Source organism: Balaenoptera ricei, chromosome 14, assembly GCF_028023285.1.
Source record: "Balaenoptera ricei isolate mBalRic1 chromosome 14, mBalRic1.hap2, whole genome shotgun sequence".
Classification (NCBI taxonomy): domain Eukaryota; kingdom Metazoa; phylum Chordata; class Mammalia; order Artiodactyla; family Balaenopteridae; genus Balaenoptera; species Balaenoptera ricei.
Window position 1 is genome coordinate 7,459,137 of NC_082652.1, and position 117,641 is coordinate 7,576,777.

At 38.2% G+C, this 117,641-nt stretch overlaps 3 protein-coding genes and 1 non-coding gene across 12 annotated transcripts in view; 3 read left to right on the forward strand and 1 right to left on the reverse strand.

Moving 5' to 3' along the window:
* Positions 1-7,382: 7,382 nt before the first annotated feature.
* On the reverse strand, positions 7,383-75,320 carry KNTC1 (kinetochore associated 1). The gene is made up of 64 exons (XM_059893724.1): positions 75,231-75,320; positions 72,913-73,083; positions 68,359-68,479; positions 66,514-66,629; positions 65,559-65,637; positions 64,894-64,971; positions 63,965-63,999; positions 63,608-63,718; positions 62,706-62,799; positions 62,300-62,352; positions 61,971-62,086; positions 61,566-61,620; positions 60,938-61,036; positions 59,125-59,168; positions 58,963-59,028; positions 58,479-58,554; positions 54,268-54,393; positions 54,088-54,177; positions 53,626-53,679; positions 52,144-52,205; positions 50,018-50,129; positions 48,789-48,932; positions 48,231-48,287; positions 48,034-48,135; positions 46,446-46,562; positions 46,210-46,353; positions 45,679-45,777; positions 44,948-45,051; positions 44,695-44,794; positions 44,113-44,247; positions 43,119-43,238; positions 41,661-41,733; positions 40,974-41,041; positions 37,774-38,054; positions 36,885-37,057; positions 36,338-36,435; positions 35,629-35,767; positions 35,099-35,155; positions 34,427-34,590; positions 32,757-32,861; positions 32,239-32,367; positions 31,473-31,589; positions 30,538-30,647; positions 28,272-28,479; positions 26,401-26,490; positions 25,189-25,360; positions 25,044-25,102; positions 24,686-24,902; positions 23,811-23,884; positions 22,762-22,972; positions 22,534-22,643; positions 20,097-20,143; positions 18,654-18,732; positions 17,325-17,443; positions 16,471-16,606; positions 15,717-15,812; positions 15,293-15,349; positions 12,297-12,351; positions 12,144-12,207; positions 11,446-11,575; positions 10,294-10,383; positions 9,681-9,826; positions 8,778-8,868; positions 7,383-7,503 (listed from the first exon to the last, which is right to left on the reverse strand). The coding sequence occupies exons 2-64, from the start codon at positions 73,039-73,041 to the stop codon at positions 7,483-7,485; spliced, it is 6,624 nt and encodes a 2,207-aa protein (XP_059749707.1). The 5' UTR covers positions 73,042-73,083; positions 75,231-75,320; the 3' UTR covers positions 7,383-7,482.
* A 260-nt stretch (positions 75,321-75,580) lies between these two features.
* RSRC2 (arginine and serine rich coiled-coil 2) lies at positions 75,581-92,543 on the forward strand. 5 transcript variants are annotated; one of them, XM_059894337.1, is made up of 10 exons: positions 75,581-75,737; positions 79,846-80,002; positions 81,137-81,180; positions 83,631-83,843; positions 84,405-84,608; positions 85,762-85,884; positions 88,226-88,305; positions 89,257-89,489; positions 89,878-89,967; positions 91,893-92,543. In XM_059894337.1, the coding sequence occupies exons 2-10, from the start codon at positions 79,922-79,924 to the stop codon at positions 92,070-92,072; spliced, it is 1,248 nt and encodes a 415-aa protein (XP_059750320.1). In that variant the 5' UTR covers positions 75,581-75,737; positions 79,846-79,921; the 3' UTR covers positions 92,073-92,543. The 5 variants fall into 5 exon arrangements, with proteins under 5 accessions (XP_059750320.1, XP_059750317.1, XP_059750321.1 ...); XM_059894334.1 differs by having other exon boundaries at positions 83,653-83,843; positions 89,260-89,489; XM_059894333.1 differs by having other exon boundaries at positions 75,582-75,737; positions 83,653-83,843.
* A 3,366-nt stretch (positions 92,544-95,909) lies between these two features.
* Positions 95,910-117,641, forward strand: part of ZCCHC8 (zinc finger CCHC-type containing 8) — a 23,270-nt gene continuing 1,538 nt past the window's right edge. The window contains exons 1-14 of one of the 5 annotated variants that reach the window (XM_059894349.1): positions 95,910-96,263; positions 97,449-97,491; positions 99,820-99,894; positions 101,465-101,570; positions 102,791-102,865; positions 105,149-105,252; positions 105,374-105,439; positions 106,015-106,075; positions 106,552-106,694; positions 106,984-107,126; positions 110,112-110,233; positions 111,569-111,655; positions 111,924-112,041; positions 117,211-117,641. The exon at positions 117,211-117,641 is cut by the window's right edge and continues 1,538 nt beyond it. In XM_059894349.1, the coding sequence (XP_059750332.1) occupies positions 96,065-96,263; positions 97,449-97,491; positions 99,820-99,894; positions 101,465-101,570; positions 102,791-102,865; positions 105,149-105,252; positions 105,374-105,439; positions 106,015-106,075; positions 106,552-106,694; positions 106,984-107,126; positions 110,112-110,233; positions 111,569-111,655; positions 111,924-112,041; positions 117,211-117,641 (1,773 nt within the window). In that variant the 5' untranslated portion in view covers positions 95,910-96,064. Of the gene's footprint in view, positions 96,264-97,448; positions 97,492-99,817; positions 99,895-101,464; positions 101,571-102,790; positions 102,866-105,148; positions 105,253-105,373; positions 105,440-106,014; positions 106,076-106,551; positions 106,695-106,983; positions 107,127-110,111; positions 110,234-111,568; positions 111,656-111,923; positions 112,042-117,210 lie in introns of those variants that run through there. The other 4 variants (XM_059894350.1, XM_059894352.1, XM_059894353.1 and 1 more) reach the window with 4 other exon arrangements.
* LOC132348330 (small nucleolar RNA SNORA9) lies at positions 100,356-100,490 on the forward strand. The gene has a single exon (XR_009497447.1). It is a non-coding gene; the product is annotated as a small nucleolar RNA SNORA9 (small nucleolar RNA).

Consider the following 117,641-nt stretch of genomic DNA (forward strand, 5'->3'; position numbering starts at 1 on the left):
CAGAAGAGTGGTTATTAATGGGGGGGAGTATGCTCTGGGAGGAGGTAGTCTTCTGGGGTGCTAGAATGTTCTATATTTTGATTAGGATTATCATTATTCAGCTGTAGAAATAGGTGAAAAGTAACCCAGCTTTGAACTTAGGATTTATGTGCTTTATTGGATGTAAATTATACCTCAGTATTAAGAGTATTGCGAAGTAGGGACTTCCCGGGTGGTCCAGTGGGTAAGACTCCGCGCTCCCAATGCAGGGGGCCCAGGTTCGATCCCTGGTCAGGGAACTTGATCCCAAATGCCACAACTAAGATCCTGCGTGCTGCAACTGGGACCCCGCACAACCAAAATCAATCAATCAATCAATCAATCAAAAAGAGTATTGCAAAGTAAAGTCGTCTCTCCCAGTAGTTTCCAAAATGGTGTGCACAGGACAATCCATTGGATATAGGAAGAAAGTATTAGCATCTCTATTTTTTATTTCCTCTTCTTTTTTAAAATTTAACTATATTTGATTTATAATACTGTGTTGATTTCAGGTGTACAGCTTCAGATTCTTTTCCATTGTAGGTTATTACAAGATATTGAATATAGTTCTTATTTCTTCTTTTCAAAATCTCTACTGAAAGAATACACATTGGGAGTATGTATTCAGAATTTTTTACTGAGGGACATGCAATAAAAAACTCTGGTGGGGGAGCACTAGTCTCTTATACCTAGGGCACCAACATTCAACAAAAAAGGAACACGTTGGTTATCTTAAGCACCTGTGTATGCTTGCTTAGCTACTCCCACCTGGATGGATGTGATCACCAAAACTATTTAGTCTTATTCTCTTACTTACAGAAAACTTGTCAAAAACTACCCAAGGGAGGGATCCAATGTGTTTACATAAGCACAGCAAGTAGATTCCAAATTTCTGGGCACCAGAAGAAACAGCAGAAAGAAGACTGAATATCCTACATGTTGTCAGACCACCTTTTCCATCCTTGGGAAGGGCAAGCAGCGCCTCCCTAATTAAATTCTCTACTCCAACTAGTCAAAGGAATGGCTATTGAGCCACCTCATGCAAAGTCAGAGATGATGAAAGACTGTGCATGAGTCATGAAAATTAAATATAATGTCTTTACTTATTTAATTGTTGCTAAATTCCTCCCTTTTTTTTTGGTTATGTGTAATGAGGTTCCTTCATTTGTTCATGTGACCATGAAACATTCGAGGAAGGAAATTTACCCTGAAAAATGGGTAGCCAGAATTCATTTATCTCATACATGTATATTAAGAGCCTACTACATGAGGCATGGCTCTAAGGTTTGGGGACAAAATAATGAATGGTGAGACAATCAATAAAGAAGGCGACAAAGATAATTTTGAACAGTTTTGTGAAGGAAGTACATACGTTCATGCCCTAGCAAGTGACTGGGGTGGGGAGACACTGGCCAGAGAAAAGGGGAGAGTGGTAGGAACTGAGGCCAGAAAGGCAGGTGGGCTGGATCCACTTCTAAGCCATGGTATGGATGGGCAGGTAGCACTGAGCTGTAACAGATCCACCTTTTAAATCCTGTGCTTTAAAAAATGTGACCCTCTGCAGGGTGGAGGGTAGATGTACCGAGCAGCCTTTTTCGGGTAGATGTACCGAGAGGAGAACGTTTTTATAGAAAATCTTCCTAGAGAGTGTTGACAGAAAAAATTAATCAATAGTCAATCTAAAAAAGAAATGAAAAACTTTACTTGAGCCAACCTGAGGATTGTAAATTGGGAGAGTGTCTCAGAGAGCTCTGAGGACTGCTCCCAAGAGGTAAGGGGGGAGGTGAGTATAGATGTGATTTTGGTGAAGGGGTACGTGCAATCAAGCACACATCTTGATAGAAGGTTGCTGCTAGTCACCAGGGAGAGACATCTTAGTGGTTTTAGTGCTTTTCTAAATATGGGAAGATGCAAGAAACTGGGTTCACAAAATCCTCTCCTGAAAATATCTATTTGGGGACCAGTTCTGCCAGTTTTCCCAGAGCACAAAGTGACTCATCCCCATCCTTTCAGGGGGTATTGTAGGTCAGTGACTACAGCAGCTAATGACTAGATTACTGTAGAACCGGATGGTGGGCACCATTCTTTATTTTACAACCCCTTCCTTTCAGTCTTAATTGCAACCAAGGTTTGGGAGGCATTTCGTGACCAATTTGCCTCATGGCACTAGGAATGTGCATTCCCAGGTCAGGTGGGGATTTTGTTGATGGGCCACTCAGTGTGCTATTACTGGACTAGGCTCTGTTAACTGTAACCAAAGGCCTCTGGACCACCTGTCTTACTGGTCTGCTATGGTCCAGGAAATGGTTCCTTCCTGTTGCTTCTTCCCATATCTAGAGCTATACTATTAAAATCATTGATCTTATAGAACTATATTTTTGATCATTTCAAGTCATCTAGTCATCATGAATTTTTTTTTTAATTAATTTATTTTATTTTTAATTTATTTTTGGCACGTTGGGTCTTCGTTGCTGTGCGCAGGCTTTCTCTAGTTGCAGCGAACGGGGGCTGCTCTTCGTTGCGGTGCACGGGCTTCTCATTGCGGTGGCTTCTCTTGTTGCGGAGCACGGGCTCTAGGCGCGCGGGCTTCAGTAGTTGCGGCACGTGGGCTTCAGTAGTTGTGGCACGTGGGTTTCAGTATTTGTGGCTCTTGGGCTCTAGAGCGCAAGCTCAGTAGTTGTGGCGCACGGGCTTAGTTGCTCCCTGGCATGTGGGGTCTTCCCGGACCAGGGCTCAAACCTGTGTCCCCTGCATTGGCAGGCAGATTCTTAACCACTGTGCCACCAGGGAAGCCCTGGTCATCATTAATTTTATCTGAGGTCCAGTCACACATTTGGTAATGCAAGAAACAATAATCTTGTAAAATAGGCAGAATACAAGAAATATAGCTAGGGCTTCCCTGGTGGTACAGTGGTTGAGAACCCGCCTGCCAATGCAGGGGACACGGGTTCGAGCCCTGGTCTGGGAAGATCCCACATGCTGCAGAGCAACTAAGCCCATGTGACACAACTACTGAGCCTGTGCTCTAGAGTCTGTGAGCCACAACTACTGAGCCCACGTGCCGCAACTACTGAAGCCTGTGCGCCTAGAGCCCGTGCCCTGCAACAAGAAAAGCCACCACAATGAGAAGCCCACGCACCACAATGAAGAGCAGACCCCGCTCGCCACAACTAGAGAGAGCCCGCGCACAGCAATGAAGACCCAGCACAGCCAATCAATCAATCAATCAATCAATAAAAGATTAAGGGAAAAAAAAGAAAGAAATATAGCTAGTAACATTAGTAGTCATAAGTATTTAAGCTAAGAACTTTCATTACTTGCAGCCCAGTATCTCCCCAGGTTGTCTGACCAGTCTGTTCTGCACCAACCTTTTTTTTTTCTTTTTTAAAAATATTTAATTTATTTATTTGGCTGCATCAGGTCTTAGTTGCAGCACGAGGGATCTCTAGTTGCAGCACACAAGCCCTGAGGCATGTGGAATTTTAGTTCCCCTACCAGGGATCAAACCCGTGTCCCCTGCATCGGAAGGCAGATTCTTAACCACTGGACCACCAGGGAAGTCCCTGCACCAATCTTTATAAGGGAACCAATATATTGGTATTTTACGTAGTGCTCACCAAAGATGTCTGCACATGCAAGGTGAGTGGTAGGTCATTGTGACCGGTTACAGGATTGCGAAAGGAATGGCATCTTCTAAGGCAGAGGTCCCCAACCTTTGTGACACCAAGGACCGGTTTTGTGGAAGACAATTTTTCTACGGACAGGGGAGGGGATGGTTCAGGCGGTAATGCGAGCGATGGGGGAGCCGCAGATGAAGCTTCGCTCGCTCGCCTGCCACTCACCTCCTGCTGTGCGGCCCTGTTCCTTACAGGCTGTGGACCGCTATCGGTCCACGGCCCAGGGGTAGGGGACCCCGGTTCTAAGGAGTTACATGGCTGGTGCTAGAAGAAAAATTGAGCTTTATGGTTGAGCAGGTATTTCTGCCATAGGGGAGGTCTGGTTATGCATAATGCAGATGCACAATGCACACTAGAGAGGAGGCCAAAACAAGCAGAGAAAAAGTTTTAAGTTTTTCTTGTCTTAAAATGTGAAATTTTCTTTTTTTTGGCCATGCCACGCTGCATGCGGGATCTTAGTTCCCCAACCAGGAATTGAATCTGTGCCCATGCAGTGGAAGCGCGGAGTCTTAAGCACTGGACGGCCAGGGAAGTCCCACAATGTGAATTTTTATTTCATCAAGGTCTTTGTTTCTAATTTGAGCAAAGGTGCCTGTGTGCCTCAGTTGGCGACTTGGATTTTATGTGAAGTGACAATGGTGAGCCAGTAAAAAGTGTGAAGCAGGACAAGATGAGATCGGGCTTATGTTTTAAGAATATACTTAGGGAAGGGGACGGAGAATGGCTGTATGGAGACAAGAGTGGAAAGATAAAAACGATCATGGCTAATAAAAATATAATAAATATAACAACAAAAAGTACCCTGGCTAATTATGTATTTGAACTTAAATTCAAATATATTTATACTCCATAAAGCTACTTCTTTGGCGTATCAAAAGCTAACCCATTACCTATCAGAACTGTGCATGTCTGTTAATCTTCCACCAATTTATTTGATAAATTTTCCTAATCTAAAATTATTTTATTTCGAGGGATAATTGACATATAACATTAGTTTCAGGTGTACCACATAATGAGTCAATATTTGTATATACAATGAAATGATCACCACAATAGATCTAGTTAACATCCAGAGCTTTATTCTGAACAATGAAACCAGTGTTAAGACTGGGAAAGAGCTCCTTTTTTAGCGCAGCTTGAGTCCATGAAGCCGGAACGTTCATTTCCATTTGTTACATTCTAGTGCCACCACTTGACCCTTTCATTCCTTGCACATTTATGCCCAAGAATAAAATCACAGGCTCTACTTGTGATCTCAGGCTTATAATTACAGTTTTCTTAAGGTTCAATCACATAGATATTAAAGAAATACAAATGTAAATACTGAGACAGTATTTTCACCTATCAAATTAGCAAAAAGTTTTAAAAAGTATGATTGCTAGGACTTCCCTGGTGGTGCAGTGGTTAAGAATCCACCTGCCAATGCAGGGGACACGGGTTTGATCCCTGGCCCGGGAAGATCCCACATGCCGCGGAGCAACTAAGCCCGTGAGCCACAACTGCTGAAGCCCGTGCGCCTAGAGCCCGTGCTCTGAAACAAGAGAAACCACCGCAATGAGAAGCCCATGCACCGCAACGAAGAGTAGCCCCTGCTCGCCGCAACTAGAGAAAGCCTGCACGCAGCAACGAAGACCCAATGCAGCCAAAAGTAAATAAATTAAATTAATTTAAAAAAAAAAGTATGATCACCCAACGTTGGGGAGGATACAGTAAAGCAGACGTTCATGTTTCTGGTAGGAATAGGCTTTTGTGAAGAAGACCTTTTGAAATGCATGCAGTTTGGCAATTTGCATCCAGTCTTTAAAATGTCCTTCTGAGAGTTCCCTGGCGGTCCAGTGGTTAGGGCTCTGGGCTTCCACTGCAAGGGGCACGGGTTCAATCACAGGTTAGGGAACTAAGAGCCTGCAAGCCACTCGGCATGGTCAAAAAAAAAAACCAAACCTTTATTCCCTTTGATCTGGTGAATCTGTTCCTGGGAATGTATCTTAAGGAAATAATTCCAAATAAGGAAAAAGCTTTGTGGAAAATATTGGTGTAAATTTCCAGAAGAGAGCAAGCAGATGACCATCTAAACCTCCTGCAAGTAGGAGGTTTACAAACGAGGGGATTAAGGCTTTGAGACGTTATATAACTTGTCCAGGATCAAACAGCTAGTAGGTGATAGAGCCAGAGGTCAAACCCAGACTTGTCTTTTATCCAAAACCCATGTTTTTAGTCATATTACGTTGTTTCCTGTACAGAAATAATATTTTTCTCAACAGGCAAAGCAAAGGCAAACAAATTCTAGTATTATCAAATTCAGTTTATTCACAAGTAGAGCAAAAGACTACACAGGCAGGATAGAGGTGTGAGTGACGTTTGTGTGTGCTGGGTCCCGGCTGCAGGCTCTCAACTCCACGCCGCCCTTGCAGGCCAGCTTCCATCCTGCCCTGTCCTGCCGGGGCCTTACAGCCTGCAGACTGCGTCTCCCAGACCCCTTGCCAGATGGCTTCTGTTCATTCCTGCTATCTCTTGGCACTGGCACGAGAATCAGGAGGCTGGAGAAAGCAAAACGCTGCCTCTTTTCCCTTCTGGAGGCGGCAGCACTAGCCGAGGGTGACCAAGCGCCGCGTGGGCAGCAGTGCCGGGGGGAGGAGGCTCAGCCTCCGGAACAGCAGCGCCCGAGCTCCGAGGCAAGGCAGCTTCCTTCTCTCTTTTTTTAATTAATTAATTGTTTATTTAATTTAATTTTTATTTTTGGCCGTGTTGGGTCTTAGTTGCGGCACACAGGATCTTCGTTGAGGCGTGCAGGATCTTTTTGTTGCGGTGCACTGGCCCTTTGCTGCAGCTCGCGGGCTTCTAATTGTGGCGTGCGGGTTTTCTCTTCTCTAGTTGTGTCGTGCAGGCTCCAGGGCACATGGGGGGGGGCTCTGTAGTTGTGGCACGCAGACTTCTCTCTAGTTGTGGCATGAGGGTTTTCTCTTCTCTAGTTGTGGCACACAGGCTCCAGGGCACGTGGGCTCTGTAGTTGTGGTAGAGCGGGCTCCAGAGCACATGGGCTCTGTAGTTGTGGCACTCAGGCTCTCTAGTTGAGGCACGCAAGCTCTGTAGTTGCGGCACGCAGCCTTAGTTGCCCTGCGGCATGTGGGATCTTAGTCCCCTGACCAGGGATCGAACCTGCGTCCCCTGCATTGGAAGGCGGATTCTTTACCACTGAACCACCAGGGAAGTCTCAAAGCAGCTTCTGATGTTAAGCGAACAGCCCCTTCCCTTTAGTTTCTCCAGCGCCCCCTCTTCATCTCCCTTTTGCCTTTCAGTCCTCTTGACAGCTTTGTAACCAATTCCTGACACTCAGTCCTTCTCTGCTTCAACTAGCTAGAGTGGTTTCTGTATTTCTGGCTGGCCACTAACGGATACGCTCTGCAGCAAAGATTATATCCATATTTACTAGAATGCTGTTAAAAAGACTGATATTCTTATTTATATAGATGGAAGAAACAGGATATAAGTAGTTGCTTTTCTTATGGGGGGAGCAAAAAACTTTCCTTCATACAGAGTGCAAAAAAACTAATAGTCTTTACACGTTATACACGTAACTGGCAAAGAAAACATTTATTAATTTGTGACATGAGTTCTTTATGAGACAGTTATGCTATTATTAAGCATCTTATTTATTACTTCTCGAGGAACATCTGACAATAGCTACTGTATACAGATTGCACAATTTAAAAACTGTAATAAATAGGGTCAGTTGATAACAGATTCCAAACATCCTCTTATTCTTCTTGAAAAAAGTTTTGATGATCTACTATGATCCATTAAGAAACACCTAAATGGGAAGAAACACAGAAGCATTTTTATGGGTGTCACTTAGTTTTTTAAATAGAAAATGGTTTGATAAACTATAGAACTTAAGCCCTTAACTATATTGCTAAAAATATATGTATGAGATTATTTTGCATTTTAGACAGATATGATTGGAGAAAAACAGATACATTTTAAGGGCCACAAATCTGTCTACTGAATCAATATTCTCCCTTTTTGAAAAAAGTAATCTTAAGCCATTGAGCACAACAGACTGGAAGTGGAGAAGGGAAGTTATTAATGCATGTTAACAAAATGCAGGCTTATTTTAATGTGACTGATCTGGACCAAGGGAAGAAAAAAACCGCTAATAACTTAATTACGTCCACTAAAACTACCAAAACATGATCAAAATTAAAATTTTTACCTTATATTTAAGTTCAGAACAGGAATAAAAGTGATTTACATGCATATTTTATACACAAAAACATTTGGAAGAATGTACACCAAATTGTTAACAATGATCTTATCTCTGGTTTCTGAGATTTCAAGTTATCAGTTTTCTTGTTATTATTATTTTTGCTCTTCCAGATTTCTTTTTTAAAAAAAATTATCTATCTATCTATTTATTTATTTGGCTGCATTGGGCCTTAGTTGTGGCGTGCAGGATCTTTCGTCATGGCGCACAGGCTTCTCTCTAGTTGTGGCACGCGAGCTGCAGAGCACACGGGCTCTGTAGCTGTGGTGTGGCCTTAGTTGCTCCGCGGCATGTGGGATCTTAGTTCCCCGACCAGGGATCCAACTGGCATCCCTGCATTGGAAGGCGGATTCTCAACCGCTGGACCACCAGGGAAGTTCCGCTCTTCCAGATTTCCTTTTGTTTTTCTATAGTGCACGTATATGTCTCAGCTAATTAAAGAAGAAGTAATAAAAGCAATGGATACTACAGCACAACATTAATCAATGCCCTTTAAAATTTAGTTTGTCGGGGAGTTCCCTGGCGGTCCAGTGGTTAGGACTCTGCCCTTTCACTGCCGTGGGCCAGGGTTCAATCCCTGGCTGGGGAACTGAGATCCCTCAAGCCGCACGGTGTGGCCAAAAAATTAAATAAAGCTGAGAGTGGAACCTAGGCCTCTTGATTCCTGGTCTGGGACTCTCTCACACAAAAAGTGAAATATAAAAATACATGCAGTCACGCATAAAAATACATTTATCTCCAGAACAGTTTGGCTCAATTTTAAGACCCTAGAAATAAAAATCGTGTCAGGTTAGAACCCAGTAACTCTGGGCCAGATTTACCTTCAGAGTTTCACAGGGAGTGGCTTCTGGTGGCACAGGTTTCCCACAATGCTTGTAATATTCAGTTATAAAGATTGAAGCTTCTTCTAAGCTATGGAATCAGAAAGAAGAAGAGGGGCATGAGGAAAACGTGGGAGTGATAAATACGTTTGCCCTTTCCACTGTGGTGACGGCTTCATAGGTGTATACACATATCAAAATTTATCAAGTGGCATACTTGAGGTATGTGCAGTTGATTATATATAACAATTTTACCTCAAAAAATACTACTTGTTCATAAATGACAACCTGTAATTATGGTTGGATCACAAGTGGTAAACAAGCAGAAAGAAATCCATGGCGTGGCCCTGAGAAAGTGACACCTCCCAGGGATCAGCACAGTTAGATCAAATGTAGGGACGGACCCAGAAATATTTCAGTCCTGACTGAGCTTTCCCTTTCTTCTGTGCCAGCCCATTTCTCCCTTCTTTTTACTTTCCAAATCCCCTCCGAGCCCTATCCCAAGAAGCTTACTGTTTCTAAACTTGTGGGTGCTGGAAAATTAGATAACCAAGCTTAGCAAAAATTATGTTACATATAGCTATTGATTCTTTGGTCAAGTGTCTAAGGAGTAAAGTTGTAATGTAGGGTTTTAGAGCAGGACTATTTTGGGAGGTAAGTCAGCTTGATTAATTGTCTGACTCCAGGTTCATGTGCCAAGAGATTGGATTACAAGACAACTAACCTCTTAGTATGTGTTAGTAGCAAGGTATGTGTAACGTAGTGATGCTACAGCTTAATTATTTGGAGCCTTTAATTACAATCAAATAGCTTTACGATTATTCGATATTTTCCTCCAAAATAAAGAGAAGTTTTAAGGAAATTCTACATTAAGTTGTTTTTTAAACAATTTTATTAACTTACCTTAACTCATTTGCCAAATAGTTTACTAGTTCAGTGACGTTGTGGGTATTCATCGTGTGTGATTTCAACACTGGGAAGTATTTTGTCTTTGCCAAAATCCCAAACTCCTTCTTATCTATGACATAATTCAGCACCAGACTTCTCACCTGTAGAACGACAGGTGTCGTCATCCGCAAAATGTGTTAGATGCCATGTCATCCTATTCAATACCAAAACATTCCTGACAATTAGAAGTTAAATTATCATCGCGTCGTGACTAAGCCTCCTCTTTGAGGGGGTGGGCAGGGGGGACGGCTTTGGTCCATTTCAGTGTACAGTGAATAAATAAAAAGTTGTTGCTAAGCACTTTGGGACTTTTTGCAAGGAAAACTGTTCACAATGACAAGTATTGAAGGCTACAGATTTTCCACTGAGTAGAGCACTAAACAAACAAGACAGCCGGGGTCCCTGCCTTTTAAAAATTTAATGAGGCTTTAATGAAAGCAAAATAATTGTATATATTAACAAACAGATCGAGATGGTAAGTTTTCAGCTTAATCTTGGTTTGGGGAAAATGTATTACCTTCTAACATCAAGTTTTTCATAACAAAAGGGAGAGGAAATTGCCTCTTACTTGATGTGAAAACCCTGCCAGCTGGCCAGTATTCATATGTTCCTCTAACTGCTGTAAAATGATCTGAGGGTCACACGAGCCCAGAAAATTCTAGAGAAAAAAACCAAAACATAATTAATGGAAAAGTATAATTACTACTAATTTCTGTCAAACCTGGAAGGTTTTCATTTTTAAATTTGAAATATCATAAAGCATATCTACTATAGGAAAAAAACCACCTCTATCAACAACAACAACAAAATTATTGAAATAAGGAAAAAAAGCATTTTACAAATAACTATTCCAACAGCAAAGAGTTGCTTAATAAGCATTTTGTCATTCTAAGTGCCAAAAGGAATCTATTTAAATACTAAAATTCTGAAAAGCATCAATGGATGAGTTTAAGAAGAGTCAAAAAGGAACAAAGTCAAAGACAGGCACAGATGGCTCTGAAAAAATGCAACGAATAGAACAAGTGAGAAATAAAAATTACGTGTGCTCATTTATATAGATCTCTATGTACTGGCTTCTCTACCCGTGGGGAAATAATTGTAAAACATTTCCAAATGCTTTGTTCTATTTATTCTATAGTATAAAGGGGATGGGAGTTATTTTTAAAAGTTCTATCCTCAGAATGCTCATGGTGCCTTTGTTAGACACCCACACACAATCTGACTCTTCTCTCTTTTATCTCCCACATCTAATCACCAAGTAAAGCAGCATCTTTCCCACCTAGCTCATTTTCGTTACCACCACCCTACTTTGGGTACTTATCCCCTCAGGCTTCCCCTGGCTAGCCACAAGATTGTTGGATAATTCCTATTCAAACGCAATGATTCCCAAGAGTTTCACTTCTCACCCCCTCTCTCCTCTGATCAGGCCCACGTGGATTATTCCTTCAGAAATACTGCCTGATCATTTCACTTTATTCTGGCAGGAAAATTCACTGTTCCCCACTGATACAGAATAAGGTGCAAACTCCTCTTCGGGCATCCCTCAGACAAACCTTCATCTGTCTCTCAGTCTTGCCTCCCACCAGACCCCCACACACACCTTCCACCCCACTCACGCTTTACAGGTTTGGTGAAAAGAAAGTGGAACCTTTTGCAGGGGACATGCAGTATGAGACCTTCCACACCCTTGGCAGTCCCGGAGCAACAATTTGCAAGATACCTTTATTTCCTGGTGCCTTCTTTCCGAGTGGGGCATGAGCATTAGACAGGCTAATGCAAAAGCCGGAAGCTCTAACTGGACATACTGCCTGGCCACTCTGATCAGGTCAAGATCATCTGAAACTGGACATCTTCAAGAGAGCACATTAATTAGTTAATAACCTGCCATATTCACTAGATTATACTGGCCTTCCTAGTTTTCCACAGTGGTTACCTGTCTATGGTTTCAATAATTTTAAACATTAAAGTGCTGGTGCATAACGTATGCCTAGTAATGAGTAGCTTGAGCCTTTTATGACATCCTTCATGGAATAAAAGACTTGATCTACAGGAACACAGACTCCTGACTGCAGCTATAATTGTGTCTGAAAGTCTATACATGGCTAAAGACGAATACTTAGAAGACTCAAAATCTATGAGACAACACTGTATGATTTACGGTAGTCACAAAAGGTGCTCTATACTCACATTAAAACTGGGTACAAAGTTTAGGGAATGCAGGTTGAATATAAGTTTACTAGTTGCACTGCACGTGGAAAGTAGACATTGTAAAAATAATAGAGATATTTTATTTTCAAATCAAGCGGTATGCTTAACTTCCCCCCAAAAAGGAATTACTCATAGGAACGTTTATTAGAAAGGAATTTTATAAGCAACAAATCTGATTTTGGGGGGTAGGAAAACAAATATTTTACTTACTCTAGGACAGCGATGAGACTCTCACAACAATCTGACAGCTGACTGGGGCTTAAAGGACAAGAGGCTGAAAATGAAAAGCAACAATAATGTGTCTATACACATAACTATAAAATGCTACTGTCAGTGTGTTGGGGAGAGGGGAGAGAAAGATACCTGAAAGTAGCGGTATCTGAACCACGCGCTGCCAGGCTCTGCTGAAGTAGGGAACCTGCGGAAACAAGTATATTAAAGAATTCATGTCTGGGATCTTATGAACCTCTCTTTATTTTGCAGTCACAGAACTATATACACTTAGAGCTTATATTCTTGATGTTAAGACCACAATTGTAAGTTGATATCTCCCAGTTCTAGATCATTAAGATTCTAGGAGAATTTTCTTCATAACTGTATATTTCAGGATATTAACATATAATCCTGGTTGATTCATTATTATTAATTTTGCTCTGCAAAATACCCTCTTATTTATATTTGAAAAAATTGAAGTAGTTGATTTACAATATTATATGCATCGTGATTCAGTATTTTTACAGACTATACTCCACTAAAAGTTATTATAAGATAATGGCTATAATTCCTTGTGCTATATACTATATCCTTGTTGCTTATCTGTTTCATATGTAGTAGTTTGTATCTCTTCATCCCATATCCCTAATTTGCCACTCCCCGCTTCCCTCTTCCCTCTGGTAACCACTTGCTTGTTTTCTCTGTGAGTCTGTTTCTGTTTTACATACACACTCATTTGTATTATTTTTTTAGATTCCGCATATAAGTGATATCTTGCAGTATTTGTCTTTCTCTATCTGACTTAATTCATTAAGCATGTTACTGCAAATGGCAAAATTGTATTCTTTTTTTTTATGGCTGGGTAGTATTCCATTGTATCTATCTATCTACACCACATCTTCTTTATCCACTCATCTGTTGATGGGCATTTAGATTGCTTCTGTATCTTTGCTACTGTAAATAGTGTTGATATGAACAATGGGGTCCATGTATCTTTCCACGATTCATTATTGTTGCATTTGGGAAAAAAGTGTCAGAACTCAGTTCAGAAAACAAAATTTATACTAAGTCTATGTATGTCCCAGACATTGTGCTAGGACCATAGGAAAGGCGGAAGGAGAGAAAGAATTTCAAAAAATGAATAAGGCAACACATAAATTTCCATCAATAGGACGAGTGGTTAAATAACTTATGATACATTTTATTCCACATTTTGGAGAACAATTAAGAGTTAAAAATAATGAAATACCTCAAAAGATTAAACATAGTTATTGTAAGACCCAATAATTCCACTCCTAGGTACACACTCAAGAGAAACAAAAACATATGTTCACTTATACACAAATGTTCACAGAGCAGCATTATTCATAATAACCAAAAAGTGGAACCAACCCAAATATCCATCAACTGATGAATGGATAAATAAAATGAGGTCTATCCATACGATGAAACATTATTCAGCAATAAAAAGGAAAGATATGGGACTTCCTTGGTGGCTCAGTGGTTGAGAATCCGCCTGCCAATTCAGGGGACATGGGTTCGAGCCCTGGTCCGGGAAGATCCCACATGCCGCGGAGCAGCTAAGCCCGTGAGCCACAACTACTGAGCCCGTGCTCTAGAGCCTGCGAGCCACAACTACTGAACCAGTGTGCCACAACTACTGAAGCTCTAATGAGAAGCCCACGCACCGCAACAAAGAGTAGCCCCACTCGCCGCAGCTAGAGAAAGCCCGTGTGAAGCAACGAAGACCCAATGCAGCCAAAAATAAATAAATAAATAAATTTATTAAAAAAAAAAAAGGTATGATACACTGATACATGCGATAATGTAGCTGAACCTTGAAAACTTTATGGTAAGTGAAAGAAGCACGAAGGCCACATATTGTATGACTCCATTGATATAAAATGTCCAGAATAGATAAATCCATACAGACAGAAAGTAGACTAGTGGTTACCAGGGGCTGGAGGGAGGGGGGAAGAAGGAATGAATGATCTGTGATGGATATGGGGTATATTTTCAGGGTGAAGAAAATGTTCTAGAATTAGATAGTGGTGTTGGTAACACACTTTGTGAATATACTAAAAGCCAACTAACTGTACACTTTAAAAGGGTAAATTTTACGTGTGAATTATATCTCAAAAAAAAAAAAAAGATCTATATGTGCTGATGTGAAACAATCTCCAAGATACCATTGTTATGTGGAAAAAAACTTTGTCTAGAATGTGATTGCATTTATATGTACCAAAATGAATACATACACGCACAACACCCACACCCACACATATACGCGCCCACACCCCTGCTTATATGATAACAGGAAAGCTCTAGAAGAAAACATAAGAAATTGTCAACAGTAGTCACTTCTGGGGAGATAATTATGAAGGGAAATGGTAAAGAAAAATTTTCATGTTTTACTCAGCATATGTTCTAATTTATTAAACTAAGAATAAATTATATATTTCTATTATATATATATTATGTGTGTGAACAACACATGAAATTTAGAAAAGATGAATAAGACATGGTCTTTGACTTTAAGGATCCTCAAAGTCCAAGAGGGGCAGTCGAATGTGTGATTTAAATAAATTATACCGTGACCAATGTTATAGTTGAGCCAAAGTGTTTTTTTTTTTTTTTAATTTATTTATTTATTATTTATGGCTGTGTTGGGTCTTTGTTTCTGTGCGAGGGCTTTCTCTAGTTGCGGCAAGTGGGGGCCACTCTTCATCGTGGTGCACGGGCCTCTCATTATCGCGGCCTCTCTTGTTGCGGAGCACAGGCTCAGTAATTGTGGCTCACGGGCCTAGTTGCTCCGCGGCATATGGGATCTTCCCAGACCAGGGCTCGAACCCGTGTCCCCTGCATTGGCAGGCAGATTCTCAACCACTGCGCCACCAGGGAAGCCCGAGCCAAAGTGTTTTGAAGGCATAAATGAAGACGTGATTCCTGAGGCCTGCAGAACTGGGAGAAGTGATGTCTTGGATGAGACAATGTCCAAGCTGAGTATTCTGGGTCCAGGCGCCACTTTAATGGAACAGCACCCTGCAGCTTCACTGAGGAGCTGACTACTTAATCGAGTGTACCCAGCACTAGCCGGTGAGAGGAAAGATTAAATTCTGTAAAATTTACTTTAGAAAACTACATACCTGCCATAAAGAATAGATGCTAGAAATGGCTGTTAAAACCTTCCTTAGATAAGGAATCTGAAAAAATAAAACACAAGAGTTCTGAAGACCACCCAAACAGAAAATTCCAGTGTGAAAATTAAACTTTCACAAGACTATCAGTAAAATTTATCTTCCATGAGGACCACCAGAGAAGGTCCCTTACAAATTCACAAACATAAAAAGAGGCCAGGGAAACTTCCATTTGTTTCCAATGAAATTTATGTCAGTTTTGAGTTTGCACTTTCTCTGGCCTAACGCCAAGTTCTTTAAGTTGGGCATGAAGCCAGTGAGAGTGAATGTTTTCAGCATCCAGCTGTTCAATAACGAGTATCAGTGCAAAATGTTTAGGAGATGCTGTGCAAAATCTTTAAAATATACTGCAGTCTAGGGCACTGAGTCTTACCATTTTGAAGCCAAGAAGCTTTTGCAAGAGTCCATTCCAAAGCTGCAGGTCATAGATTTTGTATTCTAAACAAAGCTCAGTCACCAACCTTACGGCCTGAAGCAGACAAAAAAAAAAAAAATCATACTGTTTCAAGACACCAGTAAATCAAACCACCTTTGGAAAAGGTAGGGCAGCTAAAGACAAAACATGCTTATAGTCAAAGTGTGTCTATTGCCTAATTTCAGTGAAGGCCTTCATCTCTCTAGGGAAAGAAAAAAAAATTATTCTTTTTCTTTCTTGCTGTTATGGATTCACAAACGGCATCTCAGACTCCCCTTCTTCCCCACTTTGTTTCTTCTGTCCTACAACAGTTTGCCTGTTGGCCTCATACCCTTCCCGCCCTGGGCTCCAACTGCCTCAGAGACTACATTCCCACCAGTAACTAGAAGGAAGAGAAACAATGTTCCCTACACAGGGACAGTCTGTCTAGATGAGCACAGGCAGGACTTGGGGAGGGATTATGAAAGTGTTCCCTCGGGTAGGTAGGGATGGCTTCAGGCTTTCAGGGAGAGAGGTAAGGGGACTTCCAAGTTGCCTTGTCACCTGCCAGGATAGGAAAGTCAGGAAGCCCTCAGAGCAGCAGACCTGTTCAGGAACCAAGAGTTTCTCTGGTTCTGTCTTTCAGAACTCTGAGTGGTGGCAGGCAGCTGAGTGAACACAAGAGCATCTGAGAAGACAGAGGCCCCACCGCCGGATGACTCAGTGTACATACCATGGATTCGTGGCTGTGGTTTTTCCATAGACCCTTAATCATTCCTTCTTTAGGACTGTTGCAAAATAATTCATATGTGATGGGGATATTCAGAGCCTCAAATGATGCCAGAAAAGTTATACATTTCAAATAAGATCTGGAAAACAGAGGCATGTATGGGAATCATCCTCACCGACCATATTTACATTTAAAATAAAAGCCAACCCTTGGAAATATCGGACAGTTTGTTGTTAAATGTCTATTTTAGGCTTCTAAATATAGTCATGGAATATTAGAAAGAAATCAATTTGAGGGGCTTCCCTGGTGGCGTAGTGGTTAAGAATCCGCCTGCCAATCCAGGGTACACAGGTTTGAGCCCTGATCCGGGAAGATTCCATATGCCGCGGAGCAACTAAGCCTATGTGCCACGACTACTGAGCCTGTGAGCCACAACTACTGAAGCCCACGCACCTAGAGCCCATGCTCCACAATAAGAGAAGCCACTGCAATGAGAAGCCTGCGCACCGCAACGAAGAGTAGCCCCCGCTCGCCGCAACTATAGAAAGCCCACACGCAACAACAAAGACCCAACGCAGCCAAAAATAAATAAATAAAATAAATTTATATATATATAAAAAGAAATCAATCTGAGCAAGATGAAGAAAACACTCAGTTTCTAAATGGCTCAAAGCCTCAAGGGAAACAAGGTGTTCTTAAAGGCCTGTTTCCCCTTTGCCAGAACATCAAAGACACTCGAGGCAACAGAACCACGTTGACACGGCCCCTCTAACGCGCTCTTCTGAACTATGGGGCTTAAAAGTTATGCTTCCAAAGAATCTGTTTTCTATTAATACGATTTTTAAACTTCCACTTACTTCACTTCTTCAAAGGGTTTTTTGAAGAGAGATTCTACAGTTTCCTTGTCAGCCAAATAGAGGAGACACTGCAGGGCTCGAGTCCTGTGGGCGAAAGTGAGCTGGTGCACACCTAACGTCTGTAAGACCAAAAGAGGTTTGTAGAGCTGTGCCGCGTGCTGTAGTAGGACAACTGAGTTTCCATCTAGGTAACATGAGCCGCAACAGTTTTTAAAAGATTAAAGTCTATGTCTGCCCTTAGGGAGTCAGTGGTTCTTAAAGTGTGTTCCATGCACCCCTGCATAGGGGTTGGAGGGTTTCTTACACTCTTTGAGAAGGAAAATAGAACCACTTTTGTAATAATACTATAATGGTATACCTGCCTATTACACTGTGTTAATATTTGCACTGATGGTGCAAAAGCACTGGTGGGTGAACGGTAGCAACACCCAAATGCTGTGGCAGCCGCCATAGTCTTCACATTTGCAGTATTGAAAACAAGAGACGTCCACTTAAGAAGGTTCTTGAAGCAATAAGAATTTTATTAAACCTCAACTCCTGAATATAGTACTATGAGTTCACACTTGAATACGTGTTACTATTAATTAATCAAAACATATTCACTAATGTTCTACATGACTAAACAGGAAGTACTGGTAAAGCACACCGCGATGCAATGGGTTTTTTTCAGGGAAAAGCCCTTGTATGACTGAGCTGTGAGCTGAGCCAGGCACTTTTCATGGAACACCATTTTTACCTGAAAGAATGACTATCAGATAAACTAATATGCAAGAAGGGATATTTCCCCCCCCTTGCTGTCAAGGACATACAATCAGCATCTTAGCCTTTTCCCCTTTCTTCCTTCTATCTACATCTTTACTCTCCCTCTGCTTCAGCTGCCTCAGAGAGCATTTCTATATGCAGAAGCCTGAAGGCCGGAGATCAAGTTGCCTTTAGGGATAAGGGAAAGTTATCCCTAGAGTTTAGTGGGGAGGGGGTGTGACAGCTCAGGCAGGGCCTGGAGACCAGGGTGGAGACTTCTCTCAGGCTGGCTCATTGGGGCCTCTGGTATTAGGGATGCAGCTGGACCAGGGCGTTAAAACAGTGAATGTGGATAACCCGTGGGAACTGTCAACAGCTGCACCACTCAGTTTGCCAAGCAGGATGTCTCAGAAGCCAGCACTAAATGGAGCTCGGCAGACACTACAATCCTCATCTATAGAGTAAGATGTACTTTGAGTAAGTACAGAAGTGAGCATTATCTTAATCATTTGTAAATGGTAAATATGCAGGAAAAAAATGTTAAGCTTAGATGCAAAGATGAGCTTTGATTAAGTTTGTAGAGCTTACAGTTGTAGCTGATGTTGCAAAAATGAACAGCATTCTTGAACTATAATCAACTGGACGAGACAGAAGGAGATACAGGACTCTGAAAAAAAATTGTTAATTACATTTAGACTTTAGTGAGAGATTAGCAAAACAAGAGACCTGTTTTACTGTCCACAGAAAAAGTCATTAGACATCCCAAACACAGGCCTGAAGGGCTATCTCCTTTAAAGGGTGCTTAATCTTTTCTTGAGTTACTTCACAGCTAAAGAAGATAATAAAGCCAATAAATGTCAAGCCTCAGTCCTCTCATCTATGAAATAGCTAGTCAACCTCCCAAAATTTATATTCTTTCTAGTTAAGGAATTAATACAAACCATAGCTGCAAAGTACATTGAACACTACACATGGAAACTTCAGGTTTAGTTCACAGGACCTTGTTAGTGGCACGTTTTAACCTCTGGACTCAGGGCTGACTGGCCCCCTGCAGAGAAGGGCAAGACAATCAGATGTACTGGAAGGGGGGTGGGTGGAGATTCCAGTGGGAAAAGGCAGGAAGTTATGAAATTGGCATGAAGTACCCTTTGGGATCTCCTCTTGGGGTTCTCTCTCTCTCTCTCTCTCTCTCTGAACTGTTTCCCTCTAAGCCTGTCCAGGTGGCTGGTTCAGTCAGATGCTCCAGAAGCTACCTTTTGCTTAGACAAAGGTGTCCCTGCCCTTAAAGGACTAAGCAAGGACGAAGGGGTGCCCAGAGGAAAGAAGGGCATGGAGGGGATACTAGGCCAGTTCTCCCCCAACCAGGAAAAATTCTTTTCCAGTGTTTATCTTTCCACATCCTCTCTCACTATCAGATCTCCAGGGCCAATGTAGGGTGTAGGGCTTCATGAGTGAGCTGACCTACTTTGGTCCAGACCAGAATGGCAAAAAGCTGGGATGCATGCTACCACTCCCTTTCCCATGCCTATGCCAAGCAACATTAATAGATTACCACATTTTCTGATTTGAGCACAGATATAGCCTTCTCAAGAGAGCAAGCCACAACCAATCAGACTTAGCACAGTACATAACACCAATGTGCCTTTCTAGGTCTCAGTCTTAGGTTAGAAGGGAAAAAGAAATCCTGGTGGCCTATATCTGAACCAGCCTAGCTCCCCAGGGAGAGAGAACACACAGAGGTTTGGGGCCAGAGTCCTAGCTACAGAAGAGTTTTCCTTTGCTCGATGTACATTCTCTGCTAAAGGTGTTCTAGTAGGAACTCACTGAGGGTTCAGAAACTCTGGATCTTGGTCGTTTTTTATTTATTCCACTGGAGATACTTAACACACTCACAGCCATATATCAATGAACTGATTCTTCTCAGAGGTTCTGATCCAAGTTATACCAAGAAAGTCCAATGTCTAACACATTCATTGGTAAGATTCTTACTAGGCAACAGGATGTAGACAAACGTAAGTACAGGAAGAATACCTTCGTAGTGCTTCATCTTCCTGAAGTTCAAATAATTCTGATGGTGTCTTTGAAAAAGTGAAAAAAAAAAGAAAGTTAAAAATTGAAGAAAGTTGGTTGACTGTATAAGCTTATGAAAGTCTATTAGATGAAAAAGCCTAATATACAAAATTATATTTACAGGAGGAGGTGTAGCTCAGTGGTAGAGTGCACGCTGAGCATACGTGAGGCCCTGAGTTCAACTCCCAGCACCTCCATGTTTGATGACAGCAAAAAAAAAAAAAAAAAAAAAAAAGATTTAAAAAAAACTTTTAATTTACAGACAGGGAATTACAGTGTAATTCATTACTTTATGAGAAGATTCTTGCTTTAAAAAATGGGTTTACTCACATTCATTCAGTGAACAAATATGTACTGAGCGCTTACCATGCACCAGGCATTTGCCTGAGTGAATAAAACAAATATTCCTGTCCTCCTGGAGCTTATATTCATTGGGTAATTTTTAAAAGGAAAGGACTCCGTGAATTTTATGAGTTATCCATTAATTCAGCACGTATTTATGGGGACTTACAAAGAAATGCATTAGGTGCTATATGTATAAACACAGTTCCTGGTCTCAAGGGGCTTTCAGTTTAGTGCTCCAGATTTATGCGTAAGTTAAAACATGTGGGTTTGAGTCAAACACAGATTCTACGTGGCCTGGATATGCTTCTAAGTCCTCTGTTTCCACTGATACACAGTCCTTGCTCTTGGTAAATACTCAAAAAATACTTGTTAAAGTGAATGCCAAGTAATATAAAAACCAGTAGTTGAAAATCTAATGTCATGTTAGTTATACTATTTGTCTAAGAATGGATTTTTTTTTCAAGGATATCTGCCTAGGTGGATAGAGGAATTATAGAATCTCCCTCATTAAATTCTGCCTGAAAACTCAGAAGAAACAATTCAGAAAATTCTGCATTTGGATTGCCGAATCCCATCATAAATTTAGATGTTAATATTATTTCTAAAAAACTGATGCTATGTGTTCTCATATCTGAAGAGAACACATCACCTACAGAGTATTGCTGCTAGGAATCCATAACCTGACTCTAATCATGATTAACATCAGTAAACCCAGAACGAGACATTTTATAAAGCAAATGGCCTGCACCCTTCAAAAATGTCCAGGTCCCATCACAGATAAAACAGATTCAGGTAAGAATCATCAGTCGAGTCTAACTCAGGCCACATGCGTGGTGCAGGGGGGAATCTGAAGAACAGAATATTTCACTGTCTCAAAACATCTCCCCTAATAATTATAAAAGGAAACGTAGTAACTATGTGGTACAGAAATGGACAACAGCATAATCAAGTTAGCTAAATTAACATCCCTATTAGGGCAAAGAGACATCGTGTGCCCCCAGATGTCAGACCCTGGGAAAGACACGCCATCACTCAGGTAATACTCTATCCAAAATGCATAACTCCAATCTTTTTTTTTTTTTTAACTCCAATCTTATCATGAGGACACAGACAAGCCCAAGTTGAGGGGCAAAATAACAGGCCTAAACTGTTCAAAAATGTCAGTGTCATGAAAGACAGAAAAGTTATGGAGCTGTTCTAGAGTAAAAGAGATTAGAGACATGACAAATAAATGCAACACACAATCCTGGATTAGATTCTGGTCCCAGAGGAGAAAACTGCTATAAGGGACATTATTGGCACAACTGGTTAAATTGTAACATGGACCATAAATTCAGGTATACATACATATATATATTTGTATTTTATCAATATTGTATCAAAATTGTATCAATATTAAATTATCTGATTTTGATAATTATACTGTGGTTAAGTAAGAGAAAATCCTTGTTCTTTGAACTACAAACTTAATTCTTAAGGGGTAAAGGGGCATGACACACGTAATTTACTCTCAAATGGTTCAGAAAAATGTTATGGGTAAATATAGGGAGAGTGATGAAGCAGATGTGGCAAAATGTTAAAAACTGATAGATCTTGGCGAAGGATATACAGGGAATTCTTTTACACTATTCTTGCAACTTTTCTGTACCTTTAAAATTATTTCAAAATAAAAAAATAAAATAATCACATGAATCTGAGTCTAAGAATAGGCCACTTCTTTTATACAAGAATTCATCTGAAATTCATCTGAAATTGATTTAATTCATCAATTAAAAGGTAGACTGTATCAACTATACTTCAATAAAAAAAATATTGGCAAGTTAAAAAAAAGAGGTAGAATAGCAGCAAAACAATAATTAAAGGAAAAGAAAATGTAAACAACCCCACTAAAACTCATCAGATAACAGAAGGTATTAAAATGCTCGAATGTTCCTTCTTCTAACATTCCGTGCTCCTAATTAGAAGTTGCATCATTGCAAGACAAATAATTAGCCTTTGAGAAGAAGCCATCAGCTCACACTCAACAACAGACACTCTCAGAACGAGCACTTACTTCACCAGGTTTGGCAGATGGGCACAGCCATTTTTCCAACAACATGTCCCAGACTTTCTCCAAATTAATTTCATTGACTTCAGCTATTTCTTTGGCAGCCGCATGAATATCTAAGATATTAAAGGTAAAGAATTAAAGAAAGAAAACCTCAGGTTTTCAATGCAAGATACCTGGGAATCAAAAGGAAGGTCTCCCTGGACAAAAAGATAAAAAGGGTTTTGCCCTCACCAGGATAATCTTTGCCAGATGAATTCTGAATTCTTTGATTTATGCTGGGATGTTCGTACAGACTGACAATGAGATGTGCTGGTTTTCCGATCACTCTTAAATACTCTGCAGTGTTCAGCTTGTGGGCTATGAGCACAGCTTCCGTGCCTGATCGCCGGTACTGAATATGAAGCTTCTTCAACAGAGCTTCAGCTTTTTCACGTGTTTCATCCTTTTAAAAAATTCCAAGCAAAAAGAAACTCTTGTTTTCTAAATCGCAAGTGAGCCTAAGAATCCAGCTTTATCAGTCAAGGTCCCTCTCTGCCTTAGTTACACCCTTAAGTATCTACACCAAGCCTCATCTTCTTTTTCCATTTTAGGCATCCAACCCTTGAAAACACCTATCACTATGGCAGGATGAGAAGGGATGCTAGGAGAGCACAATTCAAATTAAAAAGAAAGCGGAGCCTGTACCCCGATGTTCATAGCTGCACTACTTACAGTAGCCAAGATATGGAAGCAACCTAAGTGTCCATCGACAGATGAATGGAAAAAGAAGACACGGTATATACATATATATAAAGGAATATTACTCAGTCATGAGAAAGAATGAAATTTTGCCATTTGCAACAACATGGATAGACCTGTAGGGTGTTATGCTTAGTGAAATAAGTCAGACAGAGAAAGACAAATACTGTATGTTACCACTTACATGTGGAATCTAAAAAATAAAACAAACGAATGTATATAACAAAACAGAAACAGACTCACAGATGGAGAAGAAACTAGTGGTTACCAGTGGGGAGAGGGAAGGAGAGAGGGGCAACATAGGGGTAGGGGAATAAGAAGTACAAACTACTATGTATAAAATAAACAAGCTGCAAGGATATATTGTACAGCACACGGAGTATAGCCAATATTTTATAATAACTATAAATGAAGTATAATCTATAAAAATTTTGAATCACTATGTTGTACACCTGAAACTAATATAATATTGTAAATCAGCTACCCTTTCATTAAAAAAAAAAAAAAAAAGAGGAGCCTTCAATCTTACAGTTCAGACACACCTGAGATGGGATATTCTGAAGCCACCTCTCAGCTAAATACAGGCAGAATTTCAAACTGGACATCTTGAAGGAACCTAGAGAGATAAAAGATTTATAAGCAAATCATAGTCCTTTCAAGACAATGTACTTCAGTCAAATTAGCCAGTTTTTTAAAATAATGATAGGAAGCATACTCATAGTAAAAAAACAATTTAAACAGGCCAGAGGATACAAAGTAGGAAGTACAAGTCCACAGAGGCCCATCTCTTCAGCTTCTATACCTATTCCCTAGATCCTTACATTCCTCCAGAAGTTTTCTGTGTGTATGTGTGTGTTTGTGTGTGTGTGCACGCACATGTGCTCAAGCACGTTAACCCAAATGGGATAAGATCATACATGTAGTACAGTTTGCTGTTCTCACTTAATACATATCTTGGATATTTTTCCAGATCAACTACATAGAATTCCACTCTATGAATACACTATTTTTTTAACCAGTTCCTGACAAATGAGCATTTAAAAAAATTAGTTATTTTCAACTTTTGTTACAACCAAAAACATGGCAATAAGTGCCTGTGTTTGTGTATTTTTTTGATCATGCAACAATGTCTAAGGATTCATTATTGAAAGTATGTATGATTGGATACGAGGAAGTATTAATCTATATTTAAGCTGAGCAATGCCTATGTCTCTGCGCCCTGGGCAAGCAGCATGGCGTCTTGCTTGGTTCCTCTTTAATGTACAGCAGTGCCGCAAGTGAGGAGAGGGGGCACATACATTTCTAAGCTATCATACTGTTTCTCCTTAAAGATAAGAAAGGAGTACATTTTTTTACGACAAGTTCCAAAAACAACACAGCCGACCATTTTAAGCCCAATTAAAGGAAGGATCCATACCTTCTGGGACATCCTGGGCTAGACTGATGGCAATGGCTACAGCCCACTCCGGGTTAACGATAGATAACAAGTAGGATTCGATGGTTTGAGTGATCTTAGTTATCTCCTTGTTAATCAGTGTTGAGGATTTAGCTTGTGTTAACTGCAGGAGCTTAGGCTTCAGGTTTTTTTCAAAAACGTGTTTGGCTGTAGACACGTACAGAGTGTCCAAAGAGAACTTCAAAGAAAGGAAAAGTTAAGGCTGACTTACGTGCTCACCTTTAAAGGCTTTACATGAAAACAGCATAAAATCTTTCTACACAGGGTCTGAATGAATTACAGAATAAAGATACAACTTTTACGAGTTTTAACCCATTACCTTCATTAACTTAGAAATTAAGAGCAATGTTGGGAAGGATTCTTCACTGAGTTCTGTAGCTAGAAAGGAAACAAAGATAGTATGATTTACCTAAGAAAAGGGTTTTGGCTATTCGGTACAATTCATAAGAAGTTAAGGAACATACAGAGAATTTTCCAGAAGCTCTGTGCTGTGCCGAAGAATATTAGGTGAAAAGGCAGTCTAGTTTGGGCAGCTGATGGCAAAGTTATTACGTGCTCCAACATATACTGATATTCTAGGTCCACTGGAGGAGAAATTCTTCTGTATGACTTCAAATGTTTCAGAAGACTCAATGCCTACATTAAAATAAAAAAGTATTTTCCTGTGAGATTAAAACAATCATTGAGTGTTTTAAAATCATCTAATTCTATACTATCATAGGGTTCCATTCCTGGGACAGTCTCATATTCATAAAGATGATCAAAACCTTTCGTAGTTTTACCTTCAAAACTATTATGCTATTCTTCTAAACCATAACTTTTGTGATCATTAAAGAAATTATACTAGGAGAAACCAGCGGAACCCTGTTGTTGGTGGGATGTTTTATAAACCAGAGTTTGGAAGTTCTCTACGCTCTTCAAATAGTTTTAGATATATCTCAAAAATACTTGATTTCACTTTAAATACATAGGCAGTAGATCTAAAATTAATCCTCTATATTCTCTCTTAAGTTTACATCTTATATTTTGGGGGCTTGTACAACTTTTTTTTTTTTTGGCCGTGCCACACGACTTGCATGTGGGCAATCTTAATTCCCTGATCAGGGACTGAACCCAGGCCCTCGGCAATGAAAGAGACACAGCCTAACCACTGGACTGCCAGGGAGGTCCCTGGGGCTTATATAAATTTTTGAATCAACCCATTTTCTTTTAATTTTTAAAATCCAATTAAAAAATATATGTAAGCTCCTATGACCATATTTGTAAAACACTAGGAAGTTACTGAGTACTGAAACAGAATTTAGTCCAGGACCTACCTACTAATATAGAAAGCTAAATCTGACTCTGGGTCTTACATGCTTTGATTTTTTTTTTTTTTTTTTTGCCAGATGACAAATATTTTTGCCTTAATTCTTCTAAATCAGTCTTTTAGTGACTTTGTACTCTTGGCCAGATTTAAATTGCCTCAGTAGAGCAAAAACTGGATTAAGATAAAACATGGAGAGCACAAAAACTCTTTTTACTTCTGTATCCCTTTTAAAGAAAAGGAAATAGAGTAAAAACTACAGTTTAAAGGGAACTCAGAGGACAGTCCAGAAAGACACTAGATAACAGTAATTTTTTAAAATGGTCCAAATAAAAACATAATTTTAAAATCTATAATATATTTGTTATACCTGATTAATATTAATGTTGGTTATCTTTTCATCAGCTCTTTCTATGACTTTCAGGACGACTTCAATCATCTCATAGTCATAGGGATCCAACTGTATAAAAACAAAAATACGTCAAAACTGGAGAAGACGTTGCCAGGCTGGTTGATGGTTTTATGCAGTTATGTTCATCAGCAGAGATTACAAATATAACAGCTCAGTGCACTACAATATTAAGTTAGATTATTCTTTAAAAAATGAACTAACATTTTCTCATCTCTAAAATTAACTATTAGAATAAACATACGTCTTTAGAATGTCTCAAAAGCTGTTTTTTAAGAAACCTGTACGAGGCAATGTCATTTCAATAAAGAGAAATGTTCTTAAGGTACTAAAAACCTAGAAAGATAAACATATCAAAATTTTATAAGATTTTTAAAAATTTTTATTTATTTATTTATTTTTGGCTGTGTTGGGTCTTCGTTGCTGTGCGTGGGCTTTCTCTAGTTGTGGCGAGCAGGGACTACTCTTCGTTGCGGTGCGGGGGCTTCTTTTCTCATCGTGGTGGTTTCGCTTGTTGCAGAGCACGGGCTCTAGGCGCACAGGCTTCAGTAGTTGTGGCACGCGGGCTCAGAAGTTGTGGCTCATGGGCTCTACAGCACAGGCTCAGTAGCTGTGGCGCACGGGCTTAGTTGCCCTGCGGCATGTGGAATCTTCCCAGACCAGGGCTCGAACCCGTGTCTCCAGCATTGGCAGGCGGATTCTTAACCACTGCGCCACCAGGGAAGTCCGAATAATTTTACAAGGTTTTTAAATTAAAATTCTTTCTTCCATTTATGATGGGAAAATTAGAATAGGAGAAATTTGACCTTTTCTTGGAAAATGACATAACTAAAAGTGTGGGCCTCCAAGCAAAACCTTTTCAAAGGATTTCATTCCAGCTATAACCATACACTAAGATACAAGAACTAGCTGGGTGGCATCTATATATGCTTATAATAAGAAAGGAAATATTCTCTTTGTTCTGTTTCTGCCCACACACCATTACTTTTTAAAAAAAATTTTAAATGCCAACTAAATTCATGTGAATAATAACATTGAACAAAGTGGGAAGGTGATCTCTTTAGTAACTAGAAATTTTGAGCAAGTCTATATAATTTTTGGCTGAATTACAAGCAAAACATAAAACTGAAGTATTATAATTTTAGTCTTATAATTTTATTTCCCCTTCTATCCACCTTCATTCCCCCATCAAACTACCCCTTGACCTAAAAGTTCCAATTCTCAGAAGATCTCCTAAAAAAATAATCAGACAAGAGGGCAAATGTGTGTATGAAGATATTCATTTTAACAACTTATAATAATGAAATTTACAAACAATTTAAATGTCCTTTCATAAAGGCCTGGTTAAATACAGGATGTTTCATCCACATAGTGGAATAATATATATGTATCTGTCAAAAATGAGAGAGATGTCTATGCATTGACAGGTAACGACAATGTTAAATGAAAAAAGAGAGTGACAGGATAGTATATTTAGTCTAAGATATTTACCAAATTATTAACATTTTTATCTGTGGGAGTGGGGTTGTAGGGAAATTTCTCTTTTTGATTTATACCTTTCTCTCTAGTTTGATCTTTTTCAAAGAATGTGTGCTATTTAAAAAAATCTGGGGAAAAAGGGGTATTTTTATTTTGGAGGAGAAAAAGACAGGAAACGTACTGTATTAATTAAAGTATAATAAAAATACAGAAATCTAAAATTTTTTGAAAATTAATAGTTTACAAAAAATATAGGACTTACATTTTCAATTTGTTACTATAGATATCTGATTAATTAAGGGTAGGAGGGATGCTTGAAACGACCCAGTGCATTCATTTCACCATTCATCTACCTTATGCAGTATTCCACTAAGACTGATGACCAAATCTTTTGTGCTTGTCAGTAAAGGAACCATTCCGATGGCTTTGGCCAGGAGTATGGAACGCTGCTGTTTTGTGGATTCCGTGCTTGCGTCTCCCTGGCTCTGGCTGGCATTAGTGTTGTGCAGGAGTGTTTCAATGAACAGCTGAAGAGCTGCATCAGAGTCCAACTGAAATGTGCTGAAATAAGTATTTAATTACACATGAATGTCCCAAAATGCATGCATTTCTACACAGAGTTTCTCACAGAAAACTTAGGCATGAGCTCCCACCACTGAAATCTAACCTTTCCATTGTCAAGTGTCATAACCAGCCATCTACTTGTTTTCAAAGTTAATTCTTGCTTTTAAAAACATCAGATATTCTTGGTGGGCATATAAACTGGCACAATCTTGGAGGGAAATTTGTAATAAAGTTGAAAATATATATTTATGTCCTTTAATAGAGATATTCCACTTTCGTACACTTCACGAAAGTAGCAAAGATACACATATAGGATGTCCTGTAACAACTGCTTGTAATATTTAAAAACTGGAAACAAATACTCATCAATAGGGGGCTGGTTAAATAACTTATTCAAAGGAATACCATAGGATTCAACAGATATGAGGAAGAGCTATATGTCCTAATCTGAGAAGACATTATTTTGTTAAGTGAAGGATACATGCTACAAGATAATGTACAATTCTGTTTTTCATAAACTTTTAAAAATGCATGTTAGTAAATGCATAAGGAAAAAAAAAAAAAGAACAATATAAGCCAAACTCTTTTAACAGTGATTATCCCTGACGGGTGGAATTATGTGGGACTTTGATTTTAGTATGTTCCATCTGAATTAGAAAAAGTAGTACATTTAAAAATTAAGAATCAGGTTAGTATAGACAAATCGACAACTGAAATGCCTTCTAAGCCCTATTAATAAGATAGGGATAGTTTAGTCTGTTATACAGAATAACTGAAATGTCAAGAAGAGCTTTACATACGATAATTTTAAAGTCACTCCCTGAAATTGTAAAGGTCATCTAAATTTATTCAGTGGGACTGCCTGAGGCAAGACAGTCACTATCACACAAGTAAAAATCAGCAATGCCATGTAAGCACAACGATTGTGAAATGAGCCTGACATAATTATAGCTATTTAAATTTCAGAAAAGGGGTCACGCCATAAAACAACAGACAAAAATCTACCAGGAGTTCAAATTAATAAAGAAGAGGGAGTGTGCGTACCTCGTTCTGGATTTGTAGCACTCCAAACTGAGGAATGGCATAGTTTTGTTATATCAGAGTGCAGGTAAGTCACAGCTAGTTAGAGCTATGAGCAGTCTATGGTCCTTGACTTGCAGGTTCAGGATGGTGACAGCCAGGGGCATTACTCCCCACCATCCACAAGGACAAAGAACTAGATCCCTGTCTGGTGAGGAAATGCACTAAGCAGCCTCATTATCAAGAACTGAAATTCCACCCATCTGTCATAAATTGGATAAGGATTACAGCGCCCTTGGTATTTTAGAAGCAGTACTTATTATCTACCTTGAGCAGGGCACCTAATATGGGTTTGTTTTCTCATACATAAATTGGTTATAATATACAATAAAAAGTAAACGTGATGATGTGTGGGAAACCACTTTGAAACTAATAGTGGGCCAGCAAATTTAATATCTAAATTTATCAGATAAAAACAACTGAGATATAAATTACAAATCATTTGATCCTCCTCATCACAGTAAGCTGTATCTATAAATAACACTTAGTCTCAGTTTTTTTAAGTTATTTAAAAAAAATTCTCCCTAAATCATACTTTTCACCAATTTTTAATTTAAGATCAACTTGCCCCTAACTTGACCTGATTTAGAAGTTTACTTGCTCAGAATATTCCCAAACTTCCCTTATCATGTGAATCGTCTGGAGCTCCTATTGAGACCAGTTTCCTGGGCCTCAGCTCAGACCTGCCGAGTCAGAACCAATACAGAGGGACCCAGGAATCTGTATTTTAAATCAAGTGCCCCACATGATGCTTATCATGAGGCAAGTTGAGGAAACACCAAAGAGTGAATTAAAAAGGTGATATTATAAGAGAATTTAATCTGGTTCGGACTTACTCAGTTTGTGGTTGAGCAAAAGAAAACATCAGAGGTCATGGGCCACATATAATAATCACTGTTATCACTGTGTTCTCACATTAGCATTACCAGTTTGTTAAGCTAACAGCAAAAATACCAATGAAATTTAAAGAATTACCTGCAATATTCCAGAATGAGGCTTGTATCCATATCTATATTCTCCACAAGAGCTTTAATGAGGTCTTTCTTGGTGAGAAAATGTTGCCTAAAAACTGGCTGGAAAGAAATCTAGAAATAAAAAGAGCAAAACAAAAACCCTGCTAAACTGAAATGTATCAGACTAAGGGCACTGTTGCGACCTGCCCTTTTACTATCCATTTTTTTAGAGAAACATTTTTCTATAGCTCCTTCAACTTTTATTTTTATCATACTACCCAACTCGACCATCACTCTGAAATTTCAGGTATATTTGGCTAGAGGTCCAAAATCTCTCTTAGTCACACTAACCCCTGGCTCTTCAGTAAAGTTTGGTAGTTAGCAACAAACAGTCCCATTACTGCATAGGAACGAGGCTTCAAAACATATACCATTTCTACAATGGTTACACTCCCGATAAGTCAACTATTTGCAAATAAAATAAAATGTTTTACATTCATAGAAAAGAAAACAGGATTTTGTTGGTTTGTTTTTGCAAAGTGAAAAATAAGGGCCACTTACTTCTCCCTGGTAGGAGTTGCTGAAGCGTAGTACAATGTAGATACATTTTAATATTATCTTTAAACAAATAGCACACAAAAATGTATGAGGCTAAACGGTAGGCCTGGAATACCTTAAATGTTAATTAATACTAGATACATTCCTATAATGAGACAGCTAAGCAGATGAAATGTCAAGCCTCTTCTAATTTCTTTAAAAATATAGCAAAAAGAAAATGAGGCAAAAGGTCCTTATTTCTTTGAAAGCACCAATGCGTGTAATAACTAACTAAAACTTACAAGTCGGTTTATATATAACCTCTCCAAAAGTAAAGGATAATGAGTTCTTTGTTTTAAATTTTCCAACTGGGTAATTATCAGAATGGATGAAACTTCATGGCACTTGAAGAATACTCACACCAAGTTTCCTAAGACGAATACCCCACCGGGAATCAGTACTGAGTTCACAGAACTTAAGCTCCATTTCTATTTCCTGATAGAGACTGGCCAGCTGAGAGCCCACCAGAGATATTGCCTAAAAAATTAAAATAGAAAAAAAAAAAAAAAAATTAAAATAGAATTAAAATTGAATTGCAAATAGAAAATGTTCTAATACCTTTTAAAAGAAACCCAACAATAAAAACCATAATCTTTCTTTATGATAACAGCTGGAATGTTACATGTTGCTTCATACACCATCATTACTTATATAATACTTAGGTAATTCGGCTTTTAGTGTGATGCCATAAATTTAGTCTGGATTTCTTTCGTGAGAAAAGGCCAAATTTGAGCTATCCTGCACGTAAAATGCCCACAAAGGGCAAATTTTGAAACAAACAATATCAAAGACAAGTTTTGCATCCATTAAACTTGTCTTACAAAGAAGAACTGGCTCATGGGTCTAAGTTTTCCAGTACACTAGAGTAAGCATAAGCAATGAGGTTCTCTGGCTGAATACAGATTTAAGAAATAAAAAATGTAATCCTCTGGGTTAAGCAATGCTTAGGACCTGCATATACATTCACTGGTGTGTCGCCAGTTAAGGAAAAGCTGGTAGAAACCATGTGTGTTAGCTTGACGTTTCTTCTGCTAAATCTTTAAGATCTGGTGGCAAAGCCAATTTTACTTCTTCCCCTAAATCTTCAATATTTCAAGAACTGAAGGTGTGCTTCCTTAGGTCATACCAATATTTTGTCGTAATTCTGCCATGCTTTATCTATGAGCGTCCATATATTTTCAAAGACTTCTTTCTGTGGTAAGAGAGTGCAGTACCCCAATGCCAAGTTGAGATCCACCAGACGACAATTAAATACCTGTGGGAAGAAAGCATTCAGAGAAGCAAATTCCTCATAATCAAAACAGAATTCACTCTCTAAAGGCTGATTTGTCACTAAATTTAGTTTTAGGCCCTACGAAAGAATGAGCATTTCATGAAAAGTTATTTATAGTAAAATAGTTCCAACTTGTTTGCTTAGTTTTAATGTCTTTTATCACTATTATAAATTTAAGGAAAGAAACTCTAACAAGTTCTATATGACATAGAACACTTACCTTCTCTGTATTACTTCTTTTCAAGTCCCCAACATCCCCTCCCCCTCCTCACTCTTATCCTCACTGAAAAATCAGAAGCAAGCAGGAGAGAGAGAGAGAGAGAGAGAGAGAGAGAGAGAGAGAAAAGAGCTTACCACAAACGAATACTCACTTTGTACAAAAGTGTTGCGGCATTTCCCCTGATAAACATAACGGCTTTCTCTTTCAATTCCATAACAACATGCTTGGATTTAACTAATGTGGCCTCTCCACACAACTTTTAGAAAAGAACAAAAGAATCCTCAGGTCCACGTCTATGCACAGTTTTGAAAACTTTTCTTAAATATTAAGGAACTTTGAAAATTCAGCATTATATGCAAAAAGTATTGTCATTTAATCTATAATGACAGAAAGCTGGGGCTTGCAGGGAAATTGACTGGGAAAGGGCAAAAAGGAACCTTATAAAATACTCTGTACCTTGATTATGGTGTTGGTGACAAGGTGAATACATTGGTTGATATACTTAAAATATGTGTTGGTTTTTTTTTTTTATAAATTGTATTTATTTTTGGCTGGGTTGGGTCTTCGTTGCTGCGCACAGGTTTTCTCTAATTGTGGACAGCAGGGGCTACTATTCGTTGCGGTGCGCAGGCTTCTCATTGCAGTGGCTTCTCGTTGCGGAGCACAGGCCCTAGGCACGCAGGCTTCAGTAGTTGCAGCACACGGGCTCAGTAGTTGTGGCTCACGGGCTCTAGAGCACAGGCTCAGTAGTTGTGGCGCACGGGCTTAGTTGCTCCACGGCATGTGGGATCTTCCTGCACCAGGGCTCGAACCCGGGTCCCCTGCATTGGCAGGCATACTCTTAACCACTGCGCCACCAGGGAAGCCCAAAATATATGCATTTTAATTTTGAAAGCTATACTTCAATAAAGCTGATTTTTTAAAAAATTGGCATTTAGTAAATATGAATAGAGTAGTAGAAATGAATACAAGACCAGCTTCATCAGCAAGTTATCAACAGATAGTTTGTCTTCTAGAATCTTTTTAATGATGCCGTCAGGTAATAATTATAATTTGGGCCACAGTAAAACAAATAGCAGATCGACAGTTTTGACCCAATGTGGTCACTGGGCTTGGAGTAAGAGGACTTACCACTGCAACCAAAAGCCTCAGATTATTTACTTTACCTCCCTGAATCGGAGTTTCTTCGTTTGCAAAGTGGAGTTTCTGAGGTTTGTCATAAACATTAGGTATGAAAATGTGTGCAAGGGCTTCCCTGGTGGCGCAGTGGTTAAGAATCCGCCTGCCAATTCAGGGGACACGGGTTCGAGCCCTGGTCCGGGAAGATCCCACATGCCACGGAGCAACTAAGCCCATGTGCCACAACTACTGAGCCTGCGCTCTAGAGCTCGCGTGCCACAACTACTGAAGACTGCGCGCCTAGAGCCCGTGCTCCACAGCAAGAGAAGCCACCGTGATGAGAAGCCCGCGCACTGCAACGAAGAGTAGCCCCCGCTCGCCGCACCCAGAGAAAGCCCACACACAGCAACGAAGACCCAACACAGCCAAAAATAAATAAATAAATAAATGAAAATTTAAAAAATAAAAAGAAATAAAATAAAAAATAAATAAAAATTTTCTTAAAAAAAGAAAATGTGTGCAAGCACCTTGAACTATACCTGACTTTGTACATGTTCAACAGACGTTTCCTAAATCTGACAAATTATCAATTTCCTTACTACAAAGCCAAATAGGAAAATGTGGGTTCCAAATTCCTTTGTTTGGCAGTGCTTTTGTATCTGTATTTGCGCAAAGTGAAAGTAGTTGTTCTCGAAACTGTACCTTGTCACTCAAACTGGCATTCATGAAGTTTGACACGGAGTGCTGAAGACAGGTACCAAATGAACCAACTACAAATTTTAGGGCGAGCTCCCATTGGCTAGATTCCTGAAGGTTCTGAAGCAAGGCAGAGATGGAATTGATAATAGGTAACATAAGGCTGTCTCCTGTGAAATGATAAAAGTATTTTACTCGAGTACAAGTATTTTAATATTTAGATTTTTTTTTTAAACAAAGAAAGACCATATTTGGAAATTGTTTTCAGGGACGGTCTACTCCTTCAATGCAGGTAATGGTCATAGAATTGATTCTCAAAGTTAGTAAATAAAAGAGTTAACACGAGGCTTGATCTAAACCAGAAAATAGCTAGGTACATGGATACTGAGGTACTTTGATTGTAACTTGCCTATTTTGAGATGCTTAAATCATTAGCTGAAGAAAACCATTCCTCTACTTGGAAGACCAAAATTTATGAACAGATTCATAAAAGTTAACACTATAAGCCAAATGACCCATTTTCCTGACAGTTTGGAAGAGTAACAATGTGACAGTAATAATTAAGAAACTATATTAAGGACATTACATCAGATTCATATTCAGGATTTCAAGAAATTTCTATGTTGGCCTATTTACAAAATCGTAATTCAATGGTTATACATTTCTGATGTCAAATACCTTCACTGATGGAGCAGTATGGTAAACTTGTAGAATCGAAGGGATATCTCTTGCTTTCTACAAAAGAGAATAAATTCAATAACAATAAGTAAAATAACTCTCTTTTAGAGCACATAGTCCCAGAGATACTTTAATATTGTGCTCTTATCAAATAATGTTCTAACGCAACCTGTTACTTAAAAAAAACCAAAACCTTTACAGGTCTGGATGTACAGATAAGTGTACATCCAGACCAAGATGCAGAACACTACTAGCATGCAGAAGCCATCCCCTTGCCCGCTTCCAGTCTACCCTCCAAGGTAAACACTACCCTGATTTCCAATAGCATGGCCTCCTTATAGCCCGTCCTTGTACTTTACATAAATGAAATCATACAATACATATTCTTTTGTTCCTCACTTCATTTGTTCAGCATTATGCCTACAAGATTCATCCATGTTACTATGTGTAGTTCCAGTTCCAAACCTCTACCATTTAAACTTGCATGAAGCAGAAATACACAGAAAAAAGATGACACAAATGAGATTTACCGGCCAGAGGCACAAGTGATGAAATCAATTCATAGATGACAGGGAGCACCATCTGTGACTCGAGAACTATCCCATCTTCACTGAAGAAGTCACAGTAAGACCACTCCTCATATGGATCTTTATGAGTTCCAAAAGAAGTCTAAATATCAAATCATACAGAAAAGACACAGATAAGGACACTCCGGAACACAGATTCCTTCTTCACCAAGCAGAATCCAGAATCAGATCTATCAGAGCCAAACACAATGTTGATGGTCAAATACAACCATGTAGTCTGTTTCTTCTGGTCTATGGCTTAAAATAATGCCGCTTTAAATTAAATTGTTACTCAGGGAATTCCCTGGTGGTCCACTGGTTAGGATTTGGCACTTTCACTGAGGGGGCCAGGTTCGATCCCTGGTAGGGGAAGATCCCGCAAGCCACATGGCCAAAAAAAAAAAAAACAAAAACAACAAACTGTTACTCTGGACAATGTCCAGAGACGCCTTGTTTGAGGCCCAATGTTTCAAAAGATAGTGCAAATTAAAGCCAATAAATGTGACTAGAAAAGAGGAGTGGTCTCATGCCCTTAAGTAGTTCTCTGGTCTAGAGTAAGAAAATATGAGAGGTAGATTCAGTATTTTTATAAACTATGCAAGTGATTTAAAAGTGGTGTGTAATGGATTGGGTAGGGGTTTTGTTTAAGGAAAAGAAATTCCAAGCAATTTACTTTCATGAGAATTCCACAGTCATCCATTTGGCACTGTCTGGAAAGCTCTACTGCCATTAAAGTATATTTACAGAGTTCTAAGGCATCTAGCAAAAAATCTGAAAGAAAATGGAGGAAAAAATCATTAAACTAGTATTTCATGTGTTTAGAACAACAAAAACAACCTTTGAATAATTACCATTCAAAATTCTAAGGTAGGCCACAAAGCAGAGAGAAAGGTTTCCACATAGCTTTGACTACCCTAACTAATACAGGTAAACATTTTTCTTAAGCTTGACTGGAAAGTAAGATCAGATATGGGGAGGCAAGGAATTTCACAATCTTCTGAAAGCGAATATTGTCAATAGTCAGAAATGACATTGTTAATTTTGGAAATACTTTAAAATCATAACCCCCATAGAGATTCAATTATAAGTGTCCCCTTTGTGAAAGAGGGATAATGATCGCTTCTCTCTCTACCTCAGTGTCCAACTGTAAGGAGACAGCATTAGACAAGTACGAAATGAAGCAGAGAATATAAAACCACGTAGATTATAAATCTTGTCACCTGGACTGCAGATGGTGGCAGCCTGGCATGCTAGATCATGTATCTCAGAAGGAAGATTTAGTCCCGCAGGGATTGTCACGGCAATGCCATTAGCCAACATCTGACAAAGCTTCTGACACGTCAGGAACAGCAATTTCCCAGTGTCGGTGTTGCAGTGATACTTAAACAAGTCTCTTTGGAAGAAAGGAAGTGTCAGAAGTTAGAGCACTCGTATGGAAAGCAGATGTATTTGCCTTTCTTGGATTAATATATAACCACTAACAACATTTACAATGTCTTTAAATGTTTTCGTGGTATACAGTGTGCTTCGTTTTTCTACTTGCTTGGGATACCACTAACTGTTGCACTGCAAGGTGACCTAAACTCAATGGTTTGGTTACCTAACTACACAGGGTTAGTCACTCCTCTTATATGCCACCACTGTCTTTCTTTTTTAAAAATAAATTTATTTATTTAATTTATTTATTTTTGGCCATGTTGGGTCTTTGTTGCTGCACGTGGGCTTTCTCTAGTTGCGGCGAGCGGGGGCCACTCTTTGTTGCAGTGCACGGGCTCTAGGTGCGCAGGCTTCAGTAGTTGTGGCACATGGGCTCTAGAGCACAGGCTCAGTAGTCGTGGTGCATGGGCTTAGTCGCTCCCCGGCATGTGGGATCCTCCCGGACCAGGGCTCGAACCTGTGGCCCCTGCATTGGCAGGCAGATTCTTAACCACAAGTCCCTACACCACCACTTTCTGACCCAGGCATCCAAAACAGGCTCTCAGGGCGAGAAACCAAGAATCACGTCTGTGGAAGTGAAAGGGTCACCATCCCTATCCTCGTCACCGAAGAAATAAATGAAACCAGTGTTCCTTTCTGATGAGCTGTGTGATTTGGGGACCCGGAACTCACCTGCATTTTCTCAGCGCCACTTCCACGTTCCCGTCGTTCAAGGCCCTCAAGATCATCTTGGCCTCCAGCTCTTGCCGGGACACCTGCAGGGCCAGCACCTGTCGGTGCAGCTTGGACTCGGCGCTCAGCCTTTCCTCCTCAGCAGCCGCAGGCTCTGCTGTCCTCCAGGGTTTGTGTTTAGCCTGTGCGACTTGCTGAGCTTTAATGTGCTGTTCCCGGAGCTCTGCTACCAGGGAACTATTGCTGTAATCTTCAAACGAAAGAAAGACCTCAAAGTTCTCCTGTAGCAAGGCAAGCAAGACAAAGCCCCACGTCCGTTCAGTTCATCTGCGGTTGAAAATCATCGGTGTGTCTCGAACCTCTATTTTACCTCTCTCTCTCCCTTGTAAATTAAGAATTTAAGACTCTATATTTCAAAAGTAACTTATTATATAAAGGTTGGAAAAGGGGAAAGTATCACTTAACCCAGGGTTTTCTCAACTTTGGCACTGCTGACGTTTTTGGGTCTGGTAATTCTGTTGTGGTAATTCTGCCCTAATCCTAATCCTAACACTAACCCTGAACAGAAGGAAGGAGGGATTAAGTATTAGGTTTGTGCGATTCTACCCTGGTGGCTTGAAGAAGCCAGTTTTGCTCTTTTCTGTAATAACTTCTGGTTAGCTGCTAACTCCAGACCTAGAATTAATTTTTCCAACCCCATAAAAGGATCCTGCTGAAGCCCAGGGAAGGACACCAAGAGGTAGTGGGAGTGAGTGAGACCTTCTTCTTTGACACCACACTTTAGAACAGGGTTTCTCAATCTGCCAGATGATTCTTTGCCGCAGGGGCTGCCTTTGCACAGGAGGATGTTTAGCCTCTCCCACTAGACCTGGCACAAGGATTGTTCCATAAATGGTAGCACGATAACTAAACATGAATTTGCTTAGATCTAAACCATTGCTTTAAAGTACCTGTAATTTTCAAATTTAAGAAGACCGCGGCGAGGTTAACTTATGCTGACTCCTGGGTGCTTCACACGAAGACATCTATTGTTTAATACAGAAGATCGCAAACTTTTGGGTTGTAGCACCTCTTTACACTCTTAAAAATTATTGAGGACCCCAAAAAACTTTTTAAGGAGATATCTATCAATATTTACCATATAAGAAATTAAACAGAAAAGTTTAAAATACAAGAGCATATAAAAGTGCACATACCATCAGCCTTTAGAGCGATGATATTACCACATCATGAAGCCTCTGAAAACCCAGTATACTCTCTTGAGAGAATATGGATGGAAAGAACAATTTTGTATTTTTGCTATAAATAGTTTTAATCTCATGGACTCCCTGAAAGGGTCTCAAGAGACCCTTGGGAGTCCATGGGCCATACTTTGAGAAACAGCAGTACAATAAACCGTGATAAATTATTTCTTCTTTACACACTTTGAGATAATACAGTTGAGAGTTAAATCTGCCGGTGTGTTAATTTCAAGTTTTCACAAAGAGATCCTCACATCTACCCAATTTCCTATTTGATGAAATTTATCAGTTAACCCTGACAGCCCTTCTATTTACAAAATCTTTTCACGTTAGGAAGGCCCTAGAGCCAAAATAAAATAATTAATTTCAAATCTGAAGACAGTTAATCAGTTCAAAGTTAACAGAAATTAATTTTCAAGAAAAAGTGAACTACCTAGAATGAAACTATATAGAAAAAAAAAATTAAGACATTATGAAGTAGACAGTAATCTTTTGGGCCAGTTTCTATCGACAATTTGCTGTCTTTCGCAATATTTTGAGACACTGTGGTGCCTCAGTTTCCTCATCTGTAAAGGAGAATTATAACAGTACCCTCCCTGGGGATCTACTGTGACAAATAACACATGCAAAGCCCCATGTCTAGTACATGGTAAGTACTGAGTAAATGACAGCTACTGTTAGCCATCATTCCGGGCCACCAGAGTTAAATAAATAATCTATAAAGATACCGTAAACCAAAATGGTTTTTTAAAAAGGCATAAACTAGAATACAATTAAAAAGGAGAGAACAGTTCCTTAAAAAGTTAAACATAGGGGGGCTTCCCTGGTGGCGCAGTGGTTGAGAATCTGCCTGCCAATGCAGGGGACACGGGTTCGAGCCCTGGTCTGGGAAGATCCCACATACCGCGGAGCAGCTGGGCCCGTGAGCCACAATTACTGAGCCTGCGCGTCTGGAGCCTGTGCTCCGCAGCAAGAGAGGCCGCGATAGTGAGAGGCCCGCGCACTGCGATGAAGAGTGGCCCCTGCTTGCCACAACTAGAGAAAGCCCTCGCACAGAAACGAAGACCCAACACAGCCATAAATAAATAAATAAATAAATAAAAATTGAAAAAAAGGGAAAAAACTTTAAAAAAAAAAAAAAAAAAAAAAAAAAGTTAAACATAGAATTACCATATGACTCAGCAATTCCTCTCCTGGGTATATACCCAAAGGAACTGAAAGCAGGAAGTTAACAGATATTTGTACGTCCATGTCCAATGCAGCATTATTCACAGTAGCCCCAAAGTGGAAACAACCCAAGTGTCCATCAAGAGATAAATAAACAAAAATGTGGTAGAGCCAGACAGTGGAATACTATTCAGCCAGAGACAGGAAGGAAGTTCTATACATCCTACAACATGGATGAACATTATACTAAATGAAAAAAGCTAGACACAAAAGGACAAATGTTTTATGATTCCACTTTAAATGAAATTTATGAAATAGGAAAATTCATAGAGATAAAAAGTAGATTAGAGGTTACAAGTGGCTGCGGGGAGAGAGGAATGGGGAGTTATTGCTTAACAGGTGCAAAGTTTCTGCTTGAGGGGATGAAAAGTAGATACTGGTGATGGTGATGGTTGTACTGCACTGTGAATGGAGTCAATACCACTGAATTGTAAATAGAAAAATGGTTAAAATGGCAAATTTTACATTGTATGTACTTTACCATGATTTAAACAATCAATAATGCAATACACCCAAAACCACTGAATTATACACTTCAAAGAGATGAAATGTATGGTACGTGAATTATATTACATTAAAGCTGCTTTAAAAAAGAGAGACAGAAAGAGGAAAACCCAGTATATCTGAAGTCTCTGAAGGCTAGTGCAGATGGTTTTAAGAAGGAGGAACTGATCTATGTCAAATGCACTGATGAATCAAGTAATTATGTTCAACATGGCTTAACATCTTTACCTGTAAGCTAGCAACAGTTTTAAATTGTTTCAAGGTTTCTTCCCATTCATCCTTCTTCTGCAGATTGTCTGTAATTAAATTTTTAAAAGTTATAGCATACATCCAAATTCTGATATTATCAGAATTTTTAAAAGCTAAAATTTTAATTCGCTTTGGTTTTCTCCTCTCAAGTCTTCAGTAGTTCTTTTCAGATTCTGACAGAAGACAATTTAAGTACAAAAAGAAATCTAATTATTCTTTCTGAAGGTAGAAAAGAGAAGTTTGTTGGTTACAAGACAAATGGCAATTTTTCTGAAATAAATTACAGATTTTTTTTTCCCCAAGAGAATTACTTTGTTAATTGTTTTAAATTCAAGGTTAAATGGGTTTTTTCCCAATCATAACCAAGTGATAAGTGAGCAATGTGAGTAAAAAGTGCAAGGCACCAAAGAAATCTAGTCTAGCATTAAACAGTCACTGAAGCATATACACAAATGATGAGTTGATCTTACATGCTTCTGCTCTTACACTACTAATCAAAAGAATAAGGCAAGAAAGCCTTTTCATGAAGAAAAGTGTGTGGGATCAAAAAAGACAATCAGAGGCAGGAAAACTGTGGGTCAGGATGGGAGATGTCACTGATGCCCTCTTCTGAAAAGGATCAGCTTTAGAACTAAACCAAGAGGAGCGAACAGAGATGGAAACTACCTTTCTGAATGTCACACAGTAATTTAAGAACGTCTACTGATGTCTTCGCTACAGACAGTCTCCAGGCCTTGTCCTAAAAAGAAAAATGCAAAATGAAGTCCCTTTCTTGTATTTGCCATTGTATATGTAGTGCATACATAGACAAATAAATAAAAAGCACCGAATCAGAATAAACAATAGATATGGCTTAAGAGTTGAGAGGTCTGTGTTACAGGGAGTTGGGCAGCCAAAGAATGGATCATAATTAAATAATATATAAGCTAAACATGAAAAATACCCATATGGACTCTTGGATATATGATTTAGAAATACTATAGAACATGCAAATCTCCCAAATCACCTTTCAGATACACTATAATTAACAGGCATTTGGGTTTTGTTTTTTTAACAGCTTTTACTTATTATTTGAGAAAAAATCTGGAAAGGATCTCTGGAAAAGTTAAAAAGAACTGAACTTGTTTAGTACAGAAATCAGAAGTCTAAGAAAGAATCATCCTCAAGACTGACAAAAAAAAAAAAAATCTTTTTTTTTTTAAAGATAAGAAAAACCAAAGAGGGAAAAGCTTTAATTGAAAGACTTGGTATGTGTAAAATGCTTAGCAAGGGCCGGGTCCATACAAAGTACTCAAACATTTTGACTACGGGCTGCAGTTGAAGCTGGTGGTTGAGAACACAGACAGTTTGAAATGAGACTCTGCCACTTTCCAAATACCCCTGGGAAAGCCACTAATTTTAAAATTTTAGTTTCTAAACTCAATCAAAAGGAGCTAACAATAGGGCCTCCTTCACAACTTTGTTCACAGTTTTATTGTGAGGAAGAAATGGACAATCCATTTGAAGTATTTAACCTAATGCCTAGTGGGCAATAAGAGGATAATAAATTTTAGGTGTTAAAAAAAAATCATTTCCCTAAAGGTAAAAAATGATTGAAGTGCACCACTGAGAGAGGCTGGGAGGTAAGTATCTTCAAAGGTTTAAAAAACTCAACTACCCTGGATAAATTAGGTTTTCAGTTCCTTATCTCTCTACCGTGAATTGACTCTCTGGAAATCGTTTCTAAGTTTCAACGTTCTGTTCTCAGATTAGATTTACGTTGGTTCTGTGGCTGACATTACTTGAGAGTAATGACTATGTCCCATACAATGCAAAACACTGTCTACACTTCAAGGCATTACGGAAAATTCTTTATGTATAACAGATACTTCAGTTAATCCTTTTGATCTGCAGATCCTAGATTATTCACTGTGGGCTCAAAGCCACTGCTACAAAGCAGCTGTATTTGTTTGTTTGTTTTTCTATATGGTAAATTTTCTATATAGTAAATAGGAATTTTAATGTTAGGCCATTCTAGCAGTGAGAAGAGCAAATACTCATATTTGTAAGTCTGTCTTTTCTATCCTGTTGATAAATATCCATAAAACTTGGATTTATCTACATTTTATTTAGTGAAAATCTCACCTCATTAGAATTATCTGGTTCTTCCTGTAATGCCAGTCGTGCCCATATGATTACTCTTCCTGCAGTTTTCTGAGCTTCAGCAGGAGGCAAAGACCTCAACAGAAGGATACAGTCTTCACCCTGTAAACAGAGTTTGAAAGGAAGAAAAAACAGCTGCTACCTGCAAAGGATGATTTGGATTTACCTCTTACTTTTCTATTTAAAGATGAAAAGACATCATTTTGAAAAAGACATTATGGTTCCATGGTTTAAAAATCTGAAAATTCTGTTCTGGATGACAGCAAACAGAAAAAGTAAATTAAAACACTACCCTTTGTATTTTATAATTCTTAGGTATGCCTGTAGTTTTAGAATTATATAAAAATAAAGACACTTAAAAACACAAAAAGTTGTGACTTTCTGTCTAAATTAAATAAAATTAAAAAAAAATTAAAAAAAAAAAAAATCCAAAAAGGACTCAGAGGCAAAGAATATACAAATCAATTTTCACTGCAAAGTAAAGGAGCTGTTACAGTGGAGGATTACTGGACTGAATGTCAATATTATGACATAGTATGAGTGTGTTTCATGTTTGGTAATTGCAATCATTGTTGCTTTTGTTGTGGTCATCCATGTACAATGCTTGGTGTCAGTCTATTTATCTCTTGTAAAAATAAAATAGTGTGTGTGTGAAAATAAATAAATAAATAAATAAATAAATAAAAACACAAAAAGAAAACCCACCTCCTATTCTGGAAACAAAGGGTCCTACGCATATGTAAAACATGAGTCTGAGTTTTGTTAACTACCAAAGACTATGAAAGCTCATTAGGTATTCACAAAATACTTAAAACAAAACAAAACAGAACTATATATATATATAGGCCAATCTAACATCCAATGTTGGTATAACTTTATTTTGTGCTTGTCTATTTGGATAATTTGATAGTTAAATCTTTAAAAGCTCAAAACAAACCAACCAACCATATAAAAGTACAATATAAAATTTTCACACCTTTTCTCTATCAAACAGGTCAATAATCCTTAGACTGTAGATTTCGTCTTTAGGCAACATATATGCTTCGGCCACCTTTAAAGCATCTTCTAAAGAAGATGGGACATCTTGTTTGAGAATGTATCTTACCACCCTCTGAAATAGAGACAATACACATTTCTTTGTTATGAAATCTCACAGAGAGCCCAGAAATCATTTGTTCATATAATTAAAACAATGCAGCAAACTCTAAACTGTATGAAAAATTAAAACATGATTTGCATTCTGAATTTAATGACAGTCCTTTCACCCTTCTTTTTTTCCCCTTAGCTTTACTGAGGTTTAATTGACAAATAAAAATTACATATATTTAAGGCGTACAACATGATGGTATAATATATTCCTTCAGCTTCTTAATTTACTGTCTGTTGTCTTTACTACTCTAACAACCAATCAAACACTCTCTTATCATTCTATCTAACAAAAGGGAAGCGGCGAAGAACCTAGCTCTATTAATCTTAAAGAATATAAAATCCGGTTAAATTTCCCATGTTGCTCTGGAAGTGGAGCAAAGGCGTTAAAACATTCAATTATTGTACTTACCATTATTTCCTTGCTTAAGAGATTCACCTCCCTTATTCCATAGCCTCGTAAAAGTTTTTTCATCTCCATTAGTTTGTAACTCTCCTGTAATAACTTGACTCTAAAAGTAAATTTATTGATATTAACATAGACTGTCTTTTTTTATGAAATACTAAGGGACACAGTAAAGGATAGAAAAACATATATGAATTTCAACTCAAAACATGAAGTTTATCCAACACCAGAAAAGCTGTTTGGTACAGTGTAATCTTACTTGGGATGGTCCATCTCTAAGTGCTGTTTCACTAGCTGCTCCACAGCTGCACTCCAGGGGACCACTGCTGCATACATTATCTTGAGCACAGCATCAAATATGAGCTATCAAGACACACACACTGACAGTGAATAGCCCTCGGATTTACTTTTCATGCAAATTAATGATGAAGCCTAATCTACAGCAGGGATCTTGCATCTACTGGATGGAAGCTTGAGAATATTTCATCTTCTGACTGCAAAAGCATATATGTCTTCCAATATTCACACATAAAGGGCAATTTTATTATTTAGAAAAATTCAGAAGAGTATTTTCTCTGCTGAAAGTTAAATCATATAGCTCTATTAACTTTCTATAGACTGTGCTTAAAAATATTCTCCATGATTTTATTCACATTTTATAATGGTGACTAATAACAGTGTGAAGTCAAAATAAAGGCATATGATAAACATATTTTAAAATGTCTCTATGTTTGTAAAACCATAGAAATGCCTGAAAATATATGCATCCAACCGTCCATGTGGGTTTTTCTGGGGGTGGGAATGAGAAGACTTTCACTTTTTATTTTCATAGGAAAAAAGGATTGAGTGGTTTTTATTTTCTTTTTATTCTTTTTTCCTATTACACAAATTCTCCCTAACAAATATATGTTGCTTTTGTGACCAGAAAAAAAGTTTTAAGAAAGGATGCAATGCTCAAAAGGCAAATCTATATGATCACTATTTACTTACATCTGTGTCAGATAAACATCCTATTACTGCCATAGCTTTTGCTTCCCATGCTGTATCAAAGAGTGAGGTGAACTTTGAGCTACATCTCTTCAATAAATCCTAAAATGGGATAAACATTTTTTTAAATTTAAAACTCTCACTAAAATACCCACACACACATATGTAAACATAGATAAATAGCTTTTATGGATGCATAAAAAACCAAAAACTTCTACTTAGCCATGAATGCTGAACAATGGTCAACAAGTGCAAAATTGCCAAAACCTTGGCCTTCAGTTTTACATGGTACAGAAAACTTTGTTCATGCTCTATTATTTCACAACAACCATTTGGAGAAAGTCCTATTATTATCTCATTGTGCTCAAGGTGACCAGTCAGTTAGTAGCAGAGTTAACCCACATTCTTAACCAATACAATATGCTGCGTCAATCCTAATGGTAAAGCATGACATTCCGTAAAGAGTTAAACATTTAATACAATGACGCACTGCACAGATCCAGAAAAAAAGACTAGAGCTAAAGAAGAAGTTACCTCTATGTACAGAAGGAGAAGTTCCTCCTCCTGTAAGTCATGTTCCCTCATGTAAACTCTGATAAACTTCTCGAAGACGGAAGGAATAAGCTCGGGGGCCAGCACTTTATCAAACATTCGGAATACAATGGTGGTTGTGTCCTCCTGGATGTCGAAATAAAGACGGCATAAATGCAAACTCTAGCTGTGTTGGCTATGACAAAATAGTAATAATTCTGATAAATCTAGACTTCTACCTTCTCAAAATCAGAGAGGGCCAATTTGCAGTTGTATTTCCTATGCAGTGTGATTAACTCTCGCAGGTTATTTACCAAAGTCCTTAACTGACAAACTTCCTCCATGTTTTGATGATCCTTATAAAACAAAAGTGTTGAAGTTGTTAAGGATATGAAATAAAAGTGTGAGAGGGAAATACAAAATAAGAGGAAACTGCAACTTATGCCTTTAAATTTTGTAGACGTTTAAGCAAAATTAACTAGTACTAATTAACAGATCAGAATCCAATAGAAATCTAAAAGAAATTTTCTTTCTTAAAAAAATAGAAAAAACTATTAATATTAGTGTAATATTTTTTCAGAACCCCAATATACTTAGGTACACAAACATCATTTAGATAATCCTCAATGTTCCATCCAAATAGACCACGAACAGATACAAAGCGATGACATTTCCTAAAGTTATATACAAGGAACAGAATTTTCAATTGATAAAAGGCAATTAGGGAAAAGACAAAGTACTGTTTTATAGCAAGAGGAAAAGCTCTTCTGTGGAAAAACATATAAAATGATCAATATACATTGTACATTATAACATGTATTGATTATATAACATCAATATACTGCTTGAAACTTACAGAAAAAATTCCCATCTTATTCTTAACAGCACAAAATCAGTAAGTATAATTAATAACAAGAATCTGCTATATCAGAAAGTAGGAGGAAATTTATTATTTATTTTTGGGCTCCAGAAACTTCAGGAATAAATGTAATTTCATAATGTATGTATGATGTTACAAAAGGTCATACCTTCCGGTCCTTAAGTACTTTAAACTTCAGAGTTGAGGTTATACTGAGATGTCTCAACATGTTAGTTTGTAAACTAAATTATGGTACCCCAACAAACTTTTTTAAAATATAAGAATGCATTTTTTTTTCAATATAATGAATGCTTTCTAGTTTAGAAATCTGAAGGGAAAAATAAATGAACTTAAGAAATTTAGAAGCCAAATGATAAATTCAGTTCATTAACCTCAAATTAACATCATATATAACATCAATATTCCTGATTTTAGTTCTCTTTCTAGCATTGCTATTTTATTCAGTCAGTCAGAAAGTCCCAGAATTTTTTCAATTTGATCTTTTAAAAAATTCTTTGGTACTTAAGCCATTATGACTATTGGAATGCCTAAGAAATGCAATCAAAACTAGAAGTAGTTTACTACTTTAAATAAAAGAAGTAAACCTGATTGATAGAGCCTTTGAAAACTAATCCTAATATGTTACTAAGTTTTGCCCTTTTAAAGGACTGTGAAATGTTACTAATGCATAAAATCCCAATTAGACTACTTAGGAGTATGTTTATATATTCTTTCCCTTTTGGTTGGCTCAATAGAGAAAAACAGTGCATTAAGACAGGTTCAAGTTTTAATAGAAACATAAGGAAGAAAAAAACCTAATTTTCCTTTTTGTGGATTTTAAAAGTACACAACAAAAGAACATACAAAAAGAATATTTAAGAAGTGAATATGTGTCTAAATACACACAGACAAACCCTTCAATATAAATTAAATGTTTTATTACTAAAAATTTGTTTTTCATATCATACCAAGGAACTCCAATGCCAAGAGGACGCCAATCCTAACTCATCTGGTTTTTCTGCTGTAAAAAATACCTCTGCCAGTTGAAGCCCATTTTCTGGCCAGTTTGCCTTTAAAAAAATATTAGAGACCATTAAAAACAACGTTTTATGCCATGGGGAGTACTGGAAATGCCTTTTCAGTGTGCTAATTATACTGGTATTACCTTATCAGTTAGTTCAAGGTTCCTGGCTGCTTGTTCCAACCATTTTGCAAGAACTTTCTGAAATAGATATATCATAAAAAGTATTGATATGAATAAATAATCACTGAAATAATTTAAAACCTCCATCGTAGTCTTTCAAGAGACACTAAAATGAACTAACTGGTGTTAGCATGACTTAATCTTCAATGATATAATGTAAAAAATAGAATCATCAAGAGTAAAAACACTGGGCTTCCCTGGTGGCGCAGTGGTTGAGAGTCTGCCTGCTAATGCAGGGGACGCGGGTTCGAGCCCTGGTCTGGGAAGATCCCACATGCCGCGGAGCAACTGGCCCCGTGAGCCACAATTACCGAGCCTGCGCGTCTGGAGCCTGTTCTCTGCAACAAGAGAGGCCGCGATAGTGTAAGGCCCGCGCACCGCGATGAGGAGTGGCCCCCGCTTGCCGCAACTAGAGAAAGCCCTCGCACAGAAACGAAGACCCAACACAGCCATAAATAAATAAATAAATAAATTAAAAAAAAAAAAAAAAAAAGAGTAAAAACACTGAGGGAAACTTACCTGTCCTTCAGGTACAGTCCTTCTCACAAATGGGATCACATCATTTTTAAGCCATGGACAAAGCTTTTGCAAAGAGACTGGTGTAGAAATTGAGTTGAGCAAGTTCTCAAGCATTTTCACATCAAATCTGCTTTCAAAGTTTGCCTAAATCGTACAGAGCGAGAAACTAAGATTTATCCAACAAATTTAAACCGATAGCCTCCCAAGAGGGAAAGACCTATTAGAAAGTCATTTCAAGAAATATTTTACTGTGTTTCCCTGGTGGTGCAGTGGTTAAGAATCCACCTGCCAATGCAGGGGACACGGGTTCGAGCCCTGGCCCGGGAAGATCCCACATGCCGCGGAGCAACTAAGCCCGTGTGCCACAACTACTGAGCCTGCACTCTAGAGCCCACGAGCCACAACTACTGAGCTCACACACCGCATCTACTGAAGCCCGTGCGCTCCAGAGCCCGTGCTCCGCAACAAGAGAAGCCTGCGCACTGCGATGAAGAGTAGCCCCGGCTCGCCGCAACTAGAGAAAGCCTGTGCGCAGCGACGAAGACCCAACATAGCCAAAAATAATAAATAAATAAAAATAAAATAAATTTATTAAAAAAAAAATTTTACTGATGTAACGACCCTTAAAGGTGATTTACTCTGTGCTAATGATTCAAGTTGGTAGCCACAAATCCCGTGAAACCTCATGGCAGCGAGTATTAGTTAATATATTAGAGGCAGAGGAACAGGCAGAGATGGCATTCTAGGGAAAACTTAACTAGAGGTGACAGTACAAACCCTAACAAGCATGTGTCTTTAATAGCATCACACCCAGATACTGAGCTTTGGACCTAATATTCTATATCAACATTAAGGAGATTCGGAGCAGCAATTATAATGGGCAATCCTTTTCCACAATCTGAGCTGCAACAGGACTACCCTCTCCACCATTCCTACATAAGAAAGCCCATCAACAAACTGCTTAATAAAATGTTACCTCTTGACCTAAGTTTAGGAGCTAACTAGACTCTGAATGATGAGATAACATAAGTTTATATTTTATGTATAATATTTCCTGAGTTAATATCATCAGAGGATAGTTTTCTCTGGGACAGGTCATATTTTATCAAATCGTCTGAAAACACCCCATTGCCCAGTCACTCCTGCCACCCTATTAGTTTCCAACACTGATTCAATCACCTCTCACAGGAGCTATAAAGCCATTAAGAAAAAAATGCAAAACAAATTACCCGATGTCTCAGCCAAAGGTACTGTGCACAAACAAGGTTTCCTTCTCTTAGCTGTAAAAAAATATCCTTAAGGTCATCTTCATTATTCAGAAATTCAATCCAAGAACTACCCCTGCAAAGTCAAAGAGAGGAAAGAAGTTAGTAGTCAAAAAATATATATTAAGGTTATATGTTACAATTAGATATCATTATGCATTTTAACTAGGTTTTTTTTTTTCCTCAGAGTTAAAAAAAGAATCAAAGATTATACAGTGAAAAGTAAGTTTCCTTCTTATCCCAGACCTATAGAACTCCTGTATCTCCCCCAGAAGTTATAGCTCTCCTTGTAGGTCCTTCCTGAGATAATCATTACATATACAAGCAACTATTTTTAACTTTAAAATGAATGAGAGTTTTTTATGTATACTATTTGTACTTAAAAAAATTCATTTTATATTATCTCGGCAGCTTGTACCAAATGAGCACATATAGATATTATTCTTTTTAAGGACTACATATTAGTCCATGGCATGGATTTACTATAATTTAACTAGACACCCACAGTTGAACATTAGGGTTACTTCTAGTCTTTTGCTATAACCAACAAAGCTGTAGTGACTACCCAGTCCTAATTAAAGCCCAGAAATAGATGATGAATACGTCCTTAAAATGATAAAAAGACAAAACCCTATAAGCCTGTATCATGCTTAAATGATAAAACAAAATAAGCATTTTCACTAATATCAGGAACAAGTGAAAGATGCCTATTTACCACCATTATTTAATAATGTTCTACATGGGACTTCCCTGGCAGTCCAGTGGTTAAGACTTCACCTTCCAATGCAGCGGGTGTGGGTTCGATCCCTGGTCTGGGAGCTAAGATCCCACATGCCTCATGGCCAAAAAACCAAAACATAAAACAGAAGCAATATTGTAACAAATTCAATAAAGACTTAAAAAAAAAAAAAGGCCCACATCAAAAAAAAACAAAAACAAAAACGTTCTACAAGTACCAGCCGAAATTAGGCAAGGAAAAAAAATGAGGAAAAAAATGAAGCAAAATTATCATTATTTGCATATATAATTATATACTTGGAAAAAACAAGACCAATTGAAATATTACGACAAGTGAAAAAGGAGTTCAATAAGGTAGCTGGTTTAAAAGTAATTTTTAAAAATCAATAGCTTCTATATCCTTTTGAAAATACAATGGAGAAAAGTCCCATTTATAAAAGTAGGAAGAAAGATAAAATTAACAAAAAAATGTAAAAAATCTATATGAAGACAACTGAGTAGATACCACTCAGGAACATAAAAAAAAGGATAGAATGAGTAGGAAGACACATACTGCCCTTAAATATTGATATGAAGACTTGATATTGTAAAGATACTGATTCTCCCCAAATTGATTTTAGGTTCAGCACATTCCCAATAAAAATAAATAATAAAAAATCCAATAAAAATAAGATTTTTAAAAAACTGGATAAGCTGATTCTGACTCCAAGTGTCATACAGAAAAGAGTAGCTGCCCAAATTCTGAAAAATAAGAAAAGTATAGTAGGACTAGTCTACCAGTTAATAGGACACTTTAAAGCTACATTAATTAAAACTATTTGATACTGGTGAATGAATAGAGAGATGAGATCAAGTGAATACAATTATATTGCAGAAACTTAAATACACGTGAGAATTTTAGCATGTGATTAAGGTAACATTTCAATGAGCAGTGAAAAGGTAGAATGTTTAATGATAGTATCGGGATAACTGTATAGCCATAAGGAGAAAAAATAAAGCTTCCTTCATTGTTAGTTTATCATGATAAATAAATTTGCCTTAGCTTTAAGGTAACTAGATCTCATATTTGTCAATAACGATATTCTTGGTGCACATGTTAGTATATCTAACAGGATTAATTTCCAGAAGTGGATTGTTAAGGCAAAAGGTACGTTTATTTAAATCTGCCTTCCAAATGTATCAGTTCCAATGGATGATGTAGAAGTGCCTAAAGCTTAGCAGAAAAGATAACATTTTCCATCATTGGACCCCCCAGAAACACAAATTCACTCAAAGCAATGCTATATCTTTCATAACATTCCTAACTTAAATCTAATTCATAATCCAGAATTCAAAATGGGGAATGCACATACCTGAATTTTTCTGGTCCAAATGCTCCATAAAAAGTAGTCAACTTTGCATGAGCCCTTAGCACCTAAAAAGAAATAACTTGACAGTCTGAATGTTGTGTGCAATAATATTAAAATAAAAAACACCAAAAATTAGGCATTCTGTTTCAGAAGTCTTGTACATATTCTCGTTTTATCCCATATTACAGGCCAATTCCCATAAATATGACTGCCTTAACTTAGCACAAAACAAAAAAACTTGAAATAACGGAAATATTTCCAATCACACTCAATGCAATAAACCTGCAAAGAAGAGGAAGGTATTTGTACATTAATTGTAGGTGTCTTTCAAAATCAATCAGTTTTCCCACTGATTTATAAATATGCCCTTATGGTAAAACCTAGCTGGATTATACTAAACATTTACTTTGAGATAAGAATTAAAAAATATATAGATGGTCCCTGACATGCAACAGTTCAACTTAAGATTTTTCGACTTTATGATGGTGGAAAGGCAAAACTCATTCAAGTAGAAACCATACTTAGAATTTTGCTCTTTTCCTGGGTTAGCAATGATATATAGGACGATTCTCCCCCGTGATGCTGGCAGCAGCAAGGAGCTGCAGCTCCCAGTCAGCCACATAATCACAAACAACCGATATCCTTACAACCATTCTGTTTCTTCACTTTCAGTACAGTATTCAATACATTACATGAGCTATTTGACAGTTTATTATAAAACAGGCTTTGAGTCAGATGACTTTGCCCAACTCTAGGCTAATATAAGTGCTCTGAGCACATTTAAGGTAGGTGAAGCCAAGCTGTCATGTTCAGTAGGTTAGGTGTATTAAGTGCATTTTTTTTTTTGAAAAACATTTTTTATTGAAGTATAGTTGATGTACAATATGGTGATTCACAATTTTTAGAGGTAATACCCCAATTATGGTTACTATAAGATATTGGCTATATTCCCTGTGTTGTACAATATATCCTTGCAGATAATTTTTTTAATTTTATTTTTAAAATTTAATTTAATTTATTTTTTATACAGCAGGTTCTTTTCAGTTATCTATTTATACATATTAGCGTATACATGTCAATCCCAGTCTCCCAATTCATCCCACCGGAACCACCCCCCCCTGAAGTGAATTTTTGACTTGCGGTATTTTCAGCTTAACAGTGGGTTGGTCAGGATGTAACCCCATCATAAGCTGAGGAAGATCTGTACGTACACGTGCACGCACATATATTTTTGGCACCATCATAGCTATCATCACAGTTTACAATTATTTGAAATAGCAGGCACTATGTAAAATGATTTATAGGAAATATTTCATCTGACCTCAAAATAACCCATAAGTACTATTATTATTCCCATTTTGCAATAAGGAAAAAAATGTATTAATATAACTTGCTCTTGAAAAAATACAGACCTGTCTTGAATTCAAAAGTATATTGTAACAGTATATTCACTCCCAAATTAACCTATAAACCCAATGTAATTACCTCTTTTAAGCCATCAGAATAGATAGGAACAGCTTTATCTTCTTTCTTCAAAAGCTAAGATGAATAAGAAACACGGTTAGAGTATCGGCTATACTAGGTTTTTCATGAAAGAAGATGGATTTCCTGTGAATTAAAGGAAAAAATCATCTTTCAAAATTAAATTGCACTGAACTCTGAGATGAACAATGAACAATTAAGAAGTTACATATCTTAAAAATAATGCATTTTATGAAAACAGCTCACATTTTGCCCATCGGTTACACCGTGATTTTAAGGTATATAACTAGCAATGGTACTCATTTACAGGTGAGTGAGGGGAACAATCTATAGCAAAAATGGCATCATTTGGAAGAGCAAAAAAAATGTACTTTAAAAAAGGTCTATGGGAAAAATCATTGTTTTTTGCAAATTACTTCTTTTGCATAAGACAAACTAACATGCACAGAGGTCAGAAACACTTACCCTGGTTTTGGCATAATTCAGCATTTCCTGGGTCGTTTCATAGGTTATCCATTGAGCCTCCAAGCAGTAATTCACCACAAATTCATCATCCTGTTTCATAAATGCCAGACATGGTAAGGCAACGTAATGTTGATCAATCCATCAATCTGAATCCTCTAGTATACGACAGGGAAAACATACCTGGATTTTATGCAGATTTTCCTTAGCTTCATCTACAAGTTTTTGCCATTTGGTCTGCTCACTGGTGTCCAGAGAACTCAAAGCTAGTTTCTCCAATATATCATTTGATTTTACTTTGTAAACAAGCTGTAATATAAACATGCCACATCAAGAAACTTGAAGCAAAATAATGCCTGTGGATGAAATCTTACGCTGTATGCTAAAAAAAAAATGTGAATATTCATGTGGTTCAAGAATAAGCATTAAAGAAGGTAACACTTAGATAACTGAAAGGTAACCCAGATTACAAAGTGTTATGGAAACCATTTCTACTGAGTCCTCACTAAATGTGACCAGCAGTGTACTAAGAGCTTTATGTGAATTATCTCAGTTAATGCTCATAAAAACCTAAGTAAGCATTTGCACCTCATCATAACCCTATGGGGTAAATACTAAGATCCCTATTTTACAATCAAGAAAACTGAAGCTCAAGAGAGGGTTAAGTAATGTGTCTGAAATTTTGCTGTTCAGAAGTGAATGGAGGGCTTCCCTGGTGGCGCAGTGGTTAAGAATCCGCCTGCCAATGCAGGGTACATGGATTTGATCCCTGGCCGGGGAAGATGCCACATGCCGCAGAGCAACGAAGCCCGTGCGCCACAACTACTGAGCCTGCGCTCTACAGCCCATGAGCCACAACTACTGAGCCCGCGTGCCACAACTATTGAAGCCCGCGCGCCTAGAGCCCGTGCTCCGGAACAAGAGAAGCCACCGCAATGAGAAGCCCACGCACCGCAACGAAGAGTAGCCCCCACTCACCGCAACTAGAGAAAGCCTGCACGCAGCAACGAAGACCCAATGCAGCCAAAAATAGAAACAATTAATTTTTTTAAAAAACAGGAAATTAATACTGATACATTAAAAAAAGTGAATGGAGCTGGTTTTTAGAAGAATACCACACAATTATGTTTCACGTCTACTTTTCTAAGTTTATCAAAGGTTCTTTTTTCTAAATTTTATTAATTAATTAATTAATTTATGGCTGCATTGGGTCTTCGTTGCTGTGCACAGGCTTTCTCTAGTTGCGGCGAACGGGGGCTACTCTTCATTGCAGTGTGAGGGCTTCTCATTGTGGTGGCTTCTCCTGTTGCAGAGCATGGGCTCTAGGCGCGTGGGCTTCAGTAGGTGTGGCGCACAGGCTTTGTTGCTCCACGGCATGTGGGATCTTCCCAGACCAGGGATCGAACCCGTGTCCCCTGCATTGGCAGGAAGATTCTTTTTTTATTTTTGTACCTTTATTAGCCACTGAAGATGTCTTCCACTAGACTTTAAGCTGAGAGAAAGAGGGGGGTGTTCCCACAATCCCTATACTTAGCAAGGTTCTCACTACTTATTTGCTAATTGATTTGCTAAATTGATATAGTTTAACTCAGGTTAGTGAGGCATACCATTTTATTTTATTTTAATTTATTTTTTAAACATCTTTATTGGAGTATAATTGCTCCACGATGGTGTGTTAGTTTCTGCTTTATAACAAAGTGAATCAGCTATACGTATACATATATCCCCATATCTCCTCCCTCTTGCGTCTCCCTCCCACCCTCCCTATCCCACCCCTCTAGGTGGTCACAAAGCACCGAGCTGATCTCCCTGAGGCAGGCAGATTCTTAACCACTGTGCCACCAGGGAACTCCCAGTCTATCAAAGGTTCTTTAGCAGCTAGAAACAGCTTGTGTTAGACAAAGTCAAAATTTCAGGTTCCTTTTTTATAAACAAAATACCAACTTTAACATGGGCTCTCTGGTTCCGAAAGCTAAAAATGATACGAAAGAGCAGTTTCTCTAGTTCTGTGTCTCCACTCCCTAAAAACATCTTTCACTGGTTTTGATTTTTTTGCTTCATTTGCTCTTTTTAAAAATTAGTTATTATGAAACTTTCAGATGTTCAAAAAGGTAATAATATAACAAATAGTCATGTACTTATCACCTAAATTTAAAAAAAATAAAGCCCATTACTAATATAGTTTAATATTACTTTCACTTCTTCCAAATAAATCATCCTCCTTCCCTTAACCAGAAGTCTCCATTATTCTGATTTTGGTGCTTGTTATCCCATTAATTTATATACTGCTTTACTCCTATACATTTCTAAACAATATACAAAATTGTTTTGCATGTTTTAAAATGCTACTTTCTTTAAACTTTTTATTTTACATTGGAGTATAGTTGATTAACAATGTTGTGTTACCTTCAGGTGTATAGCAAAGTGATTCAGTTATACATATACAGGTACCTATTCTTTTTCAAATTCTTTTCCCATTTAGGTGGTTACATAATATAAAATGCTACATTTTTAAAACAACAAACCCATGGGTACCCACCACCCACTTAGCAAATGTTAGTTCTTCACTACCATCAGGCTTCATCCTTCATTACTTCCCAGGACTTTTCAAGGGATATCAATGAATTCCTAATCACCAAATCCAACAGACAACTTTCAGTTTTTATACCTGATTTTATTGGTAGTATTTGCAACTGCTGATCACTCCCCACTAAACTGTTTGTTTGTTTTTTGGCCACACCTTACGCCTTGTGGGATCTTAGTTCCCCAACTAGGGATCGAACCCGTGCCCTCTGCAGTGAAAGCAAGGAGTCCTAACCACTGGACCGCCAGGGAAGTCCCCCTTGGTTTCTTTAATCGTACATTTGTGTGGTTTTCTTCCCAAATACGTTTATAGCCCTTCTTCCTCTATCCCCCGTGTGCTGGTGCCCCTGTATCTCATCCTCAGATCTCTTCTTACTCCACACGTTCTCCTTGAGTGGTCTGAGCCATTCCTCTGGTGTTACCTATGCCTAGATTCAGCTCAGATCACTCTCCAACTTCCTATCAGACAGCCTCATTTTATAAGATCCCTTACATGCAATTTTTATAAAGCAGAACCCTTCATATTTTACCCCTAACCTGTTTTTCCACACATATTCCTCATTTTAAGTAATGCCATCACATTCCAACTACAGTAAGTCCCCTACATACGAATCTTCAAGTTGTGAACTTTCCAAGATGCGAACGTGTGTTCACATGTCCAATCACGTAAGTCAGTTCACGTGTCTGGCGTACACTGTCACATGCGTGCATCCTCTACAAGTGGTTGTGCTTTTGTGTACTTTACCGTACACTACTGTATAGAGCACAGTAGTACAGTATCTTTATTTCAAGCCCAGGATGTCCAGAAGCAAGCGTAAAAGCAGCGGTGATGTACCCGGTACTGCTAAGAAGCACCAGCTATTGTACTGCACTACTGTATTTTTCAAGGCATGGTACTGTAAGATTAAAAATGTTTTATTTCCTGTGTGTGTTTGTTTTTTATGTATCATTTGTGTGAAAAGTATTATAAACCTATCACAGTAGAGTACTATGTAGTCGATTGTGTTAGTTGGGTACTTAGGCTAACTTTGTTGGACTTCTGAACAAACTGGATTTATGAATGTGCTCTTGGAATGGAACTCGTTTATATGTAAGGGACTTACTTGTAGTACGCTGAGCCAGAGCCCTGCTAGTCTGCTCCTGACATTTGTACCCCCCACTATGTTTGATCGCTGAGCCCCACTGCTTCTACCTCCTATACACCTCTCTCATCAGACCTTCCCTCCTGTGTGTCTCCACCTCACTGCATTGGGTCAGTTTTTCAACTGGTCTTTGCACCTCTAGATTTACCCTTTTCCAAACAATTTCCCATGTTTACAAAATGACAACCTAATCAAGACATTCTCCAGCTTAAAAATCTCAGTAGCGCCCCATTACCTGCAGAATAAGATCTAAATCCTTTGCAGTACATACAAAGCCCTCCGGGCTCTGATCCTCTCCTTCTCCATCATCTCCTTTCCCTTCTATGCACATACAGCCTACACCCTAGTCCTATCTAATTACTAGGAGTTCCTGGAAGCACCATAAGCCTCCCTCACTTTCTTCATGTGTCTTAACACCTAGAATTCCCTTCCTCTCCCAGGACTATCTGGAACATCTTCAAGATCTGACATAAAATCACCTCCTCCATGAAGTCTTCCCACCCTACTTTAAGGGTCAATATCTCCTTTGAATCCCTACTCTACTTTGGTCGTATCTTAATTATAGGCCTGATCACACTAAATTCCCATTATGTTTTACATATTTCTCTCTACAGCCTCTAGCACATGAAGAAATGCTTTCAATGAATGAATGAATAAATGAATAATTACCTCAACATCTAGTCCAAACTGAATGGCAAAGCTCTCGGCTTCAGCAAATCTGTGTTTGTGAAGTAACCGACTCAATCTGATAAATTGAAAGAAATTTCAGTAAAATTTTTATTAATCAGGGAATTCAAGCTTTTCATCAAGGAGTAAGGCTTAGAAGAACACAAGAGGGCTTCCCTGGTGGTGCAGTGGTCAAGAATCCGCCTGCCAATGCAGGGGACACTGGTTCGAGCCCTGGTGCAGGAAGATCCCACATGCCATGGAGCAACTAAGCCCGTGAGCCACAACTACTGAACCTGCACTCTAGAGCCCGTGCTCCACAACAAGAGAAGCCACCACAATGAGAAGCCCGCGTACCTCAATGAAGAGTAGCCCCCGTTCTCCGCAACTAGAGAAAGCCCGTGCGCAGCAACAAAAACCCAGTGCAGCCAAAAATAAATAAATAAAATAAATTATAAAAAAAACAAAACAAAACACAAGAAGTTACCTGTTTTCTGGCAAAGCTTCTGTAAGACATCTAAGCACTAAAACAGAGACTGTGTCTTCAGATAGTCTGAAAAAAGTTTTAATATTGACATTTGTCATCAGTAAGTAAATTTTAAGTTTGCTATTATTTAACAACTTATCTGATAAACAAAACAGGACTTACTTTGGATCATTTTTGCAAATTCCTTCCAGAAGGTATATGGTATCCTACAATAGAAAAAACATGTTTAAAATTGAAATATAGAATTAATTCACTTTATAGTTACTAGAGTAACAATAATTTCTGGTTTAGGCAGAAATTATCCATCAATGGATTCTAAAATTACTGGGAAAAACTGGTGAGGAAAAGGATAGTTCCATAGTCTCAAAATAACACCAAGGAAATTACTTACTAATTATACAGGGAAAAATGTACCTTTACAATGGAGAAATCTGGCAGAACTGCTTTAACCAAGTGATCAAATTTAACAGCACCAATAACAGGACAAGTGGACATGAGTCCTTTAATGTGATGCAGTTAGGACACAGTATCACTTATGCAGGATGCTTGCCAAAAATCTTAGCATGAATCTAATCATGACGAGACACAGATCCAAATAGAGGGACATTCTACCAACAGCCGGCTAGGACTCGAAAAATGTCAATGTCCGAAAAGACAAAAACAGACTAGGGAAGTTTTAGAGATTAAAGTAGACTACCATGTGACCATGACAACAAAATTCAATTCGTGATGTTTGATTGAATCCTGGGTCAGGAACAAAAAAAAGTTCTCAAGTAATTGGCACAATTGGTAAAATTTGAATTTGGATGGCATATTTCATGATAGTATTGCATTAATGTTAAATTTTGTGGGCCTTATTCTTAGGAGATACCCGCTGAAATTAGGAGTGAGAGGTCATGATGTCTGCAAGTAATTTCCAAATGGTTTGGAAAAATACAACGTGTGTATATAAAAAGAGATAAAACGGGCTTCCCTGGTGGCGCAGTGGTTGAGAATCCGCCTACAAAGGCAGGGGACACGGGTTCAAGCCCTGGTCCAGGAAGATCCCACATGCCGTGGAGCAACTAAGCCTGTGTGCCACAACTACTGAGCCTGCGCTCTAGAGCCCGCGAGCCACAACTACTGAGCCTGTGAGCCACAACTACTGAAGCCCATGCACCTAGAGCCCGAGCTCTGCAACAAGAGAAGCCACTGCAAGGAGAAGCCCACGCACTGCAGCAAGGAGTAGCCCCCACTCGCCGCAACTGGAGAAAGCCCACACGCAGCAATGAAGACCCAACGCAGCCAAAAATAAATAAATAAATTCAAAAAAAAAAAAAAAAATCCGCCTGCCAATGCAGGGGACAGGGGGTCGATCCCTGGTCTGGAAAGATCTGCAGAGCAACTTAGCCCGTGTGCCACAACTACTGAGCCTGTGCTCTAGAGCCCACAAGCCACAACTACTGAAGCCCGTATGCCCTAGAGCCCACGCTGCAACTACTGAAGCCTGCGCGCTCTAGGGCCTGTGTGCTGCAACTACTGAGCCTGAGTGCTGCAACTACCGAAGCCCATGTGCCTAGAGCCCGTGCTCTGCAACAAGAGAAGCCACCGCAATGAGAAGCCCGCGCACAGCAATGAAGAGTAGCCCCCGCTCGCCGCAACTAGAGAAAGCCCGCGCGCAGCAACGAAGACCCAAAGTGGCCAAAAAGAAAAGCAAGCAATAACCTCCCCCAAATTAACAATCATCTGTATTTCCTGTGGAGAGACAAGAAAATTGAATGTGCAATTGACTGATGTTTTATTTGATTAATTTCCTTCTTTTTAAATGAAGACTGACCTCCTGTAAATATATTTGAGGACCTCTGATAACAATAAATATGGTTTACCTGAGATCTATCCATGTATTCCACTAGGTTCCACTCATGCTTAGCTTAGTTATTCTTATTTTTTTTCAATTATAAAAAAATATATTAGTTCAAAATACACATCAACTTACTGTGCTAATTCCTGTTTGGACCAGAGAAGAAACACTAGATACTTCCAAAGAATATAGTATTTCCATCATAGGTAATGAATAGACCATGAGGTTTCTCATCTAAGAAAAATAGGACAGCAATTAATGTCTTAGGTCAATATAAACCTATGAGCACAAGACAGCACTTCACAATCCAGGGCATAGATTAAAACACTTGACACAAAGTTAAGTGCAAAAAATAAGTAAATCTGTTACTGTATTATTTAAATGTTACATAGAAAATTATGTTCTATCTTACCTTTTAAATCTGTTAAATGAAAATCCACGTACCTGGAGTCCATTCTACAAGTTGTTTTTAAGGCAAATGTAATTCCTCAGTGCCAGAACTACATAAGTATCACTATAATAAACATTTTCTTATAGAAATTTTTATTCCTGAAATGCTCCAATTAAAATGTGGAGCTGAGATTTATACCTTTTTTTTTTTTTAATGAGAAAAAAGAGCTCTGCAGGGTTATTTCTGATCTGTCAAGTACCTGTGTGAACTAAGAGCTGATATGCTGTGAGTACTACTTAACGGCTAGTACTTTTATATAAATGCTATTTCTAACACATAATATGGACGAATGTGATATAAATTTTCCAATACCTTCTTATTAGTAGTAGTTGTCAGAGCTACTAACTTGAGATTTGTAATCCCTTGCCTGAAAGAGAAAAGAAGGTTTAAGTGAATCAAAGAAGCCAACTGCTAGACATAAGCTAAGTCAAAGTGATATCCTTGTATAATAGTTAAAATTAATTCACACAGAAGATACTGAACTTGACTTCTGAATGTTTATGGCCCAGACTCACACTCTTTCTAACACATTCACTTGGAGGTTTTTGTGTTGCCTATTTGTTCTCAATGAATTTGGCTAACAATGAAATGGTCTTTACCCTCTCAGTCTGTTCACAGTGTTATCTGGAATGTAACACATAAGAAATGATCTGAACAGAACCAGGCAAGAAACCTGGTTCTATCAGAAGGGAAATCAATATGAGCGTCATAATGTACCACGTGACTGATGAAGGCGAATCTGCTTCTGTGGTGAGAAGAAAGTCTTCTATGTGAAGGGAGGGCCAGTTCCATATGGGAGTTAGGGTGTAAATATCCCATAAGCTCAGCACGTTCTGCAAAAGAGACATTTCATTGATACGTCCTCTTAACGACTAAAAATTTACATTTTGGAATCTATCTTTTGATATGTAACTGAAATAAAGCACATTACACAAGATAGTAATCTACCCTGGCTAAAGTCCTCGTCTTTGTTAAGTTCGACAAAATTTCTGTTGTTAAACATAACATCAAGTGAAAATACTTAAGGGGATGTATCAGAAACATACACTGGTATCAAGAACAAAAAGTAGATTGTCTATCAGCTGGAACTTCTTTGCACCTACAAAAGAGAAAACAAGGTGTGTAAGGACTATGTTTCTGGGTTACATATAGCCATATTTAAAATAGTAAACTAACATATTTATGGAAAGGCAGAACTACACTTAAAAAAGAAGTTCCCATTCCCATTTATTCCCGTTTCTCTACTTTTTTGGAGGATCACTAAAACGTAAAACCTCCCAAAATGAAGAGTAACAATTGCAACACGCTAAGAAACCAAATACATGGGCGATCATCAGACTAAGCTGGCTTGTTTCCAAGGTTTGGTAAAACGGCTCATATGCCAGACTTAGTGTACTGACATGAAAACGACAACTCACAAGTACCAAAAGTAGTTTCATTAACTGATGTTACCTTCAATAATCTCTGCATCAATAACACTCTTAACGGTCATCCCTTTCCTAGAAGAATCTGGTTCCCATTTTGAGAATGCACAATTACCAGTTCCCTACAGAAGTGAAAATAGTATGTCAATTACAAACTTGGGTCTAGATCTGAATTCTCCTCCAAGTAGAAACATCTAAGTTGTACATGTGACTAATTTCAAAATATATTTATATATTCAAGCCCAGCTAGCTCTTATCATCTAGTTCCTCTCTCAGTTTGTTTTCAACAGAACAGAATGGAAAAAACAGCGAACTCCTGCTGTACACTGTCATCACATGAACATTTAATAAGGAGGAGGCATATTCAGGCAACTCACTCTAGAGACATCAGGTAAGCTTCAAGACCTCCTCCAGCATTACAAGATAAAGATAACCTTTGATGAAGTATTTTCATTAAAATAACTACTAATATTTGAAAATCATTCATAAATATTTGCTTCAAATTATTTGAAACCCTGATGAAATACTGAACTAGATACACAAAACGGGGAAAAGTGACTGCTTCTTAACATATTATATAAATTTGGCAAGTAAAAATGTTGTAAATGCTGTAATAATATAATTCAATATAGAATTTTTGCCTACTCCTTGAATATAATATTAGATGTTTTGTTTGCTGCTGTTGTTTTTGCCTACACTCATAATTGAAAGACATGCTAAATGTCAGGTAGAGATTAGTGAAAATAAAGATGCAATATTTTTTCCAACACAGAGACTTAGTTTTACTTGTTGAGTTAATTTTATGACCTTCATTTTATAATTTCCCTGTTTCTGTTATACACTACAAATTAATTTGTAATTTTACCAAAACTATGTTTTAATGAAGAAACATTTCAGAAAAAAAGTCCAAAATTTTATAAAAAGAATTACCCCAATTATCACAGGGATTTCGCTTGCTAAATCACCAGCCACAAGATTGAGACAACCAAGGGTATGACAATTTTCAGTAGAAATAAAACTGGACTTGATTTGTCCTTGTAACTGCAAGATTTAAAAAATAAGAATGTTATATATATGCTCCATAGTCCAAATTCCTTGGAAAGACTGATAAAAAAAATCCGTTTAAATCAATAGCTATAAATGTATTTTTAAAAATAGGAATATTATTAAAATGTTTTATCATGTTAATTCCCAAAATATCAACCATTAGACAATTATGCAGAAACACTTTCCTAAACTGACATTAAATCTAAGTTTCTAGAAGACAGTGTGGTTTTGTGTTCTTACCTTTTTTGCCGTATGGAAGTCTACCTTTTCAATCGCTGCATGAAAAAGAGAAAGTAGGCTGAATTTACACTATAACCTATAAAATACATATGAATCTCCCCTTTTGTGTCAAGGTTAAATTACATACGATCTAGGGAGAGGAACACTGGTCAGAAATTCATAAGGTGCTGGTGACTTTTCAGTTTTGCCCTTGACCAATGAAATAAACTCTGATGACATGTCGTACTCGGGGCACCAGCCAGGCTGCCTTACGGTCCCTACAGTGTCTCTCCACACCTTCCCTTAAAAGGTTCTTCCTACTAAGATGGTCTTCTCCCTGCTCCAACTCTCCTATTCAAGCTCTGAAGTCCTACCTGTGAAGTCTTCATCACTTTGCACTCCCTTTTGGAAGAGCTGTTTCACTTGTCTGGCTCCTTCATTAAACTATAGAGAACCTTGTATCTTAAATCTCGTTGTATCCCCAGAACTTGGCACATTCTTAGCACAGAGTAGATCTTTAAAAAATATTTGTTGAATACATGCCCGGAATCAATTCCTCAATCTCTGCCAGCTCACAGGGATGTATGGTCCACACCACTCACTTAGCACACACTCTAGATTACTGCCTTGTATTGTTAACACTTACAAAATCATTTCAGTTTCCAGGTTCATTCATTCCATCAAAAAGCATTTATTACTATGCTAGCGTAACTCCTGTCTCCCCAACTAAGTTGTAAAGTCCTTGAAGGCTATAAATAAATATTTCTTCAGATTCTGTTGTAGCCCTAACTGTGGAGAATAAGTATATTACGAATACTTTAAAGTATACCCAATATCATAGAATGTAGTTAAACTAAAATATTCTTAAAGAGCCTATTTTAAAATTTACCTGGAAAACTAATAAGAAATATTGCAGCAAATCAGTAATAAGAAAATAATACATTACTTACCTTGTTGAATTTTTACAAGCTGAAGGTTTGTAATACAAAAAAATCCATTGTTTGTAAGAAGCAGCATATAATAGGTACCTATTAAAATAAAATCAAGCCAGCTTCTTTAAAAGGCACATGATATAAAATTTAAACCAGGGTCTGGATCTAGCTTAAAAGTATGTCCATTTGCTCATTTAAAGTCTAATAATAAAATAACACAGTAACAATACAAAGCTTATTTACAAAGAATTGGTAAGTTATTTGCAAAAACAATGTTCACTTCTTTGAAACTTCTATAAACCAAATTTCATTTGCCAGAAAAAATGAAACTCAGATACATCAAAATAAATTAAGGTCCAGTTAACATTTGTTAAAAAGAAATACGATAAATACACTGAAACCCATAAGAACATATTAAAAGAATATTATGTCTCCCTGATAATCTATAGAACTCTCAAAACTGTAAAAAGTTTAGGATATTATACTTAAGAAGAGTACATTTAAGCCTCTGAAAAGAGCTAAAATCAAAAACTTGTTTTTTAAAATAATATTAATTGCATCCCTAGAAAGTTTAACATTGTGTAGGTAGCACCAATTAATTTACATAATATATTAACTATAAATCTGATTTTTTGACTGGGTATTTATAAGAAGACATTAAAAAAGAAATTAAAAACACTTACCTTCATTTGAACTATCTTTCTCAATAACAAGATTCCGGTAAGTACACTGATTTTCATCATTAGCTTTCTGAACAAAAGCCTAATTGCAAATTAATTTCAAATGATAAGATTAAACCCAGAAAATTACAGTCAAGGATTATATTCTTTAAACTCTAGGGATATCAATTATCATTAGCAATAATTCTGCCTATATTCCAAACATTTTAGTTTTCAAATGGAAAACTATTTACAAGCTTCCTCCAAAAATGTTTATTTTCAATACAAAACTGCTTTGGACAAGTATACTATCTTCAAACCATACTTTTTCAATTTTGCATTTATTGCATATGTTTTGTGGATGAAAAATGTTGCCTGCCATATTAGCAAACAAAGGATGCTGCGACCATCAAGCCAAGAGGGAGCCCAGGATGGAGATAAACAGGCTGCCCACTGTCAAGCCATCAGCCATTGCAGCAACCCCCAACTGTGCATCCTGAGGGGACTCAGGATGGAAAAGCACAGGATACTGGCCCTAGACGGCAACGGTGTATATCAAAGGAATAACTTCAATGAGCCCAGACTCTTGCATCTTCCATACATAGAAAACGCTAAATTTATTAACCCGATATACCTGGTTTTCTTTAACAGTAATCTTTTGATGTTCCGACTACCTGGTCTACCTTGCAAAACTCCTATGTACCCTGGCTCCTCCCTCACCTCTTCAGAGCATCTGAGAGGCTGCCTCCCGGGCTTGAAGTTCTCAGAAAGTCCGCCCAATAAAACATAATTCTCAACTTTTAGGTTGTGCCCTTTTTTTTCAGACAGTTTCTAAGGTATGATTCTTAAATTCAAGGTAAAGAAACATTATTCTTTTAATTTAGGCCACAAGTCAAGTAATGCTTTGCTAGAGCTTTAGCTGTCTAAAAGATAATTTAGAATTTAGATAATGAAGATGAAAAACATAACAGGGTCTTACATTGGTGAGTAATGTTTGCTTTGATGTTACATGAATAAGATGTAAGTTGCCACTTCTCTCCCCAACCAGAAGAAACTTTCCTTCTTGACATAGGCCAACCACATCCACTTCAGTATCTGAAAATTTCAAGTCAAAGTTACAAGCTTCCTCTGAAAATGTTTATTTTCAACACAAAATATTGCAAATTTTGTTATTAAAAGTCAACTCTTTAAGCTTCTTTTAAATATGTCATGAAAGTAGTGACTAATGTAAAAACGAGTGTTACTGACTCTTTGTCAACAAATATTTGCTGAGCACTTAGTGTATGCTAAGCATTGTTCTAGGTCTTTTGCATATATCTGAGAATAATAACAAGAGTCCCACCTTCATAGAGCTCAAATTCTAAGGCAGAAATAGATGATAAACAGTCAGCATAGTAATCAAATTGTATGACATACACAAAGGTGATAAATTCTCTGGCAAACAGAAAAAGTAGAGCAGGGAAAGAGAACTCAGAAGAGCCATGCAGTATTAACTGGAGTGCTCAGGAGAGCCGCCTTTGATAAGGTGAGATTTGAACAAAGACTTGAAGGAGGTGAGGAAGTTATTGCTTGCACACAGCAAGAAGGCCAAGGGGAATGACATGGAGACCGAGAGGGGAAGACTAAGAGACAAAAGCAGTAACATATAAATTGCTTATAACTAAAATTATTCAGCAGCAATATCTTTATACAAAAGTATTGTATGTAGGGACTTCCCTGGTGGCACAGTAGTTAAGAATCCGCCTGCCAACACAGGAGACAACGGGTTTGATCCCTGCTCTGGGAAGATCCCACATGCCGCGGAGTAACTAAGCTCATGCACCACAACTACTGAGCCTGCGCTCTACAGCCCATGAGCCACAACTACTGAGCCCGCGTGCCACAACTACTGAAGCCCACGTGCCTAGAGCCCATGCTCCGCAACAAGAGAAGCCACTGCAATGAGAAGCCTGTGCACCGCAACGAAGAGTAGCCCCCGCTCACCACAATTAGAGAAAGCCCACGCACAGCAACAAAGACCCAACGCAGCCAAAAATAAATAAATAAATAAACAAACAAATTTATTTAAAAAAAAGTATTATATGTAAACACAGCCTCACTTTTCATTGGTGAAACTGTGAATCTTGGGGACCCATCAGGGTAGATGCATTAAGATTCCACAAAATATGGGTTTCTCTCCTGCAAACTGATCAAGATTTTGTTCTTATGTGCATACCTTCTAATTCCTTTTCATCTAAGTTCTTTTTAAAAATAATTAATTAATTAATTTTCAGCTGTTCTTACGCAAACATTTCAATAACCATCTTTCTCTCAAAACTTCAGAAAAAATTTCATAATACTATCACCTATTTTCCAGCATAATCACTGACTTGTCTGTCCCTTAATTTACTCTGAAGTCCATACTTGCATATACACACTTAAAGCCCTTTAACTCAATAAAGAATTAATTCATAAGTACTTTCTAAAAACTTTTTATAGTGCTAAAAGTATTCAAATATCTGTTGATGGTATTGAAATTATGTACAAGATTCAGGAACTTAAACATAATTGGGCTCAACTGTTTTCTACAGTATTCTAACACAAAAACCACGCAAATAAATTGTTGCTTTCCATGTATGTTTTTCCTTAGACTTATTGAGAGAAGGGATCATCTCAGTACCTGTTCTGTCTGGTACTCAGCACAAGGCACTCAAGATTAATTTCTTGAAATTAGTGTAATTTCGAGTCTTATAAATAATGGAGTAAAGAAAAGGCAATGCTGTAGAAATTGGTAGCAAGATATAGTTGACTTCCAACTTACTTTACTGCATTACATTAGACTTACCAAATATAAGATGCAATTGAAGCAATCTACAAATACTGTCCAACAGTATCACTGATTGGTCCGCTACAATAATAAACCCATCACTTAAGCTGCATGCTTGTAGTTTTGGATTTAATGAGGCCTGTGGGAGGGAAAAGCAGGACTAAAATAAAACATTTTTATACATGTTTAACAATACCTATCAATAGTATCACCATAGTCGCAAGCACCCAAGTTTAAAACTTCACTTGATAGGTCTTCTTTCTTTAGCCCATATATCTAATTAGTCAAGCTTTTCTTTGTATGATATATCTTGAATCCGTTCAGAGCCTAGAACAGGGAAATAGTCCAGGGTTGCTAGAACAGGGCAAAGGATTCAAAAGTACAAGTCTTTGTTTCCTAAGGGCAGAGCTTACGCCTGGAGAAGCCAGCAGGCATTAACATAAATGAATGAACCAATAGTGGCATAAGTCTCAGGGTCTGGGAAACAGCAGGGAGGGGGACTGTGAACTGGAGGACACGAGGCCCCACGTAAACTAAAGAGAGCAGAGTCAGCCAGATGAATGCCCCGTGGAAATGCGATCCTGGCATGGCCACAGCTTCCAATTTACCAAGAAAATCTGGAGCTTTATGTGAAACATTCTAATTTTTAAATATTGGCAACTAAGTCAACATTTTAAAAAACACAATGCAAGCCAAATATCAGTCTCCTGTTTGTAGCTTCTGTTGATTAGAGCTTCCCACACATAATCATTTTTTTAAAATTAATTAATTAATTTATTTTTAGTTGCATTGGGTCTTTGCTGCTGTGCACGGGCTTTCTCTACTTGTGGCGAGCGGGGGCTACTCTTTGTTGCGGTGCATGGGCTTCTCATTGAGGTGGCTTCTCTTGTTGTGAAGCACGGGCTCTAGGTGCATGGGCTTCAGTAGTTGTGGCACACGGGCTCAGTAGTTGTGGCTCGCGGGCTCCAGAGCACAGGTTCAGCAGTTGTGGTGCACAGGCTTACTTGCTCCACGACATGTGGGATCTTCCTGGACCAGGGCTTGAACCCGTGTCCCCTGCATTGGCAGGTGGGTGCTTAACCACTGCGCCACCAGGGAAGCCCTCCACAGATAATCTTGAAGCAGTTGGATAGCTCAGTAGTTGAGAATGCTGTCACTTACTAGCTGAGTAATCTCAAGCAAATGCCTCAACTGACTCTCTGGTAAAGCTGGAATAATAATAATAATAATAATGCCTACAACGCTGGCTAGTATGGAGATTCAGTGAATTAATTCACGTAAAGGGATTAGAAGGGAACCTTGCCTGTAGCATATGCTCGGATAAATGTTAATTACTCTTAATCTTCTCTGACAAACTAAGCCAATCAGCTCATTTTATACCTGTTTCAATGGTCACCTTCTGCAGGTATAACTTTTGAAAACTACATTCTGATCCCTCTTATACTCTTTTTTTTTTTAAATAAATTTATTTTATGCATTATTTATTTTTGGCTACATTGGGTCTTTGTTGCTGTGTGCCGGCTTTCGCTAGTTGTGGCAAGCAGGGGCTACTCTCTGTTGTGGTGCGTGGGCTTCTCATTGAGGTGACTTCTCTTGTTGCAGAGCACGGGCTCTAGGCATGCGGGCTTCCACAGTTGTGGCACGCAGGCTCAGCAGTTGTGGCTCACGGGCTCTAGAGCGCAGGCTCAGTAGTTGTGGTGCACGGGCTTAGTTGCTCCGCAGCATGTGGGATCTTCCCAAACCTGGGCTCGAACCCGTGTCTCCTGCATTGGCAGGAGGATTCTTAACCACTGCACCACCAGGGAAGACCCTGATCCCACTTATACTCTTAACTTGCTTCTTCAACTAGTGAAAAGTTACACCAAAGTGTCGCAAAGAAGAAACTGTGCTACACGTCCTAGTAGGGGTCTACCCAGGCTGTTTTCTCTGCCTGGACTGCTCTTCCCCCTCTTCTTTTTAAGACTTTTTTTGGCTGTGCCGGAAGGTTTGTGGGATTTTTATTTCCCAACCGAGGATTGAACCCAGGCCCTTGGCAGTGAGAGTGCGGAGTCCTCACCACTGGACCGCCAGGGAGTTCCCAAGACTTTAATTTTTAAGAGCAGTTTTATGTTCCTAGCAAAATTGAAAGGGAACTATAGAGATGTCCCACAGAGCCTGTGTTCCACACATGCATAGCCTCCCACATTGTCAACGTTCCTCACCAGATGATACATTTGTTGCAATTGATGAACCTACATTGACACATTATAATCACCCAAAGTCCACGGTTTACATTACAGTTCACGCTTGGTGTTTTACATTCTGTGGTACACACATCTAGCATTATGGTCTCATACAGAATATTTTCTCTACCCGAAAATCCTCTGTGCTCTGCCTAGTCAACCTTCCCTCCAACCCCCAAACCCTGGCAACCGCTGATCTTTTTTTCACTGTCTTTTCATTTTCCATAATGTCATAGAGTTGGAATCAAACAGTATGTCACCTTTTCAGGTTGTTTACTCCTTGTGTGAGTTTTAGCAGATTGTGTTTTTCAAGGACTTGGTCCAGTTCATTAGGTTATCAAATCTGTGGGCATAGAGATGTTCATAATATTCCTTGATTATCCTTTTAATGTCCCCAGAATCTGTGGTGATGCCCCCTCTTTCATTCCTGATATTAGTAATTTGTGTCTTCCCTCTTTTTTCTTAGTTATCCTGGCTGGTGGCTTATAGATTTTATTCATGTTTTCAAAGAACCAGCTTTTGGCTTCATTGATTTTCTCTATTGATTTCCTATTTCAATTTCATTAATTTTTGCTCTCTTGTTATTTCTTTCTTTCTTTTTAAAAATATTTAATTAATTTATGTATTTGGCTGCACTGGGTCTTAGTTGCGGCATGCTGGATCTACTTCCCTGACCAGGGATCAAACCCGTGCCCCCTGAATTGGAAGCATGGAGTCTTAACCACTGGACCACCAGGGAAGTCCATCTTCTTTTTCTAGTTTCCTAACTTGAAACTTAGATTATTGATTTTAGATCTTTCTTTTTTTCTAATATATGCATTCAATTTCCCTCTAAGCACTACTTTTGCTGCATTCCACATATTTTGGTAAGCTGTGCTTTCATTTTCCCTTTTTTTTCTTAATGCCCAAGTCAGGTGCTAGTTTATGAAATGCTCCTTAAATTGTCCCAACCCACAGTGAGCTCTCCATCCTCTGAATTCCTACTACATTTACTGTCTGTACCATTCATTTGGTATTTCTCATATACTGACTTGCACATCTAGATAGATATCTTTTATTGCTTGTGTCCTGTCTGCCTAACTTTAAGGAAAGATCCTAAAAAGAAGAGATAATGTTACCTTACCAAGGGCCTACCACAGGTTGTGAACACAGCATTTGCTACAAGTAATGCCCCAAGCTAATAACAAATGGAACTTTGTTGTTAACTGAATTCAAAGCTCAATACACACTATTATTTTTCAACAGGAGCCCTCAGAGATCAAGTAGCCTGGGTCACTTCCATCTTTTAAGGCTGCTGGTAACATTAAAAAAATAAAGAAATACCACTTTCTCATTACAGAACTTATGGTATTCTTTACACTTTTGCCTTAACAAATAAACAGTTTAATGCCAAAGAACACAATTTATCTGTATTACTCATAAAATTTATAAATTCTGTGACTTTTAAATGCCACAAAGCAGTATAGCCTGACAACAGGATACAAGCTGAATGAAGAATGATTTTTAAAAAAATCCCTATTGGCCAGTGTCTCTGAATGCTCATTTGAAGAAAAGTCAAAAGCCTACACTTGAGGCCATTTGTGAATAAGGTTTCCCAGAGGAGGCCCTGCCTTTCTAGCCCTAGAAAATGAAAATCTTGTCTGGTCTCTTCTCCTTTCTTTTACACTTTTTTTTCTTAATTAGAGAATTAAACATTACATTAACTTACTATGGGAAGTAGAGGAATCCTGGGCTATAATACTGTGACAGAAGATCATTTGCACTTTCTCTAAAAGAAACTTTTGTTTACCACGATCATCAAAATTTTATCAAAAGCAAATTACTGAGAAAGCAAATCAAAGATAAAAAACTAAGAGCAATACTTTCCATAAAAGGCAGAGAATAAGGTTTCAAGCCTGGTGTGAGAATGGTGGAATAGTTATTAAAAGAAGAAAGTTAAAATATAGAAAGAAATTCATGGAAAGGATAATCTCAATCTCAGTAGAGTCCTTAACTCAGGGCTGGAATATGAGAAGCACCTGGGGTCAGGAGCGGGCTCTAGGGGCTTGCTTCAATTCTATTGGTAATGTTTTACTTCCTAAGCTGGTGGTGGATATTCTTTGTATCATTTTATATACATCTGTATGTCTAAAATGTCAAGAGGAGCTATGAAAAATTCAGGTTTGGAATACTGACCGTAAGATGATGCAGGGGGAATTCAGATGGAAATTTCCAGTAATCTGATACTGAACTTTGATTCCCTGAGAAAGGACTATACTCATTTATAAAACATTTACCACGTGGCCACTAGTCTTACTAAACACTCAGTAAAAATTTTGTTAAAGAAAACAGTCAGCGTCATAACCATTACCTTTTCGGAGGAGATCTTCGCTAGTAAATCTACTTGATATAAAGCAGTTCCGTGTTCTTTTCTTGAACCAACACTTAGGTACCCACTTCCTGTATCATCATTCGTTAGCAGCTCAATATCATTCCACATGTTTCTGAGATTGTTTTCCTGAGACAGGAACCACTGCGTTCCCTGTGACAACATGTAAAATTAGGCCAAATTATATTGTTGCATAGACTCCAGTTCCTTGGGAAATGAAAATGCTTTATCCGCTCCCCCCAAAATATACATATATACACACACACATCAATAAGTAAAGACTTCTCTGTCTTTGTGTTATTTCTGTGGTCACTAGACACTTTGGATCAATAAGATACATGGAACTAGAGCTATGATTATCACTAGAGAACTTATTGGTTTAGGGACACAAGGAAACAATTCCAATCTTACCAATCTGTCCTAGAGCTTCTAGTATTTTGTGTGCCTAGTTGAAATTATAAGAAGTTTTCATTTGGAAAAAACCTTTAACCAATATAGCAATAAATAGTGAAGGCTCTGAAGTCAGACTGTATGGGATATCTTAGAATGGTAAGGTTCCAGATGAACTTAAAAAAAAAAAAATGTCCATTCATGTTTCCAGTATTGTTATACAATGAATGAAAATGTTAAGGAGAGGAAGAAAAAACTGCATTAGGTTTCTGACTGGACCAAAGAGTATATTTGTAACCTTTCGAGTCACTTAACTATCTCATCAGCAAGGACTTATATAACTCATTTCATTGGATGTGGGTGGGCATAGAATACTAAAATGAAAAACAATCCTTGGACCAAAACTAGTGGGGAACAATAACCAAATAATTACAGTTGCTTTGGTAAGTGCTCGCAGAAATATGTTTTTAAATCTTTGGAAGGTATAGTACAGGGAAGAAATGATTTTTGACTTGGTGTTCTTTCACATTTACTAAGCTGCTGTCCTTAAGCAAGTAACTTAACCTTTCTGTTCCTCAATTCTCGTCTATAAAATAGGAATACAGTTGTATGTAGCTGGAAAGGTCACTATGAGTTTCAAACATTCACAAAACAATGTTTCGTTCATGGCAAGCACTCAATTTAAGTGTTATCTAATTCACTATTGTTATTCGTGGAAGCAAGTAACACTTGGGTTAGAAATTTAAGGTCACAGGAGCTTTTTAAATATAGGAAAAGAGTTCTTACTAGGAGTGTAAGCAAGGGCACAAAAACAAAGTATGCTAGAATACACGATTTTAGTGGCTGTGTTTGGGTGGGAGTTGGGAGGAGATTAAGACAGGTTGGAGTGAATACTTTTATGGGTCTCAGAGTCCCACATCTGTAAAAATAGAGAAATATCATCAGCCTCCCAGGTCTGTCACACTCACTCATTTGACAAATGTTTATTGAATGCCTACTATGTGACAGGCACTGTTCTAGGAGTTGGGAATACAGCTGTGAAGAAGACAGAAAAGGTCTTTGTCATTATGAAATTTATATTCTCGTACGAAGGATAGACAAAAATAAAATAAAGACGGTATTAAGTAGGCAAAACAGTTTGAATGCATCATTCATTAAATCTGCACAACAATCCATTTTACAGCTGAGAAACATGAGTCAGGGACTAAGTAAACGGCCAAGGTCACCTAAAGCGAGTTAATGATGTAGCTAGACAAGACTCAAATTCATGCCAGTTATTAACTGCCTCCCTACGAAAAAATAAGTAAACGCACAATTAGAAATAGTGTTCAAATGAATGGGGGGAAGGGGCGCATAAGAGACACCTGTTTGGGAAGGGAAAGAGATGACATCTGAGCTGAGACCCGAATATCAAGAAGCCGAAAAAAAAAAAAAAAAAAAAAGAAGCCGACTATGTAAAGCTCGGGGGGACAAAGATGCAGGCCGAGTATCAAAGGCTCAGAGGGTGGAATGAGTTTGGGGCGGCTGCCGGGCCACAGCAAGAATGGAAAAGTGCGGGCGCTAAACGAACAGGTGGAGCCAATGAATCCTTGATTACAAGATTGGGTTTCATCCTCAATGCTAGGGAGGGAAAGATACTAAGCAGACCAGTGACATGATGTGATTAACGATTTGAGATTCCTCTGGGTGCCGGGTGAACAGATTAACAAATTAAGCGAAATGAAACAGTTTCATTTAGGCCTCCACGCGTAAATGCTCTCAGCTGGACACCGGGGCCAGCAAGAACCGACTTCAACCTCTCTCCCGCGAGCGTCTTGAGGGGAAAACACATCGAACTGAGCTGAGGCCTCTGCTACTTCGACCTGAATCCACCCGCAGCTCCCTACAGCAGCGCGGCTCACCCTCCTCACCTGCAATTGAAGAAACTAAAGAGGAGCACTCAAGTTTATCGTCCCCGCCCTTCCGAGCTCCAACAGACGTTCCCAGTCTCTTTAGGGTCCATGCCACAAATTTAAATTGGCGGGAGAACACCAAGCCCAACCCCTTTTACGGCGGCCAGCGGAGGCCAAGATTGCTTTAGAATCGAAATAGGAAGTTGCCCCACCCTAAATTCCACCCATTCCGATATCCGGGCTGCGCATTCTAGGGTGTGTTCTAGGCCCCGCCCCACTCCCCGGCCTCACAACCCCCCTTCAAAAGAACAACCAATCACCGTCGAACCGCGTTGCTACAGAAACTCTTATCACCACCCCTTTTCCTCCCAGCAAGCTGTGCGACGCGCCGGTTATTAGCCTCTTTGTGCCATCCGGGTCTCTCGCGCGAGCGACTTCAGTCTGGCGAAGCGTTTAGGCGGCCGGTACTGTGGAGAGCGGGAAGTGGAGGTGCCGCCGTAGCGGCCAGGACTCTGCACTATGGCGGTAGGTGCCGAATCTGAGTTTAAAGTCAGGCATATTTTTCTGCTGCTCTGCAAAGAAGGGATGAACGGCTCCCAGAGCTGTTGTCGGGGCTAGTGTGTGGACAAGATGGCGCCGCGGCCTTCTTCTGCGCCCGCCATCATGGCTGGCTACTGTAGGGAGGGGGAAAGAAGGCGGTGTCGATGGGGGTGGGGAGCCGCAGGGAGTGTCTTTTCTTCCAGAACTTTCCTCGTGTCTTTCCCAGTTTTATGTTCCTTTTGTTCCACAGAACTGACTCCAGTTTTGCTTACTCACTCTGGTTGGTGATTAATATTGAGTTTCGTTAGGGCTTGGGCATTTATGTTCGCGGTGGGAAAGGGCTGGGGAGGAGAGAAAAGGGATCCGGGGTCGTCTCTGAAAAGTATGGGGTCAAAAAGGCGGTGCCTGTAAGAGGTAGAACGTGAGAAGAGAGCAAGCGGTCTTGTAGCGATTATTTTGCCTACGCTCAATGAGATGATTTTAGCTGCATAATTTCGGTTAGGGTGAACGTCCGTGTAAACCTTAGTTTATTCCTTAGTAAGCATCTAGGGAACGTGTTTCTCGAAGGGAGTAAAAATTCGACTTAATGAGAAGTCTTTGGAGCTACGAATTCTGACGCTCCGTTTCCGAAGCGGCTCCTGATGTAATCATTTTGAGGTTTTCGAGAAACATAATCAAAGCCCTAACATGGGCATTGTTACTTTAAATTTGGGAGTTCTTCATAGGCCCGTTTAATTTTAAATGAAAGCTACAGTTCTTAAGTTGCCTTTTCTGAGAAATTAAGCCAGCTTTGGATATAAGATGCCCAATCCTGATAGATCGCATTATTGTGTGATTACTTCATTTTACTTACCCGGTTACAAGAAAAATGCAAACATTTTTTGCATTCTTTTCCATTGATTAAAAAGTTGTGTTTTCTCGTTTTCGAAGATAAATAGGACTATTAAGCATAACGAAAAACTCGTAGATTACTCATCCTGATCATTGGGGTATCTGGAAGTAGAAATCGTTGTCTGCCCCGCGCCCCCATACTTAATTGATTTCATTTAGAACCCAGTTTCTGATAACCAATTTAGAACCCCTGTTGGAACAGTTGGGCACATAATCGATTTAAATATTTTTTTGTTTAACTAGTGTTTTGGGCCTCTTAATCTACTTGAAAGAACAGTATTATTTTACTTGGGCTCAAATATTTAAAAAACAACAACAATTCAAACATTCGTTTCTGCAGCGCCTTGTTCAATAAAAAGACACGATCCCCTCGAGATGTGGCCTAGTGTTAAGTCCAATGTGCCGTCTTTGCGCTGGAAAAAGATTCCTATACTATGTCTTGAGTGTCATTGGGGTTTTAAAGATGATGTGAATTTTAAGAAACCGTGTTGTTTTTCTAATAGAGCAAATGGTAGAGTGAAGGGCATTTTTGCAGTTAGCATTTAAGATTTACACATAGGCCTGTACTAAATTGAAATCTTAGATATTTTCAGAGAAGTTTTAATACTCAATTTTACTTGGATACTTTTGTTATGCTAGTGTAATATATTCTCAAGGAAATAAAAGCTTCAGGTGAGCTAAGCGGCCCCCTATTATTCATATCTGTTTAGTGATAGATGGTTTTTGTTTTTGTCCTGTAGTGTGTTTTACAGATGAAAATGGCTGTTTGGTGTAGGTTATTAGCCCGTTTTACAGAGTGCCTTCCCTTAAGGGCATTTTACTGAGTGTAACTTTACCAACACAGCACATCATAGACCTGTCAGAAATAATCCTTAAGAATAGTGATGAGGGGATTGACATATATACACTAAGATGTATAAAATGGATAACTAATAATAACCTGCTGTATAAAAAAATAAATAAAATTCAAAAATTAAAAAAAAAGAATAGTGATGAGAGGACTTCCCTGGTGGTCCAGTGGTTAAGACTCCATGCTTCCATTGCAGGGGCCATGGGCTACATCCATGGTCGGGGAACTAAGATCCACGTGCCGCACGGCGAGGCCCAAAAAGAAAGAATAGTGATGAGAACAAGAATAAAAGAAAATGACCAATGTTAGTTGTGAAAATCAGAATCATCTTTAGTTGTGTGATAGAGTAGTGTCATGTATTACTATTAGACAGCAAAGAGATTACCATCTTACGTGAGTCAGCTAATGTTGCTGGATCTCATCTGTGAAATGGGAAAGTTGAGCTTGATTCTAAGAGATGAGAGCCTTTCTGCACAAAAATTTTATGATTCCAGAAATCACCCATACATAGAGAAGCATGTGTGCTGGAATGGGCCTCCCCAGTAATTAGGTGTTTCGTCCTATTTGTTAGTGGGTTTTTTGGTAACATTGTTAGAGGCGTAACACATAATATTGTCTTTCATCCTAACTAACCTGTAAATCCTTCCCTTTTAATTTATTATTTTATTCCTGAAGTCTAACATCGAGTTAGGTGCATTTTTGACTGTCAGAAAATAGTTAAAATAATGTGACCTCTCACACTTCATTTGTTAAAGTACTCCCCATTTAGTTTACTTGGTGTTTGTTTTCTGGACTAATCTTCCTAAAGGAAGAAGTGCATTATCATGTGATTATTCCTCCTGCTGAAAATGTATAGTATATTTACTATTTACCCATTCCAGATCTTTTTTCTGTAAAGAGCAAGTTAGTAGATACTTTAGGCATTGTGGACCACGTGCAGCATACAGTCTCTGTCACATTCCTTGCTTGCTTGTTTTAACAACCCTTTTAAAAATGTAAAAGTCATTCTTAGCTCAAGGGCGATACTTTGCTAACTCATGTGCTCAGTAATCAACTCCCCAGGCATATTGACTATTTTCGTATTTCCTCTCTGGTTAGATGGGTCACCAACGTCCACCTTCCACATATTACGGAAACTGTTATCCCTGCCTTTTATCAGAATCTCACTCAGGAGAACATTTAGGTTCTAGTTTCTCCTTGAAGCTTTTTTTCTATGACTTTTTTTTTTAATAAACTTATTATTGATTGATTGATTGACGCTTTGGGTCTTCGGTGCTGCGCACGGGCTTTCTCTAGTTGCGGAGAGCGAGGGCTACTCTTCGTTGCAGTGCGCAGGCTTCTTATTGTGGTGGCTTCTCTTGTTCCGGAGCACCAGCTCTAGGCACGCGGGCTCAGTAGTTGTGATTCACGGGCTGTAGAGCGCAGGCTCAGTAGTTGTGGTGCACGGGCTTAGTTGCTCCGTTGCATGTTTGATCTTCCTGGACCAGGGCTCGAATCCGTGTCCCCTGCATTGGCAGGCGGATCTTAACCACTGCGTCACCAGGTAAGTCCCTCTATGACTCATTTAAATCAGTTTCATGAAGGAACCTACTCTCCTAGGTAAATCAGGTCTTTGGTAAAGAGTGTGTACTCTTGACTATTTAAATTTTTTTTTAAATTTATATTGTGATAACTTATAAAATGCTTTAAAGCAGAAACAACTTAATGTTTCCATAGCCCAGAGCATATGTGAGGAGAGGCAGACCATATTTTGCAGCAGCATTGTGCCAAGGGGCTTTCATTAAAGAGGGTTAATGAAATTAAGATTGGGTTCTCAGGTAAGTTAATTTTCTGTTTTGTTTTTTTTTTTAGTAATATTCTAGAACCATTCTCTTTGCTTTTTAAGATTTTACAGTCCTCAGTCTTTTTAACCTTTAACAGCTCATTTTTAAATGCCTCTTTATGCTAATTTAAAATACAAGTATTGGAAAGGTCAACTAAATGAATTCACAGATCTAAAATGGACTCTATTTTCTCTGCTTGAATACTTATTGGAAATACTTGGAGCCCTATTTTCCCCTTCCCCCCATGTTTTGAAAGTTATAAAAATAATGATTAAAAAAAATAAAGATACATCCATTCAGTTACATGTGTCTCTTTGGTATTGGGTTAGTCATTTCAATTTATTCAGGCCTACTTAGCAAGTACAAAGCATATTTAGCTACTTGGAAATAAGTTCTTCTGATTTTCTTTATTTTTTAATTTTGTAAAACTCAAGGATAACTATCTTTCCTCCCTTCTCACTCTTTTAAGCAATTGGAAACATTTTAAATGCAGTTAAGAATTTATAACCATTTTTCTCTAAACTTTTAGGCTAGTGATACAGAACGAGATGGACTAGCCCCAGAAAAGACATCCCCAGATAGAGATAAGAAAAAAGAGCAGTCCGATGTATCTGTTTCTCCCAGAGCCTCAAAACATCATTATTCAAGATCACGATCAAGGTCAAGAGAAAGAAAACGAAAGTCAGGTATGTATAAGACATAAGTTTACTGATCTAATTAATATGTGTTCTTCCCATTGAGAAATGGATAGTGAAAAGTGCATTGGGAATTTTCTGGAGAATTTTTCAATTATGAGGAGTACGAATGTCCTAATACAGGAATTTTATAACTTGTCAAAGACAAAATGTATGCTTAAATTTGTGTCACAATAACTATTATCCCTCAGATGTTCAAATTTTATCCTTTCGACATACGCAAAACAGTATTTTGAAAGATGTAGTCTGGGCAGTGATATATTCTGAACTTATTTAACATCTTAGACATGAGTTACAAGAACATTTTTAACCTTGGTTTTCTTTTTAACTTAATGTTAAAATATTTCTGAAAGCAAGAGTTTTTAGTGTTTTGAAGTGCTCCTTATTTGGAGCATTTTTTTAACTAGACTGATGTGGCATAGAAAGCATGATGTATTGCTAATGAATCAATACTTAAGTAGTTAAAAGAGCAATAGAATAGAAATGAGTTTAAAAGTTTCAAGACGTGGGCTCTGGTTATTTATCCTTTGCACCCACAGATAGTCCATCTACAAAATGGTTTCAAATGTAATTTTTATGTATATGTTTGAAACTGTACAGTATCATCATAACTACTTTTTCATGGGAATTTTTCTAAACTGTAACATCCTTTTGGCTACTTATAAGACACCAAGTATAATTCAACCTGTTTGTTTTCTCTTGCATTCTTTGTTCCTTTTGTTCTTAATTGTTTTCCTCTAATAAGACCCTTTATAAGTTTGCTATGTAATAGGAAGCAAGATGAACTGGACAGAATGTTCTGTAAAATATAAAGAATCTGTGACCACCTAAAAGACAAAGTCTGTTTGTCATGTGTCATGGAACATGGACTTGTTGTGGAACTTTTTTTGCTTACTTATTTGATTATATTCTGGTTTGCTCAGATTGCTTGATTTATTTCAGATACGTGAAGTATTACTGTAGTAGAATAATCCCACCCCTGCCATAAAAAAATAGGCTTTAGAGGATGACTAGTAAATAGATTAGTTAGGCAAGTGGCCAGAAGTGTCCTTTGTATGAGTTTTGGAGTTTGTGTTTGAGATGTTTCTGTACCATTATTTATGGTGAATTTTTGTGTGTTCACAGATAATGAAGGAAGAAAACACAGGAGCCGGAGCAGAAGCAAAGAGGTAATTAACACTTTGTAGTGAATAGGCACTTTAGAATACTTGTAAAGTATCTGGTAGAAATGTTTGTGTGAATATATGATATTGTCAAGGTAAGTACCAAAACTTGAAATTTAAAAGGTTTAATTCAGTTATAAAATAAGCATGATTTGGATTCATCATTTTTCAAGAAGATAGTTGTTTATATGAAAAGTTCATTCAAAAACTATTAATGTTATGTTGTGAAAATATTCACAATAAAAATTTCATATGAAGAATATAACTGGTTTTTTAGGCCTGTCACACAGAGCTTCCATTAATCTGAGGTCCCGAGTCTCTTTATGCCTGACGACTGCTCAGGACTTTTAAATAGCAATCATCTTTAAGTAGCAATACTCTAGATATCTATGGGCTACTTTTTCTTTATGGAAGATAATGAGAGTCCTTTTCATTAGTAAACTAGTTTGATTCCCTAAGAATAGTATTGAATTTTGAAATAAAAGTGTCAGTGAGGGACTGCTGGAAAGATGGCGGTGACACAAAACTTGAGGATAAAGAAAGACAGCAGCTGTATTGCAGAGGAGTTAACTTGCCCACCTGAGAAGACAAGGAGTGAGCCAACAAAGGAAGAGCAGAAGTAGAAGCCAAAAAGGGAGGAGAAGAGTCTCATGGGGGCTGGGCGAGGGACTCCTTAAACAACTGTGGGCAGGGACTTCACCTCTTCCCCTAATGGAAGCTCTGTTGAATTTTAATTTAGGAGAGTTTTTGTGAAAATGACTATTTTGTTTAGCTCACATGATAACATTTCTATAATAAATCATACTCAGCGTGCTAATGCGCGAAGAGACTGAACTGAAGACGCTGCAGACTCAGATAGCAAAATAATAAGCCTACTTCATGATAAGGTAACTATTAGTCATTCAAACTCCTATTTCCCTTAAGTATATCTTAAATCAGTTAAGGGTTTTAATGGTTTTTTAAAAAAATAATAATAGTAATGTTATGTTTGGAAAACTGGTTTGAAGTAAACTAAAACTTTTGCAAGCTTAACCACTTAAAGCTTTTCCAGTTTGCCACCATATGGCAAAATCAAGGAAATAGTCTTTTTTATAAGCTCATATGGAGAACTGGCATTGAAACTAAAATTTAGCTGTGTCTCCAGGTCTCTTATTTTTCTGCAAAATATAAATTACAGACTATGATCCTTTTCTGATGTATCACCATGCATGTTCTAAAATGTTTGACTAAGTTTTTTGTTTTTAAGAAAAGTTAATCTTGAGTGGAAGGAAATATGCTAAGGTCTGTTCTGGGAACTATGAGATAAGTGTCCTGTTGTGGTGGAAAACGGTGGCCTGGGTGTCAGAAGAATATGGGGTCTGGGTTCAACTTCCTAATACGTAGCTTTGTGACTTTAGATCTTAATTTAGTCATATATAAAGTAAGGGGATTTAGAAGATCTGAGTTTCCTTCCAGCTTTGAAATTGTGATTCTGAAATGTCCAGGATTTTAAGCTTTAGCTACAAGATGGATTTGACAAATCTTAATGTGGGGAAATCGAATGTTTAGCACTTCCTAATTCAGTATGTGAGTGTAGGATGGAGACTTGATCATACAATTAATTTAGCTCAGTCTCTGAATGCATATGTTGTGAAAGCAAAAGCCTTGGTTTTTATAATCATTCAGAATATGGGGGAAGTATGTATTATATAATGGTATAGGGATTAATTGTGTTACAACTAGTTTGATTTCAAAAAAATTAAAACAGATATGGTTGCCATTTTCTACCCTAGGTACATGAAATGTAATAGAACTCCAAGCCTGTTGGGATATTGCAAGATGAAAAGTGATTGCTTCACAGTTTAGGATTGGGAGAAAAATCAAGAGCCGTCTTTAAGAAAGGATGTGGCAGTATAGCTATAAAAAGGACACTTAACTTTGCGTAAAGTAATTTGAAGTTGCAGAAGATATTAATACTTAGGTTAATTTTACTTAGTTACCTAATTGGAAATGCATTTTTCTGGTGCATTTCTTTGTGTCCTTATCTTCGTTATTGTTAACTTTTAAAACTTAATATTATGTACTCTGGATTTAGAAGTTGTTGTATATATATGTCTGTTTCTCTAAAAGGTTTGTTGGAAAATTGAAAAAATTTTGATACATGTGTACTTCCCTCTTAGATAAAAGAAACATCAGGGATTCCTCTTTTTCTGAAATAGTGGTTTTTCGATATTATTAACATTGAAAGTTATTGTTTTGATTGTGGTATTGAAAGTATTTGGGGGTGGAAACTGCATTTGGGGGGGTTTATAAAGAAAAAGTAAAATTAGTAATATACATCTGCAACATTTGGGTGATGTGAAACTAGATCTTTTTTTAAATTTGCCACACACTCCTAAGGTTACTAATGTTGCATCACAACATTTTTGCTACTGATACCCATACTAACTCTCTTTGTTGCACTATTTTCCTGAAAGAACCAACTTCTTCTTAAAACAGGCAAGAAGACATGAATCCAAAGATAAATCCTCTAAGAAACACAAGTCTGAGGAACATAATGACAAAGAGCATTCTTCTGATAAAGGAAGAGAGCGGCTAAATTCATCTGAAAATGGTGAGGACAGACACAAACGCAAAGAAAGAAAGTCATCAAGAGGCAGAAGTCATTCAAGGTCTAGGTCTCGTGAAAGGTAAGTAGTTTTTCCTAAGTTAATGCCTTCTGAAGAACTCCTGAATTACATAAAGGTTTGCATTAATGGAGCAACACCCAAAAAAATCTTAGTTAGAAAATTGGTATTTTTAACTTTCTGAGTTGTCTGTCACGGTGAAAAAATTTTTGCTGAACTATGTTTATATAGTTTGCTAATATCATAATCCTTTTACATTGCTGGTGCAGGATTCATTTGCTGCTGAACTCTAATCTAGGTTTTATTTAGGTATGGGTTAAAAGATTTTTGAGAAACTGGGTCATGGTTCAGATTTTTGTGGCTTTTTTTTGTGTTTTAAGGAACCAGTGTCTGCAACATATTTTGCGGATTTCTGTGGGGAATATGTGTGTGGTATCAGATTCGGTCAAAAATTTTCAGTAGTAGAATAACTTGATTGTTACTCTTAGAAATAGTTTGGTACGGCAATAGACTTCAAGCTATTAAACAGAATCTTAAATTGGGGTAGGAAACATTGCTTTTTTGACGTTATCAGTTTATTGTGTTCCCTATAAGTAACTACAAATTTATGTACTTGAATTTCAGACGTCATCGTAGTAGGAGCAGAGAGCGGAAGAAGTCAAGATCCAGGAGTAGGGAGCGGAAAAAGTCAAGATCCAGAAGCAGAGAGAGGAAGAAATCACGATCCAGAAGCAGGGAGAGAAAACGTCGGATCCGATCTCGTTCCCGCTCAAGATCAAGACACAGACATAGGAGTAGAAGCAGGAGTAGGACAAGGAGTAGAAGTCGGTAGGTATTCATCATCTTGAATAAAATCAAATAGGCCCCTCACAGGGTCTGTTAAGTCAGGCTTAGAAAGGTTAAGTAACTTGCTCAAGAAGCCCAATATCATACAGTTCTTAAATGGTAAAGCTAGGACCTGGTCCCAGATGCATCTGAAAGCAAAGTCCGTATGTGTGCTTAATCCACCGTACTAGTTATACTCTCTCAGATACTCAAAAAGATGAGCTTATAAATCCACACTTGTCTTGATTGGAAGGAAATTTTAATTTGTTTATGCAAGAAATACAATAAAGAGCATTTAATAATAAATATTCAGAGAATATGTTTATTCTCTACTAATATTATTAATAGTGCATTATATCTATATTCACAGATACTGGTAATAAAGTTAATGTGACAGCTTCTTTGTTCATTGTTCATTAAGTCAAACAGTCTATAAAAGAATGAAGTATGGGTAAAAGTGTACTTTGGTTTATAATAACTTGGTTTGTCACTTGTTTGATCATTTTTTCAGTTTTTAATCAGTGGTTTTAGTATGTAATAGTTGCCTAAATTGAACTTTACCAGTTAGGAGATTTAGTCAATCTAAAGTGGTAATTTCACCATTAATTACCATTGTTGTTTTTTTTTTTTTTTAAATCACCATTTGGGCATTCGGGTCATTATTGCATTTCTAGTTTTAACCACTGATAACCTTTGATTCTAATCAATGACTATTTTTAATTTTTCTCATTTTGTTTTAGTGATTTATATTTTTGAAAACATTTACAAGTTAATTCATTGTACATTAGAATACTAGGACCATTTAACTTATCAATCCCACTAGTAGGAATTTATCCTATTGACCTGCACAAGTGTAAAATGACTAACGTACAAGTCTAGCCTTTGCAACATTGGGTATAATAGCAAAAGATTGGAAACAACCTAAATGTCCATCTGAAACAGGGATGGTTAAGTGAATTTATAGAAACTAGTCTTTTACACAAGGAACTTGGGGTGCCTATGGAAGGTGTACAACAGAGGTGGAAAGGAAGGGTTCAAAATATATTTCCTAGACCAGTTTAATTTTTATTGAACTATGTAACTATAATTTATTTTGATTCAATAAAATAATTATTACTTGGCCATACTGAGACATGTAAAATATGATTTATTAAAGAGATAGAAAGAAGAGAATTGAAAAACCGAGAAGATTTAGCAGAAGTTTAAGCCGAACTCCTAGCCCACCTCCCTTCCGAGGCAGAAACACAGCAATGGATGCACAAGAAGCTTTAGCTAGGAGGTGCGTGTATTTTTTATTCGATACATTTTTTTCTCCTTTTCATCTTGAGGTAGATATTCAATTGTGTGGACCAAATGAATGCTTTCAGAGGATAATTCAAATAATTAAATCTAGCCATAACTACTGTGGCAGTTTTGTGATACAGAACTGCATTAAGTGGTTTGTTAATTCTCATCTTTAATTTGCTTATTTGCACAACTGGAAAGAGTATTTCTTCAACAGTTTCTTTTTTCTTCATGATTAACTAATTCATTTTTCTCAAGTCTAGACTCATAAATATTTTCAGTTGGCCATTGGAACTTCTAAAAAAATCTTAAATGTGATCTAAGAACTGTTAATTTTGCATCTAAAACTGCTTTGTCTTTACTTTACTTTCTTTGTTCTTCCTTAAGAAAAGTCTCTGAAACAATAAGTAGAATTCTGTCAATAGTTTTCTTATTTTGAAGGTGGCAAATAATAAGCCAGTTCATTTGATCTTAAAGTTTTTACTGCTGTGATAGCATAGGAAGATCATTGTATTTTAAAATTTTCTAATGTTTCAAAGATGGGTGATTGTGGGACCACACACAGCAGGGCTGTCTAACCGAAATCTGCAAAACCGTTGAAAGAACTGCCTCATAGAGGCAAGAAGTAAAGTAGAATCCAAGCCCTTGTTTGCAGGTTTCCCCATATTCTGAAAACTAAAATCTTTTGATTTTTTTTTCTTTATGAAATTGAGTTTGTATTTTTTTTTTTATTACAAAAATGCAGTTATCACAATGTAACCTGATGGGCTGCTGCCCTGTGAACCCAGCCTGGCAGAAACTCCAGCTGAACAGCAGCAGCAGCAAAGGTGTGAGCTCACCCCTTCTTCATTCCATTCACCTTAGTGAATGGTATTGATTCCAAACCTGCAGTGGCCATTTAAAATATACAGCCAGTAGCTGTCAATCACTTTCTGACTGAAACTAAAATCAACAGAATTAGGAAATAATTTTCTACAATATCTGAACTAATTTATAAAGAATGGTCCATTAACTTTGATCATGAATTTTTTTAAGCCCTAAAGTTTATTCTTGTTTACTCTTAAGTTTATTGTATTTTAATTTTTGGATTATACTAAAGTTGAATCTAACTAGCATCTAAAACTTTAACTTAGTCTACTTAGTGATTTTCAGGTGACAATTTTTAAAACTGCTTTGGAAATATTTTTATTTATGAATCTATGTTTTAACATTAATCCTAATCAGAAACTTGTTTCCAAGGACAAATTCAAGGCTGTACTACTTGTCTTTCTTTCATGCGTGCTCAATAGAAGGGAACAAAATTATAGATTGTTATCCTCCTTTTATGTAAATTACAGCAATTGTTAAAATGTCAGTTTTCTACTACTGTATTTTACTTGTAGTGCCCACTGCTCCCCTCCCCCCAAAAACTTTCCGCAATCCTTGCCCCTTTATACCACTTTAAAGGAGGGAGAGGGTGGTGTTTAACTTACGATTGGTAAATCAAGGAATCTTCGGAAGAAAAGGGCTTTCTCTTTCAGGAACTCATTGTGAAGATAACATTACTTACGATTTGCTACATACCAGATAGATACCTACTTGACAGCACATTTTGTTTAGTATGTGTATTCAGTGGTGAATTTAGTGTGAATCAGAATTCGTTTTTGTTTGGGGATGAAGTTGTGTTTCACGTTTCCAGTTCCTTTGCTAATAATTTCTTTACCTCCTAAAAGTAATTTTCTAATATTTAGGTTTTTTACCCCCATTTTATTAGATTATAGAGGGTGGCAGGGTTTGCTTGCCCTTTTTTAAATTTTATTTTTGGCTTTTTAATTTTCACTGATTTAGAGACTAAAGTCTGTTTAGATATAAAAATCATCTGCATGTTTTGATTGGCCTTAATCCTGTATCAGCCTCCCTTAAGAAGCATTTAGGTAATTCTATAAATTATTGCATGTACCCTAAGATTTACTCAGTTTTCAGTATGTTTTCTCAATGCCTCAATTTGCAAGATTTAATTTTATCCTTACTCCTATAACCAGCACTGATGAAGATTGAATAATTTTTTATCTCTTAACCATTTTAATGATTCTCTGTGGGAACTATATATAAAAGCTACTAGAGTTGTTGGCTATTCGGTGAAATTAAAAATGTTTAAAACCAGTAGTGAAATATTATTTAATTGTGACTGATACCATCTTAAGAATGATTGCTTTTTTTCCCACATGCAGATATCAATTTGGGGAACGTATTAAATTTATTTAAAATTCTATATAAAGTGTTTTATGCCTACATATGTATACATAGAGATAAATGTTGGCTTTATATTGATATTTTTATTAAATTGTCTTTGACAGGTTGGAAAGGGCAAAGAAATTACAAGAACAGCGAGAAAAGGAAATGGTTGAAAAACAAAAACAACAGGAAATAGCTGCAGGTAATTTTTGTTTTCTTTATTATGGAAGTATGACATTTTTTTGTAAAACATTTGAAAAGTTCAGGAATAGTAATAGGAAGAGAATCACGTATGATCCCTTCTACCCATCAGTATGCTGTAGATCAGTATGCTGTAAATTATTAATTGAATTGTGAACATGTTATTTTTAGTGTTAACTTTTGTACCTCATAAAACTTTTTTTGCACTGTATTTCTGATTTGGTCAATGTAGATAATTTTGAGAAGTGAATAATGACTATTCTTGTTCATGTAGCAGTTTAGCCATCACTGCATATGTCTTTTAGTTATGATTTTAGAAATACAGTTTATTAAAGATGATGAACTGAACTGGAGTATGTATTATGTCTTACTAATAAGGAAATCAAGTTTTTAGACAACACAGACACACTGCCTGTGGATGATTAAAAGTTGATCAGAGAGAGCCTGTATGAAATGTAATCTGGAGGGTGGAAGTAACAGACCTGGCACTTAACTTTTATAGGACTTGGGCCTAGTATGTTAAGTGTGTATAATACCTGTTTAATAGTTTTAAACGTTTCTTGTGAGTTTCAAATTAGATGTTGTGAGATCATTTTGTGAGCTATAAAGAACCATACAAATAAAAGTCAATTTATTAAAAGTTTAGCTACAATCACTATAGTTCATTTCCATTGAAATCATACACCTTTATGTTATTCGCAGGATTCTCTTTATCCTCAGAAGTGAAGTTTAAGTATATATAAGGGATCATATACAGAAATGTCTAGGGATGAATACATTAAATAAATGTTTGCTAAAATGTTATTGCTTTATAAGCTTAACCCTCAGTCATTTTTTATTTGGTGAAAATATTCCGCCTTTTTGCAGATTAGTAGCTCTTATATATAAATAATGTATTACTGTAAATTAGGAGGTTTGTTTTGGTTAAAATCCATACTTATTTCCTCTTCAGCAGCTGCAGCTACCGGAGGTTCTGTTCTCAATGTTGCTGCCCTATTGGCATCAGGAACACAAGTAACTCCTCAGATAGCTATGGCAGCTCAAATGGCAGCCTTGCAGGCTAAAGCTTTGGCAGAGACTGGAATAGCTGTACCTAGCTATTACAACCCAGCAGCTGTGAATCCAATGAAATTTGCTGAACAAGAGAAAAAAAGGAAAATGCTGTGGCAAGGCAAGAAAGAAGGAGTAAGTTCTCTTATTCTCCTTTTTTGTCATTGATTCCTCAGCTTAGAAAAACAAATTTGGATTGGAAAAGATTAGTTTGGGTTTATCTTTCTTCTGAGAGCCTAACTGGAATAATTTAATTTGCTACAATTATTAGCAAAAATAATAAATGCACGATCTAAGTCAGGCTTTCAAAGAAAACCAATATTGCCCTACATTTATTAAGGGGAAAGAGTTGGTTCCTTAGCTTAGATTTTTTTCGTATTATTAAGATAATTATAAATTCCATTGGTGGAATGCCATAAATGCTGTTGTTTTTCTACTAAGACTATATTATGGAAAGATCTAGTATCATAATAAAAGGTATTTAAGCTTTACATATGCTAAAAATTCATTGTTTTTTTAACAGGACAAATCCCAGTCTGCTGAAATATGGGAGAAATTAAATTTCGGAAACAAGGACCAAAATGTCAAATTTAGGAAATTAATGGGTATCAAGGTGAGTTATACACTTCGTAATAAAGTTCATGTCATTTTATATTTTTAGGGTAACATTGGTTCTCAACTTAAACATTATTTCAGTGATGTGTCATCTCTGGGTACTTTCTAGTGCTCTTTCATTTGTGTTCTCTAGATTAACTTCACAGAATTAACCAATAAGTTATCATCACCAGTCAACAGTACAAATTGTTAAATTTGATTAAAACATTTGTTGAGGGACTTTCCTGAAGGTCCAGTGGTTAAGACTGCACAATTCCATTGCAGGGGACATGGGTTCAATCCCTGGCTGGGGAACTAAGATCCCACATGCTGTGCGGCACAGCCAAAACATAAGAAATAAAACAGTTATTGATTGTTACTGCATGTTTATGCCTTAAGCAAACCTTGTTCAAAATCATAAGCTTCTCTTAGTAAATTTTTTTAAAAAATTTGTAAAAAGGAATTAATTTGCTTTTAAAAATTCCCATTTAAATGGAATATTACTCAGCCATAAAAAGGAATGAAACAGTTACTTGTAGTGAGGTGGATGGAACTAGAGTCTGTCATACAGAATGAAGTAAGTCAGAAAAAGAAAAACAAATACCATATGCTAACGCATATATATGAAATCTAGAAAATTGGTACTGATGAACCTAGCGGTAGGGCAGGAATAAAGATGCAGACATTGCGAACGGACTTGAGGACACGGGGTGGGTGGGGGAAGGGGAGGCTGGGACGTAGTGAGAGAGTAACATGGACATATATACACTACCAAATGTAAAATGGATGGATGGCTAGTGGGAAGCTGCTGCAAAGCACAGGGAGATCAGCTCGGTGCTTTGTGACCACATAGAGGAGTGGGATAGAGGGAGGGTGGGAGGGAGGCTCAGGAAGGAGGGGATACGGGGATATATGTATGCATATATAGCTGATTCACTTTGTTATACAGCAGAAACTAACACAACATCGTAAAGCAGTTATACTCCACTAAAGATGTATAAAAAGAAAAAATGCCCATTTAAGGCTAACTGTACTTGGTGTGGGGTCGGACTTTCTTAATTTTTTTCAAGGAAGGTTTTTGTTTGAGTTTTTGTGGTTTTTTAAAATTAATTAATTAATTAATTTGGCTGTGCCAGGTCTTAGTTGCAGCAAGCGGGATCTTTTAGTTGCGGCATGCGAACTCTTAGTTGCGGCACGTGGGATTAGTTCCTGACCAGGGGCTGAACCCAGGTCCCCTGCATTGGGAGCACAGTGTCTTAGCCACTGGGCTACCAGGGAAGTCCCAAGGAAGGTTTTAGGTTTTACACAACAACCTGGTAAGGTCGACAAATGTTCAGATATTGGTTATTACTAAGGGAGTTGGTTTTCCATTGAAGGGATATTTGGTTTAAACTCCATCCCCATTTTCTATTTACTTTTCCCTAGACACTTTATTTATTTTTGGCTGCGTTGGGTCTTCATTGCCACGCATGGGCTTTCTCTAGTTGCAACGAGCGGGGGCTACTCTTCGTTGCGGTGTGCAGGCTTCTCATTGCGGTGGCTTCTCGTTGTGGAGCACGGGCTCCAGGCATGCGGACTTCAGTAGTTGTGGAGCACGGGCTCAGTTGCTCCATGGCATGTGGGATCTTCCCGGACCAGGGCTTGAACCCGTGTCCCCTGCATTGGCAGGCGGATTCTTAACCGCTGCGCCACCAAGGAAGTCCCTGGCATGTCCTACATGTTCTTCCTTGGGCCCACTGAATGATTTTTGTTATGTCCTGCTCTATCCCAGTACCTAGAATGAACATTGCCTTGAATTCCGTAGGTGCTGAATGAATGAATGGAAACTAAGTGAGGTCAAATACGTACTGCAAAAATGTGATCTGCTAGTACTTTTTAAGTGAGAAGCACTTTTTATTCCTAGGTGAATTCATTTTAATAGTATATTTTGTATCTGTTATTTAGAGTGAAGATGAAGCTGGATGTAGCTCCGTTGATGAAGAAAGTTACAAGACGTTGAAACAGCAAGAAGAAGTATTCAGAAATCTAGACGCTCAGTATGAAATGGCAAGATCACAAACCCACACACAAAGAGGAATGGGATTGGGTTTCACATCATCAATGCGAGGAATGGACACAGTTTGAAGAAAATCACACTTTATACTTGGGACTTTTATAGACTTCTGGTTCTGATGTCAGGTCCTTGTTCACCAAACAGCTGGCATTCTAGCTTGCATGGGTGTTGCATTGACTTTAATTTATTGAAAAAATACGATTTTTTGTAAATATCAGATCAGTGATAATGGTGTTAGTGTTGTAATCAGGTTAAACCCGCTTCCATTAAACTTGACAGGACTATAGAAGGACAATATTTTTTAGTTAATGAATTCTACTTTTCAAATATATAAAAGCTGCAGATGGGATAAAATCTCATACATGGATTTTTGGTGTCCACTGTCTTGTGTACTTTTGTACTTAACCTTGTACAGTTATTTTCATCTCTTGAAACATGAAAGAAATGTTATGTAGATGTTCTTTAGAAGATCTGGCCATTTGGTACATAATCCAGCACAAATAGGCTGGGTGGTGATGATAATAAAAATGGTTTTCTCAAAACTCGTGTTAATTTAAGTTACCTGGAATTCTTATTTGAATTTGTCTTATGGTTTCTGTAGCATTTTGCAATTTCTAGTAGAAGACACTGGCTAGAAATTCCTTTTTTTTTTTTTTAAAGAATTATGCTATAGGCAATACCATGGTGAGCAAAAATGTAAAAGGAAGTTGGGAGGCGTGAAAAAACTTAGTAAAATAAATCTGTTTTCCTACTATTATAAGGAACAGAACTGGTGTACAGTATTTGTTAAATATTCCATATGTTATTCAGGAAATAGATTAATACATTAAAGGGATGTAAGCACTTTTATTTTAATAAAGTGCCTTATAACAAGTTCTTTGTATGCCCTTTCCTCATTATCCCTTTTGAATTGTCTAACCTGAAGTACTAAAACAGAAAACAACTTTGTCACTAAATTGAGTAAATTTAGGGCATAGTTTTGGTGGAAGGAGGGGACTACAGAACTTGTACTTCATTTGCTTTCATTACAACAAATTCATAATTTTTAGCTTTCCCTGGAAAAACCCTTTGAAAAACATCTCCACAATGTAGTAGCACAAGGGAAGACTGTTTAATGTGTTTTGGTAAATGTTTGGTTTTTCCAGAGCACAATTATTTTGGGGAGAGATGGCTCTTCATGCTTCAGTGACAAAGTCAAGTTTCTGGGGAAATAACACCATGGTTTTTCATTTTGGAGTCATCCCAAATTCACATTTTCCTGGTGAGCTGTACCTTCTGAAATCTGTTTCATTAAGAATGTTTGTGGCAGGGGTGGTGGGGGAAGAATGTTTGTGGGCCTGTAATGCAGTGTGGATATGAAAAGCACACATTAAACTGCTTCCTGTGTTTTTCTATGGTATTTTAGGAACTGGCCATACACGATGAATGATATGGTCCATCCTGTACTCATTTAGTAATTTAAAGAATTTTTGTAGCCAATTTTAAGCAGGAAACTAGTTTTGATTCATTTAGTATGTCTAAAATAATTGAGTTAGGTAATCAGTATTCTTAGTAGAGATTTTACATTCTTTCTTGCATGCTTGTTTTTGAAATCCAGGGGGTATTTTATATTTTAACATCCCAATTGGGACTAGTCATATGTAAAGTTATTAATAGCTACATACAGCCAGGGGAAACCATCCTGGACAGTGCAGATTTAGAGGGAGGCATATAGGTAATTGCAATTTGCATAATTAAATTTTACGAAGCAATTATTGGAGTCCTGGGGGTGGGGGACAGTTAACTGCTTGGCTCAATTTGAAATGAGTTTGTAGGGAAGCTTTTATATGCTTAAACTTTGTTTCCCCTTTTTCCTGGCTGTTACTGTGCTTTCCATGTCAGAGCCTGGTACTCCATGATGGATGTTTTGGGCTTTACTCTTGAATGCGACGGGAACATAAGTTGCTGTCCAGGAGATTCTTTAAAGACATGGTAGTAAGACAAGAAGACCACACTATTTGAGGCAAGGTTTTGATAAGCTGTGTGAGAGCAACTGGCTTGGAGGATAAGAAAATTTCAAAGATGATGTTTCCAATTTGGGTGATCATTCATTGTGATTAAATTAGAAAACTTAAATACTATAGTAGGTTGGTGGAAGGAGATAGAAGCAGAAATTAAGTTGTGTTATCATTCCAAGTTAATTTCATGGCCAAAAGATGATTTAAGAATATACTTAAATATAATTTCTCTGGGGCCCTCTCCTAGTTCTCCCACTGGCTGTGCATCAATTTCTGTAGTTGTCTCATCCTTAATCCCAGCCCTCTAGGGCTCAGTTCTAGACTTCTTTCCCACTCTGTTCTTCACTATGAAGTCTCATTCTCTATCATCTTTGTATTTACTTTCCATAAAAATTTGAACCAGCCAAATGCTAATCTTTAGTTCAGTCCTCTGTGGAGCTTAGCCAAATATCTGTGTAATATACACCTCCACTGAGCCTGAAAATTTTACCTTCAATGTACTAGTGCTTCAAAAATTTCTTCCACTAGTCTAGTTACTTACCTAACTAGAGTTATATAAGGATAAAATTGTTTATAAGGATAAAATTGCCTCAAGGTACCACACAGCCAAAATGGAGCTCACCCTTTACTCCCAAACCTGGTCAACATCAAATGATTTTTTTCTCTATCTCAAACGATCACTTATTTAACCAGTTTCTTAAGTCAGAATCCTGGCAAATAATTCACCACCCTTTTCTCTCATTCCTATATACAACCCTTCAGTTACCTCTGTTGCTTTAATTTTATCTTTTAAATATCCTCTATTAAATATCAACTCTTCAGCACCATTGCCACTACCCTAATCCAAGCTAACATCTGTAATCTTATTACAAAAATCTATCAGTCTACTAGATTTGGAATTTTACGTTTTGCTCCATCGCCAGTCCTTTTCCTGTCATGCCATCAGGACCATCTTACCAAAATGAAAATTTGTGGGTCATAGACCCACAACTTGTTTAAAATGTTGAAATGACTTCCCAATTTTGGGGTGGAAACAATGTCCCTAATGTGGTGAGTACTTGCCTAATGTTCCAGCCTCATCTTGCTCCACTCTGCCTTTTCGTTCTACATGCCATTTCTTCAGACTAGGACTCTCTTAATTCCATCCCCCATACTCACCACCAACATTGCCCTCCTAACACTTTATAATTCAGTTCAAACCTCAGTTCTTCGATTCACTGACTCACACAGAAAAGTCAGATTTGTTACATATCCATTCCTGTTTTTATTTCACATATTTATTTCTTAATATGATGAATACCCATCAACATCCACTTTGACCCAAGAGCGGGAACATGTATGTTTATTTTTTGTTTCTTTCTTTTGCTAGACTGTACCCTCTATGAAAGCAGGAACTTCTCTAGTTTGCTCACTCTTACACCCTCAGCTCCTAGAACAGTGCCTGGCACATTGAACTCGGTAAATAAATGTTATTGAATGATGAGTGATTGAAGGAGAGAAATCACCAAAAGCTGCAACAGACAAATCTAAAATAATCTAAGATCAAGCCTAGTTCTTCATGAAAAAGTGAAACAAGCCCAGTAAACTGAAGTAGCTTCTCCAAGATCACAAAGGTAGTCTGTGGCAAAACTGGAGTTCCTTATTCACCAGAATCTGTGATAAGCCGTACATCGTGCTCTGATTTTTTGCAGCCTTAAATGCATAAGAGACAACTCATATTGTTGTAACACATTCTGATCTAGTTGGGCTTTCTTCACGTTAAAAAGGACCAATCCCAGTATGCAATGCAAACGATGAGTTAACAGTCGCTTAGAAACCCATATCCCAGCATGCCTTGCTCCCGAGCGATCTCAGAAGTGGGTATGAGAGACGCCATTGCATTCTGGGAGTTGTAGTCTCACAGGACTGGCCCGCCCATTATGCAGCTTCGGCGGCCTACGTTTGGAGGAAACCGTACTGGGTAGCTTAGGGCGGCCGGAGCCCTAGAGAGCGGTGCCGCCCAACAACCTTTGCCTTCGGCTGGGGGGCCAGCTCCGCCTCTTCTCGTATCTTTCCCATAGCCCAAAATGGCGGCGGAGGTGGATTTCGGCGACCTAGAGCTGTTCGAGGCGTTTGACCACCTAGAGGAGTCGACTCCGAAGCCAGTTCACACCCTCTTCAAGGACGACGACGGCGACGAGGAGGACGAGAATGGGGTGGGCGACGCGGAGCTGCGGGAGCGGCTTCGGCAGTACGAGGAAACCATCGAGCAGCTCCGCGCCGAGAATATCCTTCCCGCTCGCTGGGCCCTGTCACTGGGGAGTGTGGTGTGTGCCGTGCCCGGGAGGGTGCGGGCGGAAATTCCACGAGGCTGAGAATCGCGGGTTCGGGTTGCGTAAGCTGTCCCCGAGGCCTCGGTGCAGACATCTCCCCTTCTGGGATCCGTATCCTGGACCTTATTCGCTCCTCCCGCCCCCCAATCTGGGGCCGGTTTTTAGTGTTATTCCGGACTCTTCCAACTGTTCACTTGTAGACTCTTCACCACTTCCCTTCCCCTCTTTGGAGTCGTTATCCGATCTCCTTTTTTGGAGCCAAGCTAAAGTTGTTGCAGTCACGCTGTAGTTTTATGTTAGGAGATACCGGATGCTTAGACCTAGGCGCAGATGTGTCTTTAGGGCGGGGCAAAAGTTAGTGGTGCTAGGATGTGCAGTTGGGGGCGTTAAGGAGTCGAGGCATGCAGAGAGAAATGGTTAATTGCTTGATGAACTTCGGGGATTCATTTTAAAGTTCTTCCACTTGGAAATAGCTTCCGTGGTTAAGGTCCATTGCAAACCCCTAGGGAAAACGCGCCAAATAAGTTTCCGTTTGCCTTTAGTCACATGTTTACAGCCTTTCTAGCAAGATGTGTTAATATGTTTATTCCCATTCTTAGAGAATTTTTGGTGTTTTTTTGTTTGTAATACACATGCAGGTAATTTTGGCTCAGGTAGTTTTTCTAGTGTAAAGACCCCTGAAAGTGGTTGGTAAATCATCTTTTAAGGTTTTCGAAGTAATTTTTTCATAATGCCTTTTTCTTCGACATTTTATTATGAAAAATTTCAAAATACAGAAAAGTTGAAAGGATTTTACAGTGAACATTCATAGATTCCATCCTAGATGCTTCAGTTCTTAACAGTCTGTTATGCTGCATAACATTTTTGGTTTAGTCTGTTAGTCTCTTTGAATTACATGACCCTGCCTTAGAAATACCACGTTGGAAGGGATGAAAACTGTATTTTAGTTTGTAGATCCAGATACCTAGCCCTGCAACAAAACAGGAGGTCAGTAAGTGTGTCATCCTCAAAATATTTGTGTTTTAACGTTTATAACATATGTTTATAACATTGACACCAAAAGTGAGGTTAGTAGTTGAACTTTATGATCTTCATATTTCTATTTAATGAGGGCTTATACTCCTTAACAAGTAATAACATCAAGAACTTAAAAGAAAATTGAACATTCTGACTCGACCAAGGTATGAGATCTTGAATTTGAATATTTAATCACAGGGTTTTTTTTTGCAAAAAGGGTGTTTAGGATTTTTGTACCATTTTGTACTCAAGAAATCATAGTAATGATCCTTTATTTTTAATTTGTGAGGGTAAAATTTGAATTCTCACAACCGTATTAAACTTTGAAACTGACTTATTGGGTGAAAATACGTGTGAAACACAATTCAGAAGTTTTTGACTTAATGTTCAGAACAGGCAAGTTATCAACCTAGCTGTTGCCATTCAGCGAACATTTCTGGGAAGTTAGAATTCAGATTACAGTATTAATCTGGCTGAAGATTTATTTATACAATTAAAATGTGCTCATAAATAGAAATAATGCAAGATGCAGCATTGTAGAAGAAGAGAAAGTAGTTGCTTTTGAAAAAAGTACAGTGAGTAAATTTGCATTCAGGCATCTGATTTTAATAGAAGAATAAATGTTGATATTTTGTAATATAAATTTATTTAGTAGTCACTAAATTAAAATATTTCTTAAAGTACAAATTTATTACACAGAACGGTATGTTAAGGCTTTCAGAATATGGGGTGCCCTGATGCAGTTTCACATGGAATTTTTTGTCCCTGGTACCAGCTGAATTAACTGGCTACACTGGTGACTAAAACTTTAAAATTTTAGAATTTAACATATGTAGAATTTAGACATATTTCAGAATATGTCTAAAGAATAACTTCTCTATGCCCTACTTTCCTTCCTCTATGTGAGCACGCTTTGTAGATCTACATTTATTTTTGGTTAGGTAGTAAACATATTGAATGTAACTAGGATTCTTAAAAAATCACAATTTTTATATATGTAAAGATATTTTATTTAGACAAGCATATGCTTTGTAATAGAGTTGTTCATTTAAACATTAAATATTTATTTATAAGGGGGTTATAATCACCTGAATTCAAATGATTACAGCATCATAGGCTTTGCCAATTTATAAGAAGCAAGCATTAGTATCCTGAAAAAGGAATATATATATATATATGTGTGTGTGTATATATATATATATATATATATATATATTTTAAATTAATAGTCCTCCACATTGTCAGACTGACAAAGCTTTCTACAGAACACCGAGGAAGAAAAAAATAAAATTATTTAGATAAAATTGTACCCTACATCTCTTGATTTAACCCTTATTTTTGGAACTTTCATGATCAGAAGTGTCTCTTCTTTTTATCCAGTAAACATTGTGGGGTTGTTTTTTTTTTCCTGTTTTTTCTTTATATGATGAAAATTTTCAAACGTACAGAAAGTGGAAAGAATAGTACAGTTAATACCCATATTTTCATCACTTAGATTTAACAATATTTTGCCATATTTCCTTCTTCTAATTCCATATACATACTTTACCCCAAATATTTCAGCATGTATTTTTTTTTCTAAAGACTTTCATGTTACCACAACACCATGATCACACCTAATAACTGGCACGATTTCCTTAATAACATTCCCAACCAGATTCAGATTTCCCCAATTGAATGTCTTTATTGCTGATTTCTCAAACTGAACTCCAGTCAAGGGTCATGCAATTGCATGTAGTTTTTAAAAACATGATGTATTTTTTAAAACTGAAGTTTGTGCAAATTGAAGCAAGTTTCTGGGTGTCTTCATATTTTAATTTTATTTCTCTACTTGATGTGGGCAGTTCCACATACGGATTGATTTATTTCACGTGCTGTACAGGTAGAAGGATTTGAGGCAGGTGTGGAGGAATCAGAGATTCAGCTGCTCCCAGGTTACCGAAGGGATATATAGCAGATTTCCAGGCTGCAGTCTAGTTCTGTTTTTTGCAGTATTTGAAAGTCAAATTCAGGAATGAGATACTTTTTACATCTCTACTTTAAAATTTTGGATTTGAGCTACTTAGTGCAGTGTGCTCTGCCCTCCAGAAAGAGTCTACCCATTTATTTATAGTGTTTCAATTTCCCATATATTTCCAAGCCAATTTCACTGATTCTTTCAGAAATATATTCTTGTAACCTGCTGTTTATTCAATTCGTCCCTCCCCTCAATTTGTAAACAAACAGCCATTGGGTAAAGAAGCTTTTTGGTTGAAAGATTAACTGTAGTTTTTAATTTTTTTATGAAATTTTTTTTTAAATATGTAATGTAAAAGATACCCCTAAAAACTGTTAAAGTGGGTAAAACTGGAGTTCTTTGTGGTTCTTGATCTTATTTGTAAAATATTATATGATCTTTGGTACTTAAGAATTATAAAGATTCAGCGTTTATATATACATATGCAAGTTTTACTTTAATGTCTTCTAAGAATATGTTTTAACTTCTGTTTTAGTGGAATATTGGTGAACAATACTAAATTAGATGGACCTTTATTTCAGATTCTATTTATGAACAATGTTATTTCAAAGTAAGTAATTTTCCCTTTCCTAAATATTATGAGCTGATGTATTTATGATACAATGTCTTCTATAAATACACTGTTTTCATTTTTACTTTATATACCATCTTTATTCTTTTACTTAAAATTTATGGAATCATGATAAGAGGACATTAGAGTCATATAAACCTGAATTTGAAGCTGGACTCCTCTACGTTCTATATCTGTGAACCTGGACAGGTCACTGACCCTCTCTGCATATCAGTTTCATCACTGGAAAACAGGACACTAATAGTAACTACCTCTTAAGTAGCTAAATGAGCACCTGTAAGAGCCCAATAAATAGCCTCAAATAAAAGTCACCGCTACCGCCATAAATAATCTTAACCGTTTCTCTACCACAATCAGGGAAGTAAGTTTTCCCTGTTGGCTATCTTCAAAGCTTACCCACATGATTTTTTTTTTTTCTTTTTAATAGCAAAACTAGACCTTTGCAAGCCTTCCAGCATGCTTGGGTCTAGGATGACTCAGTGCATTCCTGCAGTGCTTGCCAGAATGTTCTGACATGGTTTGAGGCCTTGACCTGTCCCTTCCTCAGAGCATGGTCATAGACATTTCAGACACTTGCTTGCCCCCTTCGGCGTCACTTAATCATATTGTTATCTTAGGCGCCGGGCAAGGTAAAGGGACCACACATAGGGTGTTACCTGGGTGGCAGGTCCATTGGCTACTTCATCTCAGCAGCAGCAGAACCTGAGGCTCTGGGAGGGTGGAGCAGCCTGTGGTGAGCGCAGGAGCAGCGCGGTGCTGGGCACGCGGGGCTCCGGCGCTGCTGTCACCGTCAGAATCGGCCTCTAACTCAAGCTCCTGGCAGTCTTAATGTCTGCACCGCTCACCTGGTGTTGTGCCTGCAGAAATCTTAGAATGTCAGAGCTAACGAGACCTGACACATCAAGTCTGTAAAGAGGAAGTTGGCTCTTTTGGCCCCTTCTGAACTGAGCACTGAAGAATATTTGGTGAATGTGGTTCTTGACCTGGAAAGCTGGGGAAAATAGACCTCAGTCGTTTTTCTTGCATTGCATTTTGGTCTTTTTTTCTCCAGTGTAATATTTACATAGGTGTTTCCTTATATGTGCAGAGAGGGTGTCTGGGAGGAGGATGTGGAAGAGCTGAATGCACTGATTATCTTTGTGTTGCAGAAATAAGGGGCTGAGAGACAGGGTAGGAAGGGAGCTTTTCGTTACATAACTCACCCTTTTAGTTCTTTTGAATTTTGAACCATTTACATGTATTATAGATTCAAAAATTAAGTATGTAAAATTTATAAATAAAATCCATTTAGTCTTTGCATAAGTATTTGCCAGCTGTTACATCCTAGGCACTGTATTAGTTTATCATAATCATTTTATTAACTTGACAACAATGTATATATTTTTCCTAAGGAATAGATTCCTGAGTGTTACAAAGAGTCAGCGATTTGATAAACTCTGAAAAACAAAATAACAAAATTTACACATGACATCTTCTAAAAATGCATAAAACTCAATCAAGTCAATGTTTTACTCTGTCTGGGTTCTGACCATTTTGTCCTCTTACGCAGGCAATATCATCAAGAAATAGAGGAATTTGTATCAAATTTAGTAAAAAGATTTGAGGAACAGCAGAAAAATGATGTGGAAAAGACTTCCTTTAATCTTTTGCCCCAGGTATTTCAAACTTAAGAGATTTTAAGATTAGTAGGTTATGCTTTTCACTGCCAATTGTTAGGCTCCGGGGATCCTCTTGAATCAAAACCAGAATGACTGTTGAGATTGACTGTTACCTCCCATCCTGCAGCCGGGCTTCCTTCTCCACAGTCTGACCAGCGCAGCCACAGGGCTTTCTTTTGGATCACGGGTGCTTTTCTCAGGGAGTCATATTCACACCTGGCTACACTCAAAACTGAAACCTCTTTATTTTCTATTCCCTGACTTGGACACGTGGTTTGGGGCAGAAAATTAATTTTAGGTCAGAAAAAAAAATCTCTGTTTCTGGGGTTTATAAAAGATGGATTCTTTTTATGTAAAATGAACAGGTTCATATGCCATCCTTTCTTTCCCTTCTACTTGTTTTAAAAATCAACAGCATGCCCGAAGAAATCTGAGAGATTCCACTCTGAATATTAGGGCATGAGTTTACCTTAAGAAAATCAGAATTATGATTTCTGGGCTTTTTTTTTTTAATTAAAAATTAAGGTAAGTAGAGTCTCTCAAATAAGGATCTTTAGCTGTTTATCCTCAGAGGTTGGAGAATGGAGTATTCTAATTAATTAAATTTTTTGTTTATCACCTTTAGTTTTCACCTATCAGATATAATTTTTAAAGATTCACGGAACAAAATACATTTAACAATAAAAACCATACTGAAAAAAAGAAAAAAACCATACTGAACATTATTTAATATTTGATTCAAGAAACACTCCAGAATTTTGTAGTGGCTTGAGGTCTGTAAGGGTTATAATATCAGTATTGACCAGTGATACCAAGTTATATATTATTTTAATCTTTGATTATATCTGATTTCAAGGTAAAGTCTGTCTTGTCAGTTTAAGTGTTGAAAGTTCCATAATTAATATTTGTTAACACAAAAGTCATAGTGTAAAAATAATTTAAAAAAAAAAAGTCATAGTGTATGCTAATGTTCCAGAAGATACTATCTTTTATATATCTTTTTAACTTTCCCACTCGGGAGATTTCTTTCATAAACATTCCTACCTAGCTTAACTTCTCAACTCACCCTAATTATGACAACAATGAATTCAAAATTTTATATACCTTAATGGTATGTATTAGAAAATAAAATGAGTGTGTTCAGATTGCTAATATTTGAAATTTAAAGTTGTTAGAATTTGGTTACCTTTTGTAACGTGTGTTTCTCTTTGTGTTAGCCTTCCAGTGTTATGCTAGAAGAGGACCATAAAGTAGAAGAATGCAGTGCTGTTAACAATAAGGAAGCTTTTAGTGTAAGTTTGGACATTTAAGTTTTGAATTCTGCAGATATGTTTCCTATCCTATGTCCATTGGGTGGCATTTAAATGATAAAGTGGTATAGTCATATGTCATCAGATGGTCACACATTCTTTCATTAAATTTGTTGTAAACAACAGTGTAGGCTTCAGCCTCTAAATACCATAGTTTGCTTTTTAATAACCATTTCACTGTGGCCTGGGGGCACAATAGATATACTTTGGAGGACTTTATTTTTCTCTTGACTATCCTCTCTGTTCATCTTCTTTCCTTTCTTTTTCTTTTTTTAATAGATTTTTTTTTTAAGAGCAGTTTTATGTTCACTAAAAAATGGAGTGGAAGGTACAGAGATTTGCCATGTATCCTCTGTCCCCAGACATTCATAGCCTCCCCCACTATCCACAGCCCCTACCAGGTGGTACATTTGTTACAATTGATGAACCTACATTGACACATCATTATCACCCAGAGTCCATGGTTTACGTTAAGGTTCATTCTTGGTGGTGTACATTCTGTGGGTTTGCACAAATTTATAATGATATGCATCTACCATGAGACTATCATACAGAGTAGTTTCACTGCCCTAAAAATTCTCTTTACTCCACCTATTCATCCCTCTCTCCCACCTCTATTCATTTTTAAGAACTTGGATGAAGATGTAGAAAGCATGCTTGTGGAACTTAGAGATGGGTGAAGCTGAGAGGGATATATAGCTAATATAACAGGTGGCAGATAGGAAATTTTAAATGTTCACAGACTCCAATGGTGGGTGAAAAACAAGACGATTTACAGAGATGAACCTACATTAGCCCTTTCAGTACCTATGCAAAATTCAGCAGTGTCAGTGCAGTGTAGTGGTGTGATTTTGCAACTTAAAAATTTTTAAAGAAAAAAAAAAAAAAAAAAAAATTTTTAAAGAAGATGATGTAATCCTGGATTCCATTAAAGGAAGACTAGGTTTCATGTTCATGGAGTATGGTGTCCCATTGGTGTACCACAATTTAGACTAAATTAGTAAGTGCAAAATCCCCCATTTCCAGGCAGGTGCCACTTTAAATCCCAGAACCTTAGAGTTTAAAAGGGAAATGAAGTTATCTAATTCAAATTCAGGAATCTTTCTTTAAAGTGCCCTTAGAGCATCTTGGCCTTTTTTTGAGTCTTTCCAGTAACTTGGAATTCACTTTTTTAAAAAATGAGACAAACCACTTCATTCTTCACACCTGTGATAGAAATTTCCACTCTCTAAAAGTTGAGCTGAAATGTGCTTCTTGTACTCAATCCAATCACTGGTCCTAGTTCTTCCACTTGGCATTTATAGGGTGATCTAAAACGATGCCTTTGCAAATATCAGCCTTTATCACATTTGCAGAGATGTGTACATACCTTGTGAATCTTTTCAGTAAGATCTGTGGGCTCTTCATCATCCCAGCACCCCCATGTCTTTAAAATTGTGGAAAACTGAAAATAGATTGGATATAGATGATTTTAAGGTGTTAGTAATTTTCTTAAGCATGACAGTGGTATTGTGATTTGTAGAATGTTCTTATTCTTAGAAGGCTCATACTGAAGTATTTAGGGGTGCAGTGTCATGAATAGAATCTGTAGTTGGTTATGTGTGGAAGCTAGAACCCGGGTAGGAAGTTATTGTATTAATCTCAAGCTGGAGAAAATAGTGACTTAGACTAAGATGATAGTGGTGTCAACTTACTTTTTAAAAATGGCTCAGTAAAAATGTGTGTGTGTGTGTGTGTGTGTGTAGAGATGTGCACACAAAAATGTCAGTTAACAATTGTCGAATCTAGATGGAGGGTACGTGGGTGTTCCTTGTACCATTTTTTTCAACTTTTCTGTAGGAAATTGTTCCCAAAAATTGGAAAGAAAGGAAAAGAGTGATTGGGAGGAAAGGAAGTGGAAACAGTGACTATATAGATATAGACAACTGTCTGAGGATCTTGCTGCAAAAGGAAGCAAAGAAATGGGGAATTGGAGGGAATGTAAGAGTTGTTGACAAGTTTTAGTTTTTTAAGTCTGGAGAAAGTGCAGCTGATAGTAGTGGTCCAACAGGAAAAATTCAGTGATCTAGGCAACAGAGGGGAATTCAGTGATGGAGATCTTACTTACACATCAGAATGTGGCTCCTTTAACTAGGGAGTTGATTATTATTTCTAATAATTTCATCCAGAAATAAATTGTTAAAACAATTAATCATAGTCTTACATTATTTAATGTCTTTTTTTTTTCTGCTTAAATAGCAATATTTTTTGACTTGTTTTCTGCAGGTTGTAGGAAGTGTCCTGTATTTTACTAATTTTTGCCTTGATAAATTGGGGCAACCGCTACTAAATGAAAACCCTCAGCTTACGGAAGGATGGGAAATACCCAAGTATCCTACATAGTGAATGAAGATCTTTATGCATCTTGCCATTAAGTTCACCTTTAAAAAAAAAAAAAAAAACCAAATTTTGCAGACTATGATAACTATTCCTTAATAAAACTCACTAAAGGTACCAGCAAGTCTTCAGCCACATTGTTTCTCTAGAAGGGCAAGAAATACAAGTAAAGGCAAAAAGGTTTGTGTGGGGAGTTGCTTTTGTTTTCTTCTTCTTCTTCTTTTTTAACCAAAACCATGAACTCTTTTAGCTTGAAAAGTTAATATTCTTTATTGCTAGCTTACGATAAATAAACAGATTAAACTAGAATTTCAATATATAGACATGTTAAATGTTTAAGACAGTCATATTGGAATTCATTGGTTCACGCCTGATGTGCCTGGGTGGGTGGAAAGGTATAATTACTGCTGTCAGTTTGATTGCTGTCTTGTAACCATCTACCCCTTTCCAAGTTACCTAAAGGAAAATATGATAATCTGTTTGCCTTGGTTCTTCTGTTATTAGCCACTGAGAAAACTCAGAGGTAACAGATCAGTCAGGAACACAAGGGTTCTTGGTTAAAAGACTTGGTCAAAAGTACTGTTTGTTTAAATCACTAAGCACAAGAGGTGAAAGTGTACTCATTTTTGCAGATAATAATTGGCGATCTACATGCTTTCTTGTCTCTGATACACGTTGCTGTCATACAGAATTTTGTTGATTTGCTTTTATATTTCTATTTACATTATGAAAATCTTTGTTTTTTGACCAAATAGGCCAAAGCCTCACTGTTTCAATTGTGGTTCTGAAGAGCATCAAATGAAAGATTGCCCAATGGTAAATTTTTCTCATATAAAAAAAAATCTTTGAACCAGAGCTTTCTAATGTTTTCAATACATCTATGGCATTGTGTGATGTGAAGAAACTTCCTGTCTTACTTTCCCGTAGTCCTTGATTTTGAAATCTTTCCAAATTTATACATAAGTTTTAAAGACATTAGATTTCTTAAAAAATAATTTATTACAGTACTCTGTATTTGAGATGAATAAAACATTATGAGAGTTCATTTTTAGACAACTTATTTTCAAAACTTTATTTTATGTTATGATAGTACCAAGGTAATAAGAAATTAAAGGACTGCTTCTCTTCTTTGCTTATTTTTCTAAAGTATCCACTCTTTTATACCTGTCCCTTATGCATTAAAACTGAAATCATCTGTGTGCTTGACCTAGAAAAAGTGCTTGTATTTATTTAATTTCTGAAATATTTCTAAACTGCTCGATACCATTCTTTCCAAACACATTATGATTTAGCCTCGGAATGCTGCTCGAATAAGTGAGAAGAGAAAAGAGTATATGGATGCCTGTGGTGAGACAAGCAATCAGAATTTTCAGCAGCGATACCACGCAGACGAAGTAGAAGAAAGATTTGGAAGATTCAAGCCGGGAGTTATCAGGTACCACTGTCATTTTACCGCAGAATGTCATTTCTACTTCCCCACTATTTGGAACGTTCTGTGGATCTTCAGGGTGATAATCAAGATATAAGTGTTCTCTGGCAAGGCTCTACATAATGTACAGCAATTAATCCAAAAACAGTTATTGGAATTTTAACTATGTGTTTGATAGGCACCGTGCCACAGGTGTGTAATATAAAACATAGAAGAGTTTTAAAATATCAGACCAGTATGTATTTTCATCCAAACAAGAATACAGTATTTTTCTTCCTCTTTTATTTTTACTCAGTGAGGAACTTCAGGATGCACTGGGTGTGACGGACAAGAGTCTTCCACCTTTTATATATCGAATGCGCCAGCTAGGATACCCACCAGGCTGGCTCAAAGAGGCCGAACTAGAGACCTCAGGGCTTGCACTCTATGATGGAAAAGGTATAGTATGTTCAGTTAGATAAGTCAGCTTAAGTGTTCTTTTTTTTTTTTAATTAAAGAATCACAGTAAAATGGGGTGGGAATGGCTGGCTTATTTAGTGTGTGCTGAGTTAACTAAAAAATATCTTGATGGGGGGCTTCCCTGGTGGCACTAGTGGTTGAGAGTCTGCCTGCCAATGCAGAGGACACGGGTTCGAGCCCTGGTCTGGGAAGATCCCACATGCCGCGGAGCAACTAGGCCCGTGAGCCACAATTGCTGAGCCTGCGCGTCTGGAGCCTGTGCTCCGCAACAACAGAGGCCGCGATAGTGAGAGGCCCGCGCACCGCGATGAAGAGTGGCCCCCGCTTGCCGCAACTGGAGAAAGCCCTCGCACAGAAACGAAGACCCAGCACAGCCATAAATAATAAAATTAATAAATTAATTTAAAAAAAAAAAAAAAAAAAAAAATATCTTGATGGTGTTTCCCTTGTTTTACAAGGAAAGAACTAAAACTTCATTGAGAGTTATCAGATGGTTATCTGGACTTGCTCAGTGACTACCTAGCAAGGTATTAGCTCTCCAGCTAGACCGCGTAAGCTCTTGCCTTTCTCAGTAACGGTAACAGAAATATATCCATCTCTGCCAGGAGACCTATAAAAGTTAGAATAAATAAACCCTCCTGTAATCTAGAACTTCTCTTAGGTACCTCCTCTAGAAAAATATTCACATGTGCGCACAAGGAAATGTATGTATATAAAGATACTTTTTAACATTGACTATGATAGTGAAAAATTAAAAACAACATTAAGGCCCTAAAGGAGAATGGCTAAGTAAACCGTGGTAGATCTGGGGGGTGGAATCCCTGCAGTATTTTTTAACATGGAGTAAATCCATGGAGCTAACTTGGCAAAATCCCTATGCAGTACTGAGTTTAAAAGGCAAGTTTCTGGATGACTTACATATTATGATACCATTGATCTTAAATTTAAAAAAAAACCCACACGGATGAAACAATGCTCTATATTTTCTATGAGGAGTTATGTTTGTAAAAGATATTTTTGAAAGATCTTAACCAAGAACCACCTAGATTTCAGGGTTTGGACTCATAGAGGCCTTCCCTGACCACTTTATTTAAAGGTGTCTCTCCCATGTTTACCCACCTGTTCTACCAGTCTTTATCACTTCACCCTGTTTGCTTTCTTCATGCCCTGTCACAATTTGTATCTATTTATTTATCATGTAGCACAGTGCCTGGCATCTGGTAGATAGTAAATAACTTTTTATATAAAAATTTTTAAAGTCCTAACCAATATACAGCAAACTCAACAGTGGTTATCCCTGAGAAGGAAAACAGGATTGGGCTTAAGATTTTAGTATTATCTCTAATGCTCTATATTTTTAAAAAATGAAAGTGTTTCTAGATATTACTTAGGTAATTAAAAATAAAAATAAAAAATTTAGGGACTTCCCTGGCGGTCCAGTGGTTAAGACTCTGCACTTCCACTGCAGCGGGTGCAGGTTCGATCCCTGGTCAGGGAACTAAGATCCCACATGCCGCGCAGCACAGCCAAAATTAATTAATTAATTAATTAAATAAAAACTAAATAAAAAATTTACCACCCCCCCACCTCAAGTAGTACCAAAGAATATTTAGCACAGCCTTATTTTTAAAATTCTATTTAAATTTTATTTATTTATTTTTGGCTGCATTGGGTCTTCGTTGCTGTGTGCAGGCTTTCTCTAGTTGTGGCGAGCGGGGGCTACTCTTCGTTGCGGTGCGCGGGCTTCTCATTGCGGTGGCTTCTCTTATTGCGGAGCACGGGCTCTAGGCACGCGGGCTCAACAGTTGTGGCTCGCGGGCTCTAGAGCACAGGCTCAGTAGTTGTGGCGCACGGGCTTAGTTGCTCTGCGGCATGTGGGATCTTCCCGGACCAGGGCCCGAACCCTTGTCCCCTGCATTGGCAGGTGGATTCTTAACCACTGTGCCACCAGGAAAGCCCCAGCACAGCCTTTTAATATATCCCCAAGTCATGCTGACATTCAAATTATCATTGCTCGTGCCACTCTGTAGGTGCTTGCATTTCTGTGTTTTCTCTCTCTCTCTCTCTCTCTAAGTTATTGGCTTGAATAGGGATTCTTTGGACAAAAGATTGTAGATCATTGAGAGCCTCTTAAATCTCTTTTAATCTGTAAGTTCCCTTTCTTGTTTTTAACAAAACTCTGTATTTTGTCCTTTTGAGTTTTCGAGATTTTGCTGATGCATCCCCGTGGTGTTATTTTAGCATGTTTCTCTGTCCCTCTGTTTCCTGTGAATTGTGGTGGAATCAGTCACTGGTGATCACTGCCTATATCTATCTGTTAATGATACAGATGACACACTGGTTATATTCTTATTCTTTCATTACTTGGCTTCTTATCCTGAAAACTTATATAAAGAGAAACTTCTCATCAACTATTTGTTTTCCTTAGGTATATAGACATGGGACTAGCAAAATAAATGTTCGATTTATTTAGTACTTTTCAAAATAATGAAGTGGTTCCCAAGTATCCTTCAAAGACTATTCTCATCTGTAAAGTGGTTTTAATAGTATGTACCTCTTAGGGTTGTTATGAAGATTAAGCGAATGAATACTTGTGAACTGTTGAAAGGCACTATCTGAAAAGAAAACACTAGCTCATACACAGTAACCATTATATAAATGTTTATTAAATAAAGAATTGGAATAGAGGATTAGGCAAATCATAAGACCAGTGCAAAACAGACTTTTCAAATAACTCATGGAAGAACTAAAGTTTCCAAGATTTTAAATGTTTATTTTTATCAAAATAATACGTCCATGTTGTTTAAAAATTATAATCTAATGGTTCAAAGAAATTATAATTAAAGCTATTCTCGGAATAATTCTGTGGTCATGAATCTAAGCACTTTCCAGGTCTACTTTTGGTCTGGAGAGGGATTTATATGGGCATCTAGCAATATTAAGCTTTTTGATGGTCTGTAATAGATGGTGCTGATGGAGAAACAGAAGCTGGAGAAGTACAACAAAATAAAAGTGTCACTTACGATCTCTCGAAATTGGTAAACTATCCAGGTTTTAATATATCTACTCCCAGAGGAATTCCAGATGTAAGTGTGTTGGTTTTTTATTCTTCTGGGATGTGACTTTATTTATGTAGATTGTTCAAAATGTTAGCTTATGTAGCAATTACTGTTCCATAAAGAAGTAAATGTGTTACTTTTGTGTTTAACTTTTTAATTTCCTTTATGTTGATTAGAATATTAAGTGAAATCTTGAATTCATCAAAAAGAAAAAAACCCCACAGTTTTTTCCAATTTTATGCCCTAAGAAAAGGAGCTAAAATAGAATGGTGAGATTCTATAAATCTAGAACTACTCTAAAATTAAAAGATTATTTTTTTAAAATATGGGATGGTTTGAAGCAGTATTATAAGTTTTACAGAATTAATTGGGAAGTAAATTTCTGCCTTTAATAAATCTAAGTATACTATAACTTTTCCCTACTCTTCCCTCTTCCCCCCCTCCCCAAAGTAAAATTTCTCCTATACAAGAAAGGTTTGCTACACTTAATCTTTTCCAACTTTCATCTTACGTTTCAGGCTTTAACAACTAACTATAGTAGTGGTGATGGTGGTGGTGGTATTTTAATAAAAATGCATTCTAGGTGTTCTTAGGGACTGGGCTTTAGAGAAACAGCCAAAGGTCTGAACTTACAGTCTAGTGAACAGATACGAAGATGTGTGTAATTAATCAAGGGCTGAGTTGCATGTACAGATCATCAGTGCCTCTGGAAGTGGGTCCAAGTACCAGCCTACATCAGAATCTCCTTGGGGTGTGCATTAGAAATGCACATTTTTGAGCACCGCCCCTTCCCACCCTTAGACTTAACTGACTTAGTCCTTGGAATCTATAGGTTTCACAAGAGCCCAGAGTGATTTCTATTGAGAACCACTGTTGAATGTGTTACTGGCGATAAGAGAGAAATGAGTGATGTTGAACCTTAAAGATTATTGTTCAGTTTGGAAAGGGAAAGAACAGAAGATAAAAAAATCAGCATGAGTGAGCGAGTTAGGAGAAGGGAACAGTTAACAGTCATGTGAAGAGCGCTGGTGCGTCAGGAGGGGGCAGGAGCCAGCCAGGCCGGATGAGAGTCTGTGTCATTACTGCCTGTAAGTTCTTCTTGCAGTAGGTAGAACCTTTCTGCGCCAAGCGGTTTTGTCAAGTAGTCTTTTAGTGTTCAGTCCTGCGCGTTCTGCAGGCAGAGTTGGGGTTTTTTTCCCCTTCAATGCTCCATTATTTTCTTTAATTCCCCCAAAAAGGAAAAGTCACATATGAAGCAGAAATGTAATTTGAGACCTCCACCTTACCTCCTGTCAGCAGACTATTCAAAGCATGACGTTTTCCAAATACATACTTATTTTTCTCTTCTCCTTTCATCATTAGGAATGGAGGATGTTTGGTTCCATACCAATGCAGGCATGTCAGCAGAAAGACGTGTTTGCCAATTACCTAACTTCTAACTTCCAAGCGGTAAATAGATTTTCAGAGTGTGGTTTATAAACATGTATCGCGTCTATCTGAGGAATTTTGTAACTCATTAGGCATCTTATCGCCTTTTCTCGCTTTGGATATAAAGCACTCTGTGTGTTCTGATGAATCCAAAGGAAAAAGATAACTGCATTCACCAGTTACCTGGACTTAGCTCCAGATTGGTTTTCTACATCATATTTAAGTGAAGGGATGGAGTTCAGTTCTTTGTGGACCCACCTGACTTGTGTTCGGTTTGGTTCTCCGTTAGCCGAGTGTGAGGTCCAGCAGCAAGAGGTCTTCGTCTCTGCCCAGCCCTAGTAGTCCAAAGAAGCAGAAGAAGGAAGGCAGCTCAGCAGCCTCGCCCGCCGACATGGAGCTCGACTCGGGTAGGTTTCATCCCGTGGTTTTGATTTCTTTAGAAAGTAGGGCGAATTTGTACACTCCTGAGTTCCATAAGAAAGAGGAAGCTCTTTACGAGCAGTAACTAAAGAGGAAATCTTTTCTTTTCTCCTTGGATATCAGAGCATCTCCACTATTACTGCTCGAAGCTCAGTTGGAAGACTCATAGCTTGGTGTGAGAGCCCGCTGGGCAGCCGACTGGATACCTGAGTCAGACAGACCTACCCACCCGGTCCCAGTGGTTCTGGACCTGGACCGGCCCCTCTGGTGGGCAGTGCTTTGAGACAAGCAGTGGGACATGCTCCCCTTTCGCAGCTTGCTCCCGAGGGGAAGAAGGGCAGAGCTAAGTCAGGCTTTCCCAGTTACTCTTCCCAAGTGTATAAATCCACTAAGTCCCTCCTCCCCCCAGGAAAGAGAGACCAGGAGGAAAGTCCGTCCTCTCAGAAACCAGAAGGGAACAAAGGCCTTGCCCTCTGATACTCCCCCAGCCTTTTGTTCTCTGAACCCTCTGGGTTTACCGTGGAACCTGTGGTCAAGCAGGGTTGTGACGGTCCTTTTCAGCAGCTCAGTAGTTATGAGGACAGTCACGCTCCCACCTTTTTGAGTCCCCGCTTGCCCCACTACCAACCACCACTCCTTTGGGTTTCCCCTTGGGACTACTGATGAGTAGTTTAGATTTTGCCCCCAGAAGGCTCTGGAATGGATCAGAATTTTGTGTTAATTGGATAAACTCCAAGTTTGCTCTGAACCTAATGAAAACTCACCCCTTGTTCTGTTTCCCGTCACAAACCATGCCCCTCTACTCTGGTCCCATGTAGCATGTCGGATGTTCTGAAAGCGAAATGAAATGGCAACATTAGGGTAAAATGCATACAGATGCTCTAGTAATAAGATGCCAGCAATGTAAATTGCCTCAAATTTGAATGGAGACCTCCCTACCCTGAATACCCATTTTCAGATTCCCAGGGAGAATTTATTTTACTTTATTGTTTTGGCCGTGCCGCACGGCACGCGGGATCTTAGTTCCCCGACCAGAGGTTGAACGTGTGCCCCCTGCAGTGGAAGCGCGGAGTCCTAACCACTGGACCGCCGGGAAGCCCCACCCAGGGAGAATTTAAAGGTTGCAGATTAAATCACCTTAAAGCCCCAAATTGAATTATTTTGCACTAGCAACTTCAAAGTCCAAAATTAAAGCCTCCAAACCATTTTCCCAAATTTTTTATTCTGCTTGTTCTTACCACAGGAGTCTTGACGCCTTAGTAAAGTTCACAACCTGGACGTTTAGCACCAACAGCCTTACTTCAATATCTAGTCTCACTTTTAACACGGCCAAAGAGTTCATAGGAAACAGAATTACAGCCTTTGCCACATACCTATGAAATTTTGAAAGCAAGCAATTCCCCAGAACCCAAAAGCAGTTGTCCCAGACAGAATTACATTCTGAGAGCCCAGCACTTCCCAGTGTTATCAAAGGCCACAGCCGAGATTTCTGAGTAAGGGCAAAAGTCTTGGTTTCTGTCTCTCAAGGATGTTAGTTAGTGCCAGTCATCTGACTCCACCACCTGGGAACTTAAATTAGGTTGGAAGAAGTTTCCCCATAAGAAGAGAATTTTGGTCTTAGGCACTTAGAGTAGTACCTCTGAGGAAAAGACACCCGAGCTTGGTATTTTGAACCATTTGGGTTGTAGTTGCTTTCTCTCGAGGTTTGGGAATTTGCGGCGGTGGCACTCCGTAACTAGGTCCACACACTACCTGCAGGCGCTTTCAGCCCTGTGCTGGGAGCTGCTGCTTCTGTTTCTTGTGAGGGGATTTCTGAGGCCTAGGAAACCTTCCTCTTAAGGGAAGTTTCTCTCTGTTTGTCTGTCTGTCTCTTTCTTTCTCCTTCATATATAATTAACCAATCAAGAGCCAGCCTGAGCCCATGTGATGAAGTGAGACTCAAGAATCCAAGTTTAGTGCCTCCACATTCCTTCCGTGGTTCTCGGTCCACAGTGGAATTTGGGGCAGAAGATCTAGTGCTAGTGCTTGCCTAACTCACCCTGGGATAAACAGTTTAATTAGAACCTCTTTAGTTCTCTGTAAGACAGACAGAACCTTTGCAGAACAAAGATTATTTACCCCGGGTGCCTAAAAGGCCTGAAATGCCTTCTTTCCACACTATATATCTGATCTCTGCCTCTGCCACACTTCCTGAGGACTCAGCTGGGCCCCTACCCCGAAGCCTGTGCCTTAGTTCGCTAGATCCCCCTCGCCCTGCAGTCTGTAAGTGAATTATTTCGTCAGTTGTGCCTGCTTCCGAGCCTCTGCTGCCATCCGCTGACGCTTCTGCCTGCCCGCACACATTTGTTAAATGTAGTTCAAGGTCCCAGACCACCTGCTAAAGGCCCCTCTGGTCGCAGCCATCAGCAGAGGCAACTGGTTTTGTTTACAAGCGCCTGCCTCTGTGCAGAAGCTTAAGTAAGCCTCTGCCTTTCTAGAAACAGCCGCACCTCTAAAAGAAGCCACCATAACATGCAGTCACCTGCTGAGGACAAAGAACCCCGTGACAAGAGCTTTCTTGCCCAAGCCACAGACTTAAAAGATGGGCCAGTGCCAGGATCAGAACACTCTGACCACATGTAAAGCTCAAGGCCTCAAGCCACATATCTTGACCTCCATGTGTCTTCCCACCCGCAGGCCATCCTTCTGTTGTTAAAACGTGTTGTTTTCCATGTTCCCTCTCAGCACACTGAATGTCAGGGTCTTTGAGGGGGTGAATAGCAACCCCTTTCCCTACCCTGGTTCTGAACAACTTAAGTGATCATTCAGTGAGTAGTAACAGATCAAATTATCAAGGCCAGTTATAGGGCTGCTTCATGAAAGGGCCGAGAGGGTCTGCTAACTGAACTGGGTTGGCTTATGAACACCCTGGTAAATGGTCCTAAAGGCAGGCCCTTCCCACCCCAGAACCACCGCAAGCCCCCCCCCCCCGCCCCGCCCCGTCCCCAGCTTCTTCCTGCTCTGCAGGGATGAAACTCTGTAAGGCGTAGGAATTCGAGTGACTTTTGTGGGCAGCTCATTCCCAAGAAGAAGAAACAGTGAGTCAGTCTAATTGCCATTTTCCTGTGGAAAATTTTATTAGCAAATAATGTGTTATAAGTGAAATGGGTTCCATATTGCAAAGCTGTGGGTACAGTGATTCAGCGTGGAACTGTGAACTATAAGTACCTGAACATCCTTTTCCCATTTAGCATTCTTTTTTTTTTTTTTTTCCCATTTAGCATTCTTATGTTAATAGTGTTCATTGTGATATTTTGTGCAAAATGAAACTTGGGTTAAACTGTTTAGTTATGTTTTATTCTTAAAAGCATGAAGTACATATATTGTCAAATAGCTCACTAGCTTCGCCATCCCTTCTCCCTGCCAGCTGCCCCTCCCTCCTCTGTGCTCTCTGCTGTAGTCGGCAGCACCCGTGTTCTCGTAGCTCCCGAGACTGAGAGATGCCATTCGTCTGCAGCCGCATCCCCCCGTGATCGTGGCTTTCCATTTCTAGCCAGTTACCGAAATCTTAACACTGTCTCAGAAATTGCCTCTTCGTTCAGGCTTTTCTCTCTCACCTGATTGCTCTTGGCGCCCTTATAACTGATTTTTTTTTTTTTTAATCCTTCCTTTCAGCTTTTTTATCCATTCTTTGCTCTTCTGATTGAGTTAACATCTTAAAATCTGAGTGACAGTGTATTACCCTCCTCACAGATCTTATTGCCTATACAATAAAGTTCAGACTGGCTTTGCATAGGCTTTATGATTCTGTGTTACGCAGTTGAATTTTCCAAAGTTTTTACACACATAGTGTGTTTCAGACTCCTCTGCTAGACCCTGAGGGCAGGAAGATTAATAAGACACAACTGCTACCCTTAGTTACGGCTCTCTGTCGCCTAGGATTGCAGATGTGTAAACATCATTTTAATATAAATGTGGTGGCCTGTAGTGATACATACAGAGGTTAGTATCACAGAGCTGGTTACCAACTGTAATAGTGGCACCAAGGAAAAACTGCGCAGCCGTGCTGGATAAAGTCATAGCCTCTTCCCAAGAATGACTTCAAGCTGCATCTTGAGGGATGAATTCAGAGACTTACCAGGGCCATGAGAAGGGTTAGGGCATTTGAGACAGTGAGAAATGCAAATACAGAAGCACGAAGCATCACGGCACATTGGTCCAACAACAGTGTGACAGCTGGAGTCTTTTCAACCAGGCAGTAAGAAATGACATGGTGGAAATAGGCAAATTCTTGGTTGTGAGAGCCTCATAAGGCACAGAGGAGATCGGACTTCTTCCTGTAGGTGATGGGAAGGCACTAAAGAGTTTCTCATGAGATGGAAAGGTTATTAGGACCAGATTTATGTTTTAGAAAGACTGATAGTTTGGAGGATGAATATAAGGAAGAAGAGTCCAGAGGCAGGAAGGACTCATATTCCTGACAAACAGTAGTGGGCCCAAAATAACGCAGCACCTATGACAGGCTGCAGGAAAGGGTGGACCCCAGAGAGCCAAGGACCTGCTGTGGGCAGAAGGAAAGGGGGAGGACTCTCTGATGACGCGCAGGTTTCAGTTTGGGAGACTTCAGCCAGATGCCACCGGTGGTGCTACTAGCGAGCTTAGCAAATGGGGGAAGAGTGTGAATTTTAGGAAAAGCTCCTCTGTTTTGGACAGGTCGGATCTGTTGTGTCTGTGGGACATACAGGCAGTGATGACCAGTGACCAGTTGGCTGCGTGAACCCACAGTTCAGGCGAGCAGTCTACACTCAGGGTACAGAATTGGGAAGTAAGCCAGGGACTTGCCCGCCCTGCCTGCTCCACTTCATATCCTTCTGCCTCCACCACTCTGGAGTCTAGGCAGCTGAATTTCCAGCCCAGTTTCCTACTGTGTTAAAGTTTTCCCTCGGTTAAAGTTCCTGGCGCCAGAGATCCTGACCTTTCCCCCTGCAGATGTTCTTTTCAGGTGGATTGAGGACATTAAGTGATGGTCATGGTATCTGAGGACCCAGTTTTCCCCTCTTGAGCCAGTTATTTTGGCCAGTGAACCTCTGGATTCACCTGAGTTCAAATAATAAGTGTCAGTAAAACCAAATAAATGCTATATGACAACTCAAAGTATCTCAACGTCCTCATTTCAGATGCAGAGGTCCCGCACGGGCCCCCGAGCAGCGAAGCTTTTCAGTTTCAGCCCCCGCTGCCCCCTGGCACTCCTCCGCTGCCCCGGAGCACCCCTCCACCCATCTTCACGCCTCCGCTCCCCAAGGGCACCCCGCCGCTCACTCCCAGTGGCTCACCCCAGACCAGAGCGGCATCTGTGACTATGGACGAGGACGCACTGACTCTGGAGGAACTTGAAGAACAGCAGAGGCGGATCTGGGCGGCCCTCGAGCAGGCCGAGAGCGTAAACAGTGATTCTGATATTCCTGTTGACACACCTTTAACCGGGAATTCAGTTGCCTCTTCACCTTGTCCGAATGAGCCTGACCTCCCTGTCCCAGAGGGAAAAACATCTGAAAAGCAGATGTCAGATGAGGCTGAGGTACCAGACACCTGCACAGAGAAATCAGAA

Coding starts and splice junctions, on each gene's coding strand:
- KNTC1 (XM_059893724.1), bottom strand. CDS start 73,041: ATGTGGAATGATATTGAGCTGCTAACGAATGATGATACAGGAAGTGGG. Junction 64,972..65,558: donor GAAAGATAGTTCAAATGAAG/GTAAGTGTTTTT, acceptor TTATTTTAATAG/GTACCTATTATATGCTGCTT. Junction 53,680..54,087: donor TGAATTATGCCAAAACCAGG/GTAAGTGTTTCT, acceptor TATTCATCTTAG/CTTTTGAAGAAAGAAGATAA.
- RSRC2 (XM_059894333.1), top strand. Junction 80,003..81,136: donor AGAAAGAAAACGAAAGTCAG/GTATGTATAAGA, acceptor GTGTGTTCACAG/ATAATGAAGGAAGAAAACAC. Junction 85,885..88,225: donor CAAGAAGCTTTAGCTAGGAG/GTGCGTGTATTT, acceptor TGTCTTTGACAG/GTTGGAAAGGGCAAAGAAAT.